This window comes from Mytilus californianus, unplaced genomic scaffold, assembly GCF_021869535.1.
Source record: "Mytilus californianus isolate M0D057914Y unplaced genomic scaffold, xbMytCali1.0.p SCAF_5, whole genome shotgun sequence".
Lineage (NCBI taxonomy): Eukaryota > Metazoa > Mollusca > Bivalvia > Mytilida > Mytilidae > Mytilus > Mytilus californianus.
The window spans coordinates 73,041,556-73,147,300 of record NW_026262701.1 but is presented as its reverse complement, the minus strand read 5'-3'; the positions used below and the strand labels follow the sequence as shown (position 1 = coordinate 73,147,300).

General features: G+C 32.9%; 1 protein-coding gene across 1 annotated transcript; it reads right to left on the bottom strand.

The window, feature by feature from the left end:
- Positions 1-476: 476 nt before the first annotated feature.
- On the bottom strand, positions 477-80,249 carry LOC127702759 (uncharacterized). Its single transcript, XM_052207063.1, has 75 exons — positions 80,183-80,249; positions 78,827-79,390; positions 78,542-78,580; positions 77,918-78,046; positions 77,203-77,337; positions 76,761-76,787; positions 76,316-76,433; positions 75,771-75,913; positions 74,460-74,574; positions 72,900-73,039; positions 71,199-71,327; positions 70,495-70,521; positions 69,103-69,217; positions 68,157-68,401; positions 67,605-67,719; positions 66,494-66,759; positions 65,516-65,630; positions 64,705-64,895; positions 62,589-62,703; positions 62,045-62,235; positions 61,611-61,725; positions 60,838-61,040; positions 59,753-59,867; positions 58,735-58,958; positions 58,196-58,310; positions 57,488-57,705; positions 56,919-57,033; positions 55,534-55,787; positions 54,035-54,149; positions 53,118-53,329; positions 52,357-52,471; positions 51,128-51,505; positions 50,130-50,389; positions 49,265-49,379; positions 48,447-48,736; positions 47,935-48,049; positions 46,315-46,532; positions 45,573-45,687; positions 44,627-44,880; positions 43,943-44,057; positions 42,225-42,436; positions 41,487-41,601; positions 40,848-41,182; positions 40,192-40,306; positions 36,959-37,128; positions 35,424-35,538; positions 34,392-34,582; positions 31,562-31,676; positions 30,444-30,634; positions 29,581-29,695; positions 28,377-28,636; positions 27,895-28,006; positions 26,870-27,187; positions 25,375-25,679; positions 24,325-24,439; positions 23,489-23,766; positions 22,127-22,241; positions 21,142-21,389; positions 20,605-20,719; positions 19,929-20,194; positions 19,297-19,411; positions 17,496-17,713; positions 16,112-16,226; positions 13,908-14,170; positions 12,365-12,496; positions 11,526-11,684; positions 10,550-10,603; positions 10,007-10,182; positions 8,731-8,888; positions 7,304-7,479; positions 6,472-6,564; positions 4,912-5,029; positions 4,116-4,228; positions 2,070-2,184; positions 477-667 (listed from the first exon to the last, which is right to left on the bottom strand). The coding sequence occupies exons 1-75, from the start codon at positions 80,247-80,249 to the stop codon at positions 541-543; spliced, it is 12,585 nt and encodes a 4,194-aa protein (XP_052063023.1). The 3' UTR covers positions 477-540.
- Between the last annotated feature and the right edge of the window lie 25,496 nt (positions 80,250-105,745).

The following is a 105,745-nucleotide window of genomic DNA, read 5'->3' as shown; positions in this document are numbered from 1 at the left end:
CTCAGTTGAATTATTGTACATGAGTGATTTTTTACTGTAGTAAAATTTAAGTACTGTAAACTCTGAAATTATTGTGAGGTTTTTATTGATGCTTCTGAGTGGGTATTGCAATAATAAGAACTCACATTCTGATACATATATCTGTATGGAGTTTTCCTACAATCGCAATAATCCAGTGGCGGATCCAGAAATTTTCATAAGGGGGGGGGCCTCTCCAGTCATGCTTCAGTGATTCCCAATATAATCAACCAAATTTTTTCCCAAAAAAGGGGGGGGGCCCGGGCCCCCTGAAAAACCCTCTAAATCCGCCTCTGTAATCAATCTCACATTTGTGTCCATTCTTCAAAAATCACAATAATAAATGCAGGCAATAATTTCTGAATTTACAGTAATACTGGTATTACAGATATGATTTTATTTCTCCTCCATTGTACAGAGTAAATAAAGGCAACTTAAAATAAAACAAAACAAAAGAAAATGATAACAATGGGATTTAATGAATTGTTCTAATAAGTTAAGGTTCTATGTGGTAACACTACACTATTGTTTGACATATCCTTGTGGGTATGTTATTTGTACATAGTCTGGACATTTAGGCGTAGAACAACAGAATCCTGCCGCTGGTGGATCTAATGTACATACATTTGGTAAATTCCATGTATAACATCTGTAAAATAAGATGATAATGATTTAGTTTATGCTTCAATCAGCTACTTATACTGTGGAATTATTATCATTTGTGAGGTACCAATTTTCATAGAACTTGTGCGTAAAGGTTTACCAGGAATTTACAGTAAGTGTTTTACAAATTACAAATTTTCTAAAGGTTTGTATGCAGAATTCGGTAAAACCACTGAGGGCTATTCCATTAAAATGAATGTGGGAGGGTAGGAAGGGAAGTCTAATTATTGAATGTGGGTCATGGGTCTTTTTTCAGTATTCGTCTATTACCATTATGCAAAATTATCAAAAAAATGGTTCTTGGTTGTAGGGATATTTTGAAAGTCCCTTCCTACCCTCCCACATACATTTTAATGGAATAGCCCTATATCAAGTATCAATGTAAATCCAATTTTTTCTTAAAGCATGAAAAAAAATGAATCCACAGTATTTTACCATACAAATATTTCTAATGCAACATATCTGTCTACAATATGTATTATTTTTGAGTATTTTGACTCTATTATGGGCAAACAGTCATAGTCAAATTACTGTTGAAATAACAGTCTACTTTGTGGCCCTAACCCAAGCAATATCTTTGAAATACAATTAAAAAAAAACTGTTTTCTGGTTTGAATTGTTTTGCATTTGAGCCTTTTATAGCTTGCTATGCTGTATGGGTTTTGCTCATTATTGAAGGCCATACTGTGACTTTTAGCTGCTAACTTCTACATCACTTGGTCTCCGGTGGAGAGTTGTCTCATTGGCAATCATACCAAATCTTGTTAAATTTGTGTAAAATAACTAAACACTTCGGGATTTATACATCGTTTGAAAATGTATAATTCATTTGTACTCTCAACAAACTGAGAAAAAGCTGCTTATCATATACTATGGTTTCTCTTTTATAATATACTGAGAATAATAAACAGTATGCCATTTACCGTAAGTAGAAATGGTATATGACGCCTATTTTTGCACAGACCACACTTTAACAGAAAAATTACAATAAAATCCAGTTACCTCCAACTAACATATAAAAAAAAAACTAAATGTCAGTTCCCCTGTGAGAGTCAATCTCAAATAGAATAATACATATGAGCTGCTTCAGATAGAAATTGACTTTATGCAAGTGTATGTATGTATACATGTACATGTATAAGACTTTGATTGATTTTGGAACATTCAAATACGAAATAAAGGATAAATTTTGGTCTGTTTTGTAGGGTGCTTTATAACAACTCAATTTTCAAACAGTTAGACTATCAGTAGAAATTTTTTCAACCCAAAATAAATTAACAGATTTATTGATATTCATTTGCATAAGGATGATTTCTATCTGATGCAGCTCATATTATAATTCAATATTCAGGTGCCAAAAATTTCATGACTGGGATAATGATACTTACTTGTCTTTACAAACATATCTACCATGGGTGCCATCTGTACATTCACAGTTATATTTACATCCATCAGACCATTTCTGACCTTCTCTATATGTCTGGTTTTGATACACACACATTCCTAAAAAGACAAAATATTCAATTCTAAAGTCAAATCTTGCTAGCATTTCTGACATTCTATATATGTCTTGTTCAGATTCAAACAAGATTCCTTAAGAGACGAAATACACAATTCTAAAGGCAAATCTTGCAACCATTTTTGTTCATATGCCCAAAACTGTTTTCACAATTTCGTTGAAAGAACAAAGTGATGTATACTATAATTACATTAACCCAATCAGTCTTTTATCACATCATAAATACATAAATACAAATTAAAAGTCATTAAATTAATAGTTTTCTGAAGACAATAAATAATCCTCCAAGGAAGTTTGAACTCTGCTACCTAAATTTCTACAAGCAAAATTACTTTCATTTTTTCTTTAGTTAGTCTTTTTGTTTCATGAAACATTGGTGGCTAAGGTTACATTTGAATTAGAATACAAACTTACAAATCAGGTCGATAAGAGAAAAGTAATAAATTTATCTTGAACGATTTAACAATAATTGTACTTAATAAGATTTAAAGCTCTACATATAAAAACAAGAGGCTCTCAAGAGCCTGAATCGCTCACCTGTAATTTTTTGCTTAAATCTTTCATCAATGATTATTTTTGCTTTTCAATATATATTAATGAGTAGCTTAAAAATGCCATTTAAATGTTCTTTGTAGCTGTCATATTTTCTTCAAAAGCCAAAAAATGCATTTTACCCCTATGTTCCATTTCAGCCATAGTGGCTATGTTTCTTGACGTACAAGGAAATAAAATACAAAATTTATACTAGATACTCTGAAACTCATTCAGCCCAAGTTTGGCTGAAATTGATTCAGCAGTTTCAAAGGAGAAGATTTTTTAAAGTAAGCAAACTAGATGAACAAATTGTGAAAAATTGTCTTTAAAGGACAATAACTCCTTAAGGGGTCAATTGACAATTTTGGTCATAAAAAAACTTATTTGTAGATCTTACTTTGCTGAACATTTTTGCTGTTTACAGTTTATCTTTATCTATAATAATATTCAAGATAATAACCAAACAGTGCAAAATTTCCTTAAAATTACCAATTAATGGACAATGGGTTGTTAGATTCATCTGAAAATTTCAGGGCTGATAGAATTTGACCTAATGAACATTTTTACCCCAGTCAGATTTTCTCTAAATGCTTAAGTTTTTGAGATATAAGCCAAAAACTGCATTTTACCCCTATGTTTTATTTTTAGCCATGGTGGCCATGTATTTTGACAAAACAGAAAATAAAACACAAACTTTATTCTAGATACCCTAAGGATCATTCCGCTCAAGTTTGGTTGGAATTGGTTTAGTAGTTTCAGAGGAGAAGATGTTTGAAATAGTTTACACCGGACGTAGGATGACGACGGATGCCAAGCGATGGCAAAAGCTCACATTTCCTTTGGAAAGGTGAGCTTAAAAACACCTGTCTATTGTTGAAAACAGAATGGTATTGTCTAAAAGTCTTTAGCTTTTGGTTACTGGGTTGTTGTCCAATTGATGTATATACCACATCTCCTTTTATTCATTAACATAGTGTTAATAATAAAATCATAAGAGTATATTCTGATCGATTGACTTGATGTCCACTTAAGGCCAGTTTTATACAAAGAGAATAGTTCTTGATAACAGATTGTCAGAAGATGAATAAACAGTTAACACTGTATTTGCTATATACTAAATATCCCTTTAATGAAGTTGAATCCAGAAAAGAGCTTGGAACACAGGAAACTTGTTGGCCTTCAGATATTTACAATACTAAACTCATCATACATACTAGAATTTAAATTTAGTATGCCAGACACGCCATTCGTCTACAAAAGACTCATCAGTGACGCTCGAATCAGAAAAGTTAAAAAGACCAAATAAAGTATGAAGTTGAAGAGCATTGAGGACCCAAAATTTCGAAAGGTTCTAAATGTCATATTAATTTTTGAAGTATACCTGTAAGCTGTCCATTCGTGATTATACCGTTACCACAGTCTGGGAATGAACAACATTGTCCTGCTGGTTTGGTTAAAGTACAACCTGGTGGTAAACTGTTGTATGTTTGACATCTGGAAAAAAATAAAATATCATTTATTAACACTCATTATTCTTTATATAAAGGTTTAAAAAAAAAATAACTAGCTTTTCAGTAGACAAACTGTCTTAATCCTAGTTCCAAAATTTCAAGTGGTCATAAATTTTTCCCATTTTTTATTGAGGGGTTCAAGTACTTAAGTGTTGTGCTCCAGTTAACAGACAGGAATGAGTTAGATTAATGTTAAGGTTAGGTTTGGCTTGAGAGTGAGGCTAAGCTTTGAGTTAGGGTTGGATCTAATGGTAGGCAGTAACAGTATAGCACAAAATGCTCCTGGTCCCTTTCAAAGAATAAGAAAGGTCTAATCGTCTAAGAATTAGGAGTTTAAAAAAGGGGCTGTTTACACATTAAAATTTGTTAAAGACAATATTCTGCCTACTCAATAACACATAATCTCATGTAATCATGTGCATTTTTTTCAATAAACAAACTGTTAAAGATATATAAGTCTGTTAACACATGTGCAGTGATAATCACATTTATCTAGTACAATAAATGTACAAGCTGTTGCAGATGTTCAGTCTGGCCGTCTCTACACATGTAGCTATAATCACAAGAACCAGTACAAAAAAACTTATAAACTACTACAAATGTAACACATATTCTGCTCTTCAACACATTACAGTTTTAATCACATTAATATGTGAAAAAACTTACAAACTGTTGCAGACATAACGTCCAGCATTCTCGTCAACACATGTGCAGTTATAATCACAACCATCTACCCAGTGCTCTCCTTGTCTGTATATATTTTGTTTGTAAATACAGGCTGTAGCTGAAAAAAAATGAGCCAAATATATATTTTAAGCCAACTAATTGTCACAGGCGAGTTCTTTACATTGGTTTTGTGTATATGTCAAACTTCCATCTTTTGTTAAAAGAATCTATCATCAAAGTTGAAATCTGGAAAATAAATCCCTGAGAATTCCGCTAGAAAGGGCTAAATACAAAAAAAGTATCCATCAAAATGAGATGTTTTACAGTATCCTTCAATATTTATTTTTCATGGCAACAATTTGATCTTGATTTGATTCTAAACAATAATTCCTTTAAATTGAGAATTCATTTTCATATGTTCACTTACTCCCAGGTATTTATGATCTAACGTGTGCTGTGAAAATAAATTCAGATCTTAGGAATACAGACGTTTTATTGTGATCTAAAATATAATTAAAAAAAAAATTGTTTGTTCATTTAGAAGAAATATGTAACTGCCATGCATTCTTTTAATGATGTACTTACTTATTCCAATAAGTCCTGTGGGTTGTAGTGTAGATTTGATGGAACAATCTTAATGATGTACTTACTTATTCCAATAAGTCCTGTGGGTTGTGGTGTAGATTTGATGGAACAATCTTAATGATGTACTTACTTATTCCAATAAGTCCTGTGGGTTGTGGTGTAGATTTGATGGAACAATCTTAATGATGTACTTACTTATTCCAATAAGTCCTGTGGGTTGTAGTGTAGATTTGATGGAACAATCTTAATGATGTACTTACTTATTCCAATAAGTCCTGTGGGTTGTGGTGTAGATTTGATGGAACAATCTTAATGATGTACTTACTTGTTCCAGTAATTCCTCCGGGTTGTGGTGTAGATTTGATGGAACAATCTTAATGATGTACTTACTTGTTCCAATAAGTCCTGTGGGTTGTGGTGTAGATTTGATGGAACAATCTTAATGATGTACTTACTTATTCCAATAAGTCCTGTGGGTTGTGGTGTAGATTTGATGGAACAATCTTAATGATGTACTTACTTGTTCCAATAAGTCCTGTGGGTTGTGGTGTAGATTTGATGGAACAATCTTAATGATGTACTTACTTATTCCAATAAGTCCTGTGGGTTGTGGTGTAGATTTGATGGAACAATCTTAATGATGTACTTACTTGTTCCAATAAGTCCTGTGGGTTGTGGTGTAGATTTGATGGAACAATCTTAATGATGTACTTACTTATTCCAATAAGTCCTGTGGGTTGTGGTGTAGATTTGATGGAACAATCTTAATGATGTACTTACTTGTTCCAATAAGTCCTGTGGGTTGTGGTGTAGATTTGATGGAACAATCTTAATGATGTACTTACTTGTTCCAATAAGTCCTGTGGGTTGTGGTGTAGATTTGATGGAACAATCTTAATGATGTACTTACTTGTTCCAATAAGTCCTGTGGGTTGTGGTGTAGATTTGATGGAACAATCTTAATGATGTACTTACTTGTTCCAGTAATTCCTCCGGGTTGTGGTGTAGATTTTATAGAACAATCTTGATGGGCAAGGATGGCAAACACATCTCCTTTGCCTGCACTGGCTGTAAAAGTAATTAAAAATAGCTCTTATAAATATATTGCATATTATATATTCATATTAAGGGAAAAAACAGAAAAATGCAGATTTTGGCCATTTCGTTAAAGATACATTTACATGTAGTTATATCAAAAGTGTTTGAAAATTTAACGAAAGAGTAGAAAAAAAAAGCCATATAAATTTAGGTAAAACATTCTATGATGCAATTTTGAAATCTACAATTCTAAACATTTTGTTTATTTCAATATCATGATTAAATGTAACTTAGCCTTTATTGAAATACCAGTAAACCATAAGATTTTGCGTCTGTTGAAATGATCATGTTGTAGAATTTTCTTTTTTAATTATAAGGTCAGATGACTTCATTTGTGTCAACAACAAAAATAAGGAAAAACCTTCCTTCCTGTACTGGTGGATAAATGGATAACTTAATTTGGTAAACGCTTGAAAAAAGTTTGTCTTATTTTACTGAAACACTTCACTGGATCAATACATTCACTTGCAGAAATGGCAAAAATGCATGACTTCACCTACAATAGAATGCCGAGATGTAATTGACAAAATGGAAGTTGAATTTCAGAATCAATCTATTAACCACCATCATTATTTAGATTGTGCTAACACCTGTCATCATGAAAAATAAATCCATTTTTAATCTTATTTATCAGACTATATAAAAGTAGGAACCTGTCTGGAATAGCTTCAGAAACAGAACAGGTCTTGATATAAAGTAAAATTCTTACTCTGACTCCAGTGTGACATGGTATTACCAGGAGCATATAAGAACGCTGGTTTTGTACCACTACTGGTCTCATATGGACAACCATTATTCTGGGTAGATACCATCATCCAACCATTAGAATTACATTTATTGTTGGAACTGCTACTCATGTAAAATTGTCTTCCACTTGACATATCTCTGAAGAAAATAGAAAACAGAAAATGTAAAGAGAGAAAGGGAATATTCAAAAATATTGAAAAATAAATATTCTGCAACATGAGATTGAGGTTGATTTTTTCAATAGAAAGAAATAAATTATCACCAATGTAATCTGTTTCTTCAAGGGTTATCTGCTTAAAATATGACTATTTCTTGTTTAATGTCCAGTGACAAATTCTAAAACAAGAACCAGTTAACCAAAACATCAGTTGGTAAGATCTAAAAAGCTGCACATGAGGGAAGGATGAAAAATGCAATTAGAAAACAAAGGCATATGGAGTAGGTTAAGAAGTTTTGCCTAACATATGACCCCTTGTAATTGGTTGTAGCTCTGTTTCATTAATACTCAGTGTAAGTCACAGTAAAATCGGTTTACATTGAATACATCTGGTAAAACCTTACAATACTGGCTGTGGAAAAAATCCACATAATTTCTGTTTATAAATTCTGTATTTCAAAATGTGTACAAAAAAATGTACCTCATGATAATGTTTTTGCCGATTTATAGGGGATATCCCCCATGAGAGAGGCTGGCCTGACTATTCAAATCCTCCATTACGGTATATGAACAATACCTCAAAATAGTTATTCAAATGAGTTTAATGGCATTAAGTACATATATACTCCTTAAAAATCATAGTATATCTTATTAAATATACACTTTAGACATGTATAAAACATGCTCTAGGTCCTCTTGTGCTTATAGTTTTGAAAAGTTGGCAGGTATGCCTGTGTTTGTTTTTACTATTTAATGTAAAAAAATCCAAACCAATTTTATAAAAATGAAAAGAAATAGGATAAATGTATTAAAAATATTTACAGTAAAAAATAATTATAACATAAACTTTACAGAAATATTATATGTATTTATTTCAATTTGAAGGAACATCTATCTTATAAAACAACAGTAAAAACTATCTACATTTCATGCTTCTTTTTCACTGAGTCATAATGAGGGCATATTGCTATCCATTATACAGGGCCTCAAATGAAAATGAAGAACAGAAGAAAAATAATGACCATGACTACCCAACAATGCTTAAGATATTTTTTTAAATTGCAGATTTGAGTTAACAAGCAAGAGGGGCGGAAGGACAGTTTTCAGAATGTCTATTCACACCATCCTACTACCCCATCCCCCCCACTCTCCCTCCCCCCCCCTTTTTTTGCAAGACATTGGTCCATATTACCATAAAAGAAATCGTTAATTTTTCGCATAAATATATTTACCCAATCATGCTGAAGAATTCTGTAGGAGCATTCTGTATATCTGTGTATGTAGAGGAGATGATTCTGCTCTTGTCAAACCAATTGTTCTTGTCAGCACCAACAGCGTTAAATATAATGTTGGCTTTCTCTACCCCATTGTTGTAAATTGCAACTTTCACCTATAAAGCCATGGCACACAATTACATTTTTTTAAATGATTTTATGCATTTTAAATTCAATTTGACGAACAAAAAAAAAATAAAAAATTACACAATTTTGCAATTTAGAGCTTAGCATATTGAAGAGATACTTTGTAATGTCAAAGATTGCATGACCTCCAAATGTCCTTTGGTTGTTTTAATTAATTTGTTGTCCCATTAAAATATACCCCCATTCCACTTTTATTTATATTTAGTTGAATGCCTTAAATTGTATGATCAAAAATAAAAAAAAACCTCTAAAAGCTACCATTCTGTGTTAAACTGTCATGAGCTCTGATTATTGTTCAATCAACCATGAAATGATTTCAAATTTGTAGTACTGTAGATTCGTTTATTTCGTGGTTTCAAATTTTCATGGATCTAGGAAAACTTGTATTTTTATGGACACTTGATTTTCCATAGAAGTCGAAAAAGAATTTTTATTTCACAATTGAACTTGTAGTCAACATTTACAGAAAAGAAAATAAGTACCCCAACAAATATCATAAATCTACTGTAATCAAATTATAGAAATTATCAAAGCAGGAAGGAAATTTCTTTATTCAATGATTTCAATAAGTACAATAATATCCCTCTTATGTAATCCCCTTACCAAAGACAATCCATTCTATAAGGACAGAAACCTTGAGCATTGAATTATTTTATGTTAAATCACTGCTGAAGAATGGCTACCTCCATAACGTGACCAGTGACCATCAAGAACAACCATCAGTTTTGCATTAATCGCTTTATATTTTAGAGATACAAGTTAAAAACTGAATTTTACTCCTATGTTCTATTTTTAGCAACAGCGGCCATGTTCGATGATGGATCAAATGTCTGGATAAAAATTTGAAATAAGATTCCCTAAGGAACATTCAACTTTGGTAAGATTTGGTCCACTAGTTTTAGAGTTGGACAATTTTTAACAAATTTACAATAAAAGATTGGTGAACAGATTAGAACAGCAAGATATGGCAAAAAGCAGGCCTTTTAGGCCAGTTGAGCTTAAAATATTGACTACAATGTTCGAAATAGGAAAGAACTAAATTGGACAATACAAATTCGTTCAAAGTAATGAGGAGTAAGGAACATACCTTATCTATACAGAGTTGTGACCAGTGATTAGCCAAGTCTGGTTTGTAGTGTCCTGGATATTGAGCAGTAAGATACATGGCTTGTGGTACATTCTGGTTCACTGTGGCCGGGCTCTGCCATATCTGGTACAAATTACCTGGTACACCAGCCACACCCTTCATCATGATCATCCAGCCTGTAATTATATATAAGATTATAGAAATACTGTGACCTTTAGTTGCTTACATCTATGCCATTTGGTCTTTGGTGGATAGTTGTCTCATTGGCAATCATACCACATTTTCTTATTAATATATGGGTATATTCAATATACAAAATTTAATTTTGTCAATACAGTAGATGATTTATACTGTTAAATCATTACCTTTTGTCTGTTACAGCTAGTAAATGTAATTCACATACTGAAATAAAAGATTACTCTTGAAAAATTGGAGAGAATGCATGAAAATGGGAGATAACCCATGAAAGTTGAAACGATAAAATACTTGTTAATGCCCTCCCTCCTCTTCCAATAAATCAAATAAGTTAATTTAATGTTTTACCTTGACCTGGGAGTGCCACATGTGGTTGAGATGTTACAAAAGTACCTGTGCCATCTGTGAAAGACACAAAAGGAAGTATACAATTTTTTTTTAAGATTCATATTTTTATTGAGCAGGTAGAATTCAACTACCTGGAACCAGATTCTATCTGAGCAACATGTATATGAACAGAAGCTTTTTATGTTAATATATATGTTTAGCTTGGATTAATATATATGTTTAGCTGGGTTTAATACATATGTTTAGCTTGGTTTAATATATATGTTTAGGTCGGACTAATATATATGTTTAGCTTGGATTAATATATATGTTTAGCTTGGTTTAATATTGAGGTCAAACTTGGTTTTGATGCAAGATTAGCATATTTCAGTTAAATAAAGTATACAAAAGAGTTTTTGTTTGGTTTCTATGTCTTGCATCTATCAATAGTTTTTCCTGTTCTCTGAGTCTTCTTTAGAAATTCAACATTATTACAAAATTCTAACAACAATCAATTTTATATTCTGTTAAAAATAACATCAAACAACATCAGCCATTTCAATTCCTGCCTTCAAATTTTTTGAATGTGTGTATCGTTACAATAAAACAAGAGGATCCCAAAAGATCTTTAAAACAGAGAGTAGAACAGAGCATGGTCAGATCATTGTAAGCGAAACGTGGTCACAGGACCTGTATTTTAATCAGATCGACCAATATCTATCTTTACAAATATTGTGGATTCGTTTATTTTTCGTAGGTACCAATTTTCCTTGATTGAGGGAAATTGTATTTTCGTGGATATTCAATTTCATAATTTTGACAAAAACTGCATACAAACCTATAGATAATTTGTATTTCGTTGAACATCTAAATTCGTGGATTACCTATACCCATGAAATCCAGGAAAATTGGTATCCCATAAATATTAATAAATCAACAGTATTTAAGTTTTCCTGGATAATACAACATGCACAATTTATCATTACATCAAACTTACTACAGAAGTTGCAGTATCTAGGGCAGTTCTCCTGAGCCCAGGCGAGGTATGGTTGTTTGCATGCATACTGTCCGAATTCATTACAGTTGGTAATTTTATCAATACACTGGCCAGTGGTTCCACTCCCACCTGTTCCAGTTCCAGTTCCAGTTCCAGGACCTGTTGAAAAATATAATGTTAAATTATCGTTATTTTGAAAAATAGAACAATTTAATCTTTCTTCTTTAATGATAATTGTATTGATTGATTAGTGTTTAAACCCACTTTCAGCACTATTGGCTTTTTTGTGGCAGTCAGTTTTATTGATGGAGGAAGTTGGAGTGCCCAGAGAGAACCACGACCTTTGACATAAAAACTGACAATCCTTGTCAATAAAGACTGGAGTTGGCCAAGGCTCTGTGTTGAAGACCGTACTGTGACCTATAATGATTTACTTTTATAAATTTTGACTTGGATGGAGAGTTGTCTCATTGGCACTCATACCACATCTTCTTACATCTATTGAGGATAATTATATAACCACACTATCATTTTAAATGTACTGTATACACATGACACAGTTTTGTATAATGACACTATCATTTTAAATGTACTGTATACACATGACACAGTTTTGTATGGTACCAGAGAGTTTATTCAACAACATAAATTTTCATCTCTAAACAACCTTGATCAAAACTAATTTTTTATGCAATTATTGCTTTATTCAACCCATCTTCATTGTTTTCTTTATCAAAAGCTCCCTAGAAATAAGCCCCCTGGATAAAATGTTCTTCAAAGGGATATCTCCAATGTTGGAGGTTTAAAAAGTTGACATCTGTGACTTAAATAGTACTTACAAAGTCCACAATATTGCGCACAGTTGTCTTCTGCCCATGGTTTGTATTGTCCTTGACAAGCTGATTTTCCAAAAGCAGGACAATTTGGAAGTTTATCTGCACATATTCTTGGAGCATTTGTAAATGATGGATCTAGAATATATATAGAATTACAGTTAAGAATGTATTATCTATACCACTAAAATAACGAGGTCCAATATGTTAGCCGACATGACGTAAACACGACCAATCTAAATTCAACTTTAAATATAACTAATACAGGACAATAGTGTTGATTAAAAATTACACCATTCCAGGCCTTTTGTTTTCCATGTAATTAATATTAACGATAATGAGCAAGTTCTGGGTCGAATGATACCGACACCAATAGCATATGTCACATGTAGTTTCCAGTTGTATTGTTTCCAGTTGTATTAAGAACACCAGGACGGTTCAAACAAAGATTTTGAAAGCAGAGAAAACTGTGCACCTTATAATCAGCATTACTTTATCAGATGACAATATGAATACTAAAAATCCAGGCTAAAAATAAGGCATAGGTACTTTAATTCAGTAATGGATGTCACGGATTTGTTCTAGTAAACAATTATACTTTTAGTCTTGGTTTCATGGGATGGATGGTAAACAGTATTGTCGCATCAATCAATTTAAATTTATATTCTTCTTAAAACATTTTGTTTTCCCATGTTTGCATTTCCCCAATGTCCCATTTCATTTTCAAATTGCACGCTTTGCCAAAAATTGAGATTTAATAAAAAAGTATGTCTTTCTTTTGACCTTAAATGGTGTGATTTCAATGTGACAAAAAATATATAAAAAAAAATGGTTACACCATGGCAAGTTTGTTTTTCTCTTATTTTTTCTGCTGGTTCTGAACAGTTTGATAAACCATATGTAGTTTAAATTGTTGCCTGTGCATTCATTGGAATATTAAACACAAGAGTTTTTATTAAATCACTTGAAATCAAAGGTAATCACCTTTAAATTATTATTTATGATTTTTGTCCACTCTCAAAAGTTAAATTTTCAGATATAAAATTTTTCTAGATATCCTTGCATTATAAATTTTGAAAATTTCACCATCTCAAGAGGATACATTTGATAATCAATGGGGTAATTGTGTAGTTTCTATATATATTGACACAGGATAATACCATAAAATCTATCTGAGGTGGATTTAGGGGGGCCAGGGTGCAGGCCTGCAGGGCCACCTTATAGAGCTACATTTATGGTTAATGCAGACTTTTTACCTGTTCCACTCCAAACAAACTCGTTTAGCCCTTCCCCCCCCCCCCCTTTCAAACTTTCAAAATCCTGGATCCACATTTGCCTACTACTGTGGATCATTATTATTCGGGAAAACCAATTTTCAATGTTAAATGGAGTAATAATTTTCTATATGCTTGTATGCAGATTTTTCTAAAATCACGCAATCAAATATCCACAAAAATACAATTTATCTTAAATCCACGAAAATTGGTATCAACGAATATAAATGAATCCACAGTAACATAGCCCGTCAGAAGGTCAGATGACAACTTACTACAGAATCCACAATACAAGTTACAGTTCTTCCTAGCCCAGGTATCATATTGGGAGCTACATGCTTGCTTTCCATAGGCCTTACAGTTATCAAGTACATCATAACAGTTAGGATCTACATGTGGAGCAGGTGTATTTGTTTGTGGTGTTGGGACCTTTGGTGTTGGTGGTACTTGGCTCATATCACATCGGACCTCCTTACAACAGTCTCCGGGCACATCATACATTCTACATTGTGATGGAAGTGCGTTGTAAGTTGGACACCTAAAAAAAAACATTTTATAAATAAATTTGATGATGGATATTACTTGGAGATTATGATAAATATCATTTTGACTTGCCTGTAGAGTATTTACTTCCAATTATTTCTTAACATTTTTGGAAGTGTATTCAAATCTGATGATCAATAAAACTTACCATAGAAGTAGCAAAACTTACCATAGAAGTAGCATAGTAGTTAAAAGAATAGCAGGCTTACCGTTTGTTAACAAAAAGTAAATGACAAGTTCCCAAAAAGAGTGTAAAGTCATACTAACCCCATTAAAACAAAAGGACCAAATTTAAATCAGGCAAATCTTCATACATGATACTATTGATTAAAGTTTAATCAAAACTCATTTCAGAGAAGTTGCACTTATATAAATTGCTCATGGTTAGACAAGTTTACTGCAAATCAAGAATGTTTGCTATGTATTAATTTGAAGTGAGAAGTATTGCATTAATTGGTAAAATATTATTATATGCAACTTTTTGTGAAATCATATTTATTATCCTCCAATTGTTCATTGATCTACATGCTGCTTATTCTGATCCGTTGTTTATATACTATCAATTCAAAAAAGTCTCTTAAAAAGCTTTTTATTTTGAAATAGAGCAGCGAACAGTGTTAAATTGGATGGACTTTAGACATTTCAATGAAAAACAATCCTGAAGAATTCATTAAAATAAAATTTCTGTTCCATAGGGTTAAACTCATTTATTCTATATCAACCTTAATAATTTCCTAAATAATATCTCATTCTCAAGGAGGTTCAGAACAGATTAATAGGGAACATATCCTCAGCTAGCTACACAACATGAAATATTCAGCTTAACTTTGATTTTTTGTTTCAAGAAAGACAAGGCAATGCAGAGGGCAAATTTGTAGATAACTTTTTTAAATTGTTTTGTCCACTGTTTACAATCTATGGAGTACTTACTTAGATGTACATCTGTATTGTCCATTGGTGGAGTCTGTACACACACTTACAATCCATGGAATACTTACTTAGATGTACATCTGTATTGTCCATTGGTGGAGTCTGTACACACACTTACAATCTATGGAATACTTACTTAGATGTACATCTGTATTGTCCATTGGTGGAGTCTGTACACACACTTACAATCTATGGAATACTTACTTAGATGTACATCTGTATTGTCCATTGGTGGAGTCTGTACACACACTTACAATCCATGGAATACTTACTTAGATGTACATATGTATTGTCCATTGGTGGAGTCTGTACACACACAATATATGGAATACTTACTTAGATGTACATCTGTATTGTCCATTGGTGGAGTCTGTACACACACTTACAATCCATGGAATACTTACTTACATGTACATCTGTATTGTCCCTTGGTGGAGTCTGTACACACTTACAATCCATGGAATACTTACTTAGATGAACATCTGTATTGTCCCTTGGTGGAGTCAGTACACACTTACAATCTATGGAATACTTACTTAGATGTACATCTGTATTGTCCATTGGTGGAGTCTGTACACACACTTACAATCCATGGAATACTTACTTAGATGAACATCTGTATTGTCCCTTGGTGGAGTCTGTACACACACTTGCAATCCATGGAATACTTACTTAGATGAACATCTGTATTGTCCATTGGTGGAGTCTGTACACACACTTACAATCTATGGAATACTTACTTAGATGTACATCTGTATTGTCCATGGGTGGAGTCTGTACACACACTTACAATCTATGGAATACTTACTTAGATGAACATCTGTATTGTCCCTTGGTGGAGTCTGTACACTCTTACAATCTATGGAATACTTACTTAGATGAACATCTGTATTGTCCCTTGGTGGAGTCTGTACACTCTTACAATCTATGGAATACTTACTTAGATGAAAATCTGTATTGTCCATTGGTGGAGTCTGTACACTCTTACAATCTATGGAATACTTACTTAGATGAACATCTGTATTGTCCCTTGGTGGAGTCTGTACACACACATGTGAAGTCACATCCATCTTCCCATCTCTGGTTCTGTTGGTAAACATGTCCTTTGTATATACATACATCTGTAATTCATAAAATACTTTAAAATATCTTGATGAAGATGGATTGTGATTAATGTCTAGTGGCAAATATTACATGCATTTCATCGGACAAGAACACATTAATGCAATTGACATTACGCTCAAGTGTTGGTAACTTTAAAAAAAAAACGACACTCATTGGCTAGAGGTATAGGGGAGGGTTGAGATCTCACAAAACATGTTTAACCCCGCTGCATTTTTGCGCTTGCCTTTAGTCAGAAGCCTCTGGCCTTTGTTAGTCTTGTATGTTTTTTTTAATTTTAGTTCTTTTATATGTTTCGGAGTTTGGTGTGACGTCCATTTTCACTGAACTAGTACACATTTTTGTTTAGGGGCCAGCTGAAGCCCCGCTTCCGAGTGAGGGATTTTTTGCTGTGTTCAAGACCCATTGGTGACCTTGGAATGTTGTCTGCTCTTTGGTCAGGTTGTAGTCTCTTTGACACATTCCCATTCTCAATTTTACTCAGTATTTTAAGTTGATAACATGACCAATACCAGGTCTGGACATGTGTATCTGCAAGCAATTGATTGAGGTTATATGTATACTGGAGCATAACTGATCATTTCCTTTCACTGATACCAAGAAAATTTTGACGAAAATTTTCCTTGTACAATGAGTGTTGTAAAATTTCAGACTAATGGCAAACAGAAAGTGGCTACACAGCAGATCTAATACAACTCAACATCATCAAGCTGCAGACCAAACATTAAAACCATATCTTTCAATAAGAGATAAGAAAAGTTTGACGAAAATTTTCCTTGAACAATGAGTGTTATCAAATTTCAAACTCGGCAAACAGGAAGTGGCTACATGGCAGATGTAAAAATTGTTTACTCAACATAACCAAGCTGCAGACCAAATACTAAATAATTCCTTTCAATAGAAGCCCAGAAAACTTTGAAGAAAATTTTCATTGTACAATGGTGTTGTGAAATTTCAAACTATCAGCAAACAGGGAAGTGGATACATGGCAGATGTATAAATATTACTCGCTACAACTCAACATTATAAAGCTGCAGACCTAACATTGAATCATTCCCTTTCAAAAAACTAAAACTAAGCATTTACGACCAAACAAATAATCATAACATTTGATTTTTTTGATTTTTTATGAAACTTAGCATTTCTGACCAGCTGAACATAAACTGAATTTCTATAAAGGTTCAAAACTTTTGAATCATAATATATAAAAATAAGGAGACGTGGTATGATTGCCAATGAGACAACTATCTACAAGAGTTCATACTAACTAGCTCTACTTCCTGAGACCATGTTTTGGCCTGGGGTATAGTTTGGTCTGAATCCAGTGTATCCTCCTCCATAGCTACCATAAACAGGGTATTTACTTCCTGGTAACAGAGGATTGACTTGGCTTCCATCAGGTCCTGTACACATTGGTTTGGAGCAACAATCACCATTGGGTTTGACCATGTAGCACTGAGACGGCATCTTGGGGTAGGTTGGACATCTGTGTGATGAGAAAAATAAGTGTTGCAAAATAGTGTTACAAAATAATGAAATAATAATGGACATTATAACATTCTGTATAAGTTAGTTACATTTCATTCTGGCTTTTTTTTTTTTTGCAAAGGCAGGATGAAATTAAAGAACCTTAGTGAGCGCGCTCACATACCCCACGTCCCCACATTGTCATTGGAGAAATAAAATAAGTGTAAGAAAAAAAAATTTAATCATAATTTCCTGTCAATATGCACATCTACATAGTATGTCCTTATTATCTACAAAGTTTCATGAAATTCTGGTGTGTGGTTTCAGAGGAGTTGCGATGATAAACTGTTGCAGAAGTACATTGAAGCAAATAAGTTCAAAGGGGCGTAACTCCTAGAAAAAAAATTGAATCGTAATTTCCTGTCGATATGCACATCTACATAGTATGTCCTTATTATCTAAAAAGGTTTCATGAAATTCTGTTGTGTGGTTTCAGAGGAGTTGCGATGACAAACTGTTGCAGTAGTACATTAAAGTAAATAAGTTCAAAGGGGTGCAACTCCTAGAAAAAAAATTGAATCGTAATTTCCTGTCGATATGCACATCTACATAGAATGTCCTTATTATCTACAAAGTTTCATGAAATTCTGTGGTGTGGTTTCAGAGGAGTTGCGATGACAAATTGTTGCAGTAGTACATTGAAGCAAATAAGTTCAAAGGGGCGTAACTCCTAGAAAAAAAATTGAATTGTAATTTCCTGTCAATATGCACATCTACATAGTATGTCCTTATTATCTACAAAGTTTCATGAAATTCTGTGGTGTGGTGTCAGAGGAGTTGCGATGACAAAAGGTTGCAGTAGTATATTGGGCAAATAAGTTCAAAGGGGCGCAACTCCTGGGAAAAAAATTGAATCGTAATTTCCTGTTGATATGCACATCTACATAGTATGTCCTTATTATCTGAAAAGGTTTCATGAAATTCTGTTGTGTGGTTTGAGAGGAGTTGTGATGACAAGAAACAGGACTGACGGACGGACGGATGGGTCAAAAACATTATACCCGTCGCAAAAAATTTGTGTGGGGTATAATAATGTATTTTTTGAGTATATTTGGATATCTTGTATAAATATTCCATTTGTAACATTTATTTTAAAAGGATAAACTGGCAAGGATAAAAATTATTTTGTAAATTTAAAATAATAGTGTGGATTTTTTTTTTAAATGGAAGGCAAAATGCAGAGAAATAAGCTTTCTTTAACCTCCTACATTTTCTTTTACATTTTGAAAGGGAAATCTGATTGTTCAATTCATTTCCAGAAACACTATTCCTCTCAAGTGCATAGAAATATATAATATATTTTTTATTTATGTTTGTGATATACAAGAAATGGAATGAATAAACCATGCACTGCAGCTGCATAATCAACTCTTGCCTTTATGTCATTCATTACAAAGTATCAATGATAAGTGAATACACTGACATTAAAAGTTTTTATTTATTTTTTTTATTTTTCATATTTTATTGAAATCTGTACATTTGTTAGTTGAAAAACATCAAGTACCGGTACCTTATTAGAAGTATTTTTAACATTCTACTCACTTAGCTTTGCATTGATATAATCCACTTTGTCCTTCTAAACACTCGCAACTGAATTCACAGCCGTCATCCCATTTGTCTCCCTTGTTGTACACTTTACCCTTGTAGATACATAAATCTGAAATATAAAAATTATCTTTCTTGTCACTTTACTCTTGCAAATATTTTAACTTTATGCTTGAATTTAAATAAATCTGAAATACAAAAGTTACCTCCCTTGGTACTTATTTTAATTCTATAATTGTATTTACATAATTCTTGAATACAAAATTTACCTCCATTGTAAATAGTTTCAACTTTATAATTGTATTTGCATAATTCTAATACCAAAAATTCCAACTTCATATTACTGTTTTTGTAAAATTTTCCACAGGAAACGCTGATTACAAATAATGCTATCAAAATTCAAAATTTTATTTTTGTAAAACCTAGTTATCAAGTGGCAATTTGTAAAATAATAAAATCATCACAAAAATGTCTGGATTTTCAGTAGATTGTACCTGAAATGGCCTACATAATATTGAATGCCCAAACATGAAACCACTTCTTTTGAAAGTAAACAAAAACAAATAAACATTTGAAAGTAATAAAAAATGTCTTTTTCAGTATTAAAACAATTCAAAATATTTACTTACTGTTTGTATTTCCATTGAAAGAAGTGAGAGCCTGACCAGGTACGACAACTGTACCTTGACCATTGGTGACCGATTGCTGTCCAGGTTGTACAATTACGTATGGGTTGGTTGCTGTTGGTGCAATATTTGGTCTTGGTGTGGGTATCAGTTGAGGAATAGGGTTGTAGTTACCAAAGGTTGGACTGTTACAATGAAGTGAAGGGCAACATTGACCTGGTACCTGGGTATAGGAACAGTAGGATGGTATAGCTGGATAGGATGGACATCTGAAAAAATAAGATATATTCTATAACTTTTGTTTTTTTATCATAAAAGCTGATTGTCCTATTCTAATTATAATACTTACTTACTTACTGAGAAGACCTTGTAATTCAGTGATTGTTGTTGGTTGCTGTCTGTCTTTTTTTTTCTTGTTTACTGTATTGTAATAAATCAGTTTTTGCGTTTGAATTGTTGCATATTTTTTCAGGTCTGAACTTTTTATAGTTTACTATACAGTATGGGTTTTGCTCATTGTTGAAGGCAACATGTACGGTGACCTATAATTGCTTATATCCATGTCATTTGGACCCTGGTGGATTGAATGGTTGGCTCATAGGCAGTCACTAACTTGTACATTCTTATGCGTGATCTTTTCAAGTTAAAAACATATTTCCCTCAAACCATCTGTACTTACTTTGATGTACACTTGTACATTCCAGTACTTCCATCTTCACAAGTACAGACATATTTACATCCATCATCCCAAGACTCTCCCTGGTTGTGCACTTTACCGTGGTACAAACACACACCTGTAATATAAAAATAAATATGATATAGATATAACCAAAATGAATTCCCAATCTCATTTACCTGTTAACCAAGTCCTCAAGGAACAAGGATATGTGTCCATAGGACACCTATTCCCACTCACACTATCACATTTCCTAGTTCAGTGAACCGTAAAGTCTGGGTCAAATCCCTAATTTTTGCATATGTTTTAAAAAGTTCACTTCATAATGAACATGTGAACAAAGTTTCAATCAGATATGACCATAAACTACCTAAAACAAAAACTTTAACATGATTACATGTGGTAATGTTAACTCAAAGTTTCTGTGATCAGCTTAAAATTTTTTACAATGACTTAATTAATTTTATATAAAAAAAATTTGATCACCACTGCCATCAGAAAATTCGTCCAAAATAATCCATGGATTTTAAGATAACCTACTTCTTCCTCCAGTCATGCCGGGTGTCTGTCCTGGTGGTAGACCAGATCCTGTGACGACAGAATGGGTACCTAGGGGTACAACATTGATCATGCTAGGTGACAGAGTTGGTGAAGGAGTGGGTCTTCCATCAGGGATCAGTGGTGTCAACTGTTGTCCATTAGCCATACATGTGACTGTCATACAGCACTGGTCGGTAGGATCTTGTTTCAGTGTACAGAAGCTTGGTATACTGGAGTAGAATTTACATCTGGAAAAAATAACTAAGATTGTTTTCATTCTTCTCTAGTGCTTGTAAATATTTTGTAGACTTACATTAACATACAAAAGTACCCAGTAACAAAATATATATATTACCTATATTATGGGAAAATTAGTAGTTTGTTGAGCTGTATGAAGACTTAGCACATGGTCCAAATATACCCATTCTACAGTCCTGACATATGAGCAAAGTCATTGGCAAACTGCATATGAGATACTACCTTCTACATTTTACCAAATCCTTTTAGTTTTTAGAATTTTCTATTTCAGGTCATTTTTTGTTTTCTGCTCTCAATAATTTTAGTTGTCTTTGGCTCTCCAATTTAAAGTCATTCCAATAGCTCTTAGAAAAACTTATGTCATATGTATTGAATCAAACATGTTTGGTACATACTGCTTCAAAAACACAAAAGCACACTGCTAAAAAATATGAAAACACCCAGCTTTTTAGGCATGTGTATTATAATTTCAAGGTACTAGTTACTAGCCTACTCGAACAAAGAGAACTGTGGATTTATTATAATTTATGGGATATCAATTGTTGTGGATTTCGTGGGTTACGGTAAACAATGAATTTAAATGTTAAACCAAGTACAAATTTTTTATAGCCTTGTATGAAAACTTTGAAAAACGCTGAAATCCAATATCCACGAAAATATAATTTTCCTCAATTCACGAAAATTGGTAGCCACGTAAAATAAATGAACCCAGAGTATTAACATTTACCTGGCAGTACATCTAAAGTGGTTTCCTACAGGATCTTGACAGATACAATTGTAGTTACATCCATCCTGCCATCTCTGTCCTCTAGCATACAACTGATTCTTGTATAGACAATAACCTGTTGAGGCATATCAAATCATTAATACAATTGACGGTAGGAAACCTTTTTGTAGCTGTTGAAAATTTACCTATCAGCTTTCTTTTAATGATTTCAAAATTAGATTAAATTTCATTTTTTCACCTTATCAAATAAAATCAGACCAATATCAATTGGTTTTGGAGAACAGAAACATACAAAGCATGTATTAACAAAAAATAATCTCAACACATTGTCTGTTATAACAAATGACCCATTTGACCTGAATGTTTAGTTTGTCAAACCTTGCACTGGTGTTTCCTAGGCTTAAATGTGATAAAATCCAGAAGATCCCAATTGATTTAATTGTACTAAAATTAAAGATTCAACTGCCTTAGACAATGATGATCTTAATGTTTTTGACTGTTCTAAATAGGTCTGTTTGGTTTTATGGTTTTTACTGTTTTAAATAGGTCTGTTTGGTTTTTGGTTTTGACTGTTCTAAATAGGTCTGTTTGGTTTAATGCTCTCTATTTTATAATTTTACCTTTCCAAACTTTTGTCATGGACATTTCCCCAGAAACATGCATAGCATTAATGGAAATCAGCATCATATGTTTTTTTAATGTATATAAAATTACTATATATTTAAGGTGGTACCTAACACTACAGGGAGATAACTCTGTAAAAATCAGCTAAACGTTTTAATTACGTTGTATTGTTAAGGAAATATTAAGCTTCTAAATGAACAAAATTAGTGTTTTTCAAACTGCTATATAACCAAAGAAATTTTTCTGATAATGTGGTTGGTTCAAATTTTTTGATCTTTTTATATTTTTGTCAAAGGGTCAAAGTAAACATTATGTCAAAATTTTATGAAAATTAAACGAGCCAAATTAATATTAGTCAAGGTGTTGGGTACCCCCTTAATAAGTTGTACGTTTTTAACCAATGTTCTTGCAAGCTACATGTAGGTGTCTATTCTATTTTGAACTTAACAGAATCTTTAGCTTGCTGTTAGAAAAATAAAATACTCAGTTACAATAGGTTGTTGCATATAACTTTATCTTACATTCTGATCTTAATTCCTTCGAAGGCCCTTTCGTAACAACAGCTTTATTATAAATCAATTAAAAATAATATAGACAAAATTGAACCTGATTAAATTATGTTCAACCTACGAATGCTGTAGAGCTATGATAGTCAATATCTATTCAACATAAAAAAACTCCAAAAACTATATAACATAGTCCTTAATTCTAACAAAATATAAATAATCAGACTAATACCTGGACGTCCTGTTATTGTGTTACCGGTTGGTGTTGGTGAATTGTTGGTACCAACATGTCCAGTATTCTGTCCTGGTGTGATGACAATCTGTTGGTTTGTTGTCTGTGGTTGCTGTGTGTTTGGTTTGAATGTGGGTGTGTTTGGCTGTGGTGTTGGTGTATTGGAAGGATTTGGCACGGGTGTGTAAAAGGAGTCACATCTGGCCATTTGGCAACACTGGTCTTTAGGATCCTGGACAAATTTACACTGTGGTGGCATGAATGGATAAGATGGACATCTGGAATTTAAAAATAACTATGTAGCATGTGAGAATAAAAATTATTGTCAATTGGTTAAATCTTAAATAATTTAGCTAGTCTTTTTTCCGTTTTCTTGAGAGAAAAAAAAATATATGAAAATTATGTTTTTTACTTTTGGTACAAGCAAATAAAAAGTGTGAATAAATAGTGATATTAATCAGGGTTCTTAAATTAAACTGTAATTTAACTACAAAACACTGATCATGTAAAACCTTGGAGGCCCAAACCTTTGACCGACTGAGTGGCCATATTGCTACTGTAAATTTAGAAATTTGTGCATGCATTTATTTGTGTGATTGTTAAATAATGTACAAAAATGTGAGATTAATCATTGCAATTTCAAAAATACAGCATACAAATAATGCCAACATAATTTTAAATGCTTTTATCATTTTTTGCAATACCTATCTCATCACAATATTCACCATAATTAAAACTTCACAACAATTTCTGAATTAACAGTAGCTGAATTTAAATTGATGACTCTCTGTACTTAAACTTACATACCCCAATATCAATGTAACAAGTCCACTTACCTATCAGTACATCTATACTGTCTCCTAGAAGCATCAAAACATTCACATCGGTATGAGCAACCATCATCCCAAGTTGCACCTTGTTGGTAAGCAACTCCCTTGTAAATACACATATCTAGAATTCAAAATTATATGTCATAGCCTTATTTTATAATTGGATCAAGGATAAGAAAAACAGAAGGGACTACATATCTAAAACTCCAAAACAATACATATTAGAGATGGATCAAGGATTGGGAAACAGGAGGGACCAATTTCTTATATAAGTCAAATGTTTACTGTACGCAGGGATATTTTCACAATTTCAATGCAAAAACCTTTTGAGCAAGGGTTAACTTTGCAACTAAAGCACTAATTGCTCATTTGACATTCAATTATTGATTTAATCAAAAAATTTGTAAGGAGGTTATGTTTGTGCAATGTACATTAGCAAAAATGACCCCGCACAATATTTTCCACATGTACAGTTTTTCAAAGTATTTAGTTTTCACAACACATTGACCATATAAGCTTCTGTTGAAGGAGGAGGGGGACACTACATTTGGCACTATCTTTTTGTTTATATATAGACAACTTAGTTTGACCTACTTAAGAGATACCTGTCTATTATTTGAGACTGTATGTTGACCTCTAGATGTACTTGGTTATTTGTGTTGTTGTGTTGCTGTCTCATTGGCATATACCCAGCATCTCTTTTTAATTCATAATGAATATTCTTAAACATCATAATCTCTGGAATTTGGCCTTCAGTCATAAACTTCACTCAGTACAAAATTTGTGCTCAAAACACCAAATCCAGTATTTTGATTGGTTGATTTCTAAGTCTATGTATGATGATCGTTCTCAAAATTTGAATGACTGTAAAGCCTGGATACCTCTTTAATCCAAATAAAACCTTCAATCATGACAAATTTTACTGTTCTTTTTTCGTGCTCAATTCTTCACGAATGTGTAAACGACGAGGGGATTTTTTAACGACCTTGACTACCCATGAGGGTCATGCACGGTCGATGTTTGTGTAACTATTTCGTTTACTCTTATAAAGCATACCTTTGCTGCTTCCAGTGAAACTGTTTCCTGAGTTTGGCATTAATGGATTCTGTCCTCCAGTTCCGCCTGTACCAACAAAGGACCCTGGTTGGATAGGTGTTGGATAGATATACTGTGGCCCGGTTCCAGAGGGACCTGTATTGTATTGAGGATTGAGGGTATAACCTTTAGGTGTGGTACCTCCTAAAACTGTTCCGGGGGTGTTTGGGAACAAGTTGATGTTACAGTTAGGGACCAAACAGCACTGGTCATTTGGATCTGTGCTTAGTTTACATCCAGCTGGCACTTGGTTATAGACTTTACATCTAAAAATCATAAACAAATAAATACTTTGGATTCATTTATTTTTGTGGATACCAATTTTCATGTTTTGAGAAAAAAAATTGTATTTTCATGGTTTTGCCACAGTCTGCAATACAAACCTATTAATCACAATAATAAAATCTGTTATCCTTCTTTTATGTTTTCATTCAGACTTAACAACATTGCATTTGAACTACTCAAAAATATCTAGATAACTACCTCACAAGAAGCATAAATATATATGATAAGATGTATATAAGTCAAAACAGTTCTCATAAAATTATCAATAATCTAAAAAAAGTCTGAAGAAAATTCTGTAATTACTGTAAATTCATTTAATTTAGTTAGTACCAATTCTTGTGGATTAAGGAAAAATCTAGTTTTTTTTTCGATACCTAACTTTAAGGTTTTCACAAACTCTGCATGCAAGCCTATAAGAAAGGAGTAGGCCCGGTAAGACTCCTTTTTGGCCCCAAATTATAGCATTTCAAAAATTTGTTAAAAATATAACATTTTAGCTATTTATTGGAAAGAAGAATACTTTTGTTACATAAATATGGACTTGTTTTTTACATTACATTGCACATGCATCAGGTACTAGCATAATTAATTCATGGAAAATCACTGAAATCTTCACAATTTTAGCATTTGTGCTTATTTTTAGACGGTTTTTGTCTAAAATGAAGTGGCCGCACTTGAGTTCAGTCTTAACATTTAAATATTGATGATGATACATAACATATATAAAAGGTTGAGACTGAACACGAATGTGGCCACTTCCATTTTATCCAAAAACCATCTGAAAAGTAACATTTTGTGGCTTATTTGATAGATTTTTCATATTTAAGCTTGAATTTAGGCATCTTTAATGACCAAATCAGTTCAAATCTTTTACATAAACTAATTGAATCGACTGAAGAAGACACTTAAGTGTTTAAAAAATGTAAAAAATCTTTCATCAGATGCACTTCAAATTTTAAGCCAAAATAAGCCCTTATCGGACCTTCTCCTTTTCCTATATTGGAAATGTGTATTTTGCCGATCAATTCAATTCTAGGATCACCTACCCTCACGAACTACAAAAAAAATAATACCCCAGGAATAATACTGAATCCACAGTATACGAGACTTAATTTAATGATAATCTATAATAATATGATGCATAACTTCATATAAAAATGAACATAATTACCTTTGATGACAAGAGTATCGGTTGTTCATTGCATCATCACACTGGCATGTGTAATCACAGCCATCATTCCATGTTTGTCCTTGGGAGTAGAACACACCTTTGTACACACATTTACCCGGAGTGGGGGATGGAATGGGTGTTGGAGCTACTGTGTTCTGTCCTGGTCTTGGAGTAGGAGCATTATTTGGTCTTGGTGTTGGGATACCGTTGGGGAATGGTGTTGGATTGACGAAATCACAATATGGTTTCTGACAACATGGTTCACTTGGATCCTGTATCAGTACACATCTGCTATCCAAGTTGGGGAACTTAGAACACCTATAATGGAATACATAATATTATAGCTATAATAAAATCCTGTTGACAATCTGCCTATTTTGGTCAAGAGTGTTTCACCCATCCCAAATTACCCTACTATTTCATATAAAAACACATTTTCAAAAAATTCAAACATGTACAAGGCATACAATGGTATAAAAGTAAATTTATTTAAGTATATTGATAGTGTTCAATACAATTACATAAAATGGTATATTGTTATCAACTGGTTGATGTTGATCTGTTATTTTTTATTTGAAAGTAGTAACACTGATTGATTGATTGATTGATTAATGGGTGTCTCAGAAAACATCAATAAGCATGTATTGACTACCAGTATATCTGAGTGAAAACAAAATAACATGCTATGAACTGAAACAGAGTATATTACTTTAATCAGTTTTATTATTCCTAAAATCAGAAGAACTTTGAAAATACAAAAGTGCTGGTCAAAATATTTGCATTGCCAGATAGTGTCACATTGCTAAATATAAAATTGCTAAATTAAGTAACAGTTACATATTGAGGCAAACCCTAATTTTCCAAAACCTAACACTGTCCTAATTTAATAATTTATTAAGAATTTGAACCTAACTATAAATAGATCATTACAAAAGTAAAAACATAGGCCTACTGTACAACACATCTTTTTTGTCCTGCCATATCAGCCAAATACTAAGTATTACAAATGAGAAACAGTGACCTACTTTTCAACACATCTGTATTGACCTGTCATATCATCCAAACATTCACAAACATATGTACACCCATCATCCCATTTCTGTCCTTTTTGGTAAACAATTCCTCTGTAGGAACAGCCTGTTTAACACACATATTTTGTGTTATAAAGATGTTGGATAAAGTATTTGTAGATTAAAACACACACAAACAAAAATATCATACTGAAAAGGAGGAAAAACTTAACAGTTTTCAACATCTTTCAAAGAATTTCTCATTTTATTTTTAAGATTACTTATACAATTTCAAAATATTAATGAGACATATTTTTGAATGAATACTGTGGATTCATTTATTTTCAAGGGTAACTTTTTTCGTGGATTGAGGAAAAGTTGTATTTTCATGAATATTTGATTTCGTGCTTCCACAGTAGAAAACATTCTCAAATAAATAATGCTTTGAAAATTCGTAAAACTCAAATTTCATCTATCCAATTGGATTGTAAGTATACCTGTCTTGGGTTGGGGAGCTAAGGTGGTCCTTCCATCAAGTTGAGGAGGTCTAAGAGTAACACCTGGAGTTGGTGTTATGACTGGAGCAAGACCTGTAAGGATACCTGGTTGTGCAGTCTGTGGGGTTGGAATAAATCCTGGTGTTGGTGTGGGACCACCTGTTGGTACGACAGGACATTCTGGAACCTTACAACATGTTGGATCTGCAGGATCAGCAACCAATAAACAGCTTGTTGGAATAGCAGTGTATCTGGCACATCTGAAGTATATAATTATTTGTAATTAGTATCTAATGAAAATAACTGATGGTCAAAAAACCAAATTCATCTGGTACAGTGAATTAATCATTATTTGTGGGATATCAATTGTTGTCGATTTTATAGGATAATTTGAACAATGAATTTAAATATTCAACCAATACAAGCTTTTTATAGGCATATATTTAAACTTTGTCAGAACCATGAAATAAAATTGGAACCCACGCATATACCTGAATCCACAGTAAAACAGAGGGAAACTTCTAAAATCAAATGTTTTCTTTACAGAAGAAACTTCACCTATCGACTAAATTTTCTGCATGATATATATTTTTTAAATTGTTGCAGGACATATTCTACAAAAAAAACAGAAAACTTTAAATTTCAACAACTATAAGCTTAAGAGTTTGAAGTGTAAAAGCAAAAAGGTCAACAGATTACTGATTTCTGTTGTAATGATTATAATTAATGGAATAATAAAATACTAACTTCTTAATGTAATTTTACCTTAATTTCAATCTTCTTTTTTTATTTTGCTATCCAACTTTTTTTTAACAGATTAAAGAAAAGCAACATATATTTTGCTATTTTGCTATTTTTGCTTTTCCTGTTGAACTTTTCCCCTGTGCTTGTTTTACTTTCACAATGGTTGAGTTATAATGTGCATCTTATTATAGTAAATGACCTTAATCAAAAATAAATTTTGACTGAAACATACTATTATTTGATATTTTGGTAGAAAAACAGACAGTTCAAATTTCTGACTAAATATCCTTCATAACAAAACACTCAAGCATGCTAAATGGGACAGTGAGAGGAGAAAAAAAAAGGCAAAAAAAATTCAGACTGTGTCTAGTTAGCAGAGAAAGACAGTGGCAGACGTCTTACCAATCTGCACATGTTACTCTCTTATTAGTAGTTGTACAGAATATGTTATAACCGATACCTTTCCTGACATCTGTAATATCCTGTGTTAGAGTTCTCACATCTACATTTAGCATTACATCCATCATACCAAACCTGGTTCTGTTGGTACATGTTTCCTTTGTACACACATACATCTAGAAAAGTTATACACAAACATATAGGTATCATATTTTGTTTTTTGTTAATTGTCAATCATACCATATATCCTTATTTTTATATCATCTATAGTAAATCTTTGATGAAAAAAAAACATTTTTGGCAAATTATGAATACTTTCTGGTCTATGGAAGTGAATTAAAGAATTCCATTAGTAAAAGGCATTCACCTCTCCTCTATGAAGTGTAAAAATCATGTATCGTTACATATTTCATTCTTTTGGTTTGGGATCTGAAAACAATATAGCTATGCCTATTAATGGAAAGTACTTTCGTAAGCCACAACAAATCACATAGAAAGATTAATAAACACAACCAACATTTTCTAATTTATAAATCAATTATGTAGTATTTATTGTCAATTGCAAAGAGAACATAAAAATTGTTATAATGTTGGAAAATAAATTCCAATTCATAACAATTCTAATGTACAAATGACAGCAGCAATTGAAAAATATCACCTGCACAATACTTCACATACAGTGTATGATGAAGCAAATGATGAGTTTTAATTCACTCAAATTCATCAAATATGAAATGTAAAAGATTTTGTGGAAAGAAAAAGAGAAAAAAAAAAAACCAAAACATTTGCAAAGATTTCTAGTTTCTACATTTGAAAATGTAGAAAATTTTATGAAGAGACAAAACGTTACCACAAAATGAACTTTTAACAGAAAAAAACCCTAAAAAAATAATTTTTGATATCTAATCAGAAAATAAAACTTACTCTTTGGTTTAGGTGCCACCGTTGGGCCTGGGGTATTGTTAGGGTTTGGTACAAGCGTTACTCCTGGTGTGGGTTTCATGTTTGGATTAGGTGTAGGTTGTGGGTTCTGGCAGTATGGAAGCTGACAACACTGATCTTTTGGATCACTGATCATAGTACAGTATGGTGGAAGCTGGGGTACCTTAGAGCATCTGGAAACAAAACATTAAATCTATATACACAACATCAAATCATTTCAAATCCAAAGAGGGGTTTTCAGGTTAGAATGTGGAAACTGTTTTCGTACATATGCATAGGACTGATTAAGATGAGTTTTATTTTACCATGACTTTAAATGAACAGTTTTTTTTGTATAAAACACACCTTCATGTAGTTTTGAGTCATCAAGCCATGTTTCATTATCCAACTCCAAGGTGTTTAAAATTTAAAGATTATAAACGTTTTTGGTTCTTATGAGAGGAATTATTAAGTTGGACTAGTGTTTGACCATGACTTTCAAAATAAGGTCATCTACCTTGTACTGTGAATTCATTTATTTTCGTGGATACCAAATATTCGTGGATGCAGGAAAAATTGTATTTTCATAAATTTTTTATTTTGTGGTATATTCAAAGTCTGCATACAAGTCAATAGAAAATTTTTACTTCGTTGATCATTTAAATTCTTTGATTACCGTTACAAACACAAATTGGTATCGTATGAATAATAATGAATCTACAGTATTCAACACACTTTCCAGTAGTGGCAAATAATCATGCCATGTTTCATTTCTGAACTCCAAGGTGTTTTAAAGATAGAGAGAGGAAATAATATGTGATGGACAGACATGTGGAAGAACAAACTTATCAATAAAAGCCACTAGTTTCACATGTGAGATAAATCCTGAAATTTTACTCCTCTGACATCATACAATAATAGGTATTGTCAAGACATTGTTAGTGATGTTGCACCAAAATAAATTGAAATATTGTAAATTTAGTAATAACATGATACTTTATTTAATTGAGTGAAAAATGAAATAATTAAAACCAGAATTATAAAACAGGAATTATATTTATAAATCCAGAATTCTACCTTAATAGATCTCTCAATAATGTAACTTAAGATTATACACTAACCTGTCTGTACATTGGTAATGTCCTGTTGAAGCATCGAGACATACACAGTGGTAGGAGCAGCCATCATCCCATTTTTGACCCTGGGTATAGATCTTACCATTGTACAAACATACATCTGAAATTGCAGAATTATAATCATTTCATACAAAATGTATACATCATAAATTATACAATTATAGTTACCTGGTATATGGGGCTCAATAGTAAACTATCAATACTGGAATTATCAAAGTTCAAACATTCTAAAAATATGCAATGCAATGTTAGTCAATTCATACAACAAATACATCAGAACTAAAAATGATAGTTACATGCAGCTGATAAGTGAATTATCAAAGTTTATGGTCATAACGGTGAAGGTTTGGTACCATTAAAATGTTTAAACCTGCTGCAATTGTTTGCACCTGTCCTAAGTCAGGAATCTGATGTTCAGTAGTTGTCGTTTGTTGATGTGGTTCATAAGTGTTTCTCGTTTCTCGTTTTTTATATAGATTAGACCGTTGGTTTTCCCGTTTGAATGGTTTTACACTAGTAATTTTTGGGGCCCTTTATAGCTTGCTGTTTGGTTTGAGCCAAGGCTCCGTGTTGAAGACCGTACTTTGACCTAAAATGGTTTACTTTTATAAATTTTGACTTGGATGGAGAGTTGTCTCATTGGCACTCATACCACATCTTCTTATATCTATATATGTTGTATATGCCTACATTTTTAAATTATAAGTACAGTATGATCTAAAACAAAAAACACTACTCCTAGCCTGTGACTAGTAAACATTGGTTCAGGTTAGTGAAACTTCTAAAAATTTGTTAGACGCATAGACATAATAAAAGTATTTTCTTGAAATGATTTTTCGGGCTAGTATATATAAAAGATTTTGGCATAGACTGTTAGGGTAGTAATGAGTTTTCGGGCTAGTATATATAAAAGATTTTGGCATAGACTGTAAGGGTAGTAATGAGTTTTCGGGCTAGTATATATAAAAGATTTTGGCATAGACTGTAAGGGTAGTAATGAGTTTTCGGGCTAGTATCTATAAAAGATTTTGGCATAGACTGTAAGGGTAGTAATGAGTTTTCGGGCTAGTATATATAAAAGATTTTGGCATAGACTGTAAGGGTAGTAATGAGTTTTCGGGCTAGTATCTATAAAAGATTTTGGCATAGACTGTAAGGGTAGTAATGAGTTTTCGAGCTAGTATATATAAAAGATTTTGGCATAGACTGTAAGGGTAGTAATGAGTTTTCGGGCTAGTATATATAAAAGATTTTGGCATAGACTGTAAGGGTAGGAATGAGTTTTCAGGCTAGTATATATAAAAGATTTTGGCATAGACTGTAAGGGTAGTAATGAGTTTTCGAGCTAGTATATATAAAAGATTTTGGCATAGACTGTTAGGGTAGTAATGAGTTTTCGAGCTAGTATATATAAAAGATTTTGGCATAGACTGTAAGGGTAGTAATGAGTTTTCGGGCTAGTATATATAAAAGATTTTGGCATAGACTGTAAGGGTAGTAATGAGTTTTCGGGCTAGTATCTATAAAAGATTTTGGCATAGACTGTAAGGGTAGTAATGAGTTTTCGAGCTAGTATATATAAAAGATTTTGGCATAGACTGTAAGGGTAGTAATGAGTTTTCGGGCTAGTAATATATAAAAGATTTTGGCATAGACTGTAAGGGTAGGAATGAGTTTTCAGGCTAGTATATATAAAAGATTTTGGCATAGACTGTAAGGGTAGTAATGAGTTTTCGAGCTAGTATATATAAAAGATTTTGGCATAGACTGTTAGGGTAGTAATGAGTTTTCGAGCTAGTATATATAAAAGATTTTGGCATAGACTGTAAGGGTAGTAATGAGTTTTCGGGCTAGTATATATAAAAGATTTTGGCATAGACTGTAAGGGTAGTAATGAGTTTTCGGGCTAGTATCTATAAAAGATTTTGGCATAGACTGTAAGGGTAGTAATGAGTTTTCGAGCTAGTATATATAAAAGATTTTGGCATAGACTGTAAGGGTAGTAATGAGTTTTCGGGCTAGTAATATATAAAAGATTTTGGCATAGACTGTAAGGGTAGGAATGAGTTTTCAGGCTAGTATATATAAAAGATTTTGGCATAGACTGTAAGGGTAGTAATGAGTTTTCGAGCTAGTATATATAAAAGATTTTGGCATAGACTGTTAGGGTAGTAATGAGTTTTCAGGCTAGTATATATAAAAGATTTTGGCATAGACTGTAAGGGTAGTAATGAGTTTTCGGGCTAGTATATATAAAAGATTTTGGCATAGACTGTAAGGGTAGTAATGAGTTTTCGGGCTAGTATATATAAAAGATTTTGGCGTAGACTTTAAGGGTAGTAATGAGTTTTCAGGCTAGTATATATAAAAGATTTTGGCATAGACTGTTAGGGTAGTAATGAGTTTTCAGGCTAGTATATATAAAAGATTTTGGCATAGACTGTAAGGGTAGTAATGAGTTTTCGGGCTAGTATATATAAAAGATTTTGGCGTAGACTGTAAGGGTAGTAATGAGTTTTCAGGCTAGTATATATAAAAGATTTTGGCATAGACTGTAAGGGTAGTAATGAGTTTTCGGGCTAGTATATATAAAAGATTTTGGCATAGACTGTAAGGGTAGTAGTGGATATTGTGATCATTGAGATATCATTTACTAAATTTAGAAAAGAATTGATGCTGACATCAAGAAAAGTTTTTAAAAAAAAATCGTAAATATGGAATAATACCTCACTCACAAAGTTACTGATCTGTTTTAAAATCACCTACTGGAAATTAATTGTGCTTATTGACCCAAATGTAAATCACAATAACTTACTAGATCTGCCATTAATTCCTGTGTTTGGTTGATTTGGTTTGACAACATTAGACCCATCAATGGTACCCTTTGGTCCAGTGACAACAACTGTAGTATTGGAGGTTGGTACACATTTAGGTACTTGACAACAGGGGTCACTTGGGTCAGTAATGTAAGTACATCCTGGTTGAAGTTGTGGGTATGTTGAACATCTGAAAAAAAGTACAAGTCAGGAGTCGGTTTCACAAAAAAACTTACGACTAAGATTGATCGTAAGTATACTGAATTGTTCATGATTTACGATCAATCTTAGTCTTAAGTTTTTTTTGTGAAACCGACTCCTGGAACCTAGTTGGTACTTGTCTTTAGTAATATCTTAAATTTTTAGTCCTGTAGGGGGATTAAGTGTTAATAGTAGATAATTGAATGTCTCTGTTAAATTTATTCACAAGATTTCTTTAACTCTTTTCCTAAAGATTTTGTGATAAAAATGGTAAAATCACAAACTCTTCCTTACTTTGTCATTAGTGCAAAGAATCATACAATAGAGATTATCTCATAAAAACCTGAAAGTGATAACTTTTCCTCTGGATTCATTTATTTTCATGGATACCAATTTTTGTGGATTGAGGGAAAATTGTATTTTTTTGGTTTTGCTAAAGTCTGCATCCAAACCTTTATATAATTTGTATTTCGTTGAACATCTAAATTTGTGGTTTACTATACCCACAAAATCCACGAAAATTGGTATCGCACGAATAAAAATGAAGTTACAGCAATAAAAAAATATAATTTACCCTATTAGAAAACCTCATTTTAAGATGGTTTAACATAGCTCAACACACACAGTTGCAAAATGATCAGCTAAAAAAAATAAACAAAAAGAAGCTTTGCTCATAAGATAAACAATTCAATACCAAAATTGACATTAAATGTATTTTTTTCAAATTTTAAATGATTGTGTTGCTTGATGATACAGGACTACATAAAATGCAAGAATGACCCCTCTCCCCCTTGACACTTGACACTGAAAATAAAGATTCTTCATCATACCTGTCATTACATGTGACTTGTTTAGCAGCAGCATCTTCACATCTACAGACCTTACTACAACCATCCTGCCAACTCTGTCCCTGTCTGTAGGGTATACCATTGTAAATACAGAACTCTGAAATTGTATGTATTAATCAATATTATTCATGTGTTTATATAATCTAAATAACAATGTGAGAGACTTTTTTATTAATCAGTTTTTTTCAGTCACTTTTTAATTTAATGATAATTAGGAAGAATTTCTTTTCATGATTTAAGGCAGGACACACTCTGCAGAACCTATTTCATGATTGTCTATGATATTGTATCATATAATTATTTATGGTTAAAAAATTAATACATTCAAAATTCTTACCTTATTATATTGTGGATTCATTATTATTCGTGGGATATCAATTTTCCTGAATTTCGTATGTAAATGTGACCCACAAATTTAAATGTTCAACAAAGTATACATTTTTTACAGGCTTGTATGCAGACTTCAGCAAAACCACAAAAACAAATGTCCACGAAAATACAAGTATCCCTCAATCCACGGAAATAAATGAATCAACTGTAGACAAAATGTGAGTAGCTTCACTAGCTAAGTTGTGGAAGTAAACAATGCTTTGACAAACATTTATCAATTTTCACTGGATAAGCAGGTACTTATGAATAGTAAAAGAATGTTTAAAGAGGGAGAAAATGGAAGATTTTGTATTCACTATAAGAGATTGGACCAACTTCTTGATTCTCTTCCGAAAGATATTTTGGAGAAAAAAACAATCAATGAAACTCTTTCATATCTGGAGAGTTTACACCAAAGAGCTAATACAAATTCTTTATGCAGTAAGTTAAAATTCTGATAATAAAATTGAGAATGGAAACTAGGAATGCATCAAAGAGACAACAATCCAACCAAAGGGCAAAAAACAGACAATCAATTTATTGTACCTAGTGTAACCGGAGAGCATGATTCTACTTGCAAAATCGCATGTCTCCACCCGGACTCGAACTGGGACCTCTGTGTTACAAGGCAGCGTGTTAACCGACTGAGCTAAAGAAGTACTTCCTTAGCTCAACCGCTTACGGCTGACTAAGTATCTACCACATTTACTAAGGGAAGCAATCCCGTCACACTAGTTTTAGAGCCAGTGTAGTTAATAGATTTATTTATCTTACCTAGTTCTGGAGCCAGTGTTGGTAATGGATGAGTTTATCTTACCTAGTTCTGGAGCCAGTGTTGGTAATGGATTAATTTATCCTACCTAGTTTTAGAGCCAGTGTTGGTAATGGATTAATTTACCATACCTAGTTTTGGAGCCAGTGTTGGTAATGGATTAATTTATCGTACCTAGTTTTGGAGCCAGTGTTGGTAATGGATTAATTTATCGTACCTAGTTTTGGAGCCAGTGTTGGTAATGGATTAATTTATCGTACCTAGTTTTGGAGCCAGTGTTGGTAATGGATTAATTTATCGTACCTAGTTTTGGAGCCAGTGTTGGTAATGGATTAATTTATCGTACCAGTGTTGGTAATGGATTAATTTATCTTACCTAGTTTTGGAGCCAGTGTTGGAAATGGATTAGGAGTAGCATTAGGTCCTCCTGGTGATGGTGTAAGAGGATTTGGTGTTGGGTTGGAACAATCTGGTTTCTTACAACATGGATTGGAAGCATCATAAACCATTCTACAGTTGGCTGGTAGTGGTGGGTATCGTGCACATCTGTCAATATTGAATCAATCATTTAAAAAAATTCAGAAATTGTTTGACTTTCATTGTTTTATACATGTTTTACTGTATCAAATTGCAATGAAATTATGGGGTTTGCCATTTTATACAAGAAAGCTCTAATGTAAATTTAGAATTTTTTGCAGCAAAGCATATAACAGTGGAAGTATAACATTGAGCTAAATTTACATTTTATAATATAAATGAATGCAGCAATTAACCATTGATGTCATAATTTTCAATAATAGCATATTTTACTTCACAATATTACTAAATTTACTACAGGCAAAATTTAAAACAGTTGTTCCATACTGTATTACTACTTATTTTTATTGATATTTGTTTTATGCTTTTAGCTCTTTTTTGCTGATTTAGCAGCCATTTGATTCTACTATCTATGTTGATGTAATCATATAAAAAAGAATCCAACTTTTGTACATTAGGGATGGTTTATATTTTTTCTATTTTCAACTTGCAAAAGTCACTTAAATAAGCTGCTCGCGTAAAATGGTTGATTTAAAGTATTCCTTAGATGGAAAACAGATGCAATGATTCAATGTCCACCATATCTGTAATTCAATTTCGACTGCTACAATTTAATCCATGAATTTTGAGATTTATAACAGACCATGTATAATTCTTAATCAAAGAGCTTGTGAGCACTGAAGGGTATAGATTGCATTCACTTTGCATTGTGAACTAAAAATTGAACATTGCATTGTATTAAGCACTGGAAGCCTGTACTATGAAATAAAGATATAATTGTAGTTAGTTCAACTACAACAAGAAATGATTGTAACAGGATGCTGTTACGAAGTCTCCCAAACGAAGCTCCCATAATTCGTAATTCCCAGGGTCGCCTGACATTGGGCAACGTCCAGTGAAAATTGGTTTGGTCCAGTAAAGTTATATGCATTAGTGATGCCTGGGGACTAACCTTGTATATCATTCAAATCATCTTGGCATGACAAACCAGAATATATATGGTTTAGGGGTGGGGATCTCGACCATTTACAAGATACTAGAACATTGGGGGTGGGGAGCAACCCCTGGGGACTGGCCCTATACGTCATTCAAATGTTCATTACATGACAAACAGGAATATATATGGTTTAGGGGTGGGGATCTCAACCATTTACAAGATATTAGAACATTGGGGCTGGGGGGAACCCCTGGGGTTTGACCGTATACATCATTCAAATGTTTGAGACATGACAAACCAGAATATATATGGTTTAGGGGTGGGGATCTCAACCATTTACAAGATATTAGAACTTTCTCAAATGGCAGGGGGTCGGGATGACCCCTGGGGACTAACCCTGTATATCATTCAAACCATCTTTGCATGACAAACCAGAATATATATGGTTTAGGGGTGGGGATCTTGACCACTTAGAAGATATTAGAACTTTCTTAAATGGCAGGGGGTGGGGTGACCCCTGGGGACTAACCCTGTATTTCATTCGATGTGCTTAATCATGACAAACCAGAATATATATGGTTTAGGGGTGGGGATCTCGACCATTTACAAGATAATAGAACTTTCTCAAATGGCAGGGGGTCGGGATGACCCCTGGGGACTAACCCTGTATATCATTCAAACCATCCTAGCATGACAAACCAGAATATATATGGTTTAGGGGTGGGGATCTTGACCACTTACAAGATATTAGAACTTTCTTAAATGGCAGGGGGTGGGGGTGACCCCTGGGGACTAACCCTGTATTTCATTTGATGTGCTTGATCATGACAAACCAGAATATATATGGTTTAGGGGTGGGGATCTCGACCATTTACAAGATATTAGAACTTTCTCAAATGGCAGGGGGTCGGGATGACCCCTGGGGACTAACCCTGTATATCATTCAAACCATCTTAGCATGGCAAACCAGAATATATATGGTTTAGGGGTGGAGATCTTGACCACTTACAAGGTATTAGAACTTTCTTAAATGGCAGGGGGTGGGGGTGACCCCTGGAGACTAACCCTGTATTTCATTTAATGGGCTTTATCATTTAGAACATTTTCAATTAAAAAGATTGTGTCTATCACAAACGGTTTTCAATTTATAATCATTTGAAAATTTTAAAAAATAAAATCCCATAGGGTTCTATAGTAAAACCCTCTTTTCTTTTTGCCCCTCAAAGTACCCCTTTATAAACCCCATTGCACAAACAAAACCCTGATTGCACCACTAGACATGTTAGTCTAACATATTGTGAAACCCTAAGTTAATCTGACAAGCGGTTTTGGAGAACGGGTGCGGACAAGTTCAAATTTAAAAGCGGCGGAAGAAGAAGAAGAAGAATAATAATAATAAGAACTGAGCAAAAACAATAAGTCTTCCCAAACTTCGTTTGGGAGACTTAATTATGGACAAAGGAAGATAACTCTAATTTTAAATATTGATACTAGATTCATGCAGCATGCACAATTTATTTAATTTTCTTGACAAGTATTGTTATACACATACACATTAATTTGTAATTTGAATATCTGAGTTTATATTTCATTGATACAATTTGCTGAAATGTTCATGGATAGGATGTGTAGAATGTGTGTCTAATGCACTATGTTTTGTTTATGTCAAAAGTAGTGATAAAGTCTGGATAACTTTCAAGCACGCCACATAAGGATTTTAATAGCACAAATGCAATATTTACTCCCAAAATTTTGAGGGTTTACAACAACCCTGTTATATCATCAAACTTCATCAAACAACACATTTTTATAAGTGTACTTACATATCGGTACATGTGTATTTTCTTTATAAGTGTACTTACATATCGGTATATGTGAATATTCTTTATAAGTGTACTTACATATCGGTACATGTGTATTTTCTTTATAAGTGTACTTACATATAGGTACATGTGTATTTTCTTTATAAGTGTACTTACATATTGGTACATGTGTATTTTCTATATAAGTGTACTTACATATAGGTACATGTGTATTTTCTTCATAAGTGTACTTACATATCGGTACATGTGTATTTTCTTCATAAGTGTACTTACATATAGGTACATGTGTATTTTCTTCATAAGTGTACTTACATATCGGTACATGTGTATTTTCCAGTCATGCCATTTTCACATACACAGTTATATTTACAACCATCTCTCCATCTCTGTCCCTGGGTATATTGTTGGCCATTGTAGACACACACTTCTGTAAACGAATAAACAAATAATCATACAATATCAAAGCATCATTGCACATAATGAAACTTATTCATGGACTGTAATTTATTATGGATTCCTTAGTTAATTAAAGCTGTGAATTTGAACATCAACTAAAATGAATCTAATTGATTTAAATTTAAAGGTGTTTTCATTTTTTAATTACAAATAAATAAAAAAAACATATATACCGGTATGTTATATTTTCACTAGCCCCAAAAATAAACAACTTTAAAGTATTTAGTTATGAATAAAAGGAAATAAGGGGTATTCTGAAAAATTGTTATAGTAAAAATACTATAATAAACTGAATGTATGGCAAGAAAGCATCAGGTTCCACCAACAAAAGACTATGTGCCGAATTCAAATACCCCGGTACCGATATACATTTTTCATCATTATTGTAAATGCATTAAGCTGGCGAAAAACTTTAATCAAGTACAGTCAATTCTAAATTTTTTTGTGATTTTCATTGATGCAATAACAAAGTTGTAAGTTACATTTTACACAGTTTTTGAATATAAACTTACTTGGTTGTGGTTGTGGAGTTGGATTTGGGTTTGGTGTCAAATTTGGATTTGGTACAAGAGTTGGAATCTGTGATGGAATCATGCCTGGTGCATAGGTTCCTCCTGGGTAAGGTGTGGGGTTTAGGTTTGGTTGTGGTACTGGTGTGTTCACACCTCCTGGTGTTGGTTGCAGGTTTGGTATTGGTGTTGGGTTGAGACCAGTGACTTGTCCGAATACTCCTGGTGGAATGGTGGAGTTGTTTGGATTGGTGCATTGTGGGATCTTGCAGCAGACAGGATCTGATGGATCTGCTACCATTATACAGGTTGGTGAGATGTTCACATAGGTTGGACATCTATACAAGGAATCACATAAAACAGATTAAATGAGTTATAATTGTCAGAAAAAGTTTTTAACACTTTGAAATTACACCTAATTTCTGTTTTCTTTCACTTTCTTTTTTTAAATTGATGTAGATCTACAGAACAATTGCTTTTTACAAGAATTTATGAAAATATTTTTTTTAATATTTTTCATAGTTTTATGAAATACAAAATAAAAAGTCCATAGTATTTATTTGTCATGAAAAATCGTATTCTATCAAAATGTTTTAAAATAAAAACATGATAAATTTATGTAAATAAACAGTTCAAACTCACCTATCTTTGCATGAATAATGTCCAGTTTTACCATCATCACAAACACAAATTTTGTCACATCCATCATCCCATGTCTGTCCTTGAGTGTAAGCTTTTCCTTTCATAATGCAAACATCTAAAAGAAAGAAATACACTTTGTAGAGAACATGAGGGTCTGGTTAAAAAACACATTAAAAGCAAAGTATGTTAAAACAGTATGTACAGTTTTCAAACATATCAACTTGTCAAGTAAATATTCATTTCACTCTCAAATCACATCAATTTTAAAAAAAAATTGTCTGACAAAGGCAATTCCTAAAATACCCAGATAAATCCATGAAGAATATAAAAAAGCAAGATAAGATAAAAAAAAAAAGCATTTAATACTTTACTGACATCTTAATGAAATAATGTTTGAGGATACTTTTGTTCATTGGATGGTTAATTGATAGGCGAAAAGAAAGCATGTACTGTGGATTCATTTTTTTTCGTGGGTACCGATTTTCGTGGATTGAAGAAATCTTGCATATTCGTGCACATATGATTTCGTGGTTTTACCAAAGTCCGAATACAACCCAATAGAAAATTTGTAATTTGTTGAACATTTAAATTCATGGTTCACCTGTACTCACGAAATCCACGAAAATTGGTATCCCACGAATAATAATGAATCCACAGTAATCTTATTAACTTTGATAACAAATCTTTCTTTTAATCATTTCTCAACAGATAACATCTTGTAGGAGACGTAAAACTCACCTTTAACCACAGGTTGTGGACCTTGTGTTGGTGGAGTCATCAATGGTGACAATGTTGATCCAGGGCCTGGAGTATTTCCTGGCTTTAGTGATGGGGTGAATGGTGGTATTGGTGTTGGTGCTACGCTACTACAAGATGGAACTTTACAACACTGATCGTTCTTATCTTGTACCAAAACACAGTACGATGGGATCTGTGGGTATCTTGGGCATCTGAAATAAGACAATGAAAACAACATATTCATAATTTATTTAAATGAATTTACATCCTGTATGTTGACATGCAAATGTTGTTGACTTTTGATACTAAATTCTATGATTAATTGATTGTTTGTGTTTTACAGCACTTTCACCACTCTTAGCTATATTGTGGCAGCCAGTGAGTGTTTATTGTTGGAGGAGGCTGGTGTAACTAAACAGAACCAGTGATAATCAAATCTTAAGAACCTTAACTAACTCATCTGGTAAAAATATGCTAGATTGTTAAAAAAAATAATAATTAGGATATTAAACAAGTTCAATGTTTGTTTATCATTTTGGTGTTTACAGTTTCTCTTTTTCCATTCTTGTTTTCAAGATAATACCAAAAAAAACTCTAAATTTATTTAAAAATCATCATTCAAGGGGAATAATTTCAATAAGGAATTAGCTGACAGTTTTGATGGATTTATAAAAGATCTTTTGACCTGCTGAGTGTTTTTTGCTAGTCAAAAACTCCCCTATCTACTACAGTTTTCAACATATCATCTTCATATATAATTCATATGTACATGTAATTCATATTTGACAATAACTCCTATAAGCAGTCATTTGTTTTTTTAAGCTATATTTGTTTTTTTTGTTGATTAAAAAAATATAGACAGTTAAGTGTACTAACAATTGTAAGGATTCAAAGGATGTTTTTTATAGTCAAATTTGCAGTTTTGTAGATGTTGTATTGCTGATCACATTTACTGGTTTATATAGCTTCTGTTTATCTATCTTAATTATCAAGATTATAGGTGGAAATGTTAAACTTTATCAATTATCATCAATTAAAGGCAATAACTCCAAGAAGGAAACACAAATAAGGGCAATAACTCCAAGAAGGAAACACAAATAAGGGCAATAACTCCAAGAAGGAAACACAAATAAGGGCAATAACTCAAAGAAGGAAACACAAATAAGGGCAATAACTCCAAGAAGGAGACAACTGATTATTTCAGTCATACTTCCCTTTTTAAAGATATAGTTTTTACTGATCATTTCTGCTGTTAATAGTTTCTGTCTATCTTTCAAAATTTTAAGATTATGGGCAAAAATCCTTCAATAAGCAAAATAAATAATTTGTCTGAAATATTTGATGGAATTAGTGGCTATTAAGATAACGGCATTCAGAACATTTTTGCCCTGTACAGTTTTTATGCCCCACCTATGATAGTAGAGGGGCATTATGTTTTCGGTCTGTGCGTGGGTTCGTTCATCCGTCCGTTCATCTGTTTGTCCATCTGTCCCGCTTCAGGTTAAAGTTTTTGGTCAAGGTAGTTTTTTATGAAGTTGAAGTCCAATCAACTTGAAACTTAGTACACATGTTTTCTATGATATGATATTTCTAATTTTAATGCCAAAGTAGAGTTTTGACCCCAATTTCATGATCCACTGAACATAGAAAATGATAGTGCAAGTGGGGCATCCATGTACTATGGACACATGCTTGTTCTGTTTTGAAGAAGATCTTACCTTTCATCACATTTGTACTGACCACTTGTTCCATCAGTACATACACAGTGGTATCGACAGCCATCATCCCATTTCTGGCCTGTGGTATATTGTTTACCCATGTATTCACATGTTCCTGTAAAAATATCATCGGTCAAGTGAAACAATTCGGGTTACCATTATTAGGTTTATCAAGATATGAGAGTCTGGATGCGCTCTTCATTTCTGTATTCTTTAATTGTTTAGGTCATTTTTCTCTATTTTTTATATTTTTGTCCATAATTATTCTCTAATCTTTATGTATTAGCACCCCATAATTCTCTATGCTTTATGCCCCATTATTCTGAAGTATTAGTGCATTATTCTCTATTCTGTAAACCCAATCAAGACCCTCAGATATGAAGGTTCAGCTGTACTCAAGCAATACACTGTTCTACAGAAAATATTTCTAGTAAGTGTCATAGTGATTCAGAGTAACAGTTTTAATAATGACAGAAAATTACAAAATAGGGGCATGAAGGATATCTAGTTTTCAAATAATCATAAAATGTTTATCACATATCAAATAATCAATTTGATAATTTCTGAATGAATAATCAAAATTTGTCAAAATCAGGTTCTTGTAAAAACATAACCATTAAAATATGTAATTAAATGTAGTAATCAAATGAAAAGGCTTGAAAGACCAGAGTTTCACAATCTTACCTCGGAGACTTGGCACCTGTGGTTTTCCAATGACAGATCCTGTAACACCTAGAGGTTGAGGGTAGGGTGTGACAGTAGGTGTGAAATTAGGTCCAATGGTGGGGTTAAGTCCTGGTTGTGGAGTTGGTTGTCCTGGTCCTGGAGTTATGTATGGTTTTGGTGTTGGAGTAGAGAGACATCTGGGTACCTGACAACAGGGATCTGATGGGTCTGTTACATAACTGCATCCTGGTTGTAACTGGTAACTAGGGCATCTGAAATATTGAAAAAAATAATTTAATGTTAGATTGAAGAAACGACTTCAATTAAGAAACAGTCTATTGCTTACATCCACTTCATTTGAAATTTGGTGGATACCGGGTAGTTGTCTCATTGGTAATCATACTATATCTCCTTATTTTTATAACATAAGGATGAATCAAAACTCACAAGTTAAAAAAGTTAAGTAGCCCATGCAATCTACAATGACCTATTTATCATCATTTTTTTCTCTCAAACTTTGACTGACTGTTTGAGACCCTCAATGTTTAAAATCTTTTCACAACTCTGTTGTAGTAAATGAAACATTGCCCACATGATTACAACAGAAACCTTTCAGGGCGGATCAAGGATCTTTTAAAGGGGGTGTGATTCAAGAAAAGTTTTGGATGATTTTATGCTAAAACTGATATATTATCAAAGGAGGATATTATGGTTATATAATATATAAACATATCCTACATTCTTTATAGCTATAAGGGATTCTACAATATTTTACCCAAACTTTTGTAAAAATGATTATTGATATCATCAATAATCCCTTTTGCTTTGTGGCATCAAAATTTTAAATAAAATCATTATATCATGTAAGGGCAGAAAAACAGTGATAAGGTCTTTTTCAATATTCTAACAACAAAATTTGTTTCTCATTACATTTGTACTAACACAGACAATCATAGATCCATACCTATCCATACAGTTGTAAATATTTCTGGAAGCATCATCACATCTACAATTCTTATCACAACCGACTTGCCAGCTCTGTCCTTGTTTGTATGCTACCCCTTGGTATACACAGAATGCTGCAACATAAAATTGAATAATTGATATAGGAAGATGTGGTATGAGTGCCAATGAGACAACTCTCCATCCAAGTTACAATTTATAAAAGTAAACCATTATAGGTCAAGGTACGGCCTTCAACACAGAGCATTGGCTCACACCGAACAGCAAGCTATAAAGGGCCCCAAAAAATTACTAGTGTAAAACCATTCAAACGGAAAAACCAACGTTGACTTGTTTTGCAAAATACTTTTATTTTTGGACGCAGTTCTTATATTAAGTTTCAAATCCGACATGATACCAAATTTTGTGAAATGAATTCAAATTCATGTAAGGAACAAACACTAGATATGGATGTATTTTATTATTAATACTTAATTTGTAAAGTTTCAAGATTACAGAATGCTTACTAAAAACCAGACAATGTTTGTTTTACATAAATGTTTGAACTTCAGGATTGCAGAAGAAATAAGACACCATTTATATTGGTCAGTTCATACTGATGACAGAAATTTTTATTCAAAATATCTATTTATTATTTTTTTTCGATAATTTGATATTAATTTTTTACTTAAATTTGATGTTTTTGTCAATATTTAAATATACCAATCCCTATGCACAATAGGTGTATAAAAAATATATTTTACCTAGAACAGGTGATTGTGTTGTCTGGGTACCAGGTAGTCCTGGTGTAGGTGGCAATGTGGGTTGTCCTGGTATAGGAGCTTTTGTGATTGGTAAGATTGGTCCTGGTGTGGGTATGATCACAGGTTTATCATAATTACAAACTGGTCTCTGACAACAGAAATCTTTAGGATCAGTCTCCAGGTGACAATATGGAGGAATAGCTGGATAGGCTGGGCATCTAAAAGAATAGGAAACACACACATGTATTAATCTCTAAATATTGCAAATTCTCAATTCTTTTCAATGTTTTTAGTACCCATATTAGAACATGGCCATCTTATAAAGAATAGTAAATAGCACAGGTATTAATCTCTTTATATTGCAAATTCACAAGTTTTTTCAATATTTTTATTACTGTAAATTCAGAAATTATTGCGAGATTTTTATTAATGCAAATAATGCAGCTGAATGAGTATCGCAATAGTAAAAACTCGATAATTGAACCATATAACTGTATGCATATTTTCCTGAAATCGCAATAAATAATCTCGCATTTGAGTCCATTCTTCAGAATTCGCAATAATAAATGCATGCAAAAAGACATTTCTGAATTGACAGTTACATTTTTAACAGAAAAAAACTGAAACAAATTGTCAATAACTTCATAACATAGAATCATTTTTTTTTTTGGCAAAAAAGCCCAAAACCTTACCACAAAAATCAGACTACTGATATGACTGGGAATGATAACAAAATTGAGAATGTGTCAAAGAGACAACAACCCAACCAAAGAGCAGAAAACAGTCCAAGGCCACCAAAGGGTCTTCAACACAGCGAGAAAACTCCTATGAAAAATGACTGCCACATATAGTTTGCATTTTGTAATTGGCTCTATTTTGTCTTAAAATGGTGGACATAACAGTAGTTCAACATGGGTGTTCTTGTCATTTTAAAAGTTTTGACATACAAAAACATGATTATTGCTTCCCTTAAATTAGCCTTCACTTAATATGTGCCATTTCATCTATGGACAATATTGAGCAAAATTTTGTTTCCAAGTAAGAGCAAACTATATAAAAAATCATGTCAATGCATCAGAAAAATTTAATGAAAATAATGTGAAATTATCAACTAACAAAAAATCTAAAAATGTCGATGATGAGATAATGGTCTTTAAAACCATTTTACATAAGGTGATAAAAAAGCCAAACAGAAGAATCTGAAAAGTCTTGATATGATGAAATATCTTTATTCTTTAAATGTTTGAACATGGAAGCTGAACAGGATTGGATACAAGTTAGCTTACTGTGGATTCATTATTATTAATCATGGGTACCAGTTTTTCATGGATTTAGTGGGTAATGGTTAATCATGAATTTAAATGTTCAAGGAAGTATCAATTTTCTATAGGCATGTATGCAGACTTTTGCAATTCCAAAACAACATCCACTGTAACTGTTTAAAAATTTAGCTGTTATTAGAAAATCTACAAAACAGACCAAAATTCTCTTTCATTTTGCATTTGAATTTTCCTTAATCAATCACAGTCTTATATGTGTATATGTATAAATGCACTTGCACTTGCATAAGGTTGATTTCTATCCAACCAAGCACCTATTTTAGTGACTCTATTTGATTACCTTTCAGTACATTCATAATGTCCTGTCATACCATCAGTACATTCACAGTTATAATCACATCCATCCTGCCATCTCTGACCTTGTCCATAAGCTTTGCCTTTGTATACACATACCACTACAATATAATCATTTTGTTATTTATATTATGACGACTTGACAATTTCAACTTCATAGAAAAAAAATTTACTTATTTGCAAATATTTTCATTTTAACTAATGTTTCTTATATTGGATATGTACATCTACCATCAAGTCCAGAAGGTCACAGTCATTGGCGACAACGTTGCGCAATTGCAGTTGACGTTTATGGGATATTTGAAATGTTTGATTTTTACCATTTTAAGAGTATTGCATTAAAATAAGAACAACAGTACTGTATTTAAAAAGTCGCCACCATCAATTTTGGATTTGAGTGGGAACTCTTCAAATACAGGACTGTTATTCCTTAATTAACAAGAATGTTATTGCACACTTGATTAAATTGATAAAATTTTGGTGTAAACTATAGCCTACTTTTTGGAGCTGGGGTAGGTTGTCTGGTTGGTATTGGCTGGCCTGGTTTAGGTGCTAGTGTAGGTAGAGGTGTTGGTGTAGGGCTTGGTGCAAATCCTGTTACAACACCCAATGGCTGTCCTGTCACAAGCTGTGGGGCTTGAGTCATTCCTGGACGTGGTGTGACTTGTGGTACAGGGGTTGGGTAACCGTTGACTCCTGGGATACACTGAGGAAGTTGACAACATTGTGGATCTTTTGGATCTGGTACCATTGTACAGGTTTGAGGAACATTCTTGTATGTTCGGCATCTGAAAAAAATAAATGGAAAAAAATTATACCTTTTATCAAAATCTTATCTTTTATTTATAACAAGTATAACTAAAAAAACTAGGGAAAAAGTAAGCAATCAAGAATACAATTTTTCTTAGTTATTTTCTGACTTATCCTGATTTTCACACTTTTTTCTAGTTTACATATATATATATCAATCATATTTTCATTGTAATCCTTTTCCAATTCAAAAAATCAAATTTTTTTTACATTTAGGATTTATGGAACATAATTGAAAGACTATTATACTGTATAATTCATTTCATTTAAACAGATTCTTTAGGTAGTTAAATCATTTAATTTGTGTAAGAAAAACAACATAAAATTAACTGACAACTATTATACACAAAATTGGTCAAGCTGACATCTGATTAATTTCAGGTATAGTGGAATAATTTAGAATATAACAGCCAACAATTTTTTAAAAATCTTTTGATTATAAATAATGAGTTACAAGAAAAAATTGACAGATGAATAGTTTGTGATGTTAAATATAAAAATAATACCTGTCACTACATCTATAGAATCCAGTTTTACCATCTTCACAGACACATTTCTTGTCACATCCATCGTACCAGGTCTGACCTTGTGTATACTGACGACCTTTCATTATACAGACATCTATAAAAAAACACAGATTTCCAAATATTAGTTTATTAAACACATGCATTGGAATAGGTTTAGCAAAACATTTCCAACTCAAAAGACAAACAAATAAGATAAAAATACTTGCGTATAATGAAAACATTCATGAATTTGTTATTCTAATTTGAAACACATAACGTGTACCATTTTTAAAGCACACCTGGTTGGTAACTTCTCCATTATTTGACAAAACTTCATTTTTGACAGGGCACAGTGAAACTGTCTCAACAATGTTATTATTAGCTTACAGGTTATAAAGAGGACTAAAAACAAAACTTTTAGCGAGCAACATCTTAATTCAGTTTTTTTTTTTTTTACAACACAACTCTAGAAGAAGGAAATTGATAAATATAAGGTTGAATTCAATTTTTTTTAATCCACAATAAAAACTTCAAATTTGATTGAACTATAGGGATTACTTGTAATATTTTCTTTCTTTCTAAATTATAAAAATATTTAAGCAGAATTTTATCATTTTACCCATGGAAGACGAAGACTCTTTTTTAGTAAAAAAAAATCCCTTATCCACATTCAAGGTAATGTATTGTTGCTTGCTTATTATCCAGTTGCAAATATTTCAATTATTTTCACAACAAACCCAAATATTCGTGCAAGCACATCCAAGGGACTAAACATTTGATGATATATATAGCCTTACCTTTATATGCAAATGGATATGAACGAATGAAAAAAATAAAAATTTATAATTATTCAATGAAGACTTACCTTTTGGTTGTGGTGATAATGTTGGAACTCCAGTGTAGGGGTTTGGTGCAATAGTAGTCCTCATATTTGGTGCAATAGTAGTCCTCATATTTGGTGCAATAGTTGGACCAGTATTTCCTGGATTTGGAACAAGTGTATTTAAAGGATTTGGTGTCATGTTTGGTGCTGGTGTTGGTGAACAGGTAGCAATCTTACAGCAGGCATCATTTGGATCAACAGAAAGTCTGCAGTTACTTGGTAGATTGACATAGGTCTGGCAACTGAAAACAAAAATCGTTGCGTATTGAGACAAATATGTTAAGAGGACTCTGGTTATTTGGAAAATTAGACCAGCCAAAATTTCAAATAATGGGAAAAAAATCTTTATGATTTCCGACTTATTAGTAAATCCTGATTACTTCAATTTCTGGATATGTTACAGTACAGTGTGAGGATGAAGAACTCACAAATCTTGTTTTAAAAATGCCCAATGTTTATGTGAAGTCCAAATCAGGAATCTCAAAATTGATTGTCACCATTTTTTTTATACATTTAATGTCTATTTTGAATTTGGTGTTGATAAACTCTGTTATTATTTTTTTTCAACTTGTCTATATTCAGGACCATTTAGATATAACCATATATTGTGCTGGCTTTTGGTGAAACTTGTTGGATTGCCATTTGAGAATAACCCTACTTCTTTTTAACTGACTTGTTAAAATTAAAAAAATGTTTTCATTTGTTTCTTAACATTTGTACAATTTCGTGACAGGAAATTTATTGATGCAGGAAACAGATATCTATACAATTTTTAAATTTGCTGTGAAAAAAAACTTAAGGGAGAGTAATCATTCATCAAATCAATACAAGTACCACCAATTAATAACACATTTGTAAGATTTTTCAAAATGAACTTCAGATGTAGTGAAGATATTTGAAAAAAAAAATATTTGTAAGTTTCATGTTTTCATTTAAACATGTTCTATAAAAATAAAAGTTAATGACTTATAAAATCATACCGTTTTGTACATTTATATCTTCCGTTTACGGCATCAAAACATTCACAATGAAGATCACATCCATCATCAAATTTCTGTCCTTGAGTGTAAGTTTTTCCCTTGTACATACATACTGGAATTGGTGGACTATTTGTAGCAGGGGTTGGGAAGCCTGGGCGTGGTGTTGGTGTCACACCCACACCAATGATAACAGCTGGTACGGTAGGTATCATTGGTGGTACCTGTGTTGGGTTGGGATTTGGAGTCATTCCTGGACCAAGTGAAGGTGTAAATCCTGGTTGTGGTGTTTGAGGACTACAGCTTGGTACACGACAGCAGCTGTCTGATGGATCGGTAACTAAAACACATCCTTGAGGTACACTTGGGTATTTTGCACATCTGAAAAATAAATTCAAAAGATAACTTTAAATTCATACATTGCCTCTGGAAAAAAACATCAATTTCAAATATTTTGGCTTTCAAACTTTCTTCAGAAAAAAAACCCATTTTGACTCATATATGTATAAATTCCCCATTTGTTTTTAATCTTCAAAAACAATTTCTTGGTTCACAGAAACACAGAATTTTTTTCTTAGTTCAAATACTTAAATACTATTACACATATGAATAAAATGAAATGTGGGGTAAACTTAAAAAATTGTGCAAAGTAACTGAACATATGGTTGGTGTGGTCTGTTGTACTGTCTATCTGGACCATGCATTGTTGTTTATTTTCTCAGTCGGTTGTTGGTGGTTGGTGTGGTCTGTTGTAATATATTTGGATAGTTCCAGTTATCCTTTCTAAGAATGAGTAAATCATTCTCGAGGGGGGACACTTCCTATATACAAGGATACAAGGTGATAGGACGTGCCGCTGGAAAAGGTCGCATTTTCCAGCTTGAAAATATGTCAATAGGTGGGGAAAACTATAAGAAATATATGATAAGGTCAATAAAGTTTTCATTACTTGTTAAATGAAAAGCCCTGTAATTTTCTTGGTGTTCTGGCTGTGTTTTTATGCACAAATTTCACATCTTTTGACACTTTGATATTCCACTTTTCCAACACACCCCACACGAAACCCAACCAAATTAGGGAAAAGGTTACATTTATACATATGCAATATATGAAAAGGTATACATTTTTAAAATCTAAATTATATGAAAAGGGTGGGGTAACAGAACCCCAGCGGCACCCCCTATCAAATTAAGTATTGAAGTTGCCCTGATATTCTTGCTCTCATGTTTTACCTGTCTGAACATCTGTAGAACCCTGTCTTCCCATTTTCACATACACATTTAAGGTCACATCCATCGTCCCATGTCTGTCCTTGTTTGAAAGGTACACCATTGTACATACAGTAATCTACAAATATGAAAGTAAAAGAGACTACAATATTGATTGATTGTTGGTCGCTTAACATCCAGTGGCAAATATTTCAAGCATGTTCAGGACAAACTACAATACTGATATTTCAATATTTAACATAAATCTATCGGAAAAGAATATTACTACAAAAACATTGTGGAATTATATAAAAATATTTCGATATATAGATATACATTGCAAAACTACATCCAGATGTCTCAAATGCTAGCTCAGCAGTTTTGTGAATTTTCAAGTTGAACTTATCCATTCAGCAAAGACATTAAGACAGATTATACTTCTATTGTTTGAAAATTGAACAGCTAAAAAATACTCTGATAACATGAAAAAAACTTAATATGTAAAACCTATATTGTTAAAATGTTCACTTTTTATCCTCATGTACAGAGTACTTTTTCCTCTACAACTATTTTCATAAATTGCTGCACCAGCTTATTTTGTTACAAACAGCTTTGACGACCTTAATTTCAATGAATATTTGCTTGAATTTTTTTTAATTTATAAAGTTTATAGATAGACTGACAAAATGATAGCAATTCATATATCAATACTCTTTAAACTTCTACATTAGAAATCATAGTAAAAAAAAAGATAATGAAAAACTTCAGGATGAGCAATATCTTACCAGGCATTTTTGGTGTAGGTGCTGGAGTTGGTGGGCGTGTCTGTCCAGGAGCAAGTGGTGCCAAAGTAGTCACCATACCTGGAGCTAGAGTCACGGTTCCACTGATCTGTCCATTAGTTCCTGTGAAGTCGCAGTAAGGTTTCTTACAACATGGCTTTAGATAGTCAGCAACCAATCTACATTGCGCTGGCAAGTTGGTGTATTTTGGACACCTAAAAAGGAAGTGTACAATGTTGTCTTTTCAAGAAGGAAAGAAATTATAGAAAATATAAGTGACACTTTAGTTCAAGACAATGATATATCTATCTAGAAGAACAAACAAGAATAATGTCCATTGGTCAGTGTGCCTGACCAACAAACAAATCACACAATCTTGGTCAAAACCCTAATTTGGTTACTTTTTAAAATTTCACATCATAATGAACATGTGTACTATGTTTCAAGTTGATGGGACCATAACTTCATGGTAAACGACCATACACCTAAACTTTAACCTGATATGGGTGGGACCAACCCGAGCACTGATTAACCAATGGACAGACTAAGACTGGGAAGCAAAATACCCCCTACTATCATAGGTGAGGCATAAAAAGAATTACAAAAAACAAGCCCTTGGATAAAATTAGGACTACAATACATGTAGAATAAAAATTAAAAAAAAAAATTAATATTAAAATTCTTTAATTTTGAAAAGTAAAATATTTTTTTACATATATATATCTTCATCTTCATTATTGAGGAGGACTGTGTCACTAGTAGAACATAGACTTGACCATAGCAAGGATATTTGAAATGAAGAAAAATTATTTTTTCCTTACACTGACCACGGCAAGTATTCCATCCTCAGACATGAATGTTCATTCACTAAAAATGGGACAACAAGTTAAACAAAAATTTACCACCTACTAAATACTTACTTCTCTGAACATCTATAGAAACCCATTTTAGCATTAACACATTCACAGTCATAGTCGCAGCCATCTTGCCACTTCTGTCCCTGTGTATAACTTCGTCCCTTGTAGATACAGATTTCTAAAATAATCAAATAACAACACATGATCATTTAACCATCTTTTATACTACTTCCATAATGGCTTTCTCTATCAGGCAATTTTTTTTTTATAAATTCACCAATTTAATGATGTCTAGTAACAATTTCAAGCTGGACAGTGTTAAGCATCATATTAAATCCCTCTTATCCCTTGGAATAATTTCATTATGTCTTTAAACTACAAAATGTGTCAATTGAAATGGAATACACAATGTTAAAGAGTCATTAAGACGAGATGAAACTAGCACTGGTAAGAATGTCTGATAAATTGAAATAACACTTCATAATTTTGGTACATTTGAAGCACTCTTCTGGATATACCTTCATCAGGAACCCTCAAACCCAAACATTTGCAAGCCAAGGATATATATGTTGTGTACAAATTGTAATGTTGTACAAATTATAATTTGTACAGTATTTTGTGAATCTCTTTACATAATAAGATAAAATAAGCACAGTGTCTTTGGTTAAGCTTATCACTGTTTTATTTCCACAACTACATGCTACAGTCTTGCATATAGTACTGACACAAAGTCTATATAAAAACACTAAAATATATTTTGTGGACATAGAATTTGGTATCAGTCAAAAAATAAATATATAATCTAAACCAATCAGGTGTCATTATTTGTAGTTTTATTACATAGAGGACAGTGCTTAATGTTAGGTTGAAGTATATAAATTTCTGAGTAAAACATCAAACTGGATAATTATTGAAGATAGACTTGTATCACCTGGTGAAAGAAGGTGTGTGTCAAAATACTGATAACTTGTACAAAAACCCTGTACAAATTATAATTTGTACAAAATTACAACTTGTACACAACATATATATATATACTTGAGTACATGAGAGGCAATATGACCAAAAAAAGACCTATAAAGAGTGGCAGGCCTTTATTGATTGATTGGTGTTTAATGCCACCTTCAACACTATTGTGCTATTTCGTGGCGGTCAGCTTTTATTGGTGGAGGATGCCGGTGTGCCCTGAGAGAACCACCGACCTTTGTAAGGAAAACTGACAATCATAGTCAATTAAGATTGAAGTCAAGTGCACCTGCCATGTGCGGGATTCAAACTCGCAACCTCAGGCAGGCCTTTAGATTCTGACACTAAAAATTTGCACAATAGAATGCTAAATGATATACTCATGTAAAAATTATTGCGATTTTTGAGGAAAGGACAAAATGGCAGATTAATTATTGTGATTTCAGGAATACCTGCATACAGATATATGTATCGATTATCAGAATGTGAGTTCTTATCATTGTGATACTCACCCAGTCACATTATTCGCATTAATAAAAACCTGACTATAATTTCTAAATTTACAGAACTACTGTTAATCTGAATTAAATCTTAACCTCTTGGAGCAGGTGTTGGTCCTGGTGTTGGGTTTGGTTGTCCTGGCACTGGTACCATGGTAGTTCCTGGGGTTGGTACCTTGGTGACAGATCCACCGGTGAGGACTCCTGGTTTAGCTGTGGGGATTGGAACATATCCAGTTTGGTTGGTATACTGGGGAGGAATGTTACATTGAGGTACTTTACAACAAAGAGGATCTCTATCGTCAGCGACCAGAGTGCATTCCTTGGGTATATTAGTGTACTCTGCACATCTAGACAAAGAAAGAAAAATTAAAGCAAACTGGTAGATATCAAATGAGCTGTGGAAATAAATGTGCTTGATTATCAGATATGACTGACATTTTACACATCTTTCAAATTTCAGTTTTATTGCTGTAAAAACACTGAATAATCGAGATTAGTAACATCCTCCATTGAACCTTCTTGTTTTATACTACTATAGTGTAGAATTTTTTTTTAATCTGGTGCAATAATTAAAATACTAAACAAAAGTAAAAAGAAACCTTATTAACATGTTTCCAGAGGTTGGTAAAATAAAAAACAGATTGCACAAAAATTACTTGAAACAATTAAACTTGGGTAAAATAATAGTCTAAACTTTCTCACTTTGTTTGGTTGTACTCAACAGGGTTCTCAATATGGTTTTATAGGTTTTAAAGGCGAGTCCAGGGACTCATCATTTTTGGCTATTGCAAGTGCAACAGTGAGAATGTGAAATTTTATTGCTATATGATTTATTATTCCGTCCACATGACCAACTATAGCAATGAAATGACATCAAATTTAGATTATTTTTAAACTTTAGTTATAAAATGATGATATATGTGCTCAGTTGTTACAACATTTTACCATTTTGATGCATCTTTTGATTCACCAGTCTTGAAAATGATTGAGTCCAGACAGATTAGTGAGAAACCTGCTCAAATGAGAGAAGTTCGATGTTTTCTTCTAACGAAAGTCATGTAAATCTCACAAAAATTAATCAACTTACAGTTATAAAAAAATCAATTAACAACTATTTCGATAAAATTTTTCAGCAGACACGATTTATATAGTCCAAATGACATGGATGTACGCAACCATATGTCACTGCAAGGCCTCCAAAAATGAGCAAAACCCATATCACACAGACTACTTTAGGTCATTTCTAGATGACACCATAAGTATGTGGCATCAAATACTGTAAATTCAGAAATTATTGTGATGTGTGAAAAATTTAATTTCAGTAGTACTGTTCCTTCACAAAAGTTTTGAAATCACATTAATCAGATCTCACAAATTTTACCAGTGATTATTCAATAATAAATGTGTGCATTAATTTCTGAATTTACAGTATTAAACATTCAAAATCTGACACATTGTACAAAATATAATCTGCTTACCTTCTGCTACATCTGTAGATTCCTTGCATGGCATTTTCACATGTACATTGGTAATCACAGTTATCATACCAGTTCTGTCCTTGTGTATAACTTTTTCCTTTGTACACACATACAGCTACAAAGGTAATAGGAAAATTCAGTCTTAAGAAAACAATAAAATTTGAAACTTTGTGGATTACATGACTTTAATATTACATATATTTATTTTCTCAAACATTTCTACTGCCTATATTAAAGTGAAACAAATACTGTAGATTCATTATTATTCGTTGGATACCAATTTTTGTGGAATTCGTGGTTACCCGGTAACCATGAATTCCAATGTCCAACCAATTACAAATTTTGTTTAGGAATTTATGCAGACTTTGTGGCAAAACCCTCAAAATCAAATATCCACGAAAATGCAAGTTTTCCTCAATCCACGAAAATTGGTACCCACGAAAATAAATGAATCCACAGTAGACTTTGAAAAAGTTTCATATACAATACTAACAAATCAACAAATTTCAATTTCATTCATCTTTAACTAGTAACAACGAATGGCCCACGTTACATGTTCTTTTACAAACCTTTAGGTAAAGCTGGTGTAGCAAAGGGAGCTCGTGTAGGTTGTCCAGTGTATGGTGTGGGTACAAGTGTTGGTCCAATATGGGGAGCCTGTGTAGTCCCTTTGCCTGTTAATTCATTCACATTAGGATTGAAAACACACTCTGGTTTGTAACAACATGGGTTAGCTGGATCCTTCTGTAAGCTACATTGTGGTGGCAGGGTTGGCCATTTTGGACATCTATAAGCAACAATAAATAAAATATAAATAGTACATGTAGTACAACTTGCAACTAGAATGCTTGTTATTGACGTTTAAAAAACTGTAAACACACTTATTTTATAGCCATAATGTTTGCAGTTTCATATCGACAGACTTGGAAGGAAAATTTGGGACATCATACATTTCTGATTGGGAAAAACTAATAGTTTATTTTAAATTTTTTTAGTCCTTTTTTGTCCTTTTTTGATTTATTGTTGATTTTTATTACTTTAAAGACAACAAAAAAAGAAATGAAAAGAAGTATTCTACAAAAATTGGTACTTTTCTGTTATTAACATTACTTGGGAAATTATTTTAATGAATTCTGGCATTCTGATTGGTATAGATTGTGATCATCTGATTAGATATCTTAGGTTGCATGTAAAGCAATATTTACATGTATACTAGAAATTACATGACTTTCCTAAAGATGAAAGTTTAAAATATTTGATGATATCAAGTAGCTTACTTTTCAGTGCAAGTATATTTTCCTGTCATTGCATTTTCACAAACACATGTGTACTTGCAGCCGTCGTCCCATCTCTGTCCCTGGGAGTATTGTGCATTCTTGTAGAAACATTTGGCTAAAATAAATTTTTAAAAATATGTTAAAATTGGTGCAATCTGATTTTTTAAGTGTTTTCTAAGCTATTATACAAGATGAAAGTGATTGAAAATCTTCATAATTTCTACACTTATGATAATATCTTGAAATCTTCATAACCCTTTCATCAATTAATTTCTGAAATGAAATCCACTATGATATCTGTAAATAGTTCAAATAATGAACAAGTATGTCCTCTTTCTCAAATTCCCTCCATTTAGCTAAGGACTCGCCACTCTGTAAACTAAATTTTTGAAGAAGACAACTGATAGTTTTCTTAAAATTGATCAAAGTATTTTTTTCAACCTTTAAAAAACTTGCTCATTGGCATATGTCTGTATTATTGATGACTTCACAATAGCTACATGTGCTTATTAGAAAAAATATAAATTTCTGAAACTTACTTATTGGTTTTGGTGTAGGTCCTGGGCCAGGTGTTGGTGCTGGAGTGTTGACTTGTCCAGTAATCTGAGCAGGTGGCGCTAGAGTTGGAATCAAGTTAGGGGGAATGGTTCCGGATATATTTTTCAAGATAGACTGGAAATTACATTCTGGTTTCTGGCAGCAAACATCACTGGGATCTGTTACTAAAGTACAATCCTTTGCAAGAGTTGGATATTTTGGACATCTATAAATTCAAATTAAAAAGATTTTGTTACTGTAAAATATTTTCTTAATATCTACACAATACACATAATGTGAACTTCTGCATTTTATAAGTAATCTACTTGAGGTAGCTGGTTGCATGTGTGATATCTCGTGGAAAGAGAGAGACACAATCTTGTACAATGCCTAGAACAAACTGTACATAATTCCAATGCAAAAAAAACAAAAGAAACATTTTCGTACTATTTCATCTGATAAAATAGCAAATCCATGTTAATCCAAAACAAGAATGTGTACATAGTACATGGATGCCCCAATCAAAACTCTAATTTGGCATTACAATTAGAAAGATCATATCATAGGGAACATATGTACTAAGTTTCTAGTTGATTGGACTTCAACTTCATCAAAAACTACCTTGACCAAACACTTTAACCTGAAGCAGGACAGACGAACGGACAGATGGATGAAAGAACGAATGCACAGACTGAAAAAATATAATGCACCTCTACTATCGTAGGTGGGGCATAAAAAAATACCAGGCTCAGTGATTGAACACCAACAGTATAATTATAATCTTTATCAATAAGTCTATTAGGCCATTGACAAAGATCAGAAAGACAATTTGCTTTTTAATAATATTTCTATAAAAAGCTCGATGCAAATTACCACTTGTTATCAAATTCCTGCAGGTGGAATCATACTTCAATAATAAATCTCTACATTTGTGATAAAATTTAGTAAAAATTCTGATCAATACATTATATCGATATACCTGCTGTAAAGGTTTGTTGATAATAAGTAAACGATAATTACCTGTCATTACAAGTGTAGAATCCTTGTGTTGCATCATCACAGCGACATCGCTTATCACACCCATCATCCCATGTCTGTCCTTGATAATACCTAACTCCGCTGTACAGGCAGTAATCTGAAAAGTAGTTAGAATTCTTTTGTTCAATAGGATATTGAATTTTAGATTTGCCAAACTCTGCATATAAAAACCTTTTTATTGTTAGCATGCACTTGCTTAAATTATTAAAAACTATTATAACATTTCAAAACCTTTAACAAGTTTAATGTTCAAGTTTTTTTTAAAGGCTCTATAAAAAAAGTAAATTGTGCTTTCATCTTATAATAAGGCAATTATTAGTGTTTTAGCAGCATAACAGAAGAACCAAAAAGTTAAGTAAGGGACGGTACTGACTGCATACTAGTAAATCAAGTTGTCAATTAGGGTAATTTTCCAGCCACTCTCATGATGTTAATTGCAAGACAAGAGCTACTGATTTGAAATGTTGGTCATTTCCATGTGTTTTGTTGTTTTTTTTACTGCATTCTATCTCTTATCTAAGCTATTCCAGTGTCCAATAGGCATTCTATCTCATATCTAAGCTATTCCAGTGTTCAATAGGCATTCTATCTCATATCTAAGCTATTCCAGTGTTCAATAGGCATTCTATCTCATATCTAAGCTATCCCAGTGTTCAATAGGCATTCTATCTCATATCTAAGCTATTCCAGTGTTCAATAGGCATTCTATCTCATATCTAAGCTATCCCAGTGTTCAATGGGCATTCTATCTCATATCTAAGCTATTCCAGTGTTCAATAGGCATTCTATCTCATATCTAAGCTATCCCAGTGTTCAATAGGCATTCTATCTCATATCTAAGCTATCCCAGTGTTCAATAGGGATAACTACTTACAGATTTCTAGGCCAGGTCAAATTGAAAGGACCATTCCGATCAGGGATTAGAAGGTAATGAAATATGGCCTACATGTGAAGCAGGAGTCACTACTTATTTAGTCTTGGAACAAGTGTGGAAGGACCATTCTGCATTCTGACCTGATGTTTATGGTTTTTATATAAGATCAACATGTGGAGTAGTAACTACTTACTCAGGACTGGGGCTTGTGTGGATGGTCCATTTTGACCTGGCTTTGGTGGCACTAAAGTATGCCCAATATGTGGAGCAGGGGTCAAAGTTCCAGTAATTTCATTAAGATTTCCATTGAACTGACAGTCTGGTACTTTACAACATGGGTTTCTGAAGTCTGTTATCAGAGTACATGGGTATGGCAGATTTCCATATCGGGGACAACTGAAAAAGACAATCTGAACATGAATTATCCATCATCCCTAAGGGCCATATTTAAAAGCCACCACCAAAATGAAAAATTCAAAATTACACGGAATTCCCCAAAATTATCATATTTCAAAAAGTTTGATTCCTATGTCATAATATTTTTAATAAATACTATTAGAACCTTTCCCAATACATGTGTATATTTACTAAGACCCCCTTCAAATAACTTACAGTGAAAATATATAAATCTCAAAATCAAATATTTCATAATTTCCTTTTCCCCCATTAAAAAATTAATAACGAAAGATCTGGTACCCCTATTAATAATGTGTTATAAAGAAATACAGGTCTAAAAATCTAAAATATTTTCTATGGATTCATTATAATTTGTTGGGTACCAATTTTTGCTGATTTCGCGGCTTTGGGGGAAATATGAATTTTAAATTTTCAATAATGTATAAATTGTCAATAGGCTTGTATACAATTTATTGCAAAATCTCAAAATTAAATATCTACGTAAATATAATTTTTACTCAATCCACGAAAATTGGTACCCACAAAATTTAATGAACCCATAGTACTTACGTCTCATCACATTGGTATAGGCCAGATCTTGCATCTTTACAATAACAGTGGTAACTACATCCATCATCCCATTTCTGATTTTGAGAATATTTCTGTCCCTTGTACAAACAATAACCTAGAATTAAGAAGTCAGAGTCAAGTATAAAGACTAATGCTCAGCAAAAATGCCTCAAATTTCAACACATTCTGTAAGAATTAAGCTACTTTAGAGGTAAATTTCATTTGGAGAAGGCCCAAGAAGCCATATTTTGGACCAAAAAACTTGAACACACATTTGGCTCCGAAATGAGCAATTGTGTTCTTTAAATATACATCAAGTTTTGGTAAATACAGATTTTCTGTTTTTGGTATATTATCAGGTTATTTCACTACAGTGCATTGATACACAGCTAGATATATTAAAATAAAGGCCATAGAAATTAACAGACACTTACCAATGTTTATATTTGTTCCTGAATTTCCTGATCCTTGGAATGATCCTGGTGACAAGGTTACTATGCCCCCTGTTCCTGTGTTAACACCTGGTGCTGGAGTAAAATTACACTGTGGTACTTTACAGCAGACAGGATCTTGTGTGTCGGGGACCATAGAGCAACCATCAGGAACATTCTGATATTCTGGACATCTGAATTTCAGAATAAAACATTAATTTTCTCCAATTATCCTAAGTAGTCGTAAAGTATATTCTATAAGTAATACAGTTAAATTGATATATACAAAACCCTATATACATGGGGAAACCTGTCTTCTATAAACTCTTACATCAGGATATACTGCATATCTGGAAGTTTTCATATTTCTAATTTTCAATATATTTGCAAAAAGCATTTTACTGTAAAATTTACCTAACCTAAACATTTCATTGTCCTTTAAATGTATCATATAAAATTGTGAAACCAAAATTTAACAGCCCCTTTTACAGCCAGAACAGAAAGTGTTACATGTTCCAACTTCCAATTCATACATCATGTACATTACCTGTTTGTACACCTGTAGAAGCCAAGGAGTGCATTGTCACATGTACACCTGTATTTACATCCATCATACCACTGCTGACCTTGTGAGTATTGTTTACCACCATACACACACATTTCTGAAATCCGAAAATAATGTACATATGATTTCTGAGAGAGTATCTTAGGTATGAAAAATCTTTTTCCTATTCATTAAAATTCCTCTAAAATTTGAGCTGTAAGCAAATGTTTTATTTTCATTATTTACTTTTATGATTATAAAGAGTTACATGTAAAAAATGTTTATCCTAAACACTTAAGAATTTAAATTTTTGGGTGTGAGCATTACTGTTGAATGTAAATCCAGAAAAGTGCTTCAAACACCAAATATATATCATTATCTCCAAAATTGTGGATTTAACCTTTGTCTTTCATTGGATAAGAATGATGATGATGGATGCTTAATGTCCAGTGTAAAATTAAATGCATATTCAGGACGAGAGCATGTTAAATATATATGAATATTAGTCACTGCTTTGTACTAGATGGACACACTAAGTCAGATTTTTAACATGCAAGCTTACAAGGAAGACATGTCACCCTACTCAAACATATTATTCTGTCTCCGAGCCAACCAGTCTTTGCTCTTGATCCTTAATACGGCACGCTTAACGGAGAAGCAGCAAATACCAATTGTAAAGTCTTTGGTCTTTGACACACATCCCCCTCCCCACTCAAGTCAAACATGCTATCACGAAACCATCCATGCAGTTGTCATTCATTGGATATTAATTTTCATTTAATGCAAAATGATAACAAACAAGTAATACTTTAGCTCAACATTGAAGACTTTCTCATATCTATCAAGATGAATAATAAATATAAAACAGCGATAAAAGCCTAATTCTTTGATATATGATTATTTACCTTACAGCAATAACAGTCTAATTCTTTTATATATATATATATACATGTATACATTATCCCCCTTTCCCTCAAATATTTTTGACATTATCTCCCTTCCCCACTAATACTTTTGACATTCTCTCCCTTCCCCCACAATCTCTTCTGTAATTATCTCCCTTCCCCATAAATACTTTTGACATTATCTCCCTTCCCCATGAATACTTTTGACATTATCTCCCTTCCCCATAAATACTTTTGACATTATCTCTCTTCCCCACAAACTCTTCTGTAATTATCTCCCTTCCCCATAAATACTTTTGACATTATCTCCCTTCCCCACAAATACTTTTGACATTATCTCCCTTCCCCATAAATACTTTTGACATTATCTCCCTTCCCCACAAATACTTTTGACATTAATTCCCTTCCCCACAAACTCTTCTGTAATTATCTCCCTTCCCCATAAATACTTTTGACATTATCTCCCTTCCCCATAAATACTTTTGACATTATCTCCCTTCCCCACAAATACTTTTGACATTATCTCCCTTCCCCACAAACTCTTCTGTCATTATCTCCCTTCCCCATAAATACTTTTGTCATTATCTCCCTTCCCCACAAATGCTTTTGGTATTATCTCCCTTCCACACAAATACTTTTGACATTATCTCCCTTCCCCACAAATACTTTTGACATTATCTCCCTTCCCCACAAATACTTTTGACATTATCTCCCTTCCCCACAAATACTTTTGACATTATCTCCCTTCCCCACAAATATTTTTGACATTATCTCCCTTCCCCACAAACACTTTTGACATCTCTTTTCCTCAAAAATACTTTTGACATTATCTCTCTTCCCAACAAATACTTTTGACATTATCTCCCTTCCCCACAAATACTTTTGACATTATCTCTCTTCCCCACAAATACTTGACATTATCTCCCTTCCCCACAAATACTTTTGACATTATCTCCCTTCCCCACAAATACTTTTGACATTATCTCCCTTCCCCACAAATACTTTTGACATTATCTCCCTTCCCCACAAATACTTTTGACATTATCTCCCTTCCCCATAAATACTTTTGACATTATCTCCCTTCCCCACAAATACTTTTGACATTATCTCTCTTCCCTACAAATAATACTTTTGACATTATCTCCTTTCCCGTCAAAACTTTTGAAAATACAGGAATAGATACAACTCAGGATACTTTAACGTGTTTTACTTACTTGGTTTAGGTGATGTTGGTCTTGGTGTAGTTGTGATTTGTTGTGGTGTTATTGGTGCCATGGTCTGTGTAACAGCACCGGTGAAAGATGCTCCAGTAGCTGTGAAATCACAGTACGGTTCCTTACAGCATGCATCAGCCACAGATGTTTGGAGAAAACATTGCTGAGGAAGGTTATTATATTTTCTGCATCTGTTCAAATCAGCAAAAATATATGTGCTTTTGGTTATATCAAAAACTATATTATCATCGATCAAAAATTAAATGTGTACCCACTGCCCTTCCCATTCACTTTGTACAAATTAGAGGCAAAAGATACAAAAGGGAAATTTGAACTCATAAGTTGAAAATAAACTGACAACGCCATGGCAAAAAATGTAAAAGTTAAAACAACCAAAAGACAAACAATAGTATACCAAGCACAACATAGAAAACTAAAGACTGAGCAACACAAACCCCACCAAAATCTGGTAGTGATCTCAGGTGTTCCAAGTGATGACAAAAGCTAAATGAACTTTTTGACTTTAACCTAGTATTGCCTTTAAAAAAATAGAATTCAAAATAACATTAATATTCCACCTATTTATTATTACAAAAAATAAACAAAACAGTTAGAAGATGGTAACTTAAATTTTAAGTGTGTAAAATTTGTTTACTGTTGTAAACTAAAGGCAATTCATAACTTGCTGTCTTGGTGCGTACATATTCCTGAGAGTCATATCACATCTATAGATGTTTATATTTGCTTGTCTTAAGTCAAACAGATGTTGTCTTAAACAATATTTACAAGATATCTCATTGTGTACGCTCACCTTTCCCTACATCTCCATTTTCCAATAGAAGCATCTTCACATACACATTTATAATCACAGCCATCGTCCCAATTTTGTCCTTGGTTATATCTCTGTCCTTTATATTCACAATAACCTAGATGACAAAGATAAATCAAGTTAGGAAAAGAACTGTTAATGTTAGCCAAAGGGTGAAAAAGATAATAAATAAATCTGAATCAAAATGACCATTAATAGGTGTAATTGTAAAAATGCAAATATTTTGGTGGGTTGTTATTTTTGCGATTTCATTTGCATTTACTTTATGTATGGGGTTAATATTCATGTATTGAACTGAAGTGTGCCTTTCACATTAGTAAGTTGCACAAACTTTTTTGTTTGGGGGGTGGGTATTTCTGCAGTTCTTATTTGATCCATCAATAAGCAGCAATAACCCCTAGGAATAATTTCAGTGTTTACTAAATTTGAAAGTCAGTAATATTATATATAGAATTAAAAAAAAAATTAAATTAAAAAGATAGGAATTAATATCTTGATTTTTGAGTTAATAGTTTTACCAGTGTTATAGTAACTTTAAGCAAGCTTCAAGAGTAAACACTAAATTACAATTAATTCACAATAATGCCTCTGAAACAACATATGATTGTATTAATTGCTTTATAAAAATACAGAAAAATGGAAAAAATTTGGTAAAGAACTTTAATATTTGTGCTAATTTAGGAATTAAAATAAAATCACGAAAATTTGATCTTTAACAGAAATTTAAGGCTATTTATATAAGGGAGAAGAAAATTGGAAAAATTTCCTTGTGAATAGGTTTGGTCCTAGGAATTTAAAACTCCAGGAAAATTAATCATTTTTCAGTATATGATCCCATACAATAAGAGAGTTTATAAAAAGATTAATAAATGGCCTTTTCCATATTGGCCCAGGTATCATCCTGAGACTCCCATATCAGCCTGAGACGGTCAGTATATGATAATACACAATAATGCTTACCAATTCCAGGTCTAATTGTTGCTGATGGGGCAGTAGGAGGGGCAACAGTCTGGTTTCCATATAAAAGTGTGTAATGAACCTGGTAGGTGTTGTTGTACAGATCGGTAATACTGGGTGGTCGGACTACACCTTGTCCTGTAGTTCCCTGGTTAAATATCGGGATCACTGGAGTCTTTGGGTCAATGCATACTGGCTTTTGGCAACATGGTTCACTGTCGTCTGCCTCCATGTGACAACCAACTGGAAGACTAGGGTAGGATGGACATCTGCAATTTCAGCAATAACAAGTTGAACTTTGAACTATTACTCATTAAGTAATGATACCCCTGCTTAAAGTATTCTATAAACAGGACTTTGATGAGTGTTGGATATAAAAACTCATCACACAGTACAGACCTGCCAACTATCCTGATTTATGGGGGATATCCCCCATGAGAGGTGTTTACCTGAATTTTGAAATTCTTTATTATATAAACTGAAGACCTCAAAACATGCATTCAAATGAGTTAAAAGGGTATTTTAACACATATATACTCATTCAAAGAATATAATTGTAGATTAAGAACACTTATGACAGAATAAGAGGAACATTAGGTCCTCTTGCACTTAAAATCCCCCATGGAGATTTTGAATAGTTGGTAGGTATGACAGTATAGCATGCTAACAGTATACATGGTATAGCATGCTAACAGTATACATGGTATAGCATGCTAACAGTATACATGGTATAGCATGCTAATGGTATACATGGTATAGCATGCTAATGGTATACATGGTATAGCATGCTCACATGATGGTTCAAAATTTCAGAAAGCCTTGATATGTAGTTTCTGATTAAAAACATAATGCAAATTTCATACATGGTCATTATGTGAAGGAAACCGTAAGAAGAATGACTATTTAGTAACCCAAAACAAGGATTTAAGCTATTTCATAACTTAATCCAAAATTACAAAATTACTCAGGGAGTGCATTTGAACAATCTATACAATTTTAGTGATCGATTCAATACATAAATATAATGGATATATTTTCAAGTATCTAGGAATCTATAAAATTAATAAAATCATGCCACGTCGATAGTACTGTGAAAGCTCAAATAAAATCTCACTTTGAGGAACACTCATAGAATCCATTTTGTGCACTCTTACAAACACAACTGAACTGACATCCATCATCCCACATCTGGTCTTGTAGATAAAGATGTCCCTTGTACAAACAACCACCTGTTAAACAGAAAACAATTGCTAACTGGGAAATTCATGTGCAGATTAAGAAAATATGAAAAAAAATGTATTTTAAAATAAAAAGTTTAAATAGTGTTTTTATTTCAAAATTACTTTTCTTTCTTCCAATATATAGAATATTGTGCAAAGCTGGAGAAAATAAGGAATTATTCATTCAACTTATGCTTAAAATGGGCTCTCTGGTGGACAGTTGTCTCATTGGGAATCATACCACATCTTCTTTTTTTTATATTTATCATACTTACTGCAATTGTTTTCCATAAGAGATATAACAGCATTCATCCAAAATTTATAAAATTCAAGAGGAGAAGCTGTAGATGTCTATGTACGTCTGATTAAATTATCTGGCTCCCATCTCATTAACATTTATCTTACACTTCATTTTATTCAGACATTTGTAAGTCAATTTTACTTACGAAGTGTAGGTGCTTGCATTCCAGTTCCACCTGTACCAGGTTGTGGAGTGGCTCCTCCTGGTGCTGTGGGTGCTATCTGAGGCTGATTTGGATTTTTAACTACGATCAGTCCTCCACTACCAATTGTTCCGAGGTTGTTGGTTGAGGTCAGTATGGTTCCAGAATCACACTGTACTGAGGCACAACAATCACCCGATTTCTTTGTTTCATAACAACCAGTGGGTAAATTGCTGTATTTTGGGCAACTGAAATCAAAGTATATAAACAGTATGTATCCTTAATATAGGTGGCGTCATTACAATCACTAAATATTTGCAAACTTTAGAAACACTTTTAGGTGTTGTCTGTCTTTTTTATGATTTTTAATAAACCTCTCCCTTTTTAAATCTTCTACCCTAATTTTTTAAAACATTAATGCATTAGTATGCTAAAATTTAAACAAAATTTGTTACAGTATTCAATATTTAGGATAGTCCTAGCTAAGAACATGAGCAACATTGTGATTCTGATGCCTAAAAATAAAACTCTTGATAATGAGACCAAAAAAAAAATATATATATATATACTTGTTTCCAGGCCTCCTGGCAGAAACAAATAGGACAGGTAGGATGGTAAAATTAGTTTTTATTTTTTCAAATATTTTTCATAAACTTATATTGGGAAATGGTCTGTACTTTTACAGTCCTTAACCAAAAATATCTTTACTTTAACTGTACCTAACCAAAAATATTTTAACTTTAACAGTCCTTACCCCAAAAATCTGTAACCATGCTTAACCAAAAATGTCCATAAAATGTGTTACTTAGGATAGGTAGGAAGCACAAATATATTTGTTTTCCTTACATCGTCTCTGACAGATAGCAATCACAGTTAAGTGAAAAATTGGAATAAGGTATTAATATAATCAGTTAGATCCTTAGAAGTCAAATGTTACATATAAACTTACATATTTGTACACCTGTAGTAGCCATAAATAGCATCTTCACATACACATTGTGTATCACAGCTAATCATCCAACCCTGTCCTTGGCTGTATTCTTCACCATTGAACATACATTTATCTGTTGAGGATACAAATCATTACTTATATAAATGTACATTGCCCAGATGCCGATGCAGGATTTTGAAAAAAAACATACATTCATCTGTTGAGAAACAAATCATAATATACATGTATATTGCCTAGATGTGGATCCAGGATTTTGAAAAAAGGGACCCTCAAACTAGGTGACATTAGGAGTGGGATATGTCAAAGATCTATGCAATAACTTAAACTACATACATAGTTCCATAAGGGGGATCTAAGCCTTCTTCCCTCCCCCTAAATCTGATTCCGTTGGCCAACAAAAATCTTATTTACTCATATTCTGGTCAAGTTTTACCTGATAATTTGTTTAATTATATTTTTTTTTTCAAAATCTGAAGCAAAATTTACCACCATTGATTTTGGCTATTCTTCTCAGGATGCCATTACTTATATAACACTTCATGTACTTTATAAATGTATACATCTCTTTTCTACACTTTTAGCTTTGCATCCTAATATGGGATATTCCATAAAAAATTATATGGATATATATTAGTCTGGGAGAACATGATTTATTTATTAGTTGTTATTGGCTGTGAACTAGAGTTCTGTAACTGCAAGTATTCTTAGATCGACACTTTGTATCTTTTGTCTTTATGTTAGTTGTTTTTTGTGCTTCGTGCCATTCTGATGAGTCAAGCCGATTCAAACAGATTTTTACAGTTCTTTCTTATGTTGTCCTGTTACATTACTGTCCAAGGTTAGAAGGAGTATTGAGTCCTAACAAACATGTTTAACCCAGCCACATTATACATGTGCTTGTCCCAAGTCAGGAGCCTGTCATTCAATGGTTACCTTTGGTTGTGGTCTGTCATATTTGTTTTTTTGGTTTATTTTGTCATAGTTGTTCTATTTTCATTTGAATTGTTTCACATTATGTAATGTTGGAGTCTTTTATAACAGACTATACAGTATGAGTTTTGCTCATTGTTGAAGGCTATAAAGTGACCTATAATTGCTAACATCCACATCATTAAACTCTTGTGAATAGTTTTCTCATTGACAATCAAACAAGTACTCCTTATTTTATATGGGAAGGAAGGAAGCAATTTTTTTTATAAAGGTCATGGGTCATTTATGGTTGTGTGTCCATTTGATGTATGTAAAATTACACAAAGTATGTTGGTTGTGGGGGTATTTTTGAAGTCCCTTCCCATCCTCCCAGATCCATTTTAATGGAAATGCCCTGATGAAGCTAATCCTAGATATTTTCTACATTTCAATGTTTAGCAATATATTTAAAATACTAACCATTTGGTCCAGGTGTTGGCTTAACATCTGAAAAAAATCATATAGAATAAATCAAATCTGACATAAGGTTTTTGTTTTAAATTGGTACGAATATTAAATCTATAAAGGTTAGTAAAAAAAAATTACCGGTACTATAAAAAACAAATAACTAGAAAAATGAAATAATTGTAATTTAATGCAAAATAGCAACCAGTTCATAATAGAAAAATATATTATTAATGAAGAAGGAATTAATAGTGTGCCTTTTTATATATTATATATCTTAAAGGTGTGCTTTTTCTGAAACGCTATTATTTGTAATATCATTGTATGCGTTCAATTTGAAAAAAAAAAACATTTTTCAGCCAGTTCACTCAGAAACTTAAAAAACAAAAATATTGTTCATACATGTACTTTCCTACTTCTCAAAATCTCCATGGGGGGTTTTAAACACAAGGGAACTTAATGAATCTCATAAAATGTCATAATTGTTTTTATTCTCATATACTAAGATACTGAACAAGGATACATTTGTATATGTACTTGAATGCCATTTTAATTCCTTTGAATGCCATTTTAATTCCTTTGAATGCCATTTTAATTCCTTTGAATGCCATTTTAATTCCTTTGAATGCCATTTTAAATCCTTTGAATGCCTGTTTTGAGGTATTCAGTTTATATAATCAAGGCTTTTATTTTAACTTAGCCTAAATCGAGTTACTTACTACACATATCACAATACTTTCTGCAGTTGTCACTTGCCCATCCAACAAAGTCTGTACATGTTTTTTTTCCATATCTTTCACAGTTCGGAGCAGTGTTGGCACATGGAGCAGGAGTAGTTGGTGTTGTATCTGAAATTTTTTTTATAAATGATTAGAAATTTATCAAAATTTGAGATTTTTAGCTGTGCTGAGCCACATCAGATATTTTTTCATATGTCAGTGTTTAATATCAAACCTACAACACTAGCAAATTTGCAAGATCTTTGAAATCAACTTTACACTATTCTAAACCTTAACAGTCAGTAGCAGACACTTTACACTAAATCCATTGGATGTTGGATGTGTACTGATTGATATTTTAGTCTTAGATGCATGATTTTTTTTTGTTGTTATTGGCTTTGAATTAGCTGTCAGTAACTGCAAGTACATGTACTCTCCGATCTGTACTTAGTGTTTTTTTGTTGTGGGGATGTATAAGTACACTGCCACGTCCACTCTATGTTTTTGTTACTTGTTTTTGTGCTTTGTATCGATCTGATGAGTTAAGCCATTTTTAACTGATATTTATAGTTTGTTCATATGCTATACTGTTACACCGGGGGAGGGTTTGGGCGCCTGCTAACATGTTTATGCATGTGCCTGTCCCAAGTCAGGAGCCTGTAATTCAGTGGTTGTCGTTTGTTGCTGTATATCATATTTGTTTTTCGTTTATTACTTTGTACATAAATCAGGCCAATAGTTTTCTCGTTTGAATTGTTTTACATTTGTCATTTCGGGGCCTTTATAGCTGACTATGCGGTATGGGTTTTACTCATTGTTCAAGGCCATACAGTGACCTATAATTGTTAATTTCTGTGTCATTTGGTCTCTTGTGGAGAGTTATAAATGTCTCATTAGCATCATACAACATCTTCTTATTTTTATATATTCAGATGAGTACAGATGCATCTCCTTATGTTAAGTCAGATACATTTTATTGATTAGCCTAATGAATTTAAAACCACATGTTTCCCTAACTTAACTGCTAGTGGCAAATACAGATCTCCTTATGTAAAGTCACATATTTCTTATTCCTACTAAATGAATTAATAACCAGGAAAAGTTTCAAACACTTTAAAGTACCTATATTCTTAAAATAATAGATAAGCCACCGAAATGAGCTGTTCATGATGTTTTCATATAAAATTATGGAAACTGCGCAATTTAAAAATGCATGTACAGATTTTTTGTGGTGATTTTTTTCCTAGTACCGTTGTACATCACAACTGTTTTGTCAAATGCATTTCTCTTCTAGTCTAAATAATTTCCTTTTTCCAATTTATAATTATTGCTGTTTTTCATACATGTATGATATGAATAGCTAAGTAAATCTGTTTTTGAAGTTTTACCCTTTAACCACAACGTTTTTAGAATGAAAGTCATAGCGTTGGCAGTATTTTTCCTTTAACTTGTGTGAAGAAATTCGGGAAACATCGCCAAACTGCATTTTTTTATGTCATATCTGTCATTGTGACAATGTACCATTCTTCCTTTAAATTTAGAGAATCCTTTAATATATGTTATATTAGTACATGTATTCAAGTTTGTAACTATTCTTTATTTCAATTGGAAATTTACTCTCTTGGTCATTTTCTAACGGTGACATAAACATTGTATGTTCCTAGAGCGGTCAAAGGTTTAAGGGTGCAACTCTCATCTTACCAACTCCTTTTCCACTTATTGATCCAGTTCCTGAGAAACTTCCTTGTTGTGTGGTAAAATCACAAACTGGTTTAGAACAACAATCTCCATTCTGTTTGGTCATATGGCAGTACGGTGGAATTGAAGTGTAGGTAGGGCATCTGTTCAATAATCAAGAGTCAAATTAATGCATTTAAAAAAAATCATTACCTCTACTTCCTGCTGACACTTAATCATGGTGCAATCATTCATTTTACTATATAATATATAATGTATAAAGCTACCCAAAATGTCTTACAAAAAAAGGTTTATCGCATGCTATACACTATACTTTGGAGCACAATGTAAAGTTAAATACAGCTTTATAGGGCAGAATTTAGTTTAATGTTCTTTTTGACATCCATATTCATTCAGTTTTATTTTCCCCTTTAAATAGACATCTTGGCATGAATAAATGATATATCTACAATAAACTAATGTAGGATTATGAATATATCTACAATAAACTAATGCCGGATTATGATTATCATACATTGTCTGGTAAACATAGAATTTATTTTTACAGGAGAAAATTTTAAAGTCAACATCACTTTCCTTCCAGTTTCTTTCCCTGGTACAAATAATTTTAATATTTTCCTACACTTTGTAATAAAAGGTCAGGTGGTGTATACACTTACCAATAATGTATTATATTTCTTTTTTAATACTGTGTTAAACAATGGTGAGTGCACATATTCTGGTAGTCAAGAATAGGCAGATATAAAAATATATCTTGGTATTAAACACGTATCTTTTTTTTTTACTGCAGAGTAAAACCATCTACACAATCGGTTTATCTTTTAACAAGTATTATTTCTACATAAAATTACAATTAAAATATCGAAAACAGTGTGTAAGTAGTAACGTTTTTTGCAAGGACCAATTCCTACAAAATTATGATGCAAAAACATTTTCCCACACCTTTTTGGCACCTTTTTTTGTTACCGGATGTAACAAAACTAACAGTCTAATCCATGTTCGTATCGCGGATCCGGTTTATTGGAAACGAGTGACTGTCTGGTGCGATGTAAACTACTCTAAGTATTCAAGTATATTCCGGACAAACGGAATAAATTCGCCAGCAACTCCACAAATCAAGTTTGAAGGCAATCTTAAGTGAGTCGTCCAGTGAAGATTGAAGAGGACATAATCATTCTTCAACGTGTACACAGCATAACACTATCTTGAATGGGACATCGGATGGGACGTGTTTGTATATTTATACATCTCGCTTAGCCAAATCGGACAGCCTCACAGTCACTGTTGGGAAGTCAAGGTGTTCATATTTTTATACTCCAATCTGCCTTCGGACTTAAACCGATAGATGTTATTATTCATTCTTAAAAAACGACATCTGATCAATTCATTTATTAAAAATCTTTGAGACATATGCCAAAGAAAAATTTTATGTTGAGTAAATCACCGGTTCCCTGAAAAAAAAATGATCGAATCAGTGACTACTTGAATTGTCAAGTCCTTTCACGTATTAGTACTACGGCTTTGGGTACGGTTAAACATATCATTAAGTCATCAAATACTTACAAGTCCTGGCATTTGTATGCTCCTGTTGCAGAATTGGTGCACGTGCACTGATAATCACAACCATCTTGCCAAGATTGACCTTGGATGTATTGTTTTCCTTTGTATGCGCATACAGCTGGAACAAAACGGAAGGAATGATTCAACAATTTGACATTAAACCTAAATATATTAACAACATTCACGTCCTCGCTTTCCTACTCACAAGAAAAGAGTAACTGTGTACTCAGTCAAAGTTTTAATCAACGATGGTCATTGGAAGCGGAGACTTAATCAATATACAATAGAAAATACTAGTGGCCAATATTTCTATACAACACATGATAATACAGATGAGAACGGTTAAACTGAATATGTACCGAACAGTAAATTTAGTATCATTGAAAAAATGGGAAACAACTTTACCCTACCAAACCACAAACATAAGAGAATATCTCAAAAGCTCACTGACAGTTGAACACCATGCAGTAACTAATACAAACGACGTATGCAATTCAATAGTTCACAAAACCTTCTGTGACCACAAAAATAATGATTATATAAAATATATAATTGAAAGAAAAAATATATAAATTTCAAAACATGTTGCCTAGTCCCCGGTTATCATATTCAAAGTAAAGATGCACAAAATACCAACTGTAAAAGGCATGAGAAGAGAGCCCATCTCCAACAATGAAAATCGATAATTTTGACCTCTAAAAAGATCATCAATGATACCAGGCTTATAGCTTAGTACGCCAAACGCGCGTTTCGTCTACAAAAGACTCATCAGTGACATTAGAATCAAATAAGTTAAAAGGCCCAAAAAAAGTATGAAGTTGAAGAGCATTGCGGACCATACATTTAAAAAGGTTTTGCCAAACTGCTAATTTTCACCCTATACAGCTTCCTCATACGTTTTTAGTTAAAGAAACGCTAGAACAAGGGAGTCTTTTAAAAAGAGCGTACTTTCCGACGTGATAGTTCTTATGATCTGAAGGATTCATGTTTCACACAACTCACATTAAATGGATATATATAGACCTTTTGATAATAACAATTCATGCACGACAATTGTTGTCCTTCAATTGACGTTTCCATGGTTATGAGTGAAAAAAAAAGTAAAACCAGTTATATAAGACTATGCATTTTGAATATATATACAACTTTCTCACCAATGTTAAACTTCATTAATAATAAACTCATCATATATACCAGGATTAAAATTTTGTACCCCAGACGCGCGTTTTGTCTACAAAAGATTCAACAGTGACGATCGAATCAAAGAAGTTAAAGCCAAATAAAGTACGAAGAGCAATGGTAATACAAACTTACGTAAGCCAGCAGGGGTACGACCCATTGAGTTACTTTGGAATGTTTGTATGTTTTGGTTGAAGTTGCAAACAGGTTGTTGACAGCATTCTGAAGGACTTCGTACTAAAGTACAGTCATTTGGAAGGTTGTAGTAAAGTGGACATCTGTAATTGCAAAACGCAGAATTTACTGTACAAGTTCGATGGTTTAGTTTTAAACAGTATTTTTTTGCAAGAAAAACTGTGAATGGTTCTTGAATATTTGCTGATTAATTTTTATATTAATATGATGTTATGTATGAGTAAAGTAATTGCTTTTATTTCACGGACACGCTGATAAATGTCTTTTAAGCCAGTGCACAGTAGATGGTAATAAAACCCCCGACAAAAACGAAAAAAACTACAATAAAAAATCATTACTTTCATCTGAAACGATAACAAATTCTATATATAACGATTATGACATTCCCTTGTTTTTGTGAGGCAAATTGCTACTCAACCAATTACAACAAGACTGAAATACACACAGTCAAATAATAAAAATGTTAAACAATTATCAAAACTGACTTGTTGTAACATTTGTATCTTCCAGTCTGTCCATCTTCGCAGACACATTCATAATCACATCCATCGGTCCATTTCTGTCCATGATTGTATGTCTGTCCCTTGTAATAACATTTTCCATCTGAAATATAAAGAAAAGATTATGTGATCACAGTTCCTCTATGCTTATTTACCGTTAACTGATATGGTTATACATTCTATATGATGATTTCATCTTTTTAACGGTACTTTGAAAAATTCAAACTGAATGGTTTTTTTTTTAAATCTTAATGATTTATTTGTAACAGAAATACATATCAAATTATTAGTGATAAACAATACATTAATTTGTACTACTTAATGTTGAGGAGTGAAAATGATTTTTACATCATATTTTGACATATGTATTGGCCCATATGGGCTTCAAAAGTGCTTTTCAATAAAGTAAAGTAAAGTTAAAAAAACTTACAAAATCCAATTGCTCCATTTGCAGTGCCTGAAGAAAGGAAACAGATATAATATTATACAGCGAGTATTGATGTACATTCGGTTTTTTTCTTATTAACTTGCGAAACATATAACTTAATCTACCTCTGAGCATTATACAGTATGACATGCATATATATATGTATAAACATTTTAGAATTAGTTAAAAAAAGATATGAAAATAAGAATTATATTTATACTATACGATAACATCTAGATGTGTTTGGTAAATTTATATATCAACAAAAGCAAGATAGCGAATGGAAACAAAACTTGTGAAGAGGCATCGGATTTAACGTTCCATTTCTGACCGGAAGTGGCTGCGTATTTATAAATCCAACACAGCCAAACGCCCATCTTTTAACACGGGTTAACCGTTTAACAGCCGGGCAGTGGGGTTTGATCCAAAGCTAATAAAGCCTTACCACAGAATCCACAGAACTGTCTACAGTTGTCACTAGCCCAAGTTTTGTATCGCTTATCATGGCACACGAACAGTCCATAACTAGCACAATCATTCAATACGTCAATACATGGTGGTGGTGCGGTTGTGTAAAGGGCTGTTGATTGAAATTTCAAAATTAATACATAAAAAGAAAAGACACAAACAAAACAAGTTTCATAAAAAAAAAGAAATAAATAAAAAATACTAAAAAAATCCCACCCCCAAAACAAATAAAAAGTTTAATATAACAATATAATGTAAAATTAATGACTTTTATTTGTCATTCCCAGACAAATTAAAAATACGATGTTCAAGTCGTGAGGGTTAAGGATAAATATATGTTTCCAAAATCAAAAGATACTGATGAATCACAGCATGAAAATAACATCACATTTGATAGAATTTGATGTATATAAAAAAAAACACACAAAAAGCATACTTAACAAAAATGCTAAGATTATTAAATATATCATTAATGTATCTAACAAAATAAAATATATACGATGCTCAGGGCCGTCTTTAACGTGAAGTGAGGTGTTCACTTTTGTTCCGTGTTGAAGGCCTAATTGTGGCTTTGAGATGAAGATCAGTAATGAAAGCACAGTTCCTGTCAAGTGAGAAAACGAATTGCCGTTCTGAACTAATACTGCACATATCTACTTTCCCATTGCGAAAAACAAAACATCACAACCTACGTTTACAGATGTTGCAGAATCTTGCACAGTTATCTTTTGCCCATGGTGCATAGTCATAGCACATGTTGTCTTGGAAACTCCTACAGTTTGGCTGTACGTCTTGGCATGGATCAGGAGGCAGGGTAGCACCTTAATATAATAAATGAGCAATAGCATGTTATTCGTTTACGTAATTTGATTAATATTTTATAAAAGAAGTACTACCAGTTTTGATTTTTACTCTCACACCTTATAAAAACTTTCGAAACAAAAGATGAATAAATGGACTTCTAATGAACTGATTCTTACAAATTCCACATTTTGTATTGCTTAATATATTTATTTTTACCTTTGAAATGTCTGTGACGAAACTACATGTGAAGACTTTTCCATTCGTAGAGCCTTAGATTTTGGTTCAAACATCAGACAACTCTTTTAAACATATGATATAAAAACATATATATAGTACACCTGATTCAACTGTAAACTTACAAAATCTGAATGGCAGGAATTACTAGTATCTTAATTATAGAGGACTAATGAATTTTAAATATTAAGCCCAAAAGTTTATATATTGTGATAGTACGATATTTTTCATTTATTCATTATCCATGTGTTTTGTAATTGGTCAGTTGAAATACTGACCTGGTGCTCTTACTGTTGGTACTGGTTGTGTAGCTCTTACTGTAAAGAAACAAAACTGGACTATTAATCGTAAATGTATTAAAAAATAATAGTGTTTTTAACTGTGAGAAAACTTTGAAAGGACGTAGTGAATGTTAAAAAAAAATGAAGAAAATATAGTAATAAAAATATTTAACTGTGAATATTAAATACAGATGCGAGATAAATAGGTGTAAAAAAACTTATGAATACATTTACTAAAAAATATGTAATTTGAAAAATCCGAAAAACTACAAATAAGAATACCTTGACATGCTCTGTTTACAATCTGTGTTACAATTGATTGAAGTTGATCATAGTTGTTGACCATAAATGCATTCTGACTGTCAGGGTTATCAGCAATTGCATTCAACTCTGACCGGTCTACTCCGGCACCGATTCCCACGGACATAACTCCGATGTTATCAGTTCTTGCTTGATTTGCAGCATTTGCGGTGTTTGTCGGATTAGATGATCTACCATCTGTTATAACTACAGCAATTCTGGGAACATTTGATCTCGCTCCGCTCTTTTGAGAAAACATCTGTTGGTTCATGTAGTTAATAGCCTCGGCAGTATTTGTACCTCCACCAATATAGTTGACATTATCGATAGCCTTCATCACTTCTTGACGTGATAAATGCATATCCAACGGGAACTCGATTGATGGATAGTTACTAAACTTCATGACACCAACGTGCACAGCATTAGGTCCGACATTTAATTTAGTAACTATGTCCTTTAGAAATGTTTGTAGTTTTACAAAATTTGCCGGTCCTATACTACCTGATCCATCAACTACGAATACTAAATCTGCTTTTTGTAAGCATCCTGAAAAAAATACGGATTACTAACATAACTATCCGGAATTTGTTTTAATAACATTGAATATTTCTTATTATTTTTTTCTTCGTTTCATCAAGGATTTGTATAGTCTTACTTACTATACAAATCCTTGGTTTAATTTACCTGTTACCTTTTAACATTATCATTAGACAAATTATAAATTCATTAACACGAATAATTAATTGGAAGCTGAATTAGACTCAAACTGAATAACTACTGAATTTGTATCCTTATTTACTCTTTCATTTTATTAACAAACAGTTTGAATATCGGGAACAGTAATAACCTTAACAATTTTTTTTATAATGTATACAAAAATTTACAGTAAAGCCGATCTTCTATGTTCATTTTTGTTTTAACATTAAAAACCTCTATGTTCATTTTTGTTTTAACATTAAAAACCGTTTGAAACAAGTCTATTTTTTTGTCTATACTAAAACTGACCTGATGCTACCGGAAGTTGCTGGCCGTCTGAAATTTGAAAATTAATGATTAAGTAATTTTTCTGAAGAATACTGAAATATTTGAGAAGAATGGCTATGATATGTTTAAATGAACATACATAGATAAGTATACAATATGATATATAACAGCAATCCATAGAAGTATGTCTGTTATGACATCAAGAAACTCAGTCATGCTTGTAGTAATTTTCAATTTTTTTCTAAGATTGTGTGAATCTGCCATCTTTAAAGCTAAGCTTTGAGAAAAGATAAGATTTTTAACCTTGGATATAATATAGGTACACATATACAACATTTTTTTTGTAATACTCACCTTTGTTCGTTTTAGTTGCAAGCGGATATGCTAAATCACTGAGAGAGTCAAAGTTTTGAGCACTCATTGAATGTCTGTTTTGAGGATAAGTAGATGATAACATTAGTTCATTTTGGTGAGTTCCCTGCCCTATTCCAACCGTATACAGTCTTATTCCACTGTCCCTTGCTTTCTTGGCTTCTTGTTGGAATGCTAAATTATTAGTTGGCTGTCCATTTGTTACCAAAACACCTATATGGGCTGCATTGCTCCTGGCGCCGGCAAATTGTCCAAAGCTGTTCGATTGTAAATATTTAATGGCTTCTGTAGTATAACGTCGACCTGGCTGGAATTGTATTTGATCGATGGCGGACATAAGTGTTGCCTTGGTACTATAAGAACCAAGGTTTATATTATGGTACACTTGGCCACTAAACGTTATTATGCCGACTTGAATACACTGTGGGGATATGTTATAATTGTTTATAGTAGATTTTACAAATTCTAGTTCCTTTCGGAAGTTGTCCGCTCCAACTCCTACGGAGGTATCCACCATAAAAACAATGTCTTGAGGTATGCATGCTGTTGAACACAAATAGCAACTCAAATCTCATCCACAATATTTAAAATTGAAAAATAGAAATATTCTCAACTCCATAGGTTATATCTCTTTATTTAAATATTATATTTTTCATTATATAAAATTTACAAATGATTTACAGAGTTTTTATATAATAGATTATCTTTGATATGCTTTTATGTTATTTTCACTTATCAGTTTTGTAAAAAATAATTACATCTAAAACTGCTTTTGGTAGAATATAGAAAAACAGTAAATCTCAACAATTTCAATTTAAAAAATAAATAAAAGACCATGCCTATAGATAAGCACCTCCCGTCAATAAAGCAATATTACAGCATATTGACAAAGCAAAGGCAAAGCTTAAGAATTTCATTGTTGAACAAAATTCCCACAAAAACAGTTATTCCATCTTTCATCTGTACAAAAGATCCACAACTCTATTTTCTTGAAAATTTTAGGTGTAGACAGGCTAAACATCGAACATGATTTTCAAATTGTTTTACCTTAATTCTCTGGGTTTAATTTCAAACATTTATTGATAAAAAGACAAGTTTCCTTTATAACCGTTACTCCATTTAAAATTCAAAAGGATTAGATAAGTCATCTTTTACCAAGTCCCACAATAAAACCAACTACACTCAAAACAAAAAATCCACGCCATAGTTAAAACGGTTAAAATCGAGGCAAACAATGCAGGTACCAAATAGCCTCAGCAATATTTGAAATAACCAAAATAAAAAGCTCAAAGCATAATTTACGCCATAACAAGCATGTACAAGGTATATTTTTGGGATAAGCTTAAAGCAAATGTTCAAATGAAAACAACTTACATGTTGTAAATTGTCCTATATTTTATTTTATATAAATGATAATTTCATATTAATGACATTTTCAAAGGTACAATGTACAACAATGGTCTACAACATATTAGGTTATCTAGGAATTTGGTTTACTAATAAGGGATATTCGTGAACAAGGACAAAAATCAGAATACAATGCATTGTGGTTAAATATTAATGTTTGGTATTTGTTGATTTCTCTATATCTTGTCAAATAATTGTTAATTGAGAATAAAAAGGCACGAACAAATAAGAAAGCATTAAATGTTTCTCTATTTGCTTAAAATTCCGTTCTTATGTTATTACTTAACTGTTGATTGACCTTACATGTGCGGTTTTGTTGGACTGATTTAGATACAAATTCCGTTCCACTCTCATTAGTTAACTATCGGAAGGACCTAATATATGCTGTTTTGTTGGACTGATTTAGAAACAAATTCCGTTCAATTGTCATTAGTTAACTATTGGAAGGACCTAATATATGTGGTTTTGTTGGACTGATTTAGAAACAAATTCCGTTCCATTGTCATTAGTTAACTATTGGAAGTATCTAATATATGTGGTTTTGTTGGACTGATTTAGAAACAAATTCCGTTCCATTATCATTAGTTAACTATTGGAAGGACCTAATATATGCTGTTTTGTTGGACTGATTTAGAAACAAATTCCGTTCCATTGTCATTAGTTAACTATTGGAAGGACCTAATATATGTGGTTTTGTTGGACTGATTTAGAAACAAATTCCGTTCCATTGTCATTAGTTAACTATTGGAAGGACCTAATATATGCTGTTTTGTTGGACTGATTTAGAAACAAATTCCGTTTAATTGTCATTAGTTAACTATTGGAAGGACCTAATATATGTGGTTTTGTTGGACTGATTTAGAAACAAATTCCGTTCCATTGTCATTAGTTAACTATTGGTAGGACCTAATATATGTGGTTTTGTTGGACTGATTTAGAAACAAATTCCGTTCCATTGTCATTAGTTAACTATTGGAAGGACCTAATATATGTGGTTTTGTTGGGCTGAATTAGAAACAAATTCCGTTCCATTGTTATTAGTTAACTATTGGAAGGACCTAATATATGTGGTTTTGTTGGACTGATTTAGAAACAAATTCCGTTCCATTGTCATTAGTTAACTATTGGAAGGACCTAATATATGTGGTTTTGTTGGACTGATTTAGAAACAAATTCCGTTCCATTGTCATTAGTTAACTATTGGAATGACCTAATATATGTGGTTTTGTTGGACTGATTTAGAAACAAATTCCGTTCCATTGTCATTAGTTAACTATTGGAAGGACCTAATATATGTGGTTTTGTTGGACTGATTTAGAAACAAATTCCGTTCCATTGTCATTAGTTAACTATTGGAAGGACCTAATATATGTGGTTTTGTTGGACTGATTTAGATACAAATTCTGTTCCATTGTTATAAGTTTACTGTTGAAGGACCTAATATATGCTGTTTTGTTGGACTGATTTAGATACAACCTTATGTGGAGTTTGATAACAGAGCTCGTGATACCAGCCAATCCTGTCAACTACATATGCTATTATTCCGACAAGGTCAATAGACCTCTGATAAGGAAACGCAGATTACTAGAGTGCATAAACTGTGACAAGGAAAACAAGAACTTATTATAACAACTTGATTAAATGCATTTTGTTATTAAAATAAATGATAATTTATTTTGTTGAGGGGATTTCTGTTGTTCATTTAAATTCAATTAACTGTCCACCGAAATGAAATCGCGAGAAAGACATATTGAGAAAGGAAAATAGATTGAAAACTGATATGTAAAATGAAAGAACAGATGCACGAAATTACATTTCAACGGGTTTTAGATACAGGTATCGCAATTGCTTTATCAGTTCAATTGAAAGAAACAAAATTAGCTATTTGATTACACTGTATTAACAGTCAGACGATCATACTATACTATTGTAAGAACACCCTTCTATTTCGTTTAGTAATCATGTACAAATACAGGAAAGTTTGTTTTAGTTCTAAGGATTGGAAAGGCATTTCAAATTATCATCAGTATATTGTTTTGTCTATCAACTGTTCACAGGGTGTCTCAGTACACCAGATATTACTATTAATTGGCATTCGATGGCCCAATCATCCGACAGCAGAACTGTGGCGTGGATCCAATAGCCACATCAATTCACCGTACAGTACACTGGATTCCTGTCAAGTATTTTTTGGTTCAATTGTAACAATCCATTTAGTGCCAGTTAACAGCAATACATAGTAAAGGGATTTTCTATATGTAACAATGTTCATAATAAATACGCAACACTGTTCTATTTTATGAAAAGGCAAGAATAACTTATAACAAGTATTTTTCCATGCCTTTTTTGTCCTCTGTGTAGATCCAAACTCCAGAAAAAAACTCCATTCACTATTAAAATTCTCTAACAGAACTTTATTCAATGTTTGCCGTCATGACCAGTTCAATTTTACATTCAATTGCAAGTTAAGCTACTCTTAAGACGAAATGCATGGCAAAGATATAAATAAAGCAGCAATTAAAGCATATATTTGATCACACTGTAACCTTCTATTTATGTCCATTCACCAAGCATAGCTATAATGTAGGTTCATTGTTTTGTAAATTCATCCTTTTGGCAATCGTAAATTAATACACTGACATGTAAATCTTTCATCCTGTGGTGACACAACTTCTTGTTCGGTAGGCTAATTCCTGGAAGACGTTCTTTATTCCACATGGTTTCCATGAGCATATTCTTGTTTTCGAACATTATGTTCTAAGATATCAATAATGTAGCTGCGAGTCTTTAAATCAGGATCTTTAAATAGTTTTTATGACCTGATATTTGTTTTAAATAAACTTCATTCAAACCCTCATATTATTTGCACTTAAATTATGCCTATACCATATAATAGTTGATTTTATAAAATTTCTATTGAAAACATTTAGTGGAAATCTGCCAGAAAGAAAGGCAACTCTTAAAATAAACAACAAAGTTAAGTAACTGTTGAAAATTAAACAAATAGACATGAAGTAATTAATAAAATCCTACCTTGAGCCGTTGTCAGCACTGCGAAAGATGCCAGAAGAAATCCGATATTTCGGAACATCTTAAGGCGGTTTACGAAAAGTCAAAACGAAAAAGTTTTCCTATCAATGGAAACAAGGGCTTATATATGTCGTCTTATCAATTACAGAAGTCAGACAATTTGCATATCTCAGTAGAATTGTCTTTGACCTATAGAGTAGGTTTATCTGGACGACTGTTACCTCCTACACCCGTGCACATTTCTGTGCCTTCCGAGTGCACTAATTAAATACCAGTGGGTGTACGTAAACATTGACATTTATGCTGTCACAGACCCTTAGTGTCTTTATATGTAACACATATATATTTAGGTTTCAAAGAATAGTGTTGATATTTGGAATATAAGAAAGCGACTATATCACTAATCTCAAAGTTGATAAATGAATACTTATCTTAACACTCCCATGTTTTGTGAATGAAGGCAATTTCCATAGTACTGTACTATACTTTAAGGAGAAAGTTGGAAATGAAATGCTAACAATCATCGAAAAAGGGATCTGGTCTAAATGTAGGATTTGAGTTACTTATTGCAATTCAAAATAAATGATTTCCAAAGTAAAAACATATATCGTGAAAACAAATGAATATTTGATTGGAATAAAGAGTGGAACGTAAAAATATGTTTCAAGTAAACACATTTATTTTCATAGAGCGAAGTTTTTGTAATTAATTCTTTTAAGCATTCTACGACTTAATTTGTTGACACTATATTATGAATTTTTATTATTGTTTTTTTAACTGAATCTTTAACGTTGAACTTCATATTTGATGTTGGGGATCTATTTATATGTTTTCTGTAATTAGTACTAGTGCTTATTTCTCCGTGATTTAATCTGTTGAGTACTGATTTGTTTGTACACACCACGATGACCTGAGAAAGTAAGAGGAACAGGAAGGTAGTGTGTATAGCCTTTTCGGAATCCTTAAATATCGTGTACATGATATTTCACGAGAATTTTACAGATTGTTAATATGTTTGTCCTTGAATTTTCATCGTCTTCTTCTGGTTTGTTGGTTTCATTACGTCTTAGTATCTGTTGGAACGTTGTATCAATGTTTGTTAGTCACGAATAAAGTAACCATGACATCTAAGGTCAAATGTCTGATAATACGGTTATACGTAATACGGTTCGGTATCCGACATAAAAGGGTTGACTATGATATAGAAATATAGTCATCTAGACTTCTCCTGACCGGAAATATAGGCCATGCGGAGAGGGCTCATTTGGACATGCGGGTGTATAATGCGCATCCATTTTGGAGAAGTTGACTCTGATGACTCATTATTTTTACAGTACCAAGCTCTCTGCACGTAAAACAACTCTGAGGGGTCCGTACATTCCTTGTTTCAAGGCTTTATTTCTGCACCTATCCAACATATCTATTTTTTTTTGTGGCGGTCCAATTTCCCGCTTTTTTCCCGGTCGACCCATATTGCAGAACCTACGTTTAAGAATTATTGGTAATCTGTTATTATCCTGATTATGAATGACATATTAGCTAATTGACGTTGATTAAACGTAATAAAAAGTACAAATCATGATTAAATGATAAAAAGTACATACACATTGATTGACTGATTTTTGTTTGCTAAATGTTCAATGGCAAATATTTCATGGATATTGAGGATGAAAACAAATCAACAAGAAGTACATTTTTGTAGGTTCTGCAAAGTGGGTACACCGGGTTGAAAAAAAGTTTGGACTATCACTTAGAAAAGAGGATATGTTAAAAAGTAACTACAAATTTCTGTATAATATTCTGGCCAGTCAAAGAGTTGTTTTCAACGTGATGAGTGTGTAGAAATCTCCATACAAGAGACATTGTATACAACGTCCTTATTTCCGATCGGATGTGGTTACGTATGTATATATCCCACACATGCAATCTTTCTCTCAGTTTCCGATCGGATGTGATTACGTTTGTATACATCCCACGCAGCCTTTCCCCCTCTCCACACATTGGTCTTACTGCTCGAACGGAAAAGTCTAGGTGGCCGTATTCCTACACCCAAGGTAACTCTTGCGGTTTTTAGAGGGAAGTATGGTATTTACAAAGGTTTGGTAGTACTTAACATGCCACATTATCTTTCAAGGTTCCATCAGTTAACTAAACCTTTTAAGGTAAAACAAATACACAAAGTAATCACGAATCAACGTAATTGAACTCTACATATCAACGATTAAAACCAGGTCGAGGACCAGTCCACTCTATTATTTAATACAGGCCAAATATCGTTCTGTCAATGGACAGCTGAGCATATAACTTTGTTATAGCAGTATAATATAGTAAGACTAATGTTAGAAATCTCAGACATGTTAACTACGGACCTCTTGTTTAAAAGCTGTATGGCTTGTATAACACGCTCTGCGCTAAATGCTGCCTACGGGATCATAGGCACACCCGATCATATAGAAGAAAAACATCAAGCAACTATTAGTGGTGGAATGTTGTAATGGAAATCGTACTGCACTTTTGCACACCTAACAATCAATCAATCTACCACACAAAATATAAATTCATTGTGTTTCACCTAAACATTGTAATATTTCGGTACCATTATTCTTATTTCAATTTAAAAATTGTGTAATCGCATTAAATTTAAGGTGGCAACTCCCTCTCGTAAATTTGACAATATAAGAATCTTAAATGTAATATAATTGGCTTTTTCATTCTATTTGTTCTAGAGTGTACCTGATTGATTGATTATTGGTTGCTTAATGTCCAGTGGCAAATATTTCATGCATGTTCAGGACGAGAACAAATTAACAATAAATACAATAGGTAGGTGCTGTACTAGAGGCCGTCCAGGATGAAGGTCGGGGAAATTTTGAATGCCACTGGAAAATGAGAATTAGAGGCCGTCCGGGATGAAGGTCGGGGAAATTTTGAATGCCACTGGAAAATGGGGGTATATCAATCAAATTAAAATATAGATCTCTGATTCGTTACCTCTCAAATAGTTGAGAAAGGTTCTTAACGTACAATAAGCGTGGCACGAGACATAGGATTTAACGTCCCCATTCTGAATAAACGTGGCTGCGTACTTGTACATAACACACAGCTAAACGATCGCCCAACTTTGTCAAGGGTTTTACTGCCTGTTGTAAGAAGACCAAAGTGACCATATTTCTTTTCCATTCTCACTTGGGGGAGGTGCATCTGATAATATCTATTCTATACATATCGCATGCCGTATGAATCCGATATCCTACGCATATGATACAGCGGAACGGATTTTTCAATTCAAGTTATAATATTAACTGACACTGGAATATGAGTGGTTAGGGACAAAGTACGGTCTTTCAATAGGACCGCTACGAACCCCTCAGAGTTGTACGGATTCTTAAAAAAAAACAGGGAGGCATTTGATTTAACGTCATCATACCGACCCAACGTAAATGCGTATTTATACATCCCACACAATTAAATTGATGACCCATACAGGGGAGTGGTATCCCTCATAAGAAAACATTGGGACAAGTTCCTATGTCCCGTAGTACCATCGAGGGCTCCTATTTTGAAATACGAAACGCAAACCTGTTGTCGACTATAGCCTATAATTATATCAATTGCAAGAATTATAATAATTTATGCCGGGAGTTATCATTCACTTGAGAATCAAGGGTATACCAGTTAAAATGTGCTGTCGTATTGAAAATTATTATTTCTCTGCTCGTTTGATTATGTGTTTGCGTAAATACAAAACCATGCTTAGTCAGACGTCATATTTACAATACATTGAAATCTCCTCTTTAAATACTATCACACAAATTTTACACCAAGGAAAGTAGAACAGCAATTCCTCCAAGAGTGTACTAGAGATTTGTTCTATGCATGCAAATTACATCGTTGTTTTACAGAACCAGCCCCATGTAAATAAAGGCAATAGTAGTATACCGCTGTTCGAAATTCATCAATCGATTGAGAAAAAAACAAATCCGGGTTACAAACTAAAACTGAGGGAAACACATCAAATATAAGAGGAGAACAACGACATAACAAAAACACAACACTAAAATGCAACACACACAGAAACGAACTATAATATAACAATGGCCATTTTACTGACTTGGTACAGGACATTTTAAGAAAAAATGGTGGGTTGAACCTGGTTTTGTGGCTAGCCAAACATTCCGCTTTTACGGCAATGTTGAATATAACATTAAAATGACAAGATTACATGACAGGACTACAATACAAATAAATTGGAGAACATACAGGACAGAGACACACACAAATAATAGCTATCAAAAGGTACCAGGCTTATAATTTAATACGCCAGACGCGCGTTTCGTCTACATAAGACCCATCAGTGACGCTCAGATAAAAAAAGTTCGAAAGCCAAAACAAGTACAAAGTTGAAGAGCATTGAGGACCAAAAGTTCCAAAAAAGTTGTGCCAAATACGGCTAAGGTTATATGCCTGGGATAAGAAAATCCTTAGTATTTAGAATAATTCATACTTTTGCAAACAGTAAATTTATAAAAATGACTATATAATAGATATACATGTTAACACCGAAGTGGAGACTAACTACAGAATAAAAACTAATACGTAAAACAACCTAAATCAGCACATAAAAAGGCACAGCCGAACAACGTATTATATGTTGACGCACAATGTGACGTCACATATAAATTTCTAAAAATTTCCAAAAAATAGGATAGAGTTCAAGATTTGGTTTATAATACTGATATAACATGTATTAATAACAATGAAAATTACCGTTTTCCGATGTTAGTTTTAGTCTTCACGATGATATCATTAGTAGAGCTAGTAAATTCAGACACAAGTATTGGTACACCTATTCCAAGAGGTTATCAATTGAACATGCCAGTTATCTTAGATCGGTATTTTGACTCTCTGATCTTTTTTTATTTGTTGTGCTTAGTACAGAACTGAAAAAAGCCCTTTCCAACTGATTTTATAGTTTGGTATGTTGTGTCTTCAAACCTCTGTCCTAGATTAGTAGAGCGGTGTTTACCCCGACTCCATTCTTTATTTTTTTTTTCGTTTATTGTTGTAGTATAGTCAGGTCGTTTGTTTACTCCTAATTAAGTTATAACTACTAGTACCTATACACTATGGGGTTCGCTCATTGTTAAAGGTCATATGTTTTACGGCGACATGTTATCGTTCACATCTTTATCCTTTCTTCAATGGACAGTTGTCTCATTGGCAATCATACTACACCTTCTTATGTTCCCAATGTAAAACAAAAGAGGCCAAAATACAAAAAAAATATTCAAACTCCTAAGTCGAAAACAAACTGACAATGCCATGGTAACTGTTTCAATTGGTTTTGCAAAGAAAGGGAGGTGAGTAACCTTTTAGTAAATTTTTTAATGGTGCTATAATTATTTATGAAACTATAAATAGCTGTTAAAGAGAACATATTTATCATGCTTTTTACCGTGAAAGTATTAACGGTCGATGTAATTCCACCTTCACGTTCATTTTCTCAACACCGACTGTTCTATACGACTAAATTGTAGTTACAAAGGAGAACGTTTTGATTTAATATAAAAATAAGAAGATGTGGTATGATTGCCAATGAGGCAACTGTCCACCAGAGAAAAATGACGTAGAAGTAAGGCCACATCTTTGGTCACTTGAAATCGAAAATAAATCTTCCAAATAACATGCTTCGGATCATTATTCTGTCGGACAAAAGTATTACTTCGTCATGCCTTATTGGTATTAGGGATTCAAACACTGCATTCAAACTTCTTACATTCTGTGCAAAACATCAAAAACTGACAAACAAGCCCCAATTTTAGATCTTGTGATTAATACTTAGATATGAACAAGAGCATTACCCCAAAAAAAATTTGTTACAAAATGAAATTCACCAAAACAATGATGTGTGTAAATAAGCTCATCATAGATACCAGGATTAGAATTGTGTACGCCGGACGCGTGTTTCGTCTGTAAAAGACTTATCATTTACGCTAGAATCAAAAAGGCCAAATAAAGTACGAGGTTGAAGAGGATTGAGGAACCAATATTGCGAAAGGTTTTGTCAAACACAGCTAAGGTAATCTATTCCTGGGGATGAAAATCCTTTGTATTTCGAAGAGGGTGGTAAAGGGTTATTTTCGTGCAACGTGTATTGCCATTTTTATTTCACGTGCAGCCGTGAAAAAGGTTCGTTATTCACCGTGTTTCGTGAAATCGGTAAAAAGATCAACGTGCAAGAAATTTTTAATTTTTCGTTCATCGTGAAATGGCAATTTTATTTCGCGTTCTTCCGTGCAGACACCCCCCTTTACGCCCCTCTTCGAAAAATTCAAAGTTTTGTAAACAGTAAATTTATAGTTATGACCATATCAATGATAATTCATGTCAACACAGAAGTGCTGACTACTGGGCTGATGATACCCTCGGGGAAGAAACATCCATCAGCAGTGGCATCGACCCAGTGGTTGTAAATAAACTCATCATAGATACAAGGATTATAATTTTAGTGCATATATATTTTGGCAAACAATTATGCATAAAAGAAGACAAATACGTAAAATGTTACATGTGAATGACGTCATAGTGACATCACATGTGAAAATTTACAGATTTTTAAATTTGAAAGGCATTAACAAGTAACTATTTTTGCAATTTCAGGGGCCAGATAATGGTACTTGTCTACTTTCTCTCTTTATCTACTATTATAATTATATAGATCATGAGCGATGAGTACAAAATTAGAAAAACAAAGGCCTGAGAGCTACGTAAAATGATTATTACTAAAACCAAACAAAACACAACATATAGAAGATGAAGTAATACGATTGTTTGTTAAACGTCGAAAGGTTAGTCGTAGTAAATTCGACCATAGATACTTGTAGACGACGAAACATCGATGGCAATTTTATCAGAGATGGGTCAACCATATGATTCTGAGGGGGGAGGGGGTAATCTATCCTTATCAAACTTCAAAATAAATATTCTGGCTCCAATATAATCAAAATATTCCCCAAAAGATTTTGCTCGTTTCTAGAATTCATTGTGACTGCTCTACCAGTTTGAAACAGTATGTGTATCCTATCAAAAAGGTGCTCTGTTTCATAACAGTTAAATTACTGTAGGGACGATCAGTTGATTTCTGAGGGGTCTCGGGATATGCAGTTTTTGTGTTATTTATTTTTTGGACTAGCAGAAAATAAATAATCTGGCACTGGTCTAATTGAAAATAAATAATCTGCCCGCCTTTAAGTTTAATATTCTGACCTAATTAAATTTGCCAGACCCCCTTAGAATTAAATGGTTGTCCCCTAATAGTAGTACGCACACATGAAGTACAAATATACAGTTTTCGTGCAATTTTTATGAGCTTCAGAATAATTAAAGCTATCAGGCTCAATTCCTCCTTGAATGACAATGAATCTGGAGCTGTCTTTCATTAAGTTTATCACCCCTTCAAGTGTGAGCCCATTTATTCCCTTTGGTAGAGAACCACCACCTGTCCTCGATGCATTGTTTGAAGTTGGAACCGTGTTCCTCCATTTATCATGGACCTCAATTGACGTCCTGTGTGCATTTTCCAGGGTGTTAATTTTTTCTGTTATCTCCTGCCAAAGCTTTTGTTTTTTTCTTATTTGAAATGTCATTGATATGCTTCTATCAAGTTTCAAATCAGACCCATATTGTATCAGTTTTTACGTAAATTTTATATTAATTAATCTAATATTAAAGGAGATCAATCATAACTATACAATATGGGTCTAATTTGAAACTTTGATATACAAGCAAGTATTTCAAACCATGTTTAAGACTGAAAATCGTTCTACTACCAACTACTTTTACTTCAAGGGTGAAACGAGTATATATATATATGATTATTTGAACCTGAAAGCAACTACATCCATACAGAGAGTGTTGTCCGTTTGGTTTAGTGTGATATACAAATACGCAGCCATTTGAACAAGTAATTTTTGTTTTGTGTGTCTTAACCACTTCGTAAAGTTTATTTTGTATTAATGAGATGTAAGTGTCTTTGTATGACGGTATCCAGATTGATTGATTGATTGCTGTATGCTAACTTAAATTGCAAACATGTTATGTTTATTCAGATTATCAGAAATTAACATGGTAGGTTCTGAAAAGATGGTAGACAGTGATAAAGAGCCGAAGATTAGGAAAGCAACTTAAAAAGGGCATGTTTGATAAGGACATATGTTTTGCCTTTCAACAAACTTCCTACATACACGTAAGTGTTAGTGCAATGATTCTTTGGTATGCAGAAAGCGAGACACTCTCCGCCTCTTCCCCCATTCCAATTGGATGTGACTGCGTATGTATACATCCCTCAAAGCAAAATAGACGTTACACGGCATAGTTTTGACTATATTACTGTGGCCCTCAGGCCTGTTAACCCTTGAGGAAAAAATATATTTGATCTTCAAGTATCATCTCCTGTATTGAATGTAAACACTGTAAACTTTCATTTAAAAGCAATATGTCCCGCTTTGAAGAAAATAAAAAGTTCGCCCGTAAATTTTCAGCGTCACAATATGATATTTTTCACGTCACAGATCAAAAGTGCTTATTTAAACATATGATTAACTTTAACGTAAATTAGGGCCCTCAAACTTCCTTATCGGCAATCAAATATGGCTGAGCCAAATACTACTAATCAATCTTTTCAATCTTTTTCAACTGCCTAGAATATGAAACACAAAATATTCAGTGGAGGAGAATCTCCTACAAGAAGAGGTGTGAAAACACATAAATCTGCTTTGATAGAAGCATATCAATGACATTTCAAATAAGAAAAATACAAAAGCTTTGGCAGGAGATAACAGAAAAAATTAACACCCTGGAAAATGCACACAGGACGTCAATTGAGGTCCATGATAAATGGAGGAACACGGTTCCAACGTCAAACAATGCATCGAGGACAGGTGGTGGTTCTCTACCAATGGGAATAAATGGGCTCACACTTGAAGGGGTGATAAACTTAATGAAAGACAGCTCCAGATTCATTGTCATTCAAGGAGGAATTGAGCCTGATAGCTTTAATTATTCTGAAGCTCATAAAAATTGCACGAAAACTGTATATTTGTACTTCATGTGTGCGTACTACTATTAGGGGACAACCATTTAATTCTAAGGGGGTCTGGCAAATTTAATTAGGTCAGAATATTAAACTTAAAGGCGGGCAGATTATTTATTTTCAATCAGACCAGTGCCAGATTATTTATTTTCTGCTTGTCCAAAAAATAAATAACACAAAAACTGCATATCCCGAGACCCCTCAGAAATCAACTGATCGTCCCTACAGTAATTTAACTGTTATGAAACAGAGCACCTTTTTGATAGGATACACATACAGTTTCAAACTGGTAGAGCAGTCACAATGAATTCTAGAAACGAGCAAAATCTTTTGGGGAATATTTTGATTATATTGGAGCCAGAATATTTATTTTGAAGTTTGATAAGGATAGATTACCCCCTCCCCCCTCAGAATCATATGGTTGACCCATCTCTGATAAAATTGCCATCGATGTTTCGTCGTCTACAAGTATCTATGGTCGAATTTACTACGACTAACCTTTCGACGTTTAACAAACAATCGTATTACTTCATCATCTATATGTTGTGTTTTGTTTGGTTTTAGTAATAATCATTTTACGTAGCTCTCAGGCCTTTGTTTTTCTAATTTTGTACTCATCGCTCATGATCTATATAATTATAATAGTAGATAAAGAGAGAAAGTAGACAAGTACCATTATCTGGCCCCTGAAATTGCAAAAATAGTTACTTGTTAATGCCTTTCAAATTTAAAAATCTGTAAATTTTCACATGTGATGTCACTATGACGTCATTCACATGTAACATTTTACGTATTTGTCTTCTTTTATGCATAATTGTTTGCCAAAATATATATGCACTAAAATTATAATCCTTGTATCTATGATGAGTTTATTTACAACCACTGGGTCGATGCCACTGCTGATGGATGTTTCTTCCCCGAGGGTATCATCAGCCCAGTAGTCAGCACTTCTGTGTTGACATGAATTATCATTGATATGGTCATAACTATAAATTTACTGTTTACAAAACTTTGAATTTTTCGAAGAGGGGCGTAAAGGGGGGTGTCTGCACGGAAGAACGCGAAATAAAATTGCCATTTCACGATGAACGAAAAATTAAAAATTTCTTGCACGTTGATCTTTTTACCGATTTCACGAAACACGGTGAATAACGAACCTTTTTCACGGCTGCACGTGAAATAAAAATGGCAAAACACGTTGCACGAAAATAACCCTTTACCACCCTCTTCGAAATACAAAGGATTTTCATCCCCAGGAATAGATTACCTTAGCTGTGTTTGACAAAACCTTTCGGAATATTGGTTCCTCAATCCTCTTCAACCTCGTACTTTATTTGGCCTTTTTGATTCTAGCGTAAATGATAAGTCTTTTACAGACGAAACACGCGTCCGGCGTACACAATTCTAATCCTGGTATCTATGATGAGCTTATTTACACACATCATTGTTTTGGTGAATTTCATTTTGTAACAAATTATTTTTGGGGTAATGCTCTTGTTCATATTTCAGTATTAATCACAAGATCTAAAATTGGGGCTTGTTTGTCAGTTTTTGATGTTTTGCACAGAATGTAAGAAGTTTGAATGCAGTGTTTGAATCCCTAATACCAATTACTAAAAGGTTACTCACCTCCCTTTCTTTGCAAAACCAATTAAAACAGTTATCATGGCATTGTCAGTTTGTTTTCGACTTATGAGTGTGAATAATCCTTTTGTATTTTGGCCTCTTTTGTTTTACATTGGGAACATAAGGAGGTGTAGTATGATTGCCAATGAGACAACTGTCCATTGAAGAAAGGATAAAGATGTGAACGATAACATGTCACCGTAAAACATATGACCTTTAACAATGAGCGAACCCCATATTGTATAGGTACTAGTAGTTTTAACTTAATTAAGAGAAAACAAACGACCTGACTATACTACAACATTAAACGAAAAAAAAAAAGAATGGAGTCGGGGTAAACACCGCTCTACTAATCTGGGACAGTGGTTTGAAGTCAGTTCTGTACTAAGCACAACAAATAAAAAAAGACCAGAGAGTCAAAATACCGATCTAAGATAACTGGCATGTTCAATTGATAACCTCTTGGAATAGGTGTACCAATACTTGTGTCTGGATTTACTAGCTCTACTAATGATATCATCGTGAAGAATAAAACTAACATCGGAAAACGATAATTTTCATTGTTATTAATACATGTTATATCAGTATTATAAACCAAATCTTGAACTCTATCCTATTTTTTGGAAATTTATAGAAATTTATATGTGACGTCCCATTGGGCGTCGATCTCTTCGGCTAACATATAATACGTTGTTCGGCTGTGCCTTTTTATGTGCTGATTTAGGTTGTTTTACGTATTCGTTTTTATTATACGCCCGTAAATTTTTGACGGGACATATTATGGTATACATATGTCTGGTGTCCGTCCGTCCGTCCGTCTGTCTGTCCGGCGTAAACATGTCGCACCGTAACTTGAGAATGACTTATCCAAATTTCATGAAACTTAACATAGTTGTTTCTTATGATGGTCAAACGATCTGTATACTTTTTGGTGAAAATAAGATTAAAACGTTTTGAGTTACGGGACTGGATAACTAAAACAGGTGTGTGTTTTTTTTTTCACATGTCGCGCCGTATCTCAAAAACAATTCATGATTATTGCTTAAAACTTTACACACTTCTTAGTTATATTAATCTTAAGATCTGTATACTTTTTGGTGATGATTCAAAATTTAATTTTAGAGATATTGAGTATTTTGTTAAAAAAGGGGGAGGGGTTTTTCACATGTCGCGCCGTATCTCAAAAACAGTTTATGATTATTGCTTAAAACTTTACACAATTCTTAATTATATTAACCTTAAGATCTGTATACTTTTTGGTGATGATTCAAAATTTTATTTTTGAGTTATTGAGTATTTTGTGAAAAAAGGGGGAGGGGTTTTTCACATGTCGCGCCGTATCTCAAAAACGATTTATGATTATTGCTTAATTTTTAAGCTGTTTATTCTGTAGTAAGTCACCACTTCGGTGTTAACATGTATATGTATTATATAGTCATTTTTATAAATTTACTTTTTGCAAAAGTATGAATTATTCTAAATACTAAGGATTTTCTTATCCCAGGCATATAACCTTAGCCGTATTTGGCACAATTTTTTTTGAACTTTTGGTCCTCAATGCTCTTCAACTTTGTACTTGTTTTGGCTTTCGAACTTTTTTTATCTGAGCGTCACTGATGGGTCTTATGTAGACGAAACGCGCGTCTGGCGTATTAAATTATAAGCCTGGTACCCTTTGATAGCTTTTATTTGTGTGTGTCTCTGTCCTGTATGTTCTCCAATTTATTTGTATTGTAGTCCTGTCATGTAGTCATTTTAATGTTATATTTAACATTGCCATAAAAGCGGGATGTTTGGCTAGCCACAAAACCAGGTTCAACCCACCATTTTTTTCTTAAAATGTCCTGTACCAAGTCAGTAAAATGGCCATTGTTATATTATAGTTCGTTTCTATGTGTGTTGCATTTTAGTGTTGTGTCGTTGTTCTCCTCTCTTATATTTGATATGTTTCCCTCAGTTTTAGTTTGTAACCCGGATTTGTTTTTTTTCTCAATCGATTTATGAATTTCGAATAGCGGTATACTACTATTGCCTTTATTTACATGGGGCTGGTTCTGTAAACCAACGATGTAGTTTGCATGCATAGAACAAATCTCTAGTACACTCTGGGAGGAATTGCTGTTATACTTTCCTTGGTGTAAAATTTGTGTGATAGTATTTAAAGAGGAGATTTCAATGTATTGCAACTATGACGTCAGACTAAACGTGGTTTTGTATTTACGCAAACACATAATCAAACGAGCAGAGAAATAATAATTTTCAATACGACAGCACATTTTAACTGGTATACCCTTGATTCTCAAGTGAATGATAACTACCGGCATAAATTATTATAATTCTTGCAATTGATATAATTATAGGCTATAGTCGACAACAGGTTTGCGTTTCGTATTTCAAAATAGGAGCCCTCGATGGTACTACGGGACATAGGAACTTGTCCCAATGTTTTCTTATGAGGGATACCACTCCCCTGTATGGGTCATCAATTTAATTGTGTGGGATGTATAAATACGCATTTACGTTGGGTCGGTATGATGACGTTAAATCAAATGCCTCCCTGTTTTTTTTTTTAAGAATCTGTACAACTCTGAGGGATTCGTAGCGGTCTTATTGAAAGACCGTACTTTGTCCCTAACCACTCATATTCCAGTGTCAGTTAATATTTAACTTGAACTGATAAGTCAGAATGGGGACGTTAAATCCTATGTCTCGTGCCACGCTTATTGTACGTTAAGAACCTTTCTCAACTATTTGAGGGTTAACGAATCAGAGATCTATATTTTAATTTGATTGATATACCCTCATTTTCCAGTGGCATTCTAAATTTCCCCGACCTTCATCCCGGACGGCCTCTAGTTCTCATTTTCCAGTGGCATTCAAAATTTCCCCGACCTTCATCCTGGACGGCCTCTAGTACAGCACCTACCTATTGTATTTATTGTTAATTTGTTCTCGTCCTGAACATGCATGAAATATTTGCCACTGGACATTAAGCAACCAATAATTAATCAATCAGGTACACTCTAGAACAAATAGAATGAAAAAGCCAATTATATAACATTTAAGATTCTTATATTGTCAAATTTACGAGAGGGAGTTGCCACCTTAAATTTAGTGCGATTACACAATTTTTAAATTGAAATAAAAATAATGGTACCGTCATCTGTATTCGATTTTCTTTCTGTTTGTAAAGCTCGTGCAGATAAATTTAATATTATCCAACAGTTAGTGCATACATGTGTATTGCTTAAACATCTTGGTAAATGGGGAAAAGTGATGTAAATTAATCCTTATGAAATTATATCACATCCATTGTACGTTATATAATTTATGAAAACTATGTAGGCAAAATTTTATCAAAATTTGTAATTATAAATATTGCGGATAATCCTTCAGAAAGATTGTTATTCAGACAAATCACAATAATGCAACTTTAAGTAGGGGCTTTGACCTAATTGTCCTTGCCATTCATTATTCAGTAGTTCACCAATGTCAACATAAATTTTATTAAAATATATGATCAGATCATAATTATAATTTTCTTAAGTAACTGAAGTGTATGTGATAAAATTTTGACTACAGAAAAAAGTAGTTACATGAAATATGGCCATTGAAACTTTTACAATATACACTTGAAATGTTTACAGTATCGTGACACAGTGCCTTCATTATAAAAATAAAGGATACGATACATGTACCGGTATTACATTGTATAATATGTACAAATATATTACATGAATACGTGTACCTTCATAATCATAATCGTAAATTAAGATATATACTTGTATGTATAATGTGACAATGAACAATGTGGGATGTTTACTGAGATATACATATATCATAGTATGATAAACTGATTATATATACAATGTACCCGGGTTAACATTTGATGATTAGTTGTTGTTTGCTTACCGTCCGGTGGCAACTATTTCATGCAAGTTGACAAGACATTCCAGTATGAATAAAGATGAAAAGTCAGGAATACGTCAATGAAACAACAACAAATAAACAAGCAAACAAACAACAAAAGGAAATTTTTCAAAGTTTATGTATGGTATCTGACCAATTCCTATCCAGCCAGACCACTCTTTCCTCAAGTCAGAACACAGCAGGTTTAATTGAAGACTGTAATAGAGAACAATATGTAGGTCTGTTGAACAAGTAGATAAGATTTCCCATTCAGAGTTGGAGTGACAACAGCAAAGGACGAAGGGAAGATATCAGGGGCTTTTGAAAACAAATGCTTTTTTCGCAAGTATTGATACATTTGACCCATGAGAAAATGTAATGATATAATAGACGATATGTTTAAAGATGATACAAATCAGGATGAGGGTAATAATTGGAATAATAAAATGATAAGTGCTCTTAATGAATCGTATGAAAAATCTTCTGCTTGGTAAGATAAAACATAAGTTTTATCTATCCTAGGAATAAAACTTCAACTTCAAACAGCTTATCTATTATTTACCAGGTTTGACTGAATATAGATACAAAGTTGCACAAAAAACATAGCATAGTTACGTTGTGAAATTTCTTAACAAGTGTTTTTTGCTTTAGTGACAATGATAAATTGATAAGGACCACTAAGGAAGGTCAACCTTAATACTGAAACACCGAAAGGAAATAACAGTTTGGTATTCTTTCCCAGAACAGATATATGAAAATAAAAACAAACAAAAGGGAAATGTACCTGCAAAAGAACATACAAAGGTTAATTACATTTGTCTAATATGGCTTCAAGGGTTCAAAGGTGTCCGATATATTAGAGTTTTTAATGTTTGTTTTCAAGAAGTACTGTCGGAACCAAAAGTGGCCATTATGTGTAAGAATATAGAAGAAACGCGGTAAACAGAAAGTTGATCTTCGATGAATCTGAAACTGCTTTGCACAGTATTTTATATTCACATGAAGACTGAACACAAATTTCAGGAAACTCTGGTTTGTCCATTTGTAGTTAATGAGAAAAATGCGACGGAATTTCTTTGGACGAATATACATAAGGACGGACAGACAGGGGTTAAACCGTATACATCGTCCTTCGGAGCAGGGTATAATTATATTTAGAAGAGCACATGAAAAGTTTCATATTCGGAATGGGGTCCGTGTTTAACGATGCAATCTTTTATTTGTTATTTGCAATACATGTATATTCCAATTTTGTTCAAAACTATTTTGTTTAGATCATAAGATAGGAAAAGAAGGTATTACTCTCAGAATTCCACTATCTTCGTTAATAAAGGAGACGTGAGGTATACATCAATAAGTCGGCCACCTATAATCAAATAATCTAAAGACTGCTAAATATCTGAAAATATTTTTTTTTCTAATTTGCTAAACCCGTGGTTTTCTAATCGATAAGTGACAAATACAAGCATATATACTGCGATATCAAATTCAAATTATCGTAGCTATGCAATTTATCAAAAAGGATATTTATTGTTTAAGTTTCTCATACATTCAGCTTATCACCATATAGCCGCACACTGATTGCATAGGGTTTCCTGGACAAATGGTGCAAGTACAAAATATTTTAAATTTCTCGTTCGTTCTACCTTGCAGATTAAGTTCTGCCTGTAAGATATTAACTAAAACTACTAGGTCACTGATAAAAAAAAAAGGGAGAGGCGAAGGTAAACAAATTCCTTTTTTTTAGATGACGGATTTGGTATCCATTTTGATCTGATATCAACGCGTGTACTTATATTGCCGCACAAGTTAGACAAGACCTTATTGATAGCGGTTGTGTACCTAAGGTTGAAGAAACCATGTGAACTCCTAGTAAAACATTGAAATATTTAGGTTATTTTATTGATACAGATGAAGTTCTCTTGATCATTCCAGTTGAGAGACTGTCAAAACTGTTTGACACCATAATACAGGTTGAACTCTCTTTAGACAAAATTAAGGCAAAGTTTATGCAAAAACTGTAGCTTTCGTTATTGGTCAGATTATATCCATGTCTTATGTTATAGGTAATGTAGCTTTTATTACGACGAAATACCTTAGTATTGACGTTATGTCAGATTGTTCTTGAAAATCAAATATTAAACTTTCGGTTCAAAGTAAAGAGCAGCTTATTTTCTTTGAACATTTTGTATCCGATCGTTTGTGCCAAACCATTGTATATAGCGAGGTTGGTGGCACTGGATATTGTGGATATACAGTAGAAAATCCTAAGAATATTGCTCATAGTATGTGGCATGAAAACGATGTTCACCGCAGTTCTACTTGGAAAGAACTTACGGCTGTTACATGCATGCATGTGAAATGTACTGCATTTTATGATAGATAAACACATTAAACAGTTTACGGATAACCAACACGTTTTTTCCATAGTCCATAAGGGCAGTGTGATGCCTTATTTGTAGGATATTGATTATGACATTTTTTGTGACTTGTTTGAAGCACAACCTGTTATTAGAGATTGAATGGATACACAGGGCTGATAATGAAATTGCAAAGTATATTAGTTGTATTATAGACACCGATAACTGGAGTCAACATGAAATTGGCTGGTTTGCTAGTGATCATAACCATCGACTACCTGTATTATATTCCAGATATTGGAATGACATTCAATTGGCATTGATGCGTTCACTGTTAATTGGCACGGTATAATTGCAGATTTATTCCTGGGTAGGTATTAAACAAATTACCATACTTAATATCATTTGCAAGGTCAATAATAAGGGTAAGCGGGACATTAGAAGTGTCATATGGATGATATATATTCTATTTCGCCGAAAATTTACGTATTTTCAACTTCCGTAAATTCTGTAAAAATATCCAAAATGAATTCATAAAAGGAGGTGTACATTTTCTTTGTATAAACATACATTGTGCAAAATTTGAAAGCTTTTATGTTAAAAAATGTGATAGAGTTTATTTCTTAAAATGGATATCCCCCTGTTACGGCTCGCCTGACGTTTAGCCGCATTTTATATAATAAGCCGGTTTTGCATTGTGTGCAACCTTTAAGTTAAAAGTTCTGTCGTTATTGATTTAAAAAACGCAAAAAATAAAATTACAGTATATATGACAGATTTTATTTATAAGGATCGCTTTTTTCCGTTTCTCTCCAACACCGACTTCATTTTCTCGGTTTCCTTCTTTTCTTTTCCCTGGATTACTTTTATCCTTTTGCCCCATGTCAGTGTTCAAAATTGAAGAGATATAATGGGCTTTGTGATAGTTAATCCTCACGGAATAAACGTTCCATAAAGAAAATTAACAAATAAATTGTCAATAATGATGTTTCCAAAGGGAGATCTGCTATAAGGAAAATACATATTAATACATGTACTATGCAGTTTAAATACATATATATATATATATATATATTTATACATACAGACACACACAAGTAATATACATCTTTTAATCACGTTTGTGTGTTAACACGATACCCCGGTTTTTAAAGTCTAATTTGTCAACCTCAGCGTCGAGTATATACCATTTCGTAATACGTCCAATGTTATGTCTAAGTTAAATGGAAACGAAAGTAGATTTTACGGAAAACACATTTCGCAACTAATCCTCAACAGGCTAACAAGATGGCAGGTAAACAATAACTTTAATTTATATATTCTTACAAAACATTGAATGTAATGTAAAAAAAAACATTTACTTCATCTTTCACTTTTAGCGTAAATTTCTATTGGATGGTCATCAACATAGATGATAAATCATAGTAAGATACGTTTACATAACAAAAAACGAAAGTGAAGAGGTTATGTATAAAGATATTCACCGTAGATAATTCATATTGAGAATATTTTCAATGTATAGCTAATTCCGAGTGTTACAAGCCAAAAGTAAGATTTTCTTAAATTGTGTTTTATTTGTGCAGACAGTCTTGTTTCTTTTCTTTTTTTACACGTTGGTATATGTGGATCATTTGGTAGTCGAGTTTAAAGTAAAGACTCCTAGTCTCCAAGAACACTGCATTAAGTAAGGACATTAAATAAGTACACATATAAGTTTTATAACTTTCTGTCATGGTTGATTTCATTATTGGACTGTATTTAGGAAAAGTTTGTTTGCAAATATATCCAAGATTGCAACAGAAAGTTTTGAATTCAAAAGGTTTTTAATATATATCATGAAAATAATTCTCTCTATTTTCTCAATGCGGCAATATTCCAGAGAGAAATTAAAAAATGACACTTTTATCTTTTTAATGTGGCAATATTTGTTACCAAATTTACCACAGAAAACCAGAAACAAGGATTGACACAGTTAAGCTCATTTGCCTCGGAAAATTTCTGTAAAAGTTTAAAGTTAATATCTGAAAAGGCAGACGTCAAATGTTGGGATCCAATGACCTAAAAATATTCAAAATGAGGCAAGTAGAGTCATCCAAAGACATCACAATAGTATTTCATTTCAGAGACAAATGCATCTATTCACGATTCATATTACTGACAGATTTATTGTATATATGGCACGAAAAATATATTTTGAAGAACTGGATTCATATCGATAACAAATACACCAAAGACGATAATATCAGCATGCTCGACGTTTTGATAAAATTTGTTGGATTGATATTCAAAGAACAGTCGAAGTTCTTATGGGTTCCATCTGACGGAACAGGCAGTTCGTTCTTAACCTTTGCAAAGACGAAGTAATCCACATTTCAGTGAGTGCATGCATCGATTTAATACTCCTAATTGATCTTGACATTAAGGATGGTACCGATTCTATAGTCTATTTATATGGATTTTTTTATTGAAATTGCCACAGATGGGTAGAGTGAATTCATACTAGGAACATGGAAGTTGTATCTGTTTACCAATTGTTAACTTCCTATTTCTCAGTAGCAATATAACCGCTGCCTCATTGTATTGCGCTAGCAAATTTAAAAACTTGAACAATTAAAAACGATTGTGTCCTATTCCTTTTGGTTCTAAAGTTATACATGTATTTATTGATTATTCGCTAAAAAATATCGATTATCCCGAGATTGTTATCGGTAAACTGGTAATGTCGGTTAATCGCTATTTTTCATCGATTAACCTTTTCCTTTTTGTATGTTATTCGACATATTAAATAGAGTCGAGCGTTAAGACATTTGAATAAGGAATTAACTTAAGATTCGTGCTAAAATAAATACCAGAGATATAGAATGAACTACTATTTTAATTGGCAAAATAAAGGCCACGGCTCACAAATTTATGAAACATTATCATAAATCAAGATGAAACATTAGCATGATCATGAATCACAAATGATTAAAATTAACACATTACGTGGATCACTGTTGATCAGTTAAAACATTAGAATGGATCACGATTGATCAATTAAAACATTAGCATGGATCACGATTGATCAATTATAACATTAACATGGATCACGATTGATCAATTAAAACATTAGCATGGATCACGATTGATCAATTAACACAATAGCATGGATCACGTTTGATCAATTAAAACATTAGCATGGATCACGATTGATCAATTAACACAATAGCATGGATCACGTTTGATCAATTAAACCATTAGCATGGATCACGATTGATCAATTATAACATTAGCATGGATAACGATTGATCAATTAAAACATTAGCACGGATAACGATTGATCAATTATAACATTACCATGGATCAAGAATTATCAATTAGAACGACCTGTACAAAAAGAGCACTTTATCATTATCGTTCATTTATGAATACTGACATTGACTTTAAGAAAACTGGCCCTGGGAACAGCAGTTCAGTAACGGATATCATAGTGCATTATGTGAAAATGGTGCAAGATTGTTGGCGTTGTGTCGCTTTCCCGCCACATGATGGTGCTTCAAAACATTAGTTAAATTTTAAGAGAATGAAAATTTGCATTGATCCAACGCTTCTGTGTCATATTTTAACAATTTAGTCCATTAGGGAAGGTGTAGAAAAATCAATTAGCTCAGAATTTGAATGGAATATTGCTCATAAGTCTCTTTTTGAGTCATCTTGGAATTTCTACACACTTGGTGAGCCATGACGAACCATCATACAACATTGGGTAGAACGGAAATAAGTTCTGACAATAACAACGGCGAAAGCAACTTCACAAAGTTTACGCAATCTATCCCCTATTAGGATTGATTGAACTATCTTAAAATTATGAATTTAAAACTTGATAAAATCAGTGCACTAATATCTTTTCTAAAATTTATACTAAAAATATAAAACAATTGCTAGTGAAAGTCTATCCACATTTTAACATGATTTTTTGGTTGTTTGTGTATGTATGATTAAATGTTTGAATAACATTAAGTGATACATTCTTTACCCAGAGAAACCCTGCCTTCAAACTAAAAGACAAGGTGGGGACCAGGTACTTAATTAAATACACGGTACTGGGGTTCCAAGGACAAGCGAAAAAATAAACAAGGGGAT

Excerpts from the sequence above, each read along its gene's own strand:
- LOC127702759 (XM_052207063.1), bottom strand. The coding sequence starts at position 80,249 with ATGAGTGCTCAAAACTTTGACTCTCTCAGTGATTTAGCATATCCGCTT. Across the intron at positions 73,040-74,459 it reads GCATACAAATGCCAGGACTT|ATGCCCTACCTACACTTCAA; the intron begins GTAAGTATTTGA and ends ATTATTGAACAG. Across the intron at positions 11,685-12,364 it reads TGCGCAATATTGTGGACTTT|GTCCTGGAACTGGAACTGGA; the intron begins GTAAGTACTATT and ends ATTTTTCAACAG.